Source organism: Panthera pardus, unplaced genomic scaffold, assembly GCF_024362965.1.
Source record: "Panthera pardus isolate Hobbes unplaced genomic scaffold, ASM2436296v1 HiC_scaffold_7, whole genome shotgun sequence".
In the NCBI taxonomy this organism is placed as follows: Eukaryota; Metazoa; Chordata; class Mammalia; order Carnivora; family Felidae; genus Panthera; species Panthera pardus.
This window is the reverse complement of record NW_026527002.1, coordinates 48,324,202-48,456,514: the sequence shown is the minus strand read 5'-3', so window position 1 is coordinate 48,456,514 and position 132,313 is coordinate 48,324,202. Positions and strand designations below refer to the sequence as shown.

At 45.5% G+C, this 132,313-nt stretch overlaps 1 protein-coding gene and 2 long non-coding RNA genes across 4 annotated transcripts; all 3 read right to left on the bottom strand.

Annotated features, from left to right (window-relative positions):
• Nucleotides 1-24,354: 24,354 nt before the first annotated feature.
• Nucleotides 24,355-25,818, bottom strand: LOC109277968 (uncharacterized). The gene is made up of 3 exons (XR_002085419.2): nt 25,633-25,818; nt 24,748-24,964; nt 24,355-24,487 (listed from the first exon to the last, which is right to left on the bottom strand). It is a non-coding gene; the product is annotated as an uncharacterized LOC109277968 (long non-coding RNA).
• A 12,248-nt stretch (nt 25,819-38,066) lies between these two features.
• LOC109277967 (uncharacterized) lies at nt 38,067-38,978 on the bottom strand. Its single transcript, XR_002085418.2, has 2 exons — nt 38,576-38,978; nt 38,067-38,507 (listed from the first exon to the last, which is right to left on the bottom strand). It is a non-coding gene; the product is annotated as an uncharacterized LOC109277967 (long non-coding RNA).
• Nucleotides 38,979-39,956: 978 nt separating this feature from the next.
• BAALC (BAALC binder of MAP3K1 and KLF4) lies at nt 39,957-124,361 on the bottom strand. 2 transcript variants are annotated; one of them, XM_053896200.1, is made up of 3 exons: nt 124,019-124,347; nt 54,032-54,198; nt 39,957-41,009 (listed from the first exon to the last, which is right to left on the bottom strand). In XM_053896200.1, the coding sequence occupies exons 1-3, from the start codon at nt 124,176-124,178 to the stop codon at nt 40,899-40,901; spliced, it is 438 nt and encodes a 145-aa protein (XP_053752175.1). In that variant the 5' UTR covers nt 124,179-124,347; the 3' UTR covers nt 39,957-40,898. The 2 variants fall into 2 exon arrangements, with proteins under 2 accessions (XP_053752175.1, XP_053752176.1); XM_053896201.1 differs by lacking the exon at nt 39,957-41,009 and adding an exon at nt 44,150-45,448 and having other exon boundaries at nt 124,019-124,361.
• Between the last annotated feature and the right edge of the window lie 7,952 nt (nt 124,362-132,313).

Below are 132,313 nucleotides of genomic sequence, written 5' to 3'. Positions count from 1 at the left end.
TGGGCTTATTATAGTTATAAGACAAATATGAAAGGTATAGAATGTTTTCCTAAATAAATTTCAATTAGCTAAAAACAAAGACCCAATTGGCAGGTCTACACTTGAGTTGGGTGAAACCAACATATGGGGTAGAGGTGGGGCGTCAAGGATGGAGAGGAGAGATATAAGAGATAGATTTCCAAGGAGGTATCAGAAATTATTAGCATCAGGTCCATGTGACTGGTTGGGATAAGTAGTCTAAGGCAGAGACTGATGCACAAAGGGCGCTCTTATTGAGTATATAGTACTCTTACAAAAACATATTAAAAGGAAAATTCACAAAAATACGTACAACAGCAAAAGACAAAAATTAAATAAAAACACAATGGTAAAAACCACGATTTACCACCAGACACCTATTAGAAAGGCCAAAATCCACAATACTTGCTACCAAAGTTGGGTTCATAGCCTGGACAAGGATAGAGATGACGCTGGACCCAAAAATCAAAGGCACAGGCAAGGCTTTATCAGGGCTACAGTTTAAGATGAAGGGAGACACAGCATTAACAAAGACTAGTTAGGCTGGCTTCCACCAACACTGGGGAGCCCCGCCTATATAGCGAAAGTTGCCTCTCCGGCTCTTACTGAGGTCCAATAGGCTAATAAGAGGAAGGGAAAAAAATGCCTCATTCTGATTGGCTGGAAGGGCCTTGTCCTGATTGGCCAGCGTTGGCAGGCAATTCAGGCAGCTCATTGGTAGTTTTTGGGTCCTGGGTCCTCTGTTTTGGGCCACATCCTGGATCTGCTCTGTAAGAGAAGGGGCTTAAAAATAACAGCCAACAGAAAGTGCCCAGGTACATCATGTTTTTCACTTGGTGCTCGTTCCCATGGTCCCTGTCTCACACTGGCAACACCGAATTCTAGCAAGGACATGGAATAATGGGGACATTCATTCATTGCTGGTGGGAATGCAAAATGGTACAATGACTGTGGAAGGCAATGTGACAATTTCTTACAGTAGGTGAATGGATAAATAAACTATGGTACATCTAGACAATGGAATATTTATTATTCAGCACTAAAAAGAAATGAGCTATCAAGCCATGAAAAGACATGAAGAAACCCGAAAAGCATTTTACTAACTAAAGAAGCCAGTGGGAAAAGATCAGTGGTTTCCAGGGATTGAGGGGAGAGGGGGATGAATAGGCAGAGCATAGAGGATGTTTAGAACAGTGAAACTGTTCTATAATTGTGGACACATGCCATTTTACATCAGTCAAAACGCATAGTATATACAACTCCAAGAGTGAACCCTAACAACAAGTATGGACTCTGGGTGAAAATGATGTGTCAATGTAGATTCATCAGTTGTAACAAATGCACCACTCTGATGTGGGATGCTGATAATGAGGGAGGCTGTGTGCTTATGAGGAACCTGGGGTATATGGGAGCTCTCTGTACCTCCCACTCAATTTTGCTGTGAACCTAAAACTGTTCTGAAATACAAAGTTCATTAAAAAAAGAAAAAGAAAGGAGTCCGTGAAAACTTCCCAGAACAAGACTGGCATCTTGGGTTTGAGAGCCTGGTGGTTAATTTCAAGAGATGGGAGAAGTTAGGGGACCCTTTAAGGGCCTTAAAAAGCTACAGGCAAGAGGCACCTGGGTGGCTCAGTCAGTGAAGAGTCTGACTTTTGATTTTGGCTCTGGTCATGATCTCATGGTTCGTGGAATTGAACCGCGTGTCAGCACAGAGTCTCTTGGAATTCTCTCTTTCTCTCTCTCTGTCTCTCTCTCTCTCTCTGGCCCTCCCCCTCCCTCAAAATATATAAATAAATATTTTTTGAAAAGCTCCAAGCAAGAAGGAGATGAGATGACAGGAATGCTTTAAAATAATTAGACAAGTGGGGGCGCCTGGGTAGCTCAGTTGGTTAAGCGTCCGACTTCAGCTCAGGTCATGATCTCACGGTCTGTGAGTTCGAGCCCCGCATCGGGCTCTGTGCTGACTGCTCAGAGCCTGGAGCCTGTTTCAGATTCTGTGTCTCCCTCTCTCTCTGACCCTCCCCCGTTCATGTTCTGTCTCTCTCTCTCTCAAAAATAAATAAACATTAAAAAAAATTTAAAAAAATAATTAGACAAGCGGGTGAATTAAAAAGAAGGTCTATAAGTAGATAGACAGGCATTTATACTACCCTGCTAGAGGCAGCAGTCAAATCCCTAGCAGTGGGATGGGGGGAGTGATAGGGGGTTCCCACTGTCTCACATCAAGTCAAGAATTACCTGTGTGTATCTGTGGAATAGGGGTGGGGAGAGTGTTGCACCAAGGCCCTAAAAGGTGTCAGAAAAAGAAAAAAAAAATACTGGTAGGGAAAGGCGTGATACTGCCTGCTCTAAGGGAGAAATTAGATACGGTAAAGGAAATTTCTAGAAAAGTATATAGGTCTTGGTCCTGTTTCATCCAGTTTGGCACCTGGAATTCTCATTTAAGAGACCTTACAGCAGAGAGCTATACACTACCAAACTGCAGAAAATGTTGGAATGGATACATTCCTTGGCTTTTTTCCTGCTGAACTAGTTTAACTATGGTTGAAGTGTTGGCAGTTGGTTGCAGTCAACAAGAAAAAGAGTGAGTTGAGACATTTTGTAACTGACATGAGCTGCAGGGCAACTATATCAGAGCGAAAAAAAACTGGACACATCTTGGACATCAGGCATGATTATTAGATCTGCTTTTACCATTTTATTTAGCATTTGATTCCCTGCTGAAGCCTTTTGCATAAGCCCATCTTATATACTCTTCTAAACCGAATTTATGCACATTTCCATTTCTGGGCAGGATGGAAAGTCTCCTACTGGAAAACTGATTCTGTTTGGGGAAAGGAGTGTTTTTTCTAATTGCTCCCATACTTTTGGTAATGAGCCCTTTTAACCGTTTCTCCTGATCACAGTTCTAAGCTTCAAGTGTAACAGTGAAATTCCTTAGGAACAGGAAGTAAGAAAAAAAAGACTTTGAGGTGGGAGAAGCCTGGGAAAGGAATGAGGTATTAAGTGACGCCCAGTGCTTTGTAAAGAGAGCCTGGTGAAAGGCCTTGGGGGAAAGCTTATAACCACCAGGTTTCTTGAAGGTAAGTATAGTCCCCGCTCTACATTGGATAGCAAGAGGCTAATAGTGCAAGGGCTTTAGCTTTAGACTTCCTGGGTTGGAAACTTACTAACTCTGTATCCTGGATTCACTTACTAACTCTGTATCCTGGATAAGTTTCTTCAGTTCTCTGTCATGGCTTCTATATCTGTCAAATCAGTTCAACAATAATAATATATTTCTCGTTGGTGGTTGTGAGACTTAACAATTAATTTACGTAAGTCATTAAAACTATTTCCTGGCCAATAGTAAGATATCCAATTAACATTGGCTACTAAATCTATCGGCAAGAGTACCTGCAGGCCTCTGGAATACAGGCAGGTGATGGTGGCATGACCTATTCTGATCAGGACATCAGGCATCCCCTATCTCTTCCCATCTCAGGAGCTGCTTTCGAGAACCACACAGCAGCCATTTACTACCGCCCGTGAATTTACAGGTTAGCTAGATGGGCCTTCTGTCTGGCCTCCACTAAGCTTCTTCATGCATCTGCGGTCAGCAAGGTGGCTATGCTTCCAGAGGTTGGCTGGCTATTGGCTGTACCACCTCCCTTTGGCACATCGCCCTGAGTTCTCCAGGAGGCTTGCCTAGCTAGGGTTTGCTCGTAGGGTTCTCAGATTTCTAGGAGAGTGAAATTATGCAAGGCCTTTTGAGACCTAGACTCAGAACTGGCAGAATATTGCTTCTGTTGCATTCCCTATGGTAAAGCGAGTCGCAAGGCGAGCCCAGATTCAAGGGGTCAGGAGGAATGCTATCTCTCTGTGGGAGGAGCTGCAACATCATCTTGCAACGGGGGAATGGGTAAGGGGAAGGGAGTAAGTGTAGCTACCTTTGCAAACTATCTTCTACCTCACCCAATTTAATAATTTCCTCTACAGCTTTTCCAGCAGGTAGTCCTATAGATGGAACACCATGAAAGATGGGCAGATCACTGTTTTACAACGCAGCTCTGTGTTGGAAAGTTCATTATCATGCCTCTATAAAGACACTGACTCTCACAGAATCTGTGAGTCATAGAATTGAAGATCATCCAGGCAATGAACATGTTGAAGCCAGATTCCTGTATGGGAAGCCACAGGAAGTCTGCAATTTCTACTGATCTGTCCCAATTCTACCTTTTGGAGCAAAACAAAGCATTATGTGTTTGTTACTAATTTGTTTTTAAGAGATTCTTACCAAGGCCTACTTGGGCATTACATAATAGGTTCATATTCCATTCCAGTCCCCATTCATTCATTTTTTCTTTTCATTCATTTACTCATGCCGTGCATTCGATATCTATTAAACAGATTCCATGGCCAGGCACTCATTTTAAAATAAGTAGGAGAATGACGTTTCAAATCACTGAGATTCACCTAGAAGGCTCATCTTACCACTTGCCAACAGTGTGACTTGGGAAAGCTATTTAATGTCTCTAATTCTCAGTTTTCTCATCTGAAAAATGGGTATATAATTATCCCTGCCTCACAGGATGGTTGTGGTAATTAAATTAAATAACAAATACAAAGTGCCTGGCCTTTAGTAGGCACTCAGTTAAAGGTAGCTCTCACTATTAATATTATTATTATTATTATTGTTATTATTATTATTATTAATAAGGGATGATCCCTACCCTGGATGTTTCCTGGGATCTCACTGTCTCCTGGGGTCTCCAATTACTCTCCATGTGTTGGCAAGTCTTCCTTCTTTAGAATAAGTTGCATTTTATATAGACAACATAGTTGTAGCATAGCAGTTTGAATAAATGGCCTTTGCAGTCAGACACATCTGGGTTTGAATCCTGGCTCAGCCATTTATGAGTCTGCGACTTAGACTCTCAAAGCTTTAGTTTATGAATCTGAAAAATAAGAATAATAATTCATAGATTTGGTCTGAGGATTATGTGAGAGAATGTACATAAAACCCTCAGCACGACGCCTGACAGGAAGTCCCTCCACTGCCCACTCTCCACTAATGGAAGCTGTGAATTTTATTTGATGTATTTTCATGATGTGAACATGGTGTTATGGAAAGAATCAGACGAAAACTGGAGTTAAGGGGATGGATTCTGCATTCCCCAGGACAGCTGACAGCTCCGATAGCCCTTGATTCACTTCTTCCAGGTTCTTTTATTCCTTTTATCAGAAGCAGAATTATGGAGGAGTGTTAGGGTGACTGTAGAGAGCACAAGAAAGTGGAAATTCAAAGCCCTTCCAAGATTAAGTAATCCCATACGGTGAAAGGCTCTGCTTCCCGAGAATATGACAGGCCACCCGATTGTTGATAATCAAGTATCATAGTCTGGAATGCCAAAGTTAGGGAGAAATTGCCCTCTTTTGTCCAGGCATTATGCCAGGAGTTTAATAAGGTGCTAAATCAAATACAGGGTGTCATAGCAGCTGAAACTGAGGGGACAGCAACTACATAGAGGCTATTCTGGAAAGCAGAAATAGCACTGTCAAATGCTACAGGTAAATGCTTAATAAGCTTTAGTGTTTTTCTTACATTTCCCTTTCTGTGTCCTCTAAAGTATAGGAAAACAACTGTTTGCCTTTTCTTCTGCATCTTCTCATGTGCTTTTTAGTGATTTTCTTTGAGTGACAGTCTCATATACATATCAAGTGTGGAAGTAACTTGAAATTGAAAGACAGCACTAACTGATGACCAGGGACTAGTTTCCTGTCATTGGCTTAACTGTTTGTTCAGAGTGAGAAAGGAAGATTGTAGCGAATTATTTACTTCCATGTTCTAGTGCCTTAGAATTCTTTTTTTTTTTAATATTTATTTTTGAGAGAGAGAGAGCATGACCATGGGGAAGAGGAAAAGAGAGGGGACAGAAGATCCGAAGCAGGCTCCACGCGGATAGCAGAGAGCCTGATGCACAGAGCCTGATGTGGGGCTCAAACTCATGAACCGTGAGATCACGACCTGAGCCGAAGTCGGATACTTAACCAACTGAGCCATCCAAGTGCCCCCTGGTGCCTTAGAATTCTTGGAAAAAAAAATTTGATCCAAGTCTTCACAAATGATGCCCTTAAGGATAAGTCTCCCAGGCATGAGGACTGGATGTAATAGGAGAGAGAGAAATTTGCAGAACAACTGTGGGTCGTGTGATTTTTTTTCTTAATGTAAAGAGCTCCCACTAGTGTTAAAAGCATATCCTCAGGAAATGTTTAGAGCAATCCACGACTTTGGCTGGCTTACGGGAAAGGTCTGATGTGCCTGTGCTCAAGTCATCATGTGGCACCAATAGCAACTTCTGCAGGCTAATAGCTGCGTGTAGGCTAATCTTGTTATTATTGGCTTAGGTTCCATTTAGGGCTCAACGTTTCCTTTCGTGTTTACCCTTTCCTCAGAAGGCTGCCTTGTAAGTTATCTAGGAAATGTACCATAATTAACAATGCAGTTGAGCAGCGAAAAGAAATATATTTTTTACCATCATGATAGAATGTTCCACTCCCAGGTGTGCCTGTTGCTGACTTGAACCGAGATGCTCCTTCAACAGCGCTGCGAGGACAGTCAGGTCTTGTGAAATTTCTGTCAATTTCAACGGGAATACGGTTCTCTAAGCAGCCAACAAATATATAGGTATATCTATGTAATTTGTATTAAAAAATAAGTATCCAGATGCTAGTCTGCTCTCTTAAACCATCAAAAGAGACGAGATTGTGGCAGACAGTGCCAGTTTGGGCACAAAATCATAGATTTTGTAATAAATCAAGCCCCGCAATGTATCAGAGTTCCTATATAACATTTACAAACACAAATCTTTCTTGTCATTAAGAATATAATAAGGGAGGGGCACCTGGGTGGTTCACTTGGTTAATGACTCTTGATTTCGGCTCAGGCTATGATCTCACAGTTCATGAATTCAAGCTCCGTATCGGGCTTCACATTGTCATTGTGGAGCCTGCTTGGGATTCTCTCTCTGCCCCTCCCCTGCTAGGGCTCTCTCTTTCAAAATAAATAAATAAACTTAAAAAAAGAAGGTCTTTTTTTTTTTTTTTTTACACAAAGAATATAATAAGGAAAAGTCAGTCAGACATAAGCTTACCATGCACTGTGTTATGGATAAAGCCTCACAGTATGTCATAGCAGTGTCAGAAAAATCGCCCCTGGGAACAAAACTGTAATTAGCAAGAAAACTCATATCACTGTGGCAGTGGTTATTCTGGCATAATTGCACACTTCTATAGCATATGATAATTAAGTCAGTTATCCGTTACAGAATGGCTTTAATACCATGATCATTAAGTCAGTCAAGTAAGAAACAAAACAAACCAGTCCATACTATAAGAAGAACGGAAGGACTGAAATCACTAGACAAAGAGACAAAGAATAACACGGAAGGGAAAGAAACTGTTCCGCAAACACATCCGTGGAATTACAGCCATAAGAAGTGTTGGGAGACAATTGGGACTGCCGTGGCTCCATAGTCATCCTGCATCTTGCCCCGCCCCCTCATGATAAAGTTTTGGAACTATTTTAGAGGATAATTATAATGAAAATGTATTGGGTACTTACCATGAGTCAGACATTGTGCCGAATGGTTGCCTCACCTTGTTTGGTTCTTTGCCCGTTGCTCTGAGCTCCAATCCAGCCCTTTCCATGACCCACTGTGCATCATCCACCGTCAGTATTGCTCTATTCAATACAGGAACCACTAGCTATACATGGCACCTCAAATTAAGCCAATATTAAATAAAATTTAAATTTCAGCAGCCACGTTTCAAGCATTCAATAGTCCCCATGTGGCTGGTGGCTATCGTACTGGACAGCACAGATTAGAGGACATTTTCATCCCTGCAGGAAGTTCTGCTGGATGGCCCTGAATTCTAGGTCCAGAAAACTACATTTCTTTTCAGTGGATTCCCAGGGCCAACGGGAGGCTCTGAAGGGAGGTGGGAGAAGGGGAGACCCGTGCTGTGGGCCACAGAAGCTGCTGGATAGGGGACAGCAGCTGTGGAGCCCCGTGGTGTGTCAGTGCTTCTGGTGACAGTAAGCCTCGGCAGTGACAGTGATGAATGCCTGATGGGCCTGGCAATAGCATTTTTTTCTTTTCTATTCCTCCTTCCCCTCCCCCCACCTCCAGCCTTGGGGTGGGAGCAGGTGCCTGCCATTACCAATCTCTCAGTTATCTCACTGTCCTCTTTGGCTCCTTCACCCTTCCCGTCATTTTTCAACGATTCCTCCTATTAAATCCCCTATTTGAAATACCTAGAGTGTTTCTGAGTGGCCTCCGACTCTGAATCTAAGTTCTTAACCATTATGCTATGGTGGAAAGGAAACGAAAAGCATTGGGATTTAACCAAAAGTAGAGTGATAATTGTCTACAGCCAAACCAGAGCGATTATTAACTAGAGTGAGAGCCTAAACAAAATAATTTGGGGGGAAAAGAAAGATACAGCTCTTTTTTCTATGATAAGCATCATTACTTATATAACTCAAAAAACTTCAAAAAACATTTTCTGAAGCTATACATCTGCCCTTGAACTTCATTCCCATCCTAAATTTTTACCTACCAACCTGAAACCAGTTTTCTTGGAAATGTTAAAACAATTAACTAGGCTAATTTCTAATTGAGAAGTTATTAAGAGAGACGCCTGGGTGGCTCAGTCAGTTGAGCGTCCAACTTTGGCTCTGGTCACCATCTCGCAGTCTGTGAGTTCCAGCCCCACATCGGGCTCTGTGCTGACAGCTCAGAGCCTGGAGCCTGCTTCCGATTCGGTGTCTCCCCCTCTCTCTCTGCCCCTCCTCCGCTCATGCTCTGTCTCTGTCAAAAATAAATACACATTAAAAAAAAAAGAAGTTATTAAGAAGGTGAGCCACTCCACAACAATGACTTACACCTGCCATACTTGATGTATTCAAAGTTAGTGCTATTCACTGATGGTTACAGATGTTGGGGATACAGATGGGAAGATCCTAGAATGTGAACTCTCCTATTATTTGTTCAAGAGAATCTTTCCACAAAAGGAAGACAATTGATCATTGGCTGCCTACTGACCCACGCTCCTCCCATGGACTATTGATCAGGGACAAAACAAGTAAAGAAGGATGAGATATGACCTTCAAAATGAAGGGATAAAGAGGTCAGGGGACACTTTGCTCAGCAAAACAGTAATAGGATTCGTGGTTTCAATCTCTATTGCTCACAGAAATAACCTGATTAGTAATGTACCCTGATTAGCTAAACTTTCAAAACATGTTTATTTATTTAAGAGAAAGGGGGGTGGGAGGGGAGGGACAGAGAAGGAGACAGAGAAGCCCAAGTAGGTTCTGCATTGTCAGCACAGAGCCCAATATGGAGCTTGAGCTCATGAACCGTAAGATCATGACCTGAGCTGAAATCAAGAGTCAGATGTTTAACCAAAGAAGCCACCCAGGCACCCTGCTAATTTTGAAATAATATGGAAAATGGTCAAAATAGAATACCAAAAGAAAAAAAAAATCAGAAACAAAATTGTATATCTCAAATTATTTCAATTACATGTACATATGTGCACATACATATGGAAAGAGATGTGGAGGAAAGATATCAAATATTTATGATGTTTATTTCTGGGTTTGAGATTTTAAGTGATGTAGACTTCTTCTAGTAATATTAATTCTATTTTTCAACGTGCCCTGCATTACTTTTCAAATAAATCATAAGTGATTTTTAAATGCTTATAAAACTGATGAATACTTTGCCTTTTTTTTTTGCATTCCACTTTTACAGAATTTCTTTTACACCTATTATATCAAACAGCATTTTTTAAAGTTCATTCATTTAATTACCTATTATTGAGAGGGAGAGAGTGCACATGCAGTGGGGAGGGGCAGAGCGAGAGGAGAGGAATCCTAAACAGGCTCCACACTGTTAGCACAGAACCCGACACGGGGCTCGAGCTCACAAACCATGAGATCATGACCTAAACCAAAATCAAGAGTCAGTCCCTCAACCAAACGAGATACCCAGAAGCCCCTAAATCAAACAGCATTTTAAACATTGAGCACATAAACTCCCTAATATGAAAGACAAAAGTGTTTATCTTATTAGAAATAAGAAACACCATCACTTATAGTCTTCAAACATCACTGCACTCTTAACTTTCATAATTTGATAGGGCGTTCATGGGACAATCTGCAGATAACTAGTTTAACAGACAAATTAAAGAACTCCTGGAAGCAGACATGACCTAAATTGTTTATTACCTAAGACTTTTACAAACATTACTCACCCTAGCAGTAACGGGGAGCTGGGGAGTATTGCCTCTTCTCCAAGCTGCACAGGAGGACCAATAATGTGGTGGAACTTGGGGCCCCGTCCAAGGCCCATGGAAGGCTTTTGCATGGCTCTTGCAGCCTGCACATGTCAGCCCTGGCATCCCCCTGTGCTCGTGGACTAGTTTGGTGATCCTCTGGGTGTCAGGATTTCTTCTGATGGTTTATGGAATGGATCAAAGAAGATAACCTCAAAGAGTTTGTATGTAGAAACTTCACCCACCCAGCAAGAAGATTCCAGGGTTCTCAGCGCCCCACACGGGCATCCAACTCACTCCTCAGCAGCAGACTGAAGGCTTCCGGCAAACTTCAGCTGGTGGACACCGTGATGGGCAGGCTTGCCATCGGTTGCACCCTTAGGAATGGGGAGTTTGCAGCCACCACCATGCACACAAATCAGATAGGTGACATAACCTTGCTCTATCCTGGTTTGTGCTCTTTATCAGCCGGCCTAGGGGGGAAGGGGCTATGGAGTGCAGAGGGCTGGGGGAGGGCGCCCTGAGAAGAAGACACCCACGGACTGCTTCTTCCACCACAGCTCCTGGACGTACTTGTAAGCACCCATCTTGGCTGCCCTTTGAGCTGATGGCTGCCCTGGGACAGAAAGGCTGCCTTTATTTCTTTTAAATTTATGCTATTAAAGTCTACAGCAGCGGTTCCCAAAGAGCTGTCCCTGCCGCAGCAGCAGCAGCATCACCTGGCAACTTGTCAGAAATGCAAATCATCAGGCCTTGCCCAGGACCTCCTGAAGGAGAAACTCTGTAGTTTAAGAAGCCCTCCCTCCAGGTGATTGCGATGCACCCTGAAGTTTGAGGACCACTGGTGGAAAGCCGGCGTTCATTACTCAAGCATGTAAATTCTCCTAAGGTTCTGCAAGTGGGGGCCAAAACTTTCAGCTGTGTAAAATGTGGGGTTGTGTTATTGCGGGATTAATGAATGGATTGAGGTGAGCCTGCTGGAGAGCAGGAAGGTTCATGCTGTGTCTGAATTCACTGTAGGGCGAGTTACGCTGGGGTTTTCTGATAAATATATTAGTCTGGAGAATGCAGACTGTCTATATTGAAATCCACGGTGCATTTCATTGACGAAAGGCTACATTAATTTAAATTGAGCTCATTGTTCACGGAGACCACGTGACCTGTTTCACGGGGTTGGAGGAAGATTTTTTTTTTTTTAATTCCTACCTCTACTTGCCTGATAGCTTCGCTTTCTCAAGTCTGATTTTTCTTCTGTAATTCTTCCTTCTCTCCTCCATCCCTGCAAAGATGGTCGATTTCAAAATTTTTTGGAAAAGACTGACACTTCCTGGATTGGGAAGGTCCCCTTCTCAATTTCCCCCGTGGGGTCGTTGCTTACCCCATTGTGTCACACTTGGTTGTTCACGGATCAGGCATCTCCCCCCTAAATGGACGACCCTGACCGCTTGCAAGCAGGCACAGCTCCTTACACCTCCTTGCATCCCTAATTCTTCCTACGGGGCCTGGCAGACCCCAAGAGCTCAAAATCTAGTGGTGGAATGAATGAAAATTACAATTTCTGAAACATATTCCTTTATTCAGCATCAACATGTTCTACATAGATGATTTTAATACACGAAATGCATGCCAGAAACTGTACCTATATTAGTTTTAATACGTGAGGGATACAGGTACTTAAAATACCATGTCCTGTGCTGTTTACGGTTCGCTTCACCTTAACCTCATCAAGTTTTCAGGAACTTCCAGCAGATGGCACCAATAAATATTGTCATAGGAGCCAATTGGAAATTGGTTGATATTTTTCGACGTGGACTTAAAAAAAAAAAAAAAGCAAGATGAATGAAACTTACTTAGCTCAGATGATAAAAATACCTGGCATTTGTTTAGCATTTTTTCAGGTAACAAAATACTTTTATATCCCTGTCTCAGTTCTGTCTCAGATTCTGTCAATGGACTGAGAAAATTCTATTATGCATTTTAGAATTTTGTTGGCATGTCCTTTAGTCACAGGTAGCAGGACAATGTATGACTCTTAGTGACCGTGTCATTAGTTTGTGTTTGTGACGCATCATTCTTTCAAAGACCAAAACTTTCTGTAGAAAATTTTGGCACGACCCTACGCATAAGAACTGAACAATAGTAACTCAGACACTAATAATTTAGCGAGCTACTCTTCTGGTTCATTGAACAGTAATGATTCCTTTCATTTAGAGGGTGTACTATGCATGCAAAGCACTTGCATAGACACAGCATTCTTTGATGCTTGCAGGAGCCCTATAACGTGGGTGAAGACACTGGCTCTCCTCCTGTCCGTTCCCATTCCCCATGCCTCCTCTTGGGCCCCATGAGGAGCCCTTCCCAGCTTGACCAGCTCAGGCTTAATATGTCACAAATCTTAGCAAAATTCCAGTGACGCATGAATGGTGATTAATATTGGTTTCACTTAGAAAATTACAAGGAAGTACTTAGGTTAAAAGTCATTTCTAAGCGCACAGAATTATCTGAGACTAGGGTCCCAGACAGGAATATCTACCTTTCCTCTCCCCTCCCAGCTAGACACAGTCAAGTTTCCTCCTGACATCTTCTAGAAAGCACTAATACACTTTAAACAGTACAACGTGCTGTACTGTTCTATCTCTATGAACATGCCCATTCTGAACAGTTTCTATAAATGGGATCATTCAGTGTGTGTATTTTGGGGCTAATATTGTCTTAGCACAGTATTTTTAAGATTCATTCATGTCTGGCAGGTCCGGTTGGTTTATTGTGTTGTTCAATTCTATTTCCTTATTGTTTTTCTGCCTGATTGTTCATTTTTTTTTTTTTTAACGTTTATTCACTTTGGAGAGACAGAGAGAGACAGAGTGTGAGATGGGGAGGGGCAGAAAGAGAGGGAGACACAGAATCCGAGGCAGGCTCCAGCTCTGAGCTGTCAGCACAGAGCCTGGCACGGGGCTCGAACTCATGAACCGTGAGATCATAATCTGAACCGAAGTCAGACGCTTAACCAACTGAGCCACCCAGGTGCCCCTATTTATTTCTTTTAAATATTTATTTTTGAGAGAGAAAGACTGCATGGGGGAGGGGCAGAGAGAGAGAGAGAGAGAGAGAGGGACAGAGGATCCGAAGCAGGCTTGGATAACACAGAGCCTGATGTGGGAGCTCACGACCATGAGATCATGACCTCAGCTGACGTCGGACCCTTAACCAACTGAGCCACCCAGGGGCCCTATTTTATACCGTTTAAAAAGCCCAATGGTTAAAAAGCTTCTATTGACATAAGAAGTCAAATTTTGAGAGGGTAAAAAAGAGGACTATATCGATTCTTTTGCCTTGTAAGAATGGGACCTCACTGAATAGTAATCAAGTTTACACAGAAGTGTCTGTTGCAAAATGTCTTTTGCAAGTCAGAAAAGGAGTTTTACAATGAGTCAAAGATGGCAGCGTAAGGTGCCTGCAAAGGCATCGGAGAATCAGGCTGATGCAACGTGCTGTACTTCCAGGCTCTCACACACAGCATGGTGACCATAGTGGCCGGTACTGTACTATATGCTTGAAATTTGCTCAAAGAGTAGATCTTAAGTTCTTAAATGTTCTCATCACACACACACACACACACACACACACACACACGGTAATTATGTGAGGTGATGGAGGTGTTAACTAACCTTATTGAGGTAATCACTTTGCAATATACACGTGTATCAAATCACCAGGTTGCACGCCTTAAATTTACACAACATTAGGTACTGACTGTATCTCAAGAAGGCTGGAAAATAAAGCAGAAAAAAAATGTACAGTACTTCCCTACATTTGTCAATGTCGCTGCTGCTGGACAGGCTACCAATGCACGTAGACCAACTCGCCGAGGCTTGGCAGCGTGCTGCTTCATCAGGGGAAATATTAATCTTTTTGTTTTAAGAGAGAGTGAGTGAGTGGGAGAGGGAGAATCTTAAGCAGGCTCCACACTCAGCGTGGAGCCTGACGTAGGGCTTGATCTCGTGACCTTGGGATCATGACCTGAGCCGAAATCAAGAGTGGGATGCTCAATTGACTGAGCGACCCAGGCACCCCGAAATATTAATGTTAATATCTAATGCTGAGTCCTTACACATACATAACCCAATTTCAAGAATTTAATGGCATGTTTGAGTTCACATTAAGGACCGTCTACATTGAGATTTCATAATTTACTTTATCCCCCACCATGCTTGATTCAACAGATTAGTGACCTTGTAGTTGAGAGTATGTCTGTCATTTCTTTTTTCCTTTCTACCTTACATGATGAGTGAAGTTCTAAGGCTTAAATAAAAAATCAAAAGGAATGGCTATGTGGTTGACTTCCTGGGAGAGGTTTGAGGTTTTGGGGACCCCTTTCTTCTAGATTGTGCTTACCCCTCTTAGCAAGGCAGGACCTGGGTTCAGGCGATTTTACTGTGCCCAGTTGTGTTCAGATTTGTAATCTTCTAGGGTAAGATTCTGTACTGGGAGAGGCTGGTTAGACAACAGAAGGATCACCATGACCTTCAAGCCTGTTCACTGCCATCTGTTAGACAAACAGATTTTTGCTTTTGTTGTCTATGGGGTTAGAGTAGGCTTATTGTTCTGACTGAGAGGAGGGATGATGTCACTTCTTTGCTGACTGCAGTCATTGTTTGGGAATGTATTGATATGGTTTTCTGTAGCTGGCTTTGTAAGTGTTTTGCTTGTAAATGGCCGAGGTGTGCAGACGCAGCTTTGTCTGGACAAGCTTTGGCACTCACAGGAAATCTCTGCGTTTCCTTCTTCCCGCGTCCCTGAAATGGACACCGATTCCTTTCCCCTTTCCTTTACCACTTCTCAAACTGTGTTCCATGATTTTTCAGTCAGGAGTCAGTTATAGATAACAGAACACTCTTCTGCTGGTTTTAGGAGAAAATGATTTAAAATAAAAACAATTATGGAGGGGGTGTGGGAGGCGGGATGGGCTAAATGGGTAAGGGGGCACTAAGGAATCCACTCCTGAAATCATTGTTGCGCTATATGCTAACTAATTTGGATGTAAATTTAAAAAATAATAATAAAAAAATAAAAAATTAAATTAAATTTAAAAATTAGGTGCTTATAGGACTTCTAGAGGGGCTGGAGGGAGAGACAGGTTCTAGGCTAAGCCCCCAGCAATGAGCTCTAACGCTGCCCCAAGGAGCAGGCCTGGCGAGGGAATTGCTATAAAAGAAGAGAAGAGAAACTGAAAGATCTTGGTCAAAGTTTTTGCCACAAGTGTGTCATTCATTAAATATTTGGATCCACATCACTGCTTTATTATGGGAAAAACTGACCTGTCTCTTAGGCCCGTACAACATGGTCCACAGACCTGCAGGATCAAATCCCCCCGGAGCTTGTGAGCAAATGCACAATCTTGGGCTTCCACCCCCCCACCCCTGCTGAATTAGAAGCTCTGAGGGTAGGGCTTCGGGATCTGTGCAGAAGCCCCAAGCAAGGGTGACTGAACGTCCTGGTTTGCCAGTACCGTTGAAGAGATTCCTGGGGCACAGCACTTCCGTTGCTAAAACCTGAAAAGCCCTGACGAGGATGGGCCCAGGTGGTCACTTCAGATGCGGCAAAAGTCTGGGAAATACATCTTGGGCCGTCTGTGTACGTGCTTGTTTTTGTTTTTAAGTTTATTTATTTATTTTGAGAGAGAGAGGAAGAGCAAGCAGGGGAGGGGCAGAGAGAGAGAGAGAGAGAGAGAGGGAAAGAGAGAATCCCAAGCAGGCTCTACCTTGTCAGCCCAGAGCCCAATGCGGGGCTTGAACTCAGGAACCGTGAGATCATGACCTGAGCCGAAACCAAGAGTTGGACACTCCACCCACTGAGCCGCCCAGGTGACCCTGTGTAGGCGCTTGTCGGCGGGGAGCGGGGAGTGTGTGAGTCACAGATATGAGCTACAATGTTACTGAAGCAACGTGACAGTGAAATTCTGCTCACTCAAAATAACTTCAGTCGAAGTAGCAAAATGCTCATGTGTCACTACTTTTCATTTACCGCTGAAGAAGGAAGGTGGCAACGTTCTGAGCTGAATGACTTTTGAGAGCGAGAGATGACAGACTGAGGAAGCCTGTGCCACAGAGGCATTTTCACATGCCATACACTCAGTTGTACAAAAAAAATTTTTTTTTCCAAGAGCTGAACTTAATTTGAATCTCAAGCCCCCACTCTGTCTGGTAGCATAACTTAATCGCAGCCATTTTAGAGAAAATCCAGTCAAATCAGAGTTTTTTCCATTCAGATCCAGAATATTCTCAGTTCAGGATTTTCACCACCCTCTCCACCCCATTCTGTGGGTTATGGCTAAATTTGGGGAGGTTTCACAGAGCCTCAGTGTTGGAGGATGGGGAGGCGTGTGTCCCAGCCGGCATCTCTGGAGATGTGCATCACCCCCGCTGGAAATTTCTAGGACATCTGGGTTCTCCATCTGGTCTCTGGTAGTAGTTCCAGGAAGGTCACCCTGCCTCCCTCTTATCTCAATCTCAAAGTATCTTCACGCCTGCTGGCCTCTCCCAGCTACTTTTGAGCCCCTCATAATGGAGCCAAAGGGCTTGAGGGCAAACATTTAGATGTTCTCCCACGCTATCCGAGGGTCATAGGCGATCTAGAATAGTCCTCTCCGGCTCTACCTGCTTAGATGTGTCAGGCTGCCATTTCTATTATGGATAACTCAACACATAGGTCTGGGCAATTCCATGAGGCTTGTCACCTCCTGGGCTTTCACCTGGGAGCAAGGCACAGAACCTCTGCTTTTGTGTCCTCCAATCTGAGTTTTCTTTGGAAGGTTCAGTCATGAATCTCTGGGCATAGGACCCTGCTCAGGGTCCTTCATTTTCTTCTCACCTCCTTTCTGTTCCTCCCCTCATCGCCCAGTCCAAAGGATGGCTATGTCATCCCAAGTGAGCAGACATACTCTTGCATAATCAAGGACTACGCTCAATTTGTATTCATGATATCAACTTTACAACTCAAGTTCTTCAGGGTTGAGGCAGAAACTGCCATTTGTGACCCTATCTCCACTTCTCTTTCTACTTCAGTCACTTCAGAAACTTCAGTAACAGAGCGCTGATTTTCTTTGTAGTGCGTATGCCCTGCAAAAGATTACGTTTTCTGGGCTCCCTTGTCGCTAAGAATAGCCAGGTGACTAAATTCTGGTGAATGAAATACAAGCATGAGTGTTGTGTGGGATCTCTTAAGTGATCTGACTCAGCAGGAAGGAACACCCTTTGCCTTTCCCTAGTTCCTGTTGTCTCAGATGGGATACAATGGCTGGAGCTCTGGCAACCAGATTGTACCAGGAAGTAATTTTAGGGCTGCAAACCAGTATTAGGAGGAAACTGAAATACAGATGGAATCTGAGTATCTGATGACAGTGTCAGCTCTACACTACCAGACTTCTTTTACAAGAAAGAGAAATGAACTTCTATATTTAAGCCTGTGCATTTTCTGTCTCACATAGTCTAACTTTAACAAAGTCGACAAAGGTGTTCCTGAAAACCCTTTTTTCTCAAGCCATTTTCTCTGTCATGTGTTTATAAGATCTATTGAAACCCAAAGGCTAAAGCCGAACTCTTTTTTGTTTCTTTGAGCTTATGTTGTAACAATCCTTTTCTGAAAACCATAAGAAGGGCCTATCTTCTTGCCGTCTGAAAGAACAGGAAGAAGCAAATATTAATATTTAAAAATATTATATCTTCACACATGAAATTTATCCAACCAGCCACCATGCCACAGATTAAAGCCTGGAGTTTAGAGCTTTAAAAAAATCCAAGAGAAGCGGGCACCTGAGTGGCTCAGTCGGTTAAGCGTCTGACTTCGGCTCAGATCATGATCTCACGGTTCATGAGTTCGAGCCCCACGTCGGGCTCTGTGCCCACAGCTCGGAGCCTGGAGCCTACTTTGGATTCTGTGTCTCCCTCTCTCCCTGCCCCTCCCCCACTCACATTCTGTCTGTCTCTCTCTGTCTCAAGAATAAATAAACATTAAAAAAAAAAAGTTGTTTTTAAAAATCCGAGAGAAGCTATGAGGAGAAATGAAAAGTTGTCCATAAATTTAATGATGTCTGAAAGCAGCTCCACAGGAGCTTGAAAATAGCGGCTGCATATAACATACTCTGAACTCGCTCTCCCAGCTGCTACTCGACACCTGAGCAGTCTACCCTCAACAGTTGAGCCAACATTTGTATCATATTTTTTAAAAATTTTTTTTAATTAACGTTTTTTATTTATTTTTGAGACAGAGAGAGACAGAGTGTGAGGGGGGGAAAGGCAGAGAGAGAGGGAGACACAGAATACAAAGCAGGCTCCAGGCTCCGAGCTGACAGCACAGAGCCCGATGCGGGGCTCGAACCCATGAACCATGAGATCATGACCTGAGCCGAAGTCAATGCTTAACCGACTGAGCCACCCAGGCGCCCCTGTATCGTATTTCTTTGTATCGCCTACTGAATTTCACAGTATGCCCTTAATCAACATTTGCTTATTGATCTGGGGCTTGTCAGAAGGTCCCTTTAATGAATGGTACAAGCAATCAGCCTCATGAATAACTTACCGTTCCTCTGGGTTGAGAGTTATAGCAAATTCTATTCCTTCTCAAGGAAGTAATGGTCCGTCCACCACGGTTGGCTAAATTAAGTTTCCTCAGCTATATATCACAGGGCATGTCTGCCTTCTTGATCTTCTTTTTATGCGAGGTTGTGAAGGGAAGGTCAGCATGCTGCCCTAAAATGTATCGCTTTGGTACACTGACGATTTTATTTTATTTTTTTAATTTTTTTTAACGTTTATTTTTGAGACAGAGAGAGACAGAGCATGAGTGGGGGAGGGGCAGAGAGAGAGAGGGAGACACAGAATCAGAAGCAGGCTCCAGGCTCTGAGCCATCGGCCCAGAGCCCGACGCGGGGCTCGAACTCACAGACCGCGAGATCGTGACCTGAGTTGAAGTCAGACGCCTAACCGACTGAGCCACCCAGGCACCCCGGTACACTGACGATTTTAAACTAAAGTTCCTTGAGGAATGGCTGGTGCAAGGACACTGACCCTCCTTTGACCCCTGACAACAGGAAATAAATGTCCCACGTGAAGCTATCCTCCCTATACCAGGAGGGTAGAGGCATCCTTATGGCCAGAGACAGGGAATTCAAGGCCAAGAGGGTTGTACGAACAAACCTTGTTACTTCTTCACTAATTTGCTACCCAAGCCCAAACCCCATTGGTTTGTCAATTCTGCACAAGTGTGTCGTTCCTTTGTCTAAAAGGTATAAAAGCTGCCTGCTTTGGTTACTTTTTTAAGCCTCATATCTTTGAGGCTCCCCAATGTACAGAATTTAATGTGCTTTTCTCTCATGAATCTCTCTTATGTCAACTTAATTATTAGGCCCTAGAAGGGAAGAAGGGAAAAGTTTTCCTCCCCTACAGTTGAGATTAATTCGGTTACCTACTTTGGTGGTATGGATGTCGAGTTAGCTTAGCAATCTAGAGAAGTAGAATTAGTTCCAAGAAAAGTTCAATTTATAGCAGAATATAGTCGAACAAAAGAAAAGGTATTTACGTTTCATTTCTAAGAATATATGTCCCCTTTGAAGATTTACCTCCCTCCTTTTATTAGCTACTCATAAGACATAATTTCAAGTTTTATAGTAGCCAATTAAATGACTTCACTTGCTTCTTTGATCAGGCGTCACAGGCATGACCACATTGACAAGGAGGCCATGGGACTTATGTTTTTTCAAGACAGTCTTGATTTTTGCTTACTTTGTTTATACTCCACCCCATTCCACGAAGAATGTAATGTCACTCACAAGAACATACGCAGTCATACCAATAAAACTCAAGCACAGAATCAGGACCAAGGAAAATCAAGAGCAGAGCAAAGAAAACATAAGTACGTAAAACCCAGGAATCCGAGCCGGCAATTGTTTCCCGTTTGTCTCTGAACCACCGGAAAGCAAAGCAAAAGAGAAGACGCACTTAGTCACAGAATTCTCATTATTAGAAAAAAGGAAGCAGACAATTTCCTCAGGAGGGGCTTATATTGTCCTGGCACCAAATTCTCCAAAGAAATTTATTGTTTGGGTCTTTACAGGGAGCCCTGGGTTATACAGTGGACAAAATCCTCGAGGATATTCACAAAGTACCAAGCCATTTGTGACTCATTTCTTTCACTTTAAACCAAAGCTAAGGAAATAACTCTTAACTGAAATTCAGTGAATGACCTCCCAAACTGGTGTGCCAGGCAACAATGTTTTGAAGGAAGTTCATAGGATTGTCGCTTTAAAAAAAAAGAAATGTGTTCCATACTCAAGTAAGTTTGGGAACCTCTGAGTTAACCGGTCAGTCAGGGTTCTTTGTGGCAGAGTTTTTCAGAAGCGGATGTGCATTGTAGTTTAAACCAATCAACCGATCCATGTGGCGGTTTGTTATTTTACCACAGAAGTCTTCTTCTGAGGTTCACCTACGAATAGTCTCTGAATTCTGTGACACACAGTTTGGAAACAATGAGCCACGATCAACTGATGGAAATACAATAATGAGAGGACAGTGCAGCTGTTTTTGTGGTTAATAGCATGTGTGTGTTACTGGGCAGATTTGGGTACAAATCCTGTCTCTAACACCTACCAGCTGCATGACTTGGAAAAAGGTACCCAAACTCGCTGGGCTTTAGTTTCCTCATTCATAAAATGAAGTGCGTTAATTAGGAAGGCACTGGCCCCAAGGAACAAAAAAATCTGTCCGAGTTACTTAAGGGTTTATTTTTCTGATCTAATACATCCACAGATGCGCCATTCAGGGCCTGTGAAACTGTTCGTGAATGTCTTCTGGTCCAGAGCCCTTCTGCTTTGCCATCCATAGCATGGAGGCATCTGTCTTCGTGCTTGCTGTCCCATGGTTGCAAAATGGCTGCTGGAGCCTCATTCCTCACATCAAGTGTTAGTCATGAAAAAGTGGGATGTAAACTACTTCTGAGCAGCCAATCCAGTGTCAGCCATAGGGGTTAGTAAGAGAAACTTCCTCAAAGAAGTATTTTGAGAATTAAGTGAGATACTGAATGAGATAATGAACGTGCTTACGCAGTGCCTAGTATTGGTTAGCGGTCAAAAAACATCAATTATTTTAATATATTGTTATACTATATAAATATTAACATATATATACTATATGCATATGCCATATAACATATATATAACATGTAATAATATAAATATTATTTTAATGTAATTTTAGTGGATAGCCTTCGGTTCAGCATGATACTAGTATTTAGAGTACCTCCAGGAGAATTGTGTGTTCTTCAATGACCGGTAAACGTCCCTTTGCTCAGTGGGGCTTCGTAGAAGCAAAAGGTGAGACGTAACGCAATCCACTCCTATAAGGCTCTGGAGTACAGGCAGAGAGGAGATGCTCTAGGAAGCGGATGAGCAGGAGGAAAGCTGGCGTCCTAGCAGGAACCTAGCAGGATTCGCTCCGAGGTCAGACCCGTTCCATCTCTAAGTGGAGACCTGCAGGGGGTTCCCAGGCCAGACCCTGACTGGGAAGCAATTTCAGTAACAGAGCTTAGTCGAGTACAATGAATTTCTGTATCGCAGAATGTAGACAGGGTGATTGGGAGAAGTCTCAATTCTGTAAATATTCTGTGCCGCTGTCAGACCATGGATAGAATGGCTAATTATAGATAGAAATAACATTTTGAAAGACTAATAGATACGTACGGTGAATATTTACCATGAGTCCAATATTGTCTCATGGTCGTGGAGAGCTGAGTAACACTTTTATGAGTCACTTTGGGAAATACTGGGATAAATGTCAGACATATTAGCAGAAATTCATTGCCAGTTAGAAGGAACAGAAGAAACGCATCACCAAAAAAAACCCAACCTTGGAACTAAGTATCAACTCAGGTAACGAAATCCTGGTGATAAGGAGGGCGAGGACACGGATGATAATGGTTGAGGCTTCATCAGCACCACACCAGGCACTGTTTTATGTGCTTTGCAGACCATAAATCCCAAATACGTAATTTTCCCCATATTTTTAGTATCGATAGCTCACTTGGAGTGACTGCTTTGTGTCCAGCACCAGCACTGGTGAGATCCTCACAGATCTCTTATATAGATGTGCCCTACTATGATTCTAATTCCATAGATGAGACCCCTGAGGCTTAGCATGAAAGCTACGTGGCTAGTAACCGGGGAGCTGGGATTTGATAGACATCCCTCCTGCTGAGCTCAAGCGCTTAGACTGCGCTCTATGACATAAAACATATACTTGTATGTACATAGCTTTTATAAGAACACTTCACCTCTTTTCTCTTAAGAAAAAATATGAATTGGGGACTTCTTTGTTAGGAGTTGAGCATTGCTCTGCTGAGAGACAAAGTCTGGACTGAATGACCCAGATTCTCTCGTGGCCACGTGATTTTTTTTTGTTTTCATCGCAGTACCGGACACCCATATCCTCTCACAAGGAGAAGGGAGAGCAATGAACTGAGAGACTGAGTCATTCCCTGGGCCAGGTGACTCCCCGCTCTTTGGCGTTGAGAGGAAAAAGATCTGAGCCAGAATCACCAAATCGTTTGACCCTCTGCTCAGTCGACTTCCAACAGTTCCTACAAGGTTATTCAAAACCAGCTGGCCGGGCTGTGTTCCACATCACCCGATTTATAACTGAATAAAGTTATCTTGTTCTACTGGGTGTTTTCAAGTTTAATGTTGGGGACTCCCCACCGATAGCCGCCACTGGAGAACAAGCAAATAGAGTTAAGTGGGGCAGAAAATCCAAGTAATTCTTGATATCTAAAAATACCTCAGGGGCACCTGGGTGGCTCAGTTGGTTGGGCGGCCGACTTCGGCTCAGGTCATGATCTCACGGTCCGTGAGTTCGAGCCCCGAGTCAGGCTCTGTGCTGACAGTTCAGAACCTGGAGCCTGTTTCAGATTCTGTGTCTCCCTCTCTCTGACCCTCCCCTGTTCATGCTCTGTCTCTCCCTGTCTTAAAAATAAAATGTTAAATAAATAAATAAATAAATAAAAGAAAAATACCTCAGAAAAAGTTTGTCAGGTGTTTAATTTAAAAAGATAAATTCCATCGTACGGTGCTGCAAGATTTAGTTGAAAAACAACAACAACAGAATATTCTGAGAGCTGTGATTGGTAACCCTTGTGTGATTATCCATCGAAGAGTGAAATCGGGTTGGACTCAGCCTCCCTTTATCTACCTGGATCCTTACCAGTGTGCCCTCTGCCATTCTCGACAGAAGGTCAGTGGGATATGCCCCCTTTTCTGTAAAGTATTATCACTTGAATCGGTTACAGATGATTACATATGAAAGGGAAGAAGGGCATACATATTTATAACATATTCCTTCGCGCGCCAGGTAACTTCATATATTATGCATGCTAGATCTCATTTAATCTTTAATGCGAGCCCATTAAGCTCTACTTCATCTTCCTTGAGAAAGGAGAAAATTGAGGCTTAAAATCACCAACTGATCCACATTAAGTCACACAACCAGTAAATGCAGACCCAGGGTTTGAGCCAAAGTCTGTCCAGCTCCACAGCCTGTGTCCTTTCCCCTTCAAGAACAGTTCCCAACCCTGGCTACAGACCAGCGTCACCTGGGGAGCTTTTTCAGATAGACCGACGCACTGGAGCACCTGGGTGGCTCAGTCGGTTAAGCATCCTTGATTTCAGCTCAGATCATGATCTCTCGGGTTCTTGAGTTGGAGCCCCACGTTGGGCTCCGCACTGATGGTGCGGAGCCTGCTTGGGATGCTGTCTCTCTCTCTCTCCGTTTCTCTCAAAATGAATAAATAAATAAAATACATATCTATCTATCTATCTATCTATCTATATATCTATCGATCTATCTATCTATCTCAACACCTCGGTCCCACTCCCACTCGAATTATTACAGATCCAGATCTTATGTATGACTAGTGTGTGACACGCTCCTTAAGTATGACAAAAACTTACTTTGACATACCAGAAGAGCATTACTTTCAAATTTATTTGCTGCTGTTAGAAATGTAATTAGCGTTGTTTTCTCCAACTTGAACCCAGGGGAGGAAAATGAGCCCAGAGTCTCAGGCTACTTCCTCCAGTTTGCCTCCGTGGTAAAAGGAGAACCTGGCAGGAGAAAAAGAAAATTGTAGGCGTTTTGCGCAATCCCTGGAGCCCTATTGCTTCTGCTGACCGCTGCCCAGTGTGGTCCAGCGAATCGATTCTGAAGCACGAGGGGCAAACACATCCCGAAACTGCCGCCAGCCAGACGTTGCTTCCCAGTGAAAAGTAGAAAGTGTCTTCAGCCCTGCGTTTCAACACCCATATTTCTGAAAGACTTCATAAAAGCTATGGAAATGATGTCCCGGCTCGTAACTAGAACTTACCAAGACGGAAGCAAGAGCTAACAAGTTCTACCAACTTTCCATTCATAGGGTTGAAGGCTGGTTGCAAAAAATCCATCATGCCCCTCATGAGTCCTCGGTGGTAGGAAGACCTGACGTTTCTCATCTGTCATCTTTCTCTTTCAGGATCTTGAAAAGGTGTCAGAGCTCTGTCCGTAGCACGGAGACACCAGGCAATGAGCACTTAGAAGAGGAATTACTAGGCGGAAGAGGGAAGAGAAAAGACCGTCTGAAAGAATAGAGAACAGTCTGGAAGCATCCTGGTTCCCTTGTCTGCAGGGCTTCCAACTTAGGCCTTCTAAACCAAAGGAGTAATTCCACATGAACTCAGACGAGCCCGTCCTGCCTCAATTTTGCCCTCCTCGCAATGGCAGGCATACCTTTAATGGAATTTGAAGGCCTTTTCCGTAAAGACAGAAAAATATAAAGTCTGCTCTTTACCTCCTCGCTTTTTGGACACAAATGTGAAAACATTTTCACATCGTATCATTTATTTCTATCTTATGGTAAAAACATCTGTTTTAGGGGGTTATTACGTTATATTTCCAGAAAGGTAACTTCATAATCTGTCCACTAAATCTCAAGAATGTTTAGCCTCTCTTTCTCTTCCTAAATTCTGTACAATCACAGCATGGTGCTCCTCTCAAGGGGACTCCATACAGCCTCATCCTGTGCTTTGAGTTTCCCTGCATTATCTTGTTCAAATAGTCCGGTGCAAGCTGAGGTTAGTGGATAAAAAAGTAGACCAGGAACAGGCCTTGGCTTCTTTCTGAGGCCCCTTTTCAAAGGCAGGACTTCAGAGAGGCACTTTGTGTTCAGACCTCAAAAGGACCATTCTTTCTTGAGTTGTCACCTGAAATAGCTTACCTTTCTTGGTACAATAATTCCTCTAGGTCTAATTGTCTCCGGGCCAAATAACCCTCGTTCCTCTGACTTCTAGGTCTTCCGGCCAAGGGGCAAATTCCCACAGCTCCGTGTCACTAGTTCCAGTACCTAGGACAGACACCTGCACCACGGTTGGCCATTTGCAGGCCTTCGGGCAGCTGTCTGATCTTTGCCTAGAAAGTAATAGCACAGGCCAGCTGATATCAGAGAGTCCTGGGTTTAAAAACTGGCTTAAGAGCTTCTAATTGTACAACCTTCCCCAAGTTGCACAACAAATCTTAAAATAAGTTTCCTCATCTATAAAACGGAGATGCTAATAATATCCCGCAATATCTCTGACAATGAAAGAATGTCTATATAGTGCATAGCACTTAGTAGGCATTTGGAAGTACTGATTCTTTGCTCCTTTTTCTAAGCCACTATGGCTGGGTTTATATATCTAAATGTTAGGATTTTACAAAGACTAAAACAGAATCTTTTAAGGAGTTTCATTATAGTCAGCAATAACATTATAGTCAGCAATAACAAAGTCTTTATACTTGTGTTTATTTATCATCTGATTTCTTATTATGTGTCTATCATATTATATTTTAGCTGTCTGATTAGACTATGAGATCATGCAGAGTTGGATCTCTGTTTAAAATTCTCTCTATACCCACAGGACTTAAACGCATTCAGTAAATGCTTGATAGATGACAAATGAATTCATGAGTTCCTCAGTAAGCATTTAGGCCATGGACTTTGCTAATGCCTACGTCCCATGAGTGCTTTCAAGCGAATAAACATTTGCTGAGCATATGGAATGCTCAACATAGTATCTCCTAAGGAGCCGAGGCCCTTACAAGAAAGTGAAGTCCTAATCACTTTATAGTCAAGCATAAGAACATCTATAACAAGGATAAAGCTGTGCCAGAAGCTAGAGAGAGCATGCTGGGGCATTCAGGGGAAAGAGTGATTACCTTTGGTTAAGAGGATTAAGAAATCTTCATTGAAGAATGAGTTATCACTGGAAGTGAACCTTGGAAGATGAGTAAGATTCCAACAGCAGTGGAGAGAAGATGCTCCAGGGGAAGTTTGAGCCAAAGGCAGAATGTGAGATGGGCGTTCAGAGGGCTGCAAGTTTGAAGCACAAAATATGTGCAAGTCGGTTAGAGCTGCAAAGACAAGGAAGGCTTTGAAAGCTAGCCAGACTGAAAAATTGTTTCCTTTTTTTTTTTTTTAATGTTTATCTATTTTTGAGAGAGAGAGAGAGAGAGGGCAGGGGAAGGGCAGAGAGGGAGGGAGACACAGAACCTAAAGCAGGCTCCAGGCTCTGAGCTGTCAGCACAGAGCCCAACGCGGGCCCAAACTCACAAACTGTCAGATCGTGACCTGAGCCGAAGTCGGACCCCCAACCGACTGAGCCACCCAGGCGCCTCTGAAAATTGGTTCTTGAGTCAGGCAATGAGAGGTCCTGAAAATTTAGAGCAGAGAAGTTTTAGATTTATAGTAGTTTCCCCTTATCCCTGGGAGATATGTTCCCAAACCCCCAGTGGATGCCTGACACCGTGGAAAGTACGAACCCTATATATACTAGGGTTTTTCCTATACATATGTACCTATGAGATGTTTAATTTATAAATTAGGTACAGTAAGAAATTAACAATAAGGAGAAAATAGAATAACTATAATAATATACTGTAATAAAAGTTATATGAACGTGGTCTCCCTCTCAGAATATCTTACTGTACACTCACCGTCCTCCTTGTGATGATGTGAGATGGTAAAATGCCCCCATGATGAGATGAATTCATGTGAATGACAAATGGCTCAGGCACTGTGACTTAGCGTTAGGCTCCTACTAACGTTCTGAGGGTTTGTCAAAAGGATTATCTGCTTCCAGACTGCAGCTGACTGTGGATAACTGAACTGGTGGAAAGTGAAACCACAGATAAGGGAAGACTACTGTAATTAAGGTTGATTGAGTGTCTTCATTTTACAGATTAGGCAGGTGAGTTTCAGACAGATTAAATGACTTGCCCAGAACGCCGAGTGGCAGGGAAGGAAATCTACAGAGGTCCCTTGACATTCCCACCACACCGGAGCCATTGCTTCGGAAGATCTGCTGTGCAGCAGGGTAGGCTGGGCTGGAGGGAGGGGGACCGAAGCCAGGGAAGCCAGCCGAGAGGAAATGACTGCCGTTTCCTTTACATTCCTGCAGTGAAACCCTGCCCCACACAGTGTGACCTCAAACATAAGATGGTCTCCTATTTTCCCAGAGAAGATGCAAAAAGGTTTTGCGAATCTGAACGTAGAAACTGACTAAAGATGGTGGACGGAGCCAGATTTTGAAGCAAATATTCAGTAAGCCAGTCTTACTGAGTCTGGACCTTGAGGGGAGTGAGTGCTATGATCAGATTTGCATTTTAGAAAGGGAATTTTGTCAGCAGTTGTGGAGTCTGGATTCAAGGGGTAAACTGGGAGGCAGAGAGGTAAGAAGAGGTCTGCAGAAATCCAAGAGGCGTGGTGGCTCGGGCGAGGTTGGTGGCTGGCAGGAACGGGTGGAAAAGACAGGCGGGAGAGACAGTTGCCAAGTGTTTGAGACATGGTTCCTTTACAGAGGGGGAGGGGAGAGTCAAAGGTGACTCCAGAGTTTCTGTTTTGAGCAGTTTGGTGGATAGGAGGGCCACTGACTGTGAGCTGCAAGGCACATTGATGACACATTTACAAAGCTCGGGGGCGCCTGGGTGGCGCAGTCGGTTAAGTGTCCGACTTCAGCCAGGTCACGATCTCGCGGTCCGTGAGTTCGAGCCCCGCGTCAGGCTCTGGGCTGATGGCTCGGAGCCTGGAGCCTGTTTCCGATTCTGTGTCTCTCTCTCTGCCCCTCCCCCGTTCATGCTCTGTCTCTCTCTGTCCCAAAAATAAATAAAAAACGTTGAAAAAAATTTAAAAAAAAAACAAAAAAAAAACAAAGCTCGGAAGTGGCATTAGGAAGGGAAAGATAAAGGCAAAGGATAGGAGAGAAAGGATGTGACCAAAACATAAGCAGAAGAGTCAGGAGTGGCTGAGATGGGGAAGAGGCTGAGCTCTGGGAAACTTTATTCGTCCCATGCCTTTCCCACCAGCTTACATTTCCAAATTGTCCAGAGGCTTAATCACGCGGTACCATTCAGAAAGATTCTCTTTCCTGCTCTGATTATTCCAGAAGGAACAGGAAAACATGGTAATTACCACTCGTAATTTCCTCTCAGGAAAAGCTAAAACTCCTGCAAAATGAGCGTAGTATTTCGTTGACATAGAACAAAAATGGAACAGACTGGAAACAATCTTCCTTCGAAGACAAGCATAAACAAAGTCACTGACCATAACCACTTCTGTCTCAACTGCTGTTGCCAAAGGAGAAAATGGCTAGAAGATCATTGGTCTAGGAATAGGGTGATCAAGCTGTCCTGGGTTGCCTGGGACTTCCATGGTTTTATCAGGGAGAGTCTCACATCCCAGAATCCTTCAGTATCACCCTATCCGGAAATCAGACTTAGATCCTCAACCCGATTCTATTACTGATTGGTTGTGAAAACCTGGAACACAGCTTTTCTGAGCAGAGTTTTCTCATCCGTAAAACGAGAGGAAGGGCTTCCCTTTTTACATTTTCCCTGAGGGGAGTTCATTCAGTCCCATGAATTTAAATATCAGGTGATATTGTGATTTATAATATGAACTACACATTTGGTTTCTGTATAAAGCTCCTAAAACCCTTGGAATTTAAGTGCTGCAAGCCCTAAAGGTGTCTTCTGTTATGTTCATGAGGTGACTTTTGGCAAGTCCTTAGGTAGCTTAAAAATGGGGGCTGGTTGCCAGAGAAACCAACCACGTGATCAGAGGGTTGGAGTCTCACCTCCACACCCCTCACCCCTACCTCTGGGAAGGGTGAGGAAGCTGGAGATTGAGTTCAATCACCAATGGCCAATAATTTAACCGATCATGCCTATGTAATGAACCCTCCATAAGAACCCAAAGGACAGGTTTAGGGAGCTTCCAGGTTGGTAAAAATGTGGAGGTTTGGGAAGAGTGGCACACTTGAAGAGGCATGGGGGCTCTCTGCCCTTTCCCCATACCTTGACCTATGTATTTCTTCCACCTGGATCTTCCTGGTTGCTGTTCTTTTGTAATAAGCCAGTAATATAGTAAGATGTTTCCCTGAGTTCTGTGAGCTGTTCTAGCAAGTGAATGGAACCCAAGGACTGGGTCACGGGAACCTCTATAGCACAGGTGACAACCTGGACTCTTGATTAGCATCTGAAGTGGGGGGGGGGGGCAGTCTTGTGGGACTGAATTTACCTGAATTCTTCAGGTGGATAGCATCAGAATTGGTTTGTGGGATGCCCAACTGGTGTCGAAGACTTGCTTGGTGGTATGAAAAAACCCCCCACATATTGGATCCAATGACTCCAAATTTTGTATCTCCAGGTCTGACCATCCCCTCTCACCCTCAAGCTACACACTTGAATTTCCAACCTCCTACTCAGCACCTTCACCGTCCAGTAGCCCGCAAGCACCTCGAGGCTCAAACAGAACTCTTGAGTTTCTCCCCAAACCTGTTCTCCCCAGGTTTCTTCCGTAGCTTCTCTTAGTAAATGACACCACCAGCCAGCCAATTGCTTGAACCAAAAACCTAGGAATCATCTTTGATTTCCTTACTTGTCCTCTGTCTCGATTCTAGGCCAAAAAGCAAGTTCTGTGAGCTCAACCTCTAAAATGTATCCCCAATACATCTACTTCTCCAAACAGTAGCCAGAGGACCTTATAAGAATAAAACCCCAGCTCCTTGCTACGGCCCAGGAGGCCCTCTGGATCCAGCCTCTGCTTTGCTGTCCCATCTCACCCCGCCCCTCACCCCTCTCTCCCTCGGGTCCAGCCACACTGGCCTTTCCCGATCCCCAGCTGTAGAGACTTCGCACTCCTTTGTCACTAGGCCCGGACTCCTGTCTGCCCGGATGGCAGTTTTGTGCAGCTGGCTCCTTCTAGTCACTCCCGTCTTGGCTCAAATGTCCCCCCTACACAGGCCTGCTCTGACCACCCACCCTGTGCCCAGGCTGATGCTGCCCAGGAGAGCAAGAGCTGGGCCCGAGCCATGTGGACCCCTGCCCGGGAGGACAGCTTGGCGGGGAGAAGGGCTTCCATACCATGAGACTGTATGGAGTGGACCCCCCCCCCCCCCCAATCAAGACAGGGCGGGAACGATAGCATGACCCCCAAGCCCAGGAGGTACAGCTGGAGAGACCCAGCAAGGGAGTCTATGAGAACACAGAAAATCCCCAGAAAAAGTAAAACAAAACAAAAACACCAAGGAAGCAAATAATAAGAGCTTTAAGTATTAGAAGAACTTGAGGGCCGGAAGCAAGCTTCTAACCGGGAAATAAGAACTCTCGATTCCCTTCCCCTCATCCTTTGGCAAACTCCGGAATGGAGGGGAGAGGAGATGAGCAAATAAGGGACAGGAGCTAACCTGGACTTCTGCCCTGAGGCAGGTCTGCCGCTCCTCTCTGCAGGCACGAGGGAGGGATGATCTTTCCTGGGACTTGCCACTCTGATTTCTGAATTGAGACCATGTTTGGACTTTCTGCAACTGTAGGGCTTTCTGTTACCTAAGAATGCCCAGATAAACCTCAGGGCTGCTGTAGGCGGCAGGGGAAAACCTTCCCTTTTAGGATACATGTTTAAGAGACAGGCAAAAATAAAGCCATAGTGTGATCACATCCCGCGAACTGTCCTACCTTCCAGTGACAAGCAGCCCAGCTTGGAGCTAAGCCAGGGTCTGTCTGAATTCCAGGCCTTTGGAGTCTGTAAAATGTGATCAAGGCTACAGCAGCGAGTGAAGGGTTACCCGAATCTCCTCCACTCTGTCTTCTTTGTCCAGAGGCTTTTCTGTGTCTCAAAAATTAGCCTCAAAGTGGGTGATGGGCAGAGAGGAGGGCACTTATTGGGATGAGCACTGGGTGTTGTATGGAAACCAATTTGACAATAAATTATATTTTAAAAAATAAAGTTAAAAAAATTAGCCTCGATTTTACTCAAGAATTAGTAGGTGAATTGTCACTATTCTTTGTGTTTCAGGGATTTCAAATAAAGCTGTTTTAGAAGGATCTTTAAAAAAATTTATTTTCCTGTGTCCACATAGGTGATATTTTGGAATATACGTACTTACTTGGTTTTTCCCTGGTTTTGACAGCCAGCAAGAAACAGACGAGGAGAACCAAATGAGCCTACTCTCAGTCACTTGGTCACACACGTTGGAGCTGAGTGTTCTCCCTTCCCAGAGAAGGGCATTGCACGTTTGGCTCCTGGTTCCAGACAATCCATCGGTGCAGAAGAAATCTGTGAAAATCCCAGCCCGCTGCCAGACAGCTCCTCACGAGGGACTCCTTTACGCCTAAAATCATGTCTCCCTTGCTAGTTACCAATTTAACTAGAACTTGCCAATTTAACCATGCAAATGGAGCTTTAAAGAGAAACACCAAGGCTCCATAGCCTAAAAACCAAGGAAGCAAGTTTTCTTCTGCATTATTGTGAGTCAGTGCTTCTGCCCAGAACGGAGCATGTGTTCCCTTGAAGATTTCCTGAGGGTGGCGGCTCTCGTCTTCCCAGTATGCCCAAGGCATATTTTTGTATTGAATAACGTCAACCAACAAGGAATTCCCTGAAAATTTAAGTAAACGGGCATTTATCTGGGTAGTTAGAATTGCAATTCAGGAGACCCAGCTTCGGGGAGAAACAGGACTCCTGTTCTGAGGAAGACAAAGAGGGGGCAGAGTTAGAAAGACAGAGGTCATGAGTGCAGATCTCTTTTTGGTCCCCTATGGAAACCAGGATTGAAACAAAGGAAAGTGGGATCTGTTGGGCTAATACGCAAATGAGGAAATGAAACTTGTCAGAGCACGTTGGTTCTTTTCAGAGCGAGGAATGTGAATGACTCAGGTGTCATGGTGAGGAGGGCTTGCAGCTGGCAAAAAGTTCACAGTTTCTCTGCTGAGGAGGTCCATACATTCCTCCTGCCCCTTGTGGCCTTGTGGCCCTACTTGAAAGGGACTCTCGCAGCTAGGCTCCATTTTGAAATCTCCTTTACAGTAAGAAGTGCTTATCTTGAAAGAAGGTGCTTTTGTGGTGAATTAGAAGATACAACCTCCCTAAAAAATAAGGACCCGGCTCTCTAGCATATTTACCCTTGATCTGAGTTTTATTTTTAATTTTTTGTTATTAAAAACATTTTTTTAGTGTTTATTTTTTAAAGGGAGAGAGAGTGTGTGAGCAGGGGAGGGTCGGGGAGAGAGAGAGAGAGAGAGAGAGAGAGAGAGAGAGAGAGAGAATCCGAAGCAGGCTCCAGGCTCCAAGCTGTCAGCAGAAAGCCCCATGTGGGGCTCCAATTCATGAGCTGTGAGATCATGGCCTGGGCCTAGGTCAGAAGCTGCCCAGGTGCCCCCTTGAGCGGAGTGTTATATGCCAGACCTTGCCCATGTCCTGGGAATTTCAAAGTTGTATCACAGTGCAACAGTAATTAACAACCTTGTGTTTATCCTCATATGCTGGACACCAGTGCTAAGTGCTTTACAGATACATTCTTACTAAAAAAAAAAAAATCCCCCTGCTCCCTTGGGATACTATTAGCGCCATGTTTTTTAAGTTTACTTATTTATTTTGAGAGAGAGAGAGCGTGCCCACACAAGCAGGGGAGGGACAGAGAGAAAGGGAGACAGAGAATCCCAAGCAAGCTCCACACCATCAGTGCAGAGCCTGATACGGGACCTGAACTCACAAACTATGAGATCACGACCTGAGCTGAGATCACGAGTCAGACACTTAATCGACCGAGCCATCCAGGCACCCCTGGAAACTCTTCCCATCCAGGTTGCACCCTAGACCAATTAAACCAGAATCTCCAGGGCTGGGACCTGGGCATAAATAGTTTTTAAAGCTCTCCAGGTGACTCCAATGTGCAGCCTTACTGCAAGCCATCCGTGCTAAGCAACCCTAATAATTCGTTCCACCTGCTAATTTTTTTTTAACTAGAAAAAAATTCTATTCCATTTCATTGCTTTCCATAAGCAGCCACTGTGGCCCCGTGCTACTGTCTGCATAGCATGTCCTTTCTCCTGGAGGACCCCGCTATCTGAGGCCATAATTTTCCTGTTCTGGAACAAAGCAGGAGTGCTTACTATGGTAGATCTATAATACTTAGGTTTGCAATACATTTTAGAAAGATCCCCCAAATGTATTAATATTACCTTGAAAGGAATTTTAACATTATAGCAGAATTCAGAAGATGGCCATTGCCTTTGTTGCTGTTGAAAAAAAAAGGGAGAGAAAGCTAAAAGAAACAAAGGTGAAATTTCACAGATTTGCAGCTAGGGTGCGCTATCATCGATCCTGGCGTTAGCGCCAACAGCTTGGAAGCGCTGAGACACTGATGCTCTGAAAAGGGCTGTGAAGTCACTTGCCATGCATTGTGACGGGGAGGAAATTCACACTCACGTTCATGGTGCGGTGGACGGGGCGCGGTTTCCACAGACAGGCAGACATGGGTTCACGTCCCAGCTCCGCTGTCCACTAGCTGTGACAACCCGCCTTCACGTCTCTGCCCTTCACGGGGCTGCAAGGCTCACTGGCAGGATTGCTTCACTGATCAGAGAGTGTGCGAGGCACCCAGCGCCGTACCTGGCCCAGGGCTGTAATTATCATTATGTGACAGACGCCACGTTATCTACAATTGTGGTCTCACTTAATCCTCACAACGGACCCTCCCAAAGATGCTGTTATTCCCACTGAAGGGAAGTGAGCCCCTCACAGGCTCCACCGTGTGCTCCTGGGTACGCAGTTGTAAAATGCCAGGGTAAGGGCTGTCTCCTGCACCGGAGGCCCGGGCTCTCTGTTTTTCCTGGCTGTCTGGCTGCCACCCCTTGATTCAGAGGCCATCCCATGGCTGGTTTATCTATTAGAACAGAAGGACATCGTCTGTGGATAATGGAGTAAAATAAAAAGGCAAACAAAAATTTGGGGCTATCTCCCCGGCACATGGCAAAGTGACGAAAAAGGTTATTCGGAGCAGAAGGCGCAATGTTATGCATCTATTTTTTTTTTTTTTTCTTTTAAAGTGGAGTTCTTGGGGCACCTCCGTGGCTCAGTCGGTCAAGCCTCTGACTTTGGCCCAGGTCACGATCTCACAGTCTGTGAGTTCCAGCCCTGCGTTGGGATCTGTGCTGACAGCTCACAGAGCCTGGAGCCTGCTTTGGATTCTGTGTCTCCCTCTCTCTCTGCCCCACCCCTGCTTGTGCTCTGCCTCTCAAAAATTAATAAACGTTACCAAAAAAAATTTTTTTTTAAAATAAAATGGAGTTCTACCTGGAAAAGTCCTGGCTAAGAAACTGAAACTGCCAAGCTCAGCCTGGCAGGAAGTGCCCAGACTTGGCTCTCTGCTGGGTTAAAAAATCTGGGTGATGGGGCGCCTGGGTGGCTCTGTCGGTTGAGCAACTGACTTCAGCTCAGGTCATGATCTCGCGGTTCATGGGTTCGAGCCCCATGTCGGGCTCTGTGCTGACAGCTCAGAGCCTGGAGCCTGTTTCAGATTTTGTGTCTCCCTCTCTCTCTGCCCCTTCCCTGCTTGTGCTTGCTTTCTCTCATCTCTCAAAAATCAATAAACGTTAAAAAAAAAAAAAATCTGGGTGATCCATTGCCTGATCATGTCTGGGTCTTCTGATAGTTCCCCTATTCCTAGAGAATTAAGGATACATTCCTTCTGACATTGGTTTTTACGGTCTTCCATGGGGGATGGTTTGGGAGAACAATCTAAAGAAAATTTTTTTTAAGTTTATTTGCTTATTTATTTTGAGAGAGACAGAGACAGTGTGAGTAGAGGAGGGGCAGAGAGAGAGAGAGACACAGAGAGAGAGAGACAGAGAATCCCAAGCAGGCTCTGCCCTGTCAGCATGGAGCCCGATGTGGGGCTCAAACTCACAAAAGTATGAGATCATGACCTGAGCCAAAACCAAGAGTTGGACGCTTAACTGACTGAGCCACTCAGGAGCCTCACAATCTGAAGTGATTTAAGGAGACATAAATACTGCTGAATAGTTTAGGAGTTCACTGCATGAGAAACTGGGAAAGAGAGCCCGGGTGGGGCAAACAGTAACGTTTCTCTCACCCTGTCGTACCCTGTCTTACCCAAGAACCATGTTGAACAAACCAGAAACTTAAGAATCATCCTGATTTCTCTCTTCTCTTCATTTCCTGCACCCATTCCATCAGTAAATCTTTATGTTTCCATTTCCAAAATAGAAACTTCTGTCCATCTTCACAATCACTCCCCTATTCCTTGCCACTAACGTCTCCCCACCAGGGCCACTGCAGGGATCTCTTAAGTAGTCTCCTGCTTGCATTCTGGCCTCCTTCCAGTCCATTCTCCTGTTAATGTTCTCATAGCAGTCATCACCATCTTCAATTATTGCGATAATTTATTTCTCTTAGTTTGTTTTTGCTGTCTGCTTCCTTTACTAGAATGTCAGCTCCATCGGGCAGGGGCCAGGTCTGTCTTATTCCTCACTGTACCACAACTTCTGACATCTCGAAGCTTCTTGATAAACACATAGGGAGGAAACGAAAGGGTGAGTGAATACACAACTTTAAATATGAAGTCACATTTGTAACTTGTCTCCTCAGAAAGTTCTCATGAGACTGGCTTCCCAGACTGGTGGGATGGGGAAAAGGACCTTCTGTATTTTGACGACTCCTGAAAAGAACATGAGAACACAGTCTGGCGCAGGGGTTGCAAATGCCAAAGGGCTCAAGCAGGTACCACCAATCTGGAGGCTGTAAGCTGTGTGTAAGCCACAATGAGGGCGGGGGCCATGACCATCTAGAGACCCCCATAACTTCGACTAATGCGGCCTTATCAGCTCCAGCCAACTGTGTCTGAGTGGCAACAAGAGCCCAGGGGTGTCACATCTCCCGAGCTTTCAAAAGAAGATGGAAAGTTTCTGCATCAGCTAGAATTGGGTTCGGCTGGGAGTACTGACCTGAAAGAGTAGCTTAAGTGAGGTAGACGTGTATTTCTCTCTCACAAAAAAGAGGTCTGGGATGTGTAGTCCTGGACTCACGGAGGCTCAGTGGAATGAGGGACCTAAACTTCTAATTTACTGCCCCGCTCAGCATGGTTTCCATTTCCAAGGTTTCCTCATGACCCAGTGGACTGCTGTGGCTCCAGCCATTACTCCTCATTCCAGGGAGCAGGAAGGAAAAGGAGAAAAGAAAGAACCTGACCATTCTTTTATAAGATTCCCCGGAAGCTTCGTGGCCTATTATTTCATTTCATTGGCCAGAACTAAATCATACAGCTACTCCTCGCTGCAAAGGAGGCTGGAAAGTATAATCTTTCTTCTGAGTGGACGTGTGGCCAGCTAAGAAAGAAGGGGAGAATGGATATTGGAGTTCTCAACGACAAGTCTCCGCCAGAGCTGGCCTTTTCTGTGAAATCCTCGGGTTTTAACACCATGACAGACAAATGAAGCATGTCTGCCAATTGGTTCAGCGGAGAGGTTTTGTGAACCCTGCTTAGGGGAGCAAATACGGATGCCATACATTTCTGTGGCAGGTTGGGCTAGTCGGTGAGTGGGGGTGGTGAGGGTCATAAACAGGGCTTGGACCGGGAATCCAGACAGGAGTGTGTTCAGGTGGCCTGGGGGGAGGGGGGGGGCACTGTGGAGGTGGCAGCGGGAAAGGGTGAGGAGATACGGTCCTTGGCCTGTGCTCCCAAGGAGTGCGTGGGGCCTGGGCAGATCAGGGAGGTCCTTGGCTGCCGTGGCTTCTCTCACCTTGAGGTCTTAGCTCTTCTGATGGCTGCAATTCCAGTCTCCTCTCTATCGTGAGGTCTCTCTTCTTTCTGACCTTCACTGAAAGTGCTCTCTCACACTAGGTCAGGGTCACTCTTTCTGGAGGGATAAGGAAGCCCGAGTTAGATCCGAATTCCCCAAGCCCTCTCCAGCCCTCTTCGGTCACTGCTGCTACCCTCTCAGACTGGGGCTTCACTTCCTCTCAGGCTCAGTGATGATTCCCCTCAGAATAGCTCGGTCTCCCAGGCACGTCAGACCTTGTTGGCAGGAAGGACACCACCCCACGTGTTGGAAAAACCACTGGGTTTGCAGGCAGACTTCCCTCCCTTGAATCTTTTCTGCATGGCTTACTAGTTAAGTGACTATAAATACTTTAAGAACTGTAAACTGGAGAATAGAGTTCTCCTTACCTACTTCATTAAGCGTTATGAAGGGTTCACAGAGATCATATATATATATATATATATATATATATATATGGCCTTTGTATCAAAGAAGAAAAAATCTAAATAGCTCTAAATATAAATTGAAGGTTCCAGTAAAGACTCTCTGTATCGTCTATATGTTTGAAATTGATGACTTTATTGACACAAACTTTGCAATAGAAAGTGTTATGTTAAGAGAATAGTGAGAATCAGTTCTTGTATCATACACACAGGAAAAAACTGCAGGTGAATTTCCAGTAACACGGTTTAACTTCTGATCACTACCTTTTTGTGAAATCCAGATTGTGCCAGGGAGGCGCAGATCATGTATGCCCCTCATTCCTTTCTCCCCCAGAAGTGAGACATTGTTTCTATATAAAACAGAGATACCCTCTCCAGTTAATGCATTCCACGCAAGGTGCAACAGTTACATGAAGCACAAACAAGGCTGTAGAGAGAAACTGGTGTAGTCCACGACCCACGGACAGGGGCATGCTGGGGAAGGAACACCCCACACAGAGACACGACACATGTGCCTAGGAGAATGAGCCCTTGAGCTTGCAGGATTGTTGCCAACCTTTGGCAGTTGGGGGCTCCTGCTGAGTAACGCCAATGAGCCCTTGAACTTGCAGGATTGTTGCCAACCTTTGGCAGTTGGGGGCTCCCGCTGAGTAACGCCAGTGGGGACATCAGAGCCACAGATGTTGCTTGTATTGTATTATTATTATTTAATTTTCAGAACATGAAGTTCTTTAAAAGCCCTTTCTCAAAGAATCAAAATGATAGAGGTTTGGGAAAACTGTAGCTTTGTGTATGGTAAAGAGGCTTGTGCAGTGATTAGGAGAACACCCAGATCCGGTCTAGGAGAGAAAGCTACCCTGAATGTAAAAGTGAGAATTCACAACATACCCTACATTTTAGGGTCTAAGTTAGTCCCCTAGTTATAAAGTCCACTGTCAGGTTCAGAATATACAAGGGTGACTGGCCAGACTCAAAATCTCTTAGCATCTGCAAGGTGCCTGGTGTAGGGCTGGTATTCAATGTTTAATGAATACAGTCTACAAAAGGAGGAAGGAAGGAAGGAAGGAAGGAAGGGAAGGAGGGAGGAAAGGAGGGAGGGAGGGAGGAAGGGAGGAAGGAGAGAAGGAGAAAAGGAAGGAAGGAAGGGAGGGAGGGAGGGAGAAGGGAGGAAGGGAGGGAGGGAGGGAGGAACGAGAGAAGGAGAAAAGGAAGGAAGGAAGGAAGGGAGGGAGAGAGGGAGGGAGGGAGGAAGGGAGGAAGGAGAGAAGGAGAAAAGGAAGGAAGGGAGGGAGGAAGGAAGGGAGGGAGGGAGGGAGGGAGGGAGGAAGGGAGGAAGGGAAGAAGGGAAGAAGGGAGGGAGGCTGTGCTTGTGTTTGAGGAATAACAAAATTGACAAGTAATGAGGCCAAGTTTCTAAATGTTAACCTACATGTCACTTCTCTGGACCGTATTACATAAACAGACACCATCAGGCTGCCCATTTCTGCTAAACATGGAGTTTATTGGTATCATTTGGTACAACTTTAGTCCTACCTTTCCCAGTCCAGGCATGTTAACAATCCTTTAAAATTATGCTACATTACTTTGGAGGAAGATGCTTCCACCTTAACACGTGTAAAGAAAGGTTAGATAATTTTAACCTATCAAAATATTTTTTTTACTGCCTCTGATTTCTAACACAGTGCACGTCGGTCAATGTGATGGCACATCAACTCGGCACTGCCTTTCTAAAGCGATTCCTTCGGGCGCCTGGGTGGCTCAGTCGGTTAAGTGTCCGACTTCAGCTCAGGTCACGATCTCGCGGTCCGTGGGTTCGAGCCCCGCGAAGCGCTCTGGGCTGACAGCTGGGAGCCTGCAGCCTGCTTCCGGTTCTGCATCTCCCTCATTCATGCTCTGTCTCTCTCTGTCTCAAAAATAAATAAACGTTAAAAAAAAAATAAAAAAAAATAAAGCGATTCCTTCACAGAAAGCACATGACGTAGCCTTAGGCCTGGTGCTGTGTACGAGAGGCCGGAGGGAGGCCGTATGTGCTGCCAGTATGTTCTGGATTATCTGCCTCTTGCGAGCAGTGTCTACGCTTTGATTAACAATTGCAAATGACCCAACTGGAGAGAACAGACACTCAAGAGCACAAGCGAAGAGAACTGGGACGCTCTGAAATGCAATGTCTGGCTGAGCCCTGAGGGCCATCCCGGTCGGATGTGTTGACCACGGTGACCACGATATTGCGGTACGTGGGCAAACACGGACACCTGTATGGGGTGGGGGGGACACTGAAGGCAGATGAGAGACAGGTGTGACTGCATCACAGAGACCTCCCAAAACATGCTGTGAGCGTGGGCGGGGTTAGTTTGTGTGACACTGGATCTCTGAATCTGTCTCGTACTGAGCTAAAGAGACGGGTGTCACGGGTTTTCCCTGTTTCTCGGTCTCTCCTACATCTGGGTTTACAGGTGGGCGGAAGACGACTGTTAAGTGAACACGGTAAGCTTTCCGATGGTGGGCTTCCTTCCGAAAGACAGAACGAAGGAACAGGCCGACCCGCAAGAGTGCACACCGCCACGGCCAGCGGGGCTTAGAGCCCACGTGCGCGTCGTTCTCCCAGGAAACGCACTCCGTCCACTTTTCTCCGTGTCACAAACCCGCCCGTGGCTCTCGCTCACCACGGCCACGTCAGACCGCATCGCACGGGTTGCAGAGAGGCACGGTCACTGCAGCGTATCACCATGTGCAAGCACTGTGCCAGTACAGCTCTGTGGTGAGGAGGGCGCCGAGAAAGTCCCTGCAGCCCAGGCAGCCGCTCGCTGCCTGGCAAGACGGTCCCTCAGGGCACTCAGCAGCGCTCACGTTCAGCAGGGGCCACCCGCTTCTTCAAGGCTCCTTGATGGGCTCCAGTAGGGGGAGGGCACCAGAGTTGTCCATCTGCGCTGCTAGCCGAACGCTCCTGCTAGTTAACACAGTTCTTCGTGATTCTTCGACTTCTGTCCGCCTGTCGGATACTGTCTGTAACATTAATGGTGACTTCTTTTGCAGACATTCGCTTAGCGTCTCTTTTAGCCTGTTAGAAAGGTTAACATCATGAACTGAGTTAGCAGAACACATCCCGGTTTGCATTAATCTCCTGAGATTGCTACACACACGTGCGCACACACAGGCAAGAAGAACGACCCACAGGAACACATGCACATGTCCTCCTTTTCAAAGCTTTCTCTGTCGAAACTCTCATGTTGACCTAGCACAGAGCCTGGCATCAGGCATGCTCAGTAAAACACTGTTGAATGAATGCATTAATTAGCGAGGGTCCATCAAGGGGTAGTGTGAAAGGTTTCACAGCCGGCTTTAGTAAAGCAGTTAAGGAATTGAGCTTTGGAGCCAGACAGGCTTGTGGTTAAAGACCGACTAGATAATTTCACTATGCGCGAGTTTTTTCTTTTTTAAATATTTCCTTTTCATCATAGAATCTTTCTTTTCTCTCTCTCTCTCTTTTTTAAGTTTATTTATTTACTTTTGAGAGAGATAGCACAAGTGGGGAAGGGGCAGAGAGAGAGGGAGGGAGAGAGAATCCCAAGCAGGTTCCGCACTGTCAGCGTAGAGCCTGATGTGGGGCTCAAACCCACAGAGCCGTGAGATCATGACCTGAGCCGAAACCAAGAGTCAGATGCTTAACCAACTGAGCCACCCAGGCACCCCTGAGCAAGTTTTTTCTAACCTAACCCTCAGTTTTCTCACCTGTAAAATGGGGGATAACAACAGGACCTACCTCACAAGATTATTGTAAGGATTAAATAAGGTCATGAATTAAGGTTCTCAAATAATGCCTGTTGCTAAATAAAACTGACACACACACACAAAAAAGATTCAGTAAGTATAAGTAAAAAGGAAGATAAATTATTTGCTTCTAAGTGAAGATAAAATGATCAAAGTCCAGAATTCATACTAAATACTAAAACATTGACTAAACTGTAGGTTCTTGTACCCTATGTGCTCCACCTCACGAGTAAACTTTAACCTAGTGGGGAGTGATTTTGTGTCCATTCCGCTCAACTGTATGCTTGCAGCAAGCGCGAGAGGGGTCCTGTTGAGTCATCTCCGTGGTAGACAGAGATATGTGCTGCCCAATCCCAGTCCAGGGAGCCCTGCTGCCTAGCTGCTGGGAGTGCAGTCAGTGAATCACTCGAGCTGTCCCCTTGGGGTGTCTCAGCTGCAGAAAGCCCCCTCACCCCAGGTCATGCCTTTGCCAGGGTGGCCCAATGCGGGGTATAAAGGCCTGGCCATTTTGGTACAAAGCAGGCCGGCTCTGAGCAGCCACTTAGCTCCAGAGCTCCCTGTGGGGCGGGCTCAGCTGCAGCTACTCTGCTAGGCCTGCCTCTGGCTCACCTTCTCCTCTGCCCACTCCTGCTTCCGGCCCTCCCCTCCGCAGGGGTTGACAGGGCACTTCCCAATGAGCATCCTGTATAATGACATCGCAGCATCTGCTTCCTGGAAAACACAGTCAGCCTCAGATCTGAGGAAGCATCTCCCAGGGCGTGAGAGTCTCCCCGCCGGGCGTGGATGCCGACGGATGCGTGTTTTTAATACAATATGGCCCCCGAATACAAGCCAACTACTTCAGCTGTAGGGCGTCCAAAGAAATGGTGGACTAGTGCACCACTGGAGAAAAATAAATCGGCCTGGTTAATTTACTAACAAATGATAGATAGTTTGTATCATGTCACATACATCCTGTGCGGTAGCTGCTGGAGACGCCCCCTCCAGATTCTCTTTACGTGCCTGGTGCATCCATACCCCCAGATGCTGTGAGTTTTGTCTGCTAACTGCCCACAGCAGCACCCAGTTTTTAAGAATTGTCTGATCAGATGACATCTCATCTGATCAGAGCCACCTTGCTCAGAAATGCCACAGAGGTCACACACTAATTCCTGGAGACAGCCCAAAGCCCATGTCTGATGGTTGGGGATATAAAAGGCTGGCCATGTTGCCTCAAGGGGATATAAATCTATGATGTCTTCATGCTCCAGAGTCCCCTGTGGGACCAGGCTCCCTGAGGGATTCAGCAGAGCTCACATATTTGCTGAACTGGGTCCTCTGCCCCATCCTGCTTCCCTTATTACCATATGGGCTTCACCTGACAGTACTCTTTTTTTTTTTCTTGATGTTTATTTATTTTGGGGGGGGGGGTAGACAGAGAGGGAGAGAGAATCCCAAGTAGGCTCTGTGCTGTCAGTGCAGAGCCTGACATGGGCTCAATCTCGTGAAACGTGAGATCATGACCTGAGCTGAAATCAAGAATTGGGACGCTTAACCGACTGAGCCACTCAGGCACCCTGAGAGTACTCTTTCAATCAATTGCTTGCACAAGAATCCTCATCGTAGGTTCTGCTTCTAGGGAACTTGACCTAAGTCACTTTATGGGTGATTTGAGAGGTATTTAAGGGATAATATTGACCATATGCAATTTGAGTCTTACCCATTGATTTCACGAGCTAGGATTTTACTGTTTTCCTCTTCATGTTCCCAGTGCCTATTACCATCTGAGACGGAACAGGTTCTCAATTTAGGTTTGGCTGAATTAGTGGGTGAATGAATGAATGAACACACTGCATTTGTCAATGTCCCCTTGCTTTAACGACCCGAAGTCAATGCTGTTTAAGGATTCAGTCTTACAACTCAGCTCTTCCAAAGCCTGAACTGGCACCAGGGCTAGCACTGACTTTGATGGGTTTATTTCTCGCTAAAAGCAGAGAACCCATATAGTCCCACCCCCAATTTGGTTTCTCCTAAAGAAAAGTGTGGCAATCCTGAAGCTGATTCCATCTGATTTCCATTTGGGGTGCAATTGCACACAAGCTTTGAGGACTGGGGCATGGAATAGAGACACAGAGGCTGTATTTGAAAGGAGCCAAGGTGACGGCAGCATTCCTCTCAAACTGGTGGGCAGTCAGACAGCTTTCCAGAACGGAAATGTAAACTTTCCAAACGGTACAACTACTTTCCTCTAGATTTACTGGCAAGATTTCACAAAAGGTTATTAAAGATTATACCTAGAAAATGCTCTGCTCTGTATTTCAGTCTGCTTCTCTAAGCTTAAAAATATAAGCAAAAATTTAATAGTTGGATGATTCTTAATTTCCTAGCCTGGTTAAGTAGGGAGTCCAAGGCTACAAAATAGTCATTCCCAGAACAGCCACAGACTATGTATGACTTTATAAATTTTTTAAATGTTTATTTATTATTGAGAAACAGAGACAGAGCACAAGCAGGGGAGGGGCAGTGAGAAGGGGAGACACAGAATCTGAAGCAGTCTCCAGCCTCTGAACTGTCAGCACAGAGCCCAATGCAGGGCTCGAACCCACAAACCACGAGATCATGACCTAAGCCAAAGTCAGACGCTTAACGGACTGAGCCACCCAGGTGCCCCTGTATGATTTTAATCTCAAGCACAGTGGGGCAATTTCTTTTTTTTCTTTTTGCAATTTCTTCTTCTTCATATTCTTCTTCTTCTTCTTCTTCTTCTTCTTCTTCTTCTTCTTCTTCTTCTTCTTCTTCTTTAAATGTTTATTTATTTTTGAGAGAGAGCAGAGGAGGGGCAGAGAGAGAGAAAGGGACAGAGGATCCAAAGTGGGATCTGCGATAACGGGCTCTGTGCTGATAGCAGCAAGCCCCGACACAGGGCTCAAACCCACAAACTGTGAGATCATGTCCCGAGCCCAAGTTGGCTGCTCAACCGACTGAGCCATCCAGGCGCCCCTTCTTTTTGCAACTTCTTAAATCTATATCCAGAGAAGCCTGCCCTAGCGGTGGTGTTCAGAGCACAAGCTTTGGGGTCAGACAGACCTGGACTTAGGGCAAGGCTTTGTCACCAGTTAGTTGTCACAAGACATGTTGCTTTCACCTCTGAGTCTCAGTTCCCTTACCTGAAAAATGGGGAGATAATGCCTGATTCTCTGTGAGGCTTTTTGAGAGAATTAAGCATATCACTTAGCATTAATAGGGTGACCAGCTTCCCCTGGTTTGCCCCAAATTGACTGAAAGTCCTACATTCTGGGAGCCTGCTCAGGCCGCTGCAAACCAGAACAGTCACCCCAGTTATAGCTAACATTAATTCTATTTGCAAAACGGTGATGTCGAACATACTAAATTTAAATGGAAAGCCTTCTTATTCTACCTAAACTATGGCTCTTGCTACTCCTGTGTCCAAACAACAAGGACAACACCTCTGCAAGGTTATACATTTGGATAAAAGGCACTGGAGTTCTTTACTCCAATGACGGATACAGGTTCGAAGCCACAAACAAGTCCCTTTCAAACAATTATGCTGTATTGGTAATTAAACATTAGAACAACAGTGCATTCTCTTGGAAGCGTTTTATAAAAGAGAAGCTTTCAAGTCTGAGGCATCAGCAGAAAGGCGTCCACCCCTTTTACAGCAGCACAGACATTCAGGAGGTCGGTCGTTGCTGTAATCTAGTTACAAGTTGGAAATATCAGATTTCAAGCCTGAAGGAGAGGGAGAAAAAAGATGAGAAAGAGGGCTACAATGCCAGATTATTTTCTCTAGAAGCCCTGAGAAGTTACTTTGCCCTTCTACAAGAGAAGAGCTATGTGGGTATGTGGGACAATTGTCCCATTTTGGTCCTCAGAACCTCTTGACATTTTAGGGGCGCTGGGTGGCTCAGTCGGTTAAGCATCAGACTTCGGCTCAGGTCATGACCTCCTGGTTCGTGGGTTCGAGCCCTGTGTCAGCCTGTGTGCTGACAGCTCGGAGCCTGGAGCCTGCTCCGGATTCTGTGTCTCCCTTTCTCTCTGTCCCTACCTACTCACACTCTGCCTCTGTCTCTCTCAAAAATAAACATTTAAAAAAGAACCTCTGACATTTTGTATTACAGATATTTTTCTCTCTGATGTGGTTCTCAGCCAGCCAAACCTTTTTATTTAACATCCCACTCCCTTTATTTAACTAAAGGAAAAGAAAACATGTCCCAATTGCAATTACTGACTTAAAAAAAAAAATCTTCTGGTTCTCAACTCAGTGATGAGAGAAATCTATTTGGCACCTTTTTCTTTTGTGGCTGTCTGCTAATGCAATCCTTCCTCCACTTCTAAAATTCTTGTTTTGTGAGTTTTATCACCACTGACTCTTGTTAATGGGCCACCTCTTGATTCTCACTCAGTTTTACAGCTTTTCTGTTCTTCCCTCTGCCTCATTTTAATTTCTGCAGGTGTAGAATTCTGTGAATCATGGATTTTAGTCCTCTTGGTACTGCCTCTTTAATTAAAAGTAATTTATTGGCTGCCATTTCTCAAGGGTAACCAGATTGACTGTGATAACTTCCTGGCAGCCTCAAACCCAGATGGACTGTTTCTCTAGGGGTTTAGAAGACAACGACATTCCCTGTGAAAGCGGGGGCTGCGTGGTTGTTCCGGGAGGCCTGGACTCAGGGGTGCGGCTGAGTCTGCTCAGCCCTTTCTTCTCACTTTCCCCCCAAATGGGAATACAGGTGTTCTCAACTTTCCTTTGACTCCACAAATATATCTATACCCCACAGGATACTGCACAAACCTTTCCGCATTTCCTCACACACAATGAAGAAAAGCAAGGCTTACCAAGATTATGATTTTTCAGATACCAATTTTTCAGTATAACTGTATTTTTTATTTATAAAAGCCATCCATAATTATGGTAAAAGAAATTCAAAGAGTAGAGAAGGGTACAATGAAAAGTAACATCGCTCCCACACTCCGGCCATGTTTGTGCTTTCACCAGGGGTAACCACAGCTAAGGATTTCTTGTGGAAACTTTCAGGGCTTTTCGGAGCATATACGAGCTGAGGGCCTTCCTAGTCTCTCTCCCAGGGTTCTTTACTTCCCTCCTGGCCTTTACCCACGGCTTGGATTACATATTTGCTTGTTTACTTATGTGTTTTCTATATCTTCATCAGATTATAAACTTCAAGAAGGTAGGGACCCAATCTGTTGTGTTCACCGTGGTATCCCCAGAATATAATTCAGTGCCTGTCACATAATAGACACCCAACAAATAACTTGATGAACACACGTATGAAAAGAAATCTTCCGAAAGAAAGAGAAAAAAATGTCCTGGGAACAGCACTTGTTTGTACTGCCCTGCCCTAGAACTTTCCTACAGTGTTTGCATTATGCTTACAACTGATTACTTCTTGCACCATCCCTGAGAGACGGCCAGAAATGGTACTGTGCTTCCTTTCCTGATGAGGCAGCAGAAGTCACTTAAGCCAACGTGATCTGCCCAAGGCCAATGTCAATATAGGGGGTGGGCTGAATTAAAGATGGTAGTCCTGGGTCCCGCATCCAGCCTCCTACAACTCGGCTAAAATTTACTCTGGATTCTCCACCATTTTGTTTTTGGTAATGGGAATGAAGAACATGGGATTTGGAGGCAGACAGACCTGGGTTTGAAGTCCAACACAGACAAATCACTCTTCCCCGTGCCATGCTGGCCAAGTACCTAACCTTTCTGAGCCTGTTTTGCCTAGAGGGAAATGCTGCCGCTTCCCCCTGGGTGAGGGGTAAGATGATCCCATATGCGGTGTGTGTGGACCATTGCAGACACTCTGAAAATATCAGCTCCCTCTTCTCCTTCCCAAAAGATACAAGACCAAGGCTTGTCAGCTACAACTCAAGACATTTTTCTTCTTTTCAGTGAAGCTCCATTAAAGGGAGACAGACAATAACATCTAGCTGTTCCCAAATTCTGGGATTTTATTTGCTGCTTCATGGCATTAATTTGAGGTCATCAGTGAACTTTTTTTTTAACAGTTTATTTATTTATTTTTTGAGAGAGAGAGCATGCATGCAAGCAGGGGAGGGGCAGAGAGAGAGTGAGAGAGAGGATCCCAAGCAGGCTCCACACTGTCAGCACAGAGCCCAACGTGGGGCTCAAACTCACAAACTGTGAGATCATGACCTGAGCTGAAATCGAAAGTCACACACTTAACCAACTGAGCCACCCAGGCGCCCCCATCAGGAAACATTTGATCTCAGCAACTCCACTGAGGGCCAGGACGATAGCCTCCAAAGGCAGGGGTCAGATCACCCCTCAGGCAAAACTCTTCAGAACCCTCCAGACCTGCAGCAAATCCCGTGCAGACCACAGCCCCACACAAGGTACTCACTTAGGCTACTCATCGTAGGGGATTATATCTAACAGGTAGCGAGTGCCAAAAGGGGTGTTGCTCTTCAACTTGATCCTCAGGTAGATCAAACACTAGGAAAGCAGCAGAACCTGCTTGAGAAAAAGCACAGGATCCCACAGAACAGCCATCAATCACAGGAAGGTGGCGCCGGAGGGCGGCTGGGTGGGAGTGGGGCTGTGGGAAACCTTTCTGATTCTCGTGAAGTACTAGGCCAGTCTCATTCCATCAACAGGTACTTAGGAAGCACATACTAGGTGCGTAACCCTGAAGTAGGCTCAGGGGGGCAAAGAATCAGGCGGTCTCTGCCTTGAGAGTCTTCTAATCGAATTGGTTCTTCTGCAGACCCTTAGGTGAACAGTTAGTCTTGTAATTCTTCATCTATGTAAGGTAGTAGCCAGTATATGGATGCATATATAGAGGTAGTGGAAGTCACTGCGCACACACACACACACACACGGACACAGACACACACAGCAGGGGCATGCACACCTACACATACACACACACACACCCTCAATATCCCTGTACTGCTAAATTATCTCCTTTACCCAGGCTTCAACTAGAATGTGCATCCAAGTACCCCTCTCACAGCTCTCCCTCCCTGGTTTCCCTCAATGTTTCTCTTGTCCCCTCCTTCCTCTTGATGACACGTTTTTGTTTTCCAAGAGAAACTCCTGTTTGCTTTCCAAACTCTTCTCCTGTATCTCATATTACCGCCATGCAGGAGGAATTCTGGGCTTGTCCCACCCTCCTTTCTGGGTCAGGCTTCCCTCTCTGGCCACAGCCATTTCTGTGAGGCTTCACCCATCGTCTCTGGACTGGACCGAGCCTTGCCAACAGTCAGTCACTGGGTGTAGGGGCGGGGGGAGCAGAAGGAGAGGGCTCGAGGAGGGAGCTCCTCAGCTGAGAATCAGTCCAGACGCCGGCGAAGTTCTTCAGCACAGTCTGGCCACTTTGCCAAGAACAATAAAGCAACTCAAAACGACGCAGCTTCTGAAGACTCGAAGGCTCATTGGGAGGCCAGCCACACACCCAAGCTTCATCTGCTCAGAGCTGTATCCACATACACATTTCTACCTTAGCTAAATATCTTGAGGAGATAGTTCTGGAGGAGCAAAAGAAAAATCCTAAGCCTGAGGAAATGGCACATTCGAGAGCAAAGGTTTGGAGGCAGCCCAGAGTTCCCGAACAATTAATTAGCAGGACAGAACAGCAGCTAAGAACTTCCTCTGATGTTCTTATTGAGCTCAGGGAAGGAGCTGGGGGAAGGAGACCCAGGCGATGATTACTAAGATGCTGAGATGTCACAAAGGTCCCAAGGGACTGGAGGAAGTCAAGGTGCAATAGAGAAAGAGAAAGAGCTCTCTATGGAGACTGTTCTCATTTGCAAAAGACCGTTTTTGTCACATTCTTTTTGCAAGTTAGCACCTGTTAACACCAGGCACAAGGCAGGGACCGGAAGGAATGCAAATATGAAAGCTATGGCTTTGTTGATGGGCCAGAAGTGGAGAGCGGCCCGGAACATGAGATGCCGTTGCTCGCAGCGATTGGCACCACTAGCTGTCCCCATCACCCTTCGGAAAGCAATCTGAACCGTGGGGTGGCATCTGTGTTAAACAGAGGGGTTGCTATCCCCTCCTAGTGGCCTTCTATTTGCTTGAAATAAACAGCACTATTTCAAATCGATAAAGCCTTTGTTCGTTTATTCTGTATCGTCTGACTCCCCAGCCTCAGCCCATTAGAACTGGCAACTGCTTCAGAGCAAAGGGCACGTGTGCCCTTTCCACTCCCGGACCCTTGGCATCAGAACACCACCTGGCACACAGATGGCACTCAGTGGAAGAACACTACATGAATGAACCGAAAGAATGCTTTTAGGAACTGAGGAGGACATTTTCCAGGCCTAGCAAGGATTGCTTTTAACACTCAAACTTGTTTTGTAAATCTGAATGGGGATACTGCGGTAAGCAGGTGCATAAAGATGCACGCTTCGTGAACAGGTTTTTCTGGAGAAAGAAAGCTTTTAAAAAGCGCCAAAAAACCATTAGCCAGGTGGCCTGATGATATACAGGGGAATGCTGTGAAATGATAATAGGTCATCCCTGTGGCAGCCGGGAGCGTAGAGGAAGAGGGAAGAGGCGAGTGGATACTGCCTGAGCAAGATACTGAAAATGCAGGAAGTTCAGCCCGGAGTAAGACCAGCTAGAAGAGGTAGTATGTCGAAGGCCATGGAGAGTTTAGGAAGAAACGATGATCATTGAGCAGATTCACAGCTGAGAGCTGTGTTGGTATGAGATAGCTCTGCGGACAGAAACTTCAATCAGAGGTAAACTTGTAAACTCACATTGCAGATAGAAAACCTTTGCCCCGGCTTTTGAGGAACTCAAGATGTCCGGTGGCTGGTGAGGCCTCGGGACACAGAGACCACTGATGCACTTCAGCAACTGTCCGAACACTCAGAACTGAAGCTGTCTGCTCCCTGATCTCCCTTGGGAAGTAGTTACAACATAGCCATTGCTCATTGAATTGTGACAACAATCCCCCGCGGATGGCTTAGCCATGGGTGCCACCTGTCCCCGGAGCTGTGCTGGTCAGGTGTGTGTATAGGTCCTCACTCCCTCCACACCCAGGGTGGGCTCCACGGTGTGTGTGTGTGTGTGTGTGTGTGTGTGTGTGTGTGTGTGGTGTGGGAACTGTTTCCCTTGGCTATCTCAGAGTCTCCGTTCTCATCTGTAAACTGGAGACAGTGTCAAGATTTTAGAGTCATTGTGAGGATTAAGTGAAATAGTATAACAAAGTGCTTAGTATCCTGCAAGGTTGCTATCACAGGCCTAAGGAAGACTAAGCACAACGTAACGGCTTTAAATTCTTATGTTCCGTAACCGGAATTCACCGCTGCTGGTTAGCATGCAAAATGGTATGACCACTTTGGAAAACTATTTGTCAGTATCGATAAAAGTCGAATATATCCCCATCCTATGAGCCAGCAATTCTACCCCTAGGTATATACTGAAAAGAAAGGAATGTCCACCCAAAGGCATGCACGAGAATGTTAGTAGCTGCATTGTTCACAATAGGGCCAAACCGGAAACAACTCTGATGTCCTTCAAGCACAGTGGTTACATTCATAGAATGGAATAGACATAACAATGAAAATGAGGAAATCTTTGCAACTCACAATACCATAGATGACACTCACTAGCATAGTGTTGAACAAAAGAAGCCAGACCCAAGGTCCCAAGAAGGGACCGTATGATTCCATTTATAAAAGTCTAAAACATAAACAAAACTGGTCTATAATGCTAGATGTCAGAAGAGTGGTTAGGTTGCAGGGGTGAACAGTGATTGGCACATCCCAGTCACCATGGTGAGGAGTGCAAGGGAGATTTCTGGGGTAGCGATAATGTTCTATGTTTTCATATGGATGATGGTACACGGGTGTGGCATCTTATAAAAGTTCATTGCACTTATGACTGACTTGGGCGTTTTTCTGATGTATGTTACACGTGGTAGATAGCATTATTTTCCTTAATCCTTTGCTGTCTCTCCCCTAGGGACAGTGTATACTTCCTCGCCCTATTGATGTTGGGCTTGTCCATGTGACCTGTTTGGGCCAATAGGAGATTAGGTGGCATGATATGAGCAGAGACAGGAAAAGTGTTCCAGAAGTTTGGTTTGGCCCTCTCGGTTTCCTCCCATAGTCATGAGAAGATATAGCTCAGAGAGCTGCTGCATTTGTGGCCTGCTTCCCAAAATTATATATACATGGGACAGATTAAGCTACACCCGGAGCCTGGAGCCTGAAGTGAGGCCTAGCCGTTCAAGTTGCATGCAAGAGGAAAAAAATTATCGTCTGAAGCTCCTGGACACTGATATGCTGTGGTGTGCAGCATTACTGTGGCAATAGCTGACTGACACCTTATTCTTCAATAAAAAAGTCCTCTGCCATCTCTATGCTCCATCTTTATAATAGTCACCTGTTTTAATTTAAAGTCCCTGGCACCCACCTCCAGCACGTATATGAACTATTTATGTCCTGAGTCAAATGAGCTGTTTCCTTTTCTGTAAACTGGGGATGATGCTTACTTTACGGTGCTCTTGGGAGGATTTAATGCACCAGCAGACCTAAAAGCACTTTGCAAACTGCACAGCACAATTTTAAAGTGACGAATTCTGGGGCCAGGAACCAAGCGTGTGGATCATGCCACACACCAGGCAAAGCTGCTTCCCGCCTGCCGCGACCGTCTGGACTCAAAGGGCGAGGGCACATGCGTTGGGAGGAAGCTAGGGAACCAAAGTCAGGGCCAGCACCAGAGCAGTCACCGAGCTTCTGTGGGGCCTCCCCTTGGGGGAGGCACTGGTTAGTAGGTCTCTGGCAGACCAGCTCACAGGGCGCCTGGGTTGCTCAGTTGGTTAAGCATCTGACTCTTGATTTCAGCTCAGGTCATGATCTCACTGTTCGTGAGATCCAAGCCCCACATGGGACTCTGTGCTGACAGTGTGGAGCCTGCTTGGGATCCTGTCTCTCTCTCTCTCTCTCTCTCTGCCCCTCCCACACTTGAGTGCACTCTCTTGCTCTCTCTCAAAATAAATAAACTTAAAAAAAATTGCTATTAGAAGGCCAGCTCATGCACAGGCCAAGTAGGCAAAACAGGAACACAGGAAGGCCAACCTCAAGTCTAGCTCCCCCACCCGTGTCTTTCTACAGTGTCTGAAGAGCCACCATTGGTGTTCCATTCCACCAGGTTGCAGTGCTGTGTGCCTAGCCATCCCCTGCTAAGCCTTGCTGCCTTCCTTATGGCACTTCTCAGTTGACAAAGAGCAGGCCCCGCTGTTCTCTCGTTTTGGAATTATTTCTGTTGTGTGGATAAGGAACCCGAGACTCTGAGAGATTAAGTGGTTCCTGCCAGGCCACTTAGTTAATGAGCATCAGAGCTGAATTTGCAACACGTTTTCTAACGAAGGGTTAAAGAGGTAACTCACTCGTGTGAGCGAGAATTCTATCATCAGAGGACCGGCTGCAGCCTCAGAAAACAGGTGGCACCAGTCTGAGGGCTAGGACCAGTACGTTTTGACAGGGGAGGTGGGATTGGGTTTGGAAAATCAGCATCCAGTGAGCAGTGGACTCTGAGGAGGGTGGGGCATGGGGAAGAGGAGGGGGTGAGGGAGGAAGGGAGTAAGAGGAGAAGGCCCCCCCCCCCACTCCCTCCACCCTGCTCCCCCACCCCGGAGGCTGCCGTGGGCCTTTTAAGGGCATTCTTTCCCCTGGGAGGAGCTAGTGCCAGCAGGGGGAGCACGTCCCAACAAGAGCTCTGGGAGCAAGGGAAGAATCCAAAGGATGGCAGCTGGCTCAGGGATGCCATAGTCAGACACTAATAGTCTGCGGGTAATGCCGCCACCACATTCTGCAGTGACAGACCCCCTTGGGGACGCTCCCACTGCCTGCCTGGTGAAAGGGTGTGCGGTAAAATGTCTGGCTCGCCTCCTACCACACCGGTTTTCTCTCTCCTTCCCTGTCTACCCTGAGCCCTGCCAACTGCCTGGCCTAAGACTGGTTACAGGAACCAGTACAGCCCCCAGTGTCAACACGGTGAGAGCTGTGGTGAAGAGGAGATCCCGAGCAAAGCTGTATTTAAACACACGTTTTTTTTCTTGAGAGTGCAGCTAGCGAGGGCCCGTTTCCCCTGATTCAAAAAAAAACACAGCAACCCTCAAGGCAGGGAGTAGGGTGGAGTGGGGTCCTGCTATTTTCTTTGCAACAATATTCACACGGGGGGCATGGAGAATTTCCACTAGCAAGGGGAGCCATCACTGCTCCTTCCCTGGGTACCATCTCAGTGTGGCCCAGGCCTGAAGCAAGCTTCTCCCCTTTCTCCGGTCCCAAGTGGGTTCTGTGGCTGTCACCTACCTCCGTGGTCCGCAGGCCATTCTGTTTCTGGGTCAGAGGGCCTGAGGTGAGGCTCTGGGGATTCGGGCACTGGGTCCCACAGCTCATCCTCTTCTCTGGGTTGGATATTCCACCTGGGGCTGTCGATCGGGGCACGCCGTTGGAGGACAGTCCATCTTCCAGCACACCTTGGGGAGAGAAGCAGAGGATGACCCGTGACAGCTGCTGTAAACAGGCCCCAAGAGTGTTGGGGGGGGGGGGGGGGAAAGCCGCAAAGAAGAAAATAAGTCCTCAGAATCCCACCATGCAGAGCTACCCTTTTCTGAAAGAATATGTGTGTGTGTGTTAGCAAAAACGAGACTTTAAAATAATTTTGTAACCTGAAACGTTTACTTAACAATCCATCAATCGCATTCTTCCATGCAATTAAGTGTTCCGCCATAGTAGTTTTCACACACTGAGTCTGCCATCGTGTGGATGTGTTTTCACGTATGTATGTATGTATGCACTTATTTATTTATTTTAAGGAAGCTCTATGCCCAACATGGGGCTTGAACTCATGACCCCAAGATCAAGAGTCCAGACGATCAACCAACTGAGTCAGCCAGGTGCCCCTGTATCACCATTTATTCAATCCCCTCTAGTTTGGTTATTTGTTTTCACAATAAATGTTACTGTGGTTGAAATTCCTTGGGGTTAAAGCTTTATTCTTAATTATTTCCTTAGTATAAATCCTACAAGTGGCATTACTGGTTATACAGAGTTGTTTTTATTTTTTAACTTAATTCCATCTCAAGACGTTGGACTGAGCATGTGTTCCTTCCGTGACAAATGCCAAGAAATGATAGAGTGAGGTTTAAATAAATAGCCTCACTGAGAAGCAAGAGGGCTACATCGAGGAATTCATGGATGGAGAGTATCTGATTGAAAAGAGAAAAGGTGGTCCGGGAAGCACGAGGGAGAGATACCAGGTGGGAGACAAGAGGCCAGGAGAGGCTCTGTAACAGCCACAGAAAGGCCAGCGGCAACCAGCCGAGGCCAGTCAGCGATGACAGAGCAGGCTGTGAGGTGGGATATTGGGATATAATAAGAAATACATATGTGGTGTTTTTCCCCAGTTCCTGGCATCGAGCTCCTAAAACCCTGGTAATCTCCTATGTGCCAGGGGTGATAGGAGGATCTTTTGTCACAACATTGGGTCTTTGCCCCAGTTCATGACACAGAGCTCCTAGATCCCTTGGAATTCTGTGAGTGACAGGAGATAGGAGCACCATCTGTTCTAATGAAGCAACTCTTGGAGGTCCCCTTGACAGCTTCAGGATAGGGGCTGCTTGCCAGAAAGATCTAATCTTGACTAGGCGCTCGGAACTCCAAATTGAAACAGCCTACCAAACATTTGGCAAGACAAATACAAAGAAAAACCCAACCCAGACAGAGCTGAGTGAAACTTCAAACACCATTATTTAACGAGAAAAGCTTCAGAAGAGGGGGAAAAAAATGAAAAAAAACGAAACAAGAATGAGATTAACATTACACTTTTTTTTTTGGAAGTTTATTTATTTATTTTGGGAGGGGAGGGGCAGAGAAAGAGGGAGAGAAAGCCTGTTAGTGTGGGGCCTGAACCCACAAACCGCGAGATTACGACCCAAGTAGAAATCAAAAGTTGGATGCTTAACCAACTGAGCCACCCAGGCACCCCAACATTAGACTTACTATCAACTACCAGTGGATGTAAGAAAATATGAAACGGTGTCTTCAAGATTTCAAAGGATTTGCACATTTTAAAGTCTTTTGTGATGCATTGCCAGATTTACCTCTATGAATTTTTCTCTAATTACCCTACTGCCCTCTGCCAACAGTATATGAAATGGCAATATTACTCAAACCCTCACAAAACAGGGGCGCCTGGGTGGCTCAGTCGGTTAAACGGCCGACTCCGGCTCAGGTCACGATCTCGCGGTCCGTGAGTTTGAGCCCCACGTTGGGCTCTGTGCTGACAGCTCAGAGACTGGAGCCTGTTTCAGATTCTGTGTCTCCGTCTCGCTGACCCTCCCCTGTTCATGCTCTGTCTCTCTCTGTCTGAAAAATAAATAAAACGTTAAAAAATAAAAATTAAAAAAAAAAAACCCTCACAAAACACTGAATATTTTCATTCTTTTTTTTTTTTTTTCTCATCTTTGCCAACTTAAGAGGCAAAATAAAGTATCTCATTGCTTGGATTCACACTTCTTGATTTAGTAGAGATACCATATTTATTTGTGTGCCTATTGGCTAATTGTGTGTGTGTGTGTGTGTGTGTGTGTTTTAATTGTCAAGTCATTTGCCTATCTTTCTTTTGGGGTGTTAGCCTGGGTTCGCTTTTAATCACACTTAAGAAAAACCAAAAAATCCTTTCCTAGATTGTTGAGAAATTATTTGCCAAGAAGCACACATCAGAAGCACAGTTTATTTGGTACACAATGAGAGGGAGGGCTGGTTGACTAGGCAGACCTGATGAGGCCACAGTCCCATCAAACCTGAGGAAGCAGGGATCCAAAGAACACATACGTACATCCACATGTCACCCACTTGCTCTACAAAAACCCAAGAGGCCCTCAGCTGTGGCCATGGGATAGAAATCAGAATTTGAAACATTGAAAGTCACAATAGAAAATGGTTGCTAGAGTTTCCTGACTGGCAGGCTGTAGGACGAGGGGGCCCTGTGGATGTGTTCCAGATGTGCAGAGAAATGGATTCTTGCCCCAAATCCTTGTGGCCCCTTCCTCCATCAGCTGGCAGCCTACTCCCCTTCTCTTTCCATACCCCCTTCCATCCTATACCAAAAGGGCCTCAGACGCATGCGTATGGACACCCCAAGCACACGTATTCAATCTCCATCTCTACTGCTGTCTGTGAGCAGCTGCCCCTTGGCCCAGGGGAGTGAATGAATCAGGAGAAGAGGCCCATGAAAACCTGGAAGCAGGCTCGGTGTGATTTGGGCTGGTAATCCCAGAGTCTCAGCACCCATAGAATAATCTAGAGCAGAGCTTCTCCGTGTGATCCAGGGACCAAACTGTTGTTACTGGTCTGCTGTGCCTTAAGTATATAAACTGAATGCAAGCATTTAGAAATTTGTTGCTGGGAACATCTGACGGTGACTGAACTTCTCTGACTTAATGGCGGATGGACCAGTTCTAGGGCTGTCGGATTCACACGGTGAGTCCCAAGTGGTGTGAGCTATGTATTAGTCATGCACAGTGAGACCACACATTTGTTTGTATTGGACTGGGGGAGGGAAAGCAACTGATGCTGAAGAAGGGCTGCGGGCTTTGGCAGGTATGTCCCCTTGGCCCCTGGATAACTTACCCTGTTATCTAGGAAAGAGTGGGGCCAAGTGGGGTGGGGCAGAAAAGGGAACACAAGACCAAGGCAGAGACCCCATCTACCTAAGTCTAGGGTGGAACTGCCTTCAGCTCTTGAGGCTCCTGAGTGGGACTCAAGGCTAGCCAGTACTACCTTGACTGTTTACGACAGTGGGATATACAAATGTTACCATTTTCAGGGGGCGTGGGTGGCTCAGTCAAGCATCCGACTTCGACTCAGGTCATGATCTCATGGTCTGTGGGCTCGAGCCCAGCATCGGGCTCTGTGCTGATAGCTCAGAGCCTGAAGCCTTCTTCGGATTCTGTGTCTCCCTCTTTCTGCCATACCCCTGCTCATGTTCTGTCTCTGTCTCTCTCTCTCTCAAAAATAAGTAAACTTAAAAAAATTTTTAAAAATGTTACCATTTTCTATGTTGTTCATGACCTGGTATCTGGGTTGAGGGTACATAAGAGCATCCATTGAATGCAGTATGGTGCTTCCAGCCTGCGTGGGGATGGCCACCCTCTTATCTAACACCTTCAGGACATGTTTCTGACCCCATACTCCTGGTCAGGCCCCTGTGGGACTTAGAGGCCCTGGAACATGGCTCCCTTCCTTCTCCCCCCGACAATGCAACCCAGTTGCTAACCCAGGAGGAGGAAGTTAAGGCAGAAAAAGGAGGCTGAGGGCACCAGGGGCCAAGAGCAGGTGGTGGAGAACACATCCCAGGGAGGCAGATAGGCAACAGGAAGTGGACCCAAGCATGAGTCAGAGCTCCAAGCCCCTGGCACGAGCTCCACTGTTCTATAGGATTTCACTTACAAACCACAGAATAAAAGATAAAATTATTACAAATATCCAGAACGCTGAAGAGCATTAAATCCTAAGCACAGAATCCCTTCTGAGCTCGGTAGACCCTGAAGCCGGTCCTGCCAATACTTAAAGATCACGGCAGAGCTGCTGTGGCCGAGATACAAACGGCCACTCCTTCCGTCTCAGCAGCTCCCCCACTCCCCGGGCATCTCAGCAGAGGCTCGAAAACCATTCATTTGGTCCAGTGTTTGCAGTTTTTATTGATGGCTGATAAAAAATTAGAACTCCGGTTTCTTAATCCCCAATCCAAGGACTTCCTCATTGATTAAATAGGAATAACAATTCCTACTTCATAGGCTGTTGTAAGGATGAAATAAGATAACATATACAAAGGTTCCCACATGTTTGGCACATACATTGTACTTATTATTATTCATGGTCCAACCCCAGCTGTCTTGTCTCCTCCCGGTGCCCCTCTCCATTAGCCACATTAATTACATACTTGATTATGAGCCATACAATTGGCACCTGTTAAGTGCTAAAGGACTGGCCCACTGAGCCTGGTAACTAAGCAGAGAAGCTCTGATGACAAGTAGAAAAACAGGGCGAGGCTTTAGGACTGCATTGCTAATAGTGAGCGGGGATCATCTGCCTGGTGCGGTCAAGATGTCACCGCAGGAATATGGGGCCATTTACTGTTACTTTTGCCTGCAATAAACCAGGTGATTTTGCTGCATGAATTTAATTTAACATGCATTTTCTAGTTCCAAAAATAACAGAATCAATGTTGGAAAATTTGTAAACTACAGAAAAGCACAAAGGAAGAATGATTTCCATCCCATCACCCAGAGCTATCCCCTGTTAACAAGGTGATACATATCCTTCTGGCAGATGCTATCGGTGCCCACCCAGGTCCACCCACCCCGGTCCCTGCATCCATCCCCTAGCTGTGGTGGATGTTGGTGGCTAACGGCTCATGGCTGCCCTCTTCTCCTAAGGCTTGTCCTTGACCGAAGGACCAAGCCCCCTTGACCAAGCCCCCTTACCAGGAGAGGCCTGGCCAGTTATATCAGGTAAATTCCACGGCCAATAATCAACTAAAAGTGTTCGTCAGTGTGTATGTGGGTACAACAGTCCAGCCCCCTTGCCTCTGAGCTGGACAATTTCTGTCCCTTTGCTCCAAAGCAACCCATTGGATCAGGTTGAGACTAGACTAATCCTGAAACCACATCTCTGCCCAGCTCCTTCCCCTGGCCCATCCTTCTTCTCTTGTTCTCTCCCTCACACGGTTCTCCTTGGAGCAGTGTCTCCAGCAGTCACTTGCATAAAATTCCCATCTCAGGCTCTGCTTCTAGAGAACCTAGGACAGTGGACATGCCCTGCATGCTGGATACATTCCTTCTGCCCTTCCACCCTCACTCTCCCCTCCTCCCCTCCCTGTTCCATGTCCCAGGACACTGTCCTGAATGAACCACATCAACAGGCTCCCTTGTCCACTGGCTTCTAGTGGGGTTTGCCAATGGGCACCGCTAGCTACTGAGTGGAGGGGGTCTGCAGCAACACACTGAGGTCGGGTGTTTGTTCCCCTAGATCCCCTACGTAGGGTAGCCATGGGTGCACTGTGTCCTTTATTACACTCCTCCACCAGGAAAAGGTACAGAACCAAAAAAAGCCAGAGAGACTGTGCCAGCAGGAGGTTCTTGATGACTTCAGGGAAGGCTAAGAGTGGTGGGAACAGAGGACAGATGGCAAGTTGTTGAGTAGGAAGTTACAGATGCTGCCTCAGTCGGGGTTCTCAGCTACAAGCAACAGAAATGGACTCCAGTGAATTAAAGTAGGAAAGTGATTCATGTAAATGATCTGAGAGGCTCTCAGACTTTCCGGGAGGGTTGGAGGTTGAGGCCCAGAGGCTATCTATCCAGGCACAGTGTCCCACATCTCTCCATGGAGCTTGTCCTACCAAGCCCTATACCCTGGAAACTGGCCTCAGCATTGCTGCCGCACTTATACTAAAAAAAAAAAATTACTGTTGTTTTTCTGAAATTCAAATTTAATTGGGTGTCCTGAATTTTATCTGGCAACCCTACTGGGTGCCAAGTGTCCCAAGCAGGGGGACATTGTTGTGAAAGCTGCTACTGTCGTAGACCCTGAGCTGCCCTACTCCATGCCAGCCCTCTCAAGCCTGAAAGATGGGAGAGTGACTCTTATTTTACGGCAAAGGAAACTGAAGCTTAACACAGGTTCTGTATATTTCCAAAGCTTGTGATCTGAACAAGTATTCACATATCCTTCAAAGAAAACCCCCCAAGTAAGCAGTTCTCAAATTTTAGTGGGCATGAGACCCACCCGAGGCGTCTGTTAAAATGAAGATCCCTACGTCTAACCTCCAGAAGTTCTGATTCAGTAGGGACCCAGGCATATGCATTTTAACAAGTTCCCTCCACTCTGCCCATTGCCAGTGATGCTGAGACCTGGAGTTCTAAGACTGCACTTTTAGCCTCCTGACATGGAGATTGATGCTCATGCCAGTCTTGAGGGTTACAAGCAAAATGCCCATCTATATTTCCCCTGTGAGCTCTACAATAGTAAATTGAGGGACATCTGTGTGCCCCTAGGGTATGTCTTTTTTTTCACATCCTTCACAAAATTTTCATTCCATCCAGAAGACAAGCCAAATCACCAATTTTGCCAAAAGATGGGAAACAGCTGTGTCCAAAGCTTGCTGACAAATTCCAACCAATGACTTCCTGCCAGTTTCATGCTATTTGAGAAGTGAATCTGGGAGGGAGGTGGCACATAGAAATTAAAATGATAGCTGGAAGCCATGCGGAGAACAGGACAAGGGGCAACTCCTCTTTAACCCAAGCACCTGGCTTTCTTTGGTGAAGGTGATCACAGGGTCCAAAGTCATTGGAATCACCTGTGAGTCATCTCCTCGATGACTAAAAACCAAAGCAAGACACTCCTAGTCTATTTGGGAAGAATCTCCTAAAGTCACATCAGATGAAATTCTGGCTCATCAAACACTGCCTGGGCTCAGGCCGTGAACGCATGGCTGATGATAATTTTGTCTGAACTGAGGTATGTATTAAATAAACCGCAACTATCCAGCCACTCAGAATTTGTCTCCTTATTCTTCGAAATGAACCAAAATGGAGAGGTGTTTGTCATTTCTTCAATCTGATGAGTAATTTTTGGGTACACGCTGCGTGTAAGACATTGACATGTGGCTTTTTGTAAGGCTAATATAAGGAAAACCTTTAAAATGATGAGCGACTGTTACGTTTATTGTCAACTGATTTTGAACAAGGCTGTCAAGACTATTTAATGGGGAAACAGTTTTATCAACCAGTGTGTGGTGACATCTGGATATCTACACTTGAAAGAATGAAATTGGACACCTACCTCACACCATGTACTAAAGTTATCCCAAAATGAATAAAAAATCTAAATGTAATTGCTAAAACTATAAAACTCTTAAAAGAAAACATAGGCATAAATCTTCATGACTTTGGATTAAGCAACGGTCTCTTAAAAATGATCCCAGAAGCACAAGCAACAATAACAAAAAAAAAAAAAAATAGATAAATTGGACGTCATAAAATTTAAAACATCTGTGCTTCAAAGGGCATCATAAAGAAAGCGAAAGACAGTTCACAAAACCGGAGGAAAGTTTTGCGAATTTATATCTGATAAGGGACAAATAACCAAATAAAAATACATGTAAAGGATGTGAATAGATAATTCTCCAAAAAAGATATGCAAATGGCCAATAAGCACGTGAAAAGATGTTCAACATCGCCAGCTATCAGGGAAATACAAATCAAAACCATGAGCTACCCCCTCATACCCACTGGAATGGCTATCACAGAAAAAGACAGATAAAAAGAAGAAAAGAAAAAGAAAAAGGCAGATAATAACAAGTGTCGGCGAAGATGTGGAGAATTTGGAACCTTTAAACACTGCTGGTAAAAGAGTGCAGCCACTTTAGAAGTCAGTCTGGTAGCTCCTCCGAAGGCCAGACATATGATCCAGAAATTCCACTCCTAGGTATATACCCAAGAGAAATGAGAACCCACATTTACACAAAGACTTGTAGAAGAGTATTCAAAGCAGCATTATTCATAGTAGCCCCAAGGTAGAAACACCCCGAATATCCAACAACGACAGATGGAAGAATAAAATATGGTATAGACACACAATGGAATATTATTTGGCAATAAACAAGAGGAAATACTAGTAAATGCTACAACACTGATAAACCTTGAAAACATTACGCTAAGTGAAAGAAGTCAGTCATAGGTCACACAGTGTCCTACTCCGTTTATATGAATGTCCACAAATAGGTAAATCTCTAGGGAAAAATAGATGAGTGCTTGCCTGGGGCTGGGGTTGCTGGGGGGAAATGAGGAGTGACTATTAACAGACAAAGGATTTCTTTTTCAGGTGATGAAAATGTTCTAAAATTGTGCACAACTCTAAGAATAGACTCAAAACCATTTAACTGTACGTTTTAAATAGGTCAGTTGTATAATATGTGCATTTTAGCTCGATAAAGCTGTAACTTGAGAAACTGTGAGCAGCACATTTGGGGACGGTATATTGACTAAAGAAAATAAAGAAGCACATTTGGATATGAGCAGCAATGGCCAGGGAGAGCCTGACGGTAAACTTGCAGTCTACAGGGATAACGGCAGTACTAGCCTGACAGTTGCCAAAGGCCACGGGTCCTGACTAGGAGGGTGTCGGACGGCTCCTGTTCCCTGAGATGGGCTGCCAGCCTGTCACATCTGCCCTTGGCCATGGAGATTGATGGTGGAAACGGCTTTCCCCAGTCCCAGCAGCATGCAAGAAGGACGCCTGCTGAGAGCATCAGCTGGAACTGAGAGGATCCTGTGAAGAAGCAAGGGGAGCCCGTGTGTCCTTGGTGAATTCAGGCCTGAATTCTCTCCCCAAAGAGACGCCCAAGGACAACAAACAAGCTAATGCACTAGGAGGCAGCCAAAAGGAAAGCTCAAAATCTCACTTTCCTTCTCTGCTGGTACTGTCAGAATCTGTCAGTCTAACCTTCCCTTCTCTCCCTTTGATCCCCTCCTCCATCCGCTTCTTCCTCGTCATAGATCACTTGTTTGTTCCTTTATCCTGTGACTTTGAATAAGCCAGTCGTTTGAAAAACATTTGTTCCGTGCCTACTAAGTGCCAGGCACTCTGCCGGAGGCCGGGTTACACCAGAGGTTCACAGCGTAGTAGGACTGCCATCTCAGCTCCATCTTCCCTCCACCCACCTTCCCTCTCTTCCTGCCTCTGTCAGTCTGTACCAAGTCCTCCAGTTCCTCGCCAGAGAGGATAACGGGAGATGGATGGTAAAGGCTGAATTTCCGCTGGAAGGCGGAGAAGGGAAGACGAGAATCTGAACTGGTGTTGACAAAATTATCCGTGGCAGATGGAGGGCAAGACAAGCAAACATTTAGAAGACGATGCATCATATCCATCCACGTGTCTAACTTCCTCTTCCTCTCCCATGCGGCCCAGTCCGGATCCCACCTTCTTACTCAGGCTGAAACTGCCTGTCCAGGGAACTGTTTACCTGAGCAACCCCAGCCAACCTGAAAAGTGGTGCCCTTGCCATGGAACACTCTCCTAGGGTGACCAACTGATGGCGGGAAAGAAAGTCCTAGGAGTAGGGTGGAGTCCCAGGAGGCCCCTCCGGTGTCTGGCGCAATCCTTGGCCAAGGCCCTGCCCATCATGGCCCCGTTTCTGTTTGAATGGGGAGGCTTACTTTGATCTTTTATTTCTACCCGGCTTCCTTATGTGTGCAGGCAAGGCACCTTGCTTGGGGCCTGGCTGCTTTCCACAGTCAGCAGATCTAATCAGTCGGGGACTTGAAAACACCCCAGGGTTGCACCCTCACATCGCTCCCAAGGTGCCTGGCCCCACGCTAGAATTCATGGCCTGCCCTTTAGACCCTTTTACGTAGTGAAATGTTTCATTAGAGAAACAGTCTTCCAGTGAAATTTTCCTCCCTGTTTTCTTTTATTCCTTGGTTCATTCACCTTTGGGATGGTTAGCCCTTTAAGGAAGTGTCAGCTTACTTCCTGGTTGTTGTTGTTGTTTTAACTCCTTAACACTTTCTGGTTTAGTACAACCAACTTCTTTAGCAGGCTCTCTTCCAGGCTGGCGGTAGCTGGCACTAAACTGTCCCGTTAGGTAGACATTAGAAATGAGGTGATATATCCTTAACAGATATAAGAAGTATATCTGGGTCAATCAGACTTAGGGGATTTAAGTCAGTTGCATTATTTTAATTCTTGAAATTTTAAAGTCTTCCAAAGCAATCAATCAGTCCTCTAGCATCTATGAGTGCCTACACTGTGTAGTACAGGGATGTTATTAGCGGATATAAAACACTTGCCCTATCTGAATTCTTTATGCTTCTATAATTTAATTGGAAACTTCGCAGTTTATTTAAAAATTACTGAGAGGGGCGCCTGGGGGTTAAGCATCCAACTTCACCCAAGGCCATGATCTCACAGTCTGTGAGTTCGAGCCCTGCGTCGGCCTCTGTGCTGACAGCTCAGAGCCTGGAGCCTGCTTCAGAGTCTGTGTCTCCCTCTCTCGCTGCCCCTTCCCCCCTCACGCTCTGTCTCTCTCTGTCTCTGAAAAATGAATAAACCTTTAAAAAATTGTTTTTTTTAATTACTGAGAAGTAGAGCCATGCAAAACTTAAAAAACAAAATATCGTTGCTTACCTATCGGAATGTCAAAAGTCTGATAATATTCGATGTTTAACGGGTGTGGTTTAATGGGTTCTCTCATATGTTGCTGGCAGGAGTGCAAATAAAGCTATTTTGGAGGACAATGAGCAGAGTCTATTCAAGTCTAAAATGTGCACACCATTATGACTCCACAATTTTACTCCTCAGTGTCTACTGTAGGAAACCTCTTACCACTGCATGAAGAGGCCTGTTGAAGACATTCTTCATACCACTGGAACAGTGAAAACTGTAACCGACGTAGCCATTCATCAGATGGGTAATTACTGAATAAACTGTGTTTTACCTATACGACACAATTCCATACAGTTTAAAAGTATGAAGACTTACACAGATAAAAATCCAATATATAACAAGTGGAATAAAGCAAACAGAGGGTAAATATGTAAAAATGACAGCTTTTATATAGGGAAAAACTATGTTATATAAGTTATATTTTTTGCACAGGAATGAGCACGGGCTGGTGCTCAACGGGAGCCTAGAAATGTGAGTCTCATTTCATTTCTTCTATTATCTTCGTGTCAACGACACCCAGTCTTTCCTTTTAAACACTGCCCAAGAATCCTCTCCTCCGTGAGGACTAACCGTGCCTGATTTCAGTCATGTGAGTAATTCCCAAATGATATTTCAGTATCATCTCTGAAATAAGTGATATATTTATTCAAATACAGAGCCACGTCATATTCTGCCTTTTCTCATTCATAATGGCATTGGACCCACCTAGAATATTTATTTAGCTATTTATTTCTTAGTTGTTAGATTACATTTAATCATCAAATATGCTATCAAAAATAGTCATCAAATACATCGGCACTCAAGAACAAGAATGGCACACAAGCATGAACCCATCGCTATGGGCCCATTCTACAAAGAAAGCTCAGCCATTTTGAAATCAAAGTATGAGATGTCTGACTCTCTGTAGGGCAGTCCGACAACTCACTGGGGCATCCTAACAGTGAGTGTGGATGGAACTAATTATACTGGTTGGCTAGAACCTGGGGATTACTCACATGACTGAAATCAGGCACGGTTAGTCCTCACGGAGAAGAGGATTCTTGGGCAGTGTTTAAAAGGAAAGACAGGGGGGCGCCTGGGTGGCGCAGCCGGTTAAGCGACCGACTTCAGCTCAAGTCACGATCTCGCGGTCCGTGAGTTCGAGCCCCGCGTCGGGCTCTGGGCTGATGGCTCAGAGCCTGGAGCCTGCTTCCGATTCTGTGTCTCCCTCTCTCTCTGCCCCTCCCCCGTTCATGCTCTGTCTCTCTCTGTCTCAAAAATAAATAAACATTAAAAAAAAAAAATTAAAAAAAAAATAAATAAAAGGAAAGACAGGGTGTTGTTGACACGAAGATAATAGAAGAAATGAAATGAGACTCACAATTCTAGGCTCCCGTTGAGCACCAGCCCGTGCTCAGAGCTGAGGAAATAAAGACAGGAAGACTCCTGAAATGACTGGTTGCTAAGAGCGTGGCACTGGAATTTGGCTCCCAACTCTACTTCATTGTCACGCCAACTGTGTAAGTCAGGGTCATGATCCTTTATTTTTTCAGAAGAGGGCACTGAGGCTCATTGAGGTGAAGTAATCTGCCTGAGGTCCTGCAGCGGGGGTCTGAGCCAGGCTGTCACCCCAGGTCTGTCAGACTCTAAAACCTTTACTTTCAATGCATCTGGGTTTACTCACATAATTAAAAAAAAAAAGAAAACTACAATGAATCATGTTCTCCCTCTTCAGGGCTGGGCATTAAGGAGGTTAAGGAGGAGAAGTATGATATCATCAAAACAAATGAAAGACTTTCTGTTTGTTGTTTTAAAGATAATCCACAGCTCAGAGGTCTTACTCCTCAGGGAGGAGCCAGGCTTGAGAATACTTAGAATCCAACGAGCTTGCTGGCAGAATCGAGTGGGTCCCACGGAAGTACAAATAGTGGGAAGGTGAGCGTATTTCATGAAACTACCTGGGTGCATTTTCTACTCCTCAGAACCCTGAAATTGTTGTTCTGCCAGGTGCTCAGCCCTCTGGGTCACCCACTGAAGATTCGTCACCTCCTCCTCCAATACTCAGAAGCCACTGCCCGGCTCATTCTCTGCATTCAACACCTCCCATTTCAAGGGCGCCGCCTGTTCGCCTTGGGCAACCTCTACTCCAGGCAGGGTCACGACTACCTGCCCAAAAAACCAGAGCGCTGCAGACATTCAATGATCCAATTAAGGGGATGAGAGAGGCTGTGAAACAGAGATGGGATAGTGGCCTGTGGATTCCACAGGGTTTAGATGGAGAAGGAACAGGAAGCAGAAGAGTGGTATCAGGAACAGAAGGGGAAAGGAGAGAGATTTGGAGTGAGAGGAGCCGGTGCCTGGTTTGTAAAAAACAAAAATGTCTAAGAGTTAGAAGATTTCAAAGAGGTTTTGCTGTGCATCAAAAGTAAACTCTTCTCTGGGCGCCTGGGTGTCTCAGTGGGTGAAGCATCTGACATCGGCTCAGGTCATGGTCTCACGGTCTGTGAGGTCAAGCCCCGCATCGGGCTCTCTGCTGTCAGCACAGAGCCCCCTTCAGATCCTCTGCCCCCCTCTCCTTCTGCCCCTCTCCTGTGTGTGCTCTCTCTCTCTCTCTCAAAAATAAATAAACATTAAAAAATAAATAAACCCTTTCCAAAATCGTGCCATTTGTGACAACATGGATGAAATTGGAGGGCATATGCTAAATGAAATACACCAGACAGAGAAAGAAAAGGAAAGAAAAGAAAAGAAAAAGTTGGATCCATACAGACTAGAAAAGTGGCTGCCAAAAGAAAGGAAGAAAGAAAGAAAGAAAGAAAAGAAGGAGAGAAAAGAGGTTGCCAGGGTCTATGGAGTGGGAGAAATAGGATGAGGTCGGTAAAGGACACAGACTTTCAGCTGTAAGGTAAAGTCTGAGGATCTAATGTATAATGTGGTGACTGTAGTTAATAACACTGTGTTGTATAATTAATTGCAATCAGCTAAGACGGCAGAATCTAAGAGTCCTGTCTCTCGCACACAGACAAAAGGTAAATCTTTGAGCTCATGGATGTTCATTAATTCAACAGCAGGAATCCTTTCACAGGATATGTCAGATCACATTGAACAGTTTAAATATCCTACAATTCTGTCAACCGAATATCTTAACAATTCAATAAAGCTGAAAAAATAAACCCTTTCCCTTGTGATACTTTTTTTGTGAGACACAAGATTTGAACTTTTTTTCTTCATCTACATCTCTACATCTCTGAACCTGACTCCCTTTTGACACTGAACCTCTTGGGGCCCTGAGAATCTGTGAGTTGAATGACTTATTGGTGTTCATTTAACACGTATCCCTGGTGGCTGCTGGCTGGATGTCCAGGAGTGTGCTGCAGTGAGGGCAGGCACTGCCTTTGGAGCCAGGCGGGCCTGGGTTCAAACCTCAGCTGTGCCCCTTGCAAGACGTGGGACCTTGGTTGAAGTGACAAAATCATAACATTTACCATTTGTTTGTGGCTACCAGGCAGCAAACTCTCTACTCTGGTCACTCCCATTTCGCAGACTGGGATATTGCCTCAGAGAGAGGCCAACTAACTTGCTCAAAGAGGAACGAACAGCCATTGGTGGATCCAGGACTCAAATACTCAGATCTACAGGACTCTAAAGACACCATGTTCCCATCTGCTGCCTCTGTCATTGCCCCCACTACTTAGCATCACTAAGCCTCACTTTCCTTGGGTATAGAATGAGAATTCTGATACCTGCATCAAAGAGCGGTGAGCAAAGAACGGAGTAGGTGAGCCTGGCATACGGTCAGGTTGATTTTACAACTCACCACCCCCAGGCACAGTGAAGTGCAGAGGCTGATTTCAGATCCTTTCTGGAGGGTGAGGCCGGGCACGGGGTGGGTGAAAGAAAATGGAGAAAAGCCATAGGGACAAGAGAGCATCATCAAAGATCAACTTGTCACATTAACAATATTGTCCCAGATCTCGTCGAAGCGTAGCAACCCCTAATGGGTCCAAGACCCGGAGTTCAGGGGTCTCCCTCCAAAGCCAGTCAAGAGGACAGAGGTGGGACTAAAGTGGAAGTCTTGTGTTGCAGAGCAGACTGCTGTCACCTCGGGCTCTGTTCACTGCATACTGTCAGAGGGCTCCTATGTGACACGTGTGACAGAGATAAAAGATAAAGCATACGATTCGCAAGCCCTCACTGTGCCTCACCTTCGCAGAAGGATAGATCTTTTGGGCTGAACAGAAATGGACAGAGCCAGGTGGAAAACAGACCATAGGGGAGCGGTCTGGGCAGCCATACATATTTCCTGTACCTTTTCCACGTGCCAGGCCCTGTTCTAGGGCTGGGAATGCAGCAGTGAAGGAGAGAGACTTTTGTCTTTGTCCTTCGAGTGATATTTGGGATGTGGGGAAGAGAGTTGTCCAAGGGGTACTGCTAGTGGCAAAGTATAAAACAGGCCAAAGAGAGGCAGAGGCCAAATCACGAGTGGCTCTGTGCACCTCGTTAAGGAGTTCGGATGGTGTCCAATGGCAATGGCTTTGAACAATGTGTGGGCAATGGCAACCTAGGAACAGTGTGGGTGGTCTGTGTGAAGGGCTCAAGCCTAGAGGCAGGGAGTACGGTGAGAAGAGCCTTGCCTTTGGGGGCCTGCCTCTTTCTAGAGCTTCCCTTGGCCATCTGAATGCATTTTGGGGGGATGATTATCTTCCCAGCTGGACTCAGCAAACTGGAAACCACTCTCAGAAGGCTGTGACTGGTAATAATGCCAGTTTGGAAAGATGGCTTTTGCCAAAATACACATCTGAGAAGTGCAATGGAGTATTTGGAAAGAAAGAGAGAAAAAAGAGAAAAACAATAGTAAATTAATTAGGATAATCATCTGTAACCACAATCTTGATAAAAAGGTTTTCTGTAACAATTTCTAAAGGACACAGCCAGAAGGAACAGGATTAAGTGCAACAACTATGTAGCTCACTGTATTAATGTTTAAGATGTCAGTAATATCCAAAATCTCTTCTGTAGCAGCCACATAAGACAGAGATGTTGCGGGTTTTCTACAGGAAGCATACATTTAAAAACCCCAAATGGGGGGGTGGGGGGGGGGGGCGCCTGGGTGGTTCAGTCGGTTGAGCGTCCGGCCTCGGCTCAGGTCATGATCTCACAGTCTGTGAGTTTGAGCCCCGCGTCGGGCTCTGTGCTGACAGCTCAGAGCCTGGAGCCCGCTTCGGATTCTGTGTCTCCCTCTCTCTCTGCCCCTCCCCTGCTCATGCTCTGTCTCTCTCTGTCTCAAAAATAAAGAAAAAAATTAAAAAAAATTTTTTTTTAAAATAAAAACCCCAAATGGAACAATCTGATCTTGTATTTCTGAAATGCAATTACTGGCTCTTAAATCCCTGGTTCCTGTCTCTGCAATTCTCCCTGGATAAAAGCAGGTTTGAGGTTACTTTTTTCTCCTAAGAAGTCAAGTTCAAGCTCCCCACCTTTGACAAGTTCCTGCAAGGTTCTAGGAGTAGGTGCAGTTGGCTTTGCTTTAAATCCTATTACCATTCTTGGTATTTACAGAAGGAGGCGGTTTTTCCAACGAAAATGTTTGGACCACATCATGTACAGAGTCAGTAACCTGTTTGTGTGAGCTGATGCCACCCTAAATGCACAGATTCTATTCTGAAACAGTTTTGCTTAGTTTAGCATCCTAGAGCCAGGGGATGTGAAGCCTGAGAAAAATCAAAATGCCTTCCAGGATTTTCTTCTAAGGCAGTTTTCTTTCAGTGTAAAACAATAGCAAAACTGATTTTTCTTCAGCTTTCCCAGTCAAAACATCTGAATCAGACTTCAGGGGTGTACAAGAAGGTAGTTGGCCCTGTGGCAAAGTTCATGACTCCAGGGCGCCCGGGTGGCTCAGTCGGTTAAGTGTCCACTCTTGGTTTCAGCTCAGGTCATGATCTCACAGTCTGTGAGTTCGAGCCCGGCACTGGGCTCCACGCTGTCAGTACGGAGCCTGCTTGGGATTCTCTCTCTCTCTCTCTGACCCTCCCCGGCTTGTGCTCTCACTTCCTCTCCCTCTCTCAAAATAAATTAATTAAAAAAAAAAGTTCATGAATCCAAGGTTCACATAGGGACACCACGGATGCAGTACTGGGACTGGCTTACTCAGGCTCCAGACCACTGGCTCATGGCCTTGTAGCTTCTGCTCAGAGAAGCCAGTACATGGTGGTTCATGCATCACTGAGAAGATGGCCACTTACCCACGAATCCTGTTCCCCACTCTCTGTTCTAATGCATTCGTCTCTCAGAGACCAGATCCATCTTCACTAGTGTGGCCCACATTGGATACCCAGCTCTGTGCTCCCTTCAGTTCATCTCAACCAGTATTTGCTGAACCCCGACACACGCCAGACATTTCACCAGGCTCTGGTGACAGGCCTAAGTTACGGTCTTCACCCTGCAGGCACTCACATCTGGTAAGAGTCAGAAACAGAGATCAACGCAGTCCTTACAAACCGATTTATCCTTGTGGTCCAGTCTCAGAATGGCATTATACTGAAGAAAACAATGTTCAACACCGATAAGTTATTGGAAAGTAATCTAACTGTTTTATTTACCCCTTGCTCTTCTTAGAGATGAGCTAAGGGAGTTCCACTCACAATTCTCTACAACAATTTCTAATATCCCTAGATAAATACCAAATGCGCAATCTGGAAAACGAAATTATGGGCATAATGGAAATAAGATAAAAACTTAAAAGATGTGGAAGATGATGGATTAAAGAGGACGAGACTGGAAGAAGAAAATTGGTGAGGACTACCACACTCTCTGGAGGCAAGAGGTGATGAGGGCCTCAACTTGAACGATGGGGTGGGGGTAGGGAGAACAGGGTGTGTTCAGGAGACAGGGAGAAGAGAGGAATCGATTCAGGCAGAGATGCGGACAGTCCTGCAGACCCAGCTGTGGTCTCATTTTTCCACTTGGAAGTCCCTCCAGTCACTTTAGACTCAAACTGAACGTATCACCTTCGATCTCGCGCCCCTTCGTGACTCTCTCATCTAGGTCGGTCATGCCACCAATTTTCTAGCCTCTGGCTTTAAAAACATGTAAGTTATTTCCTTTCTCTTCTCCATCCCTCCAGTCAAGTCTAGCACTAAGCCCTGTCGTCTCTTCCTTTGACACACCTTCCCATAGCTCCTTGCTCTCCACTTACGTTCCCACTGGAGAGGTCCAGCGCACCGCTAGCTTATTACAGTAACGTATGGATGGCCTCCTTGATCCCAGTGTCTCTCCACTGTCTGGCACATCCATGTCACGGCAGGAAGATGAATCTTCCCAAAGCATGGCCTTCTTCCTCACTGCATCAGATGCAGACAACCTCTGCCCAGCGCTCCAGAGATTCACCGAACGGGCTCACTGTAATGATCTGGGCTTCGTTCTAATCACATACCTTATCCTCGAGGCAGATGGTGTCCTTTGTGCCCCATAAGTGCCAGGCTCAAACCCACCTTGTGTTACTGCTCAGGATGACCTCCTACCCACAGTGTTCTTCCTCCTTCCTTTACCTTTCCAACCTGGTGAGGGGCAACACTGATCAGTGTTGGCTCTACGACCTAGTCACCTGCAGTCAACATCACACAATGTAGCGCTAAATGATTCCTTGCTTGTTCCAAGTGCCCCGGTTTTCTCTCCCCAGCAAGGCTATTCATTTATTCAGAAACAAAATCTATTACTCTGCCTAGCTAGTTCTACTAACCTGGGAAGGATAAAGATCTCCAGGGAGTTTGGCATTTTGGTTTCTGCTCTCATTTACATTATATTATTCTCAAATGGAGTGTGAGAAATATAAGTAATTTTTGATCAATTCTTATAATTTGCTCTCTAATTCATTTTTAATTATTACATGATATACTTACTTTTAAACATTTATTCATTTTTGAGAGAGAGAGAAAGAGAGAGAGAGAGACAGCGTGTGGGGGGGAGGGGCAGAGAGAAAGAGGGAGACACAGAATCTGAAGCAGGCTCCAGGCTCTGAGCTGTCAGCACAGAGCCTGACGCAGGGCTCCAACCCACCAACCGTGAGATCCTGACCTGAGTTGAAGTCAAACGCTTATTAACCGACTGAGCCATCCAGGTGCCCCGATTAAATGGTATATTTAAAGTGAAACTATAATGCACGTTCAAGTCTTACAACCTCTTGGTAAACATGAACATCACCATCTCTACAAACTGTAGTGAATATATTCCTCTTCTCTTTCATCAGAGATTTTAATGTTACGAAAAACGGACAAAAGGCAGTTTCTATTTATGGAGACCCCACCATATGTCAGGCACTGAATTAGGTGCCTCACTCTACTCTCCTGAGTTGGGTACAAAGACTTTTTTTTTCTTAAAAGTTGGTTTTTATTTAAAAATTATGCTTAAAAATAGTACTTGGATTTGAAGTTGAAGAAATGCACTTTGAAGTCTAATGGAAATTAAAAGTACTTAATTGCCACATTTTTGACTTTACAAAGAAAATAATGAAACATTGTTTTAGAAAGTTGCCTATTGAAATAAAGCTGTGAGACTTCACAGTTTTAAGAAAAATCTAAAACATGAATAAATCAAGAAATAGAGAAATATAAATACTCATCACAGTTGAATATATCTTGGCATAGTATCAAGAAAAAATCAAAGTGTTTATAAATTTCATGTACTGAAGGTTGAAGAAGGGAAAAATACACCAAATTATGGGGCTTTAAAAACCATAACTGGAGGAACATAGGAACCATAACTGGAGAACATGTTCTAAAGGAACGTAAGGTTCCTTTAGAGCTCCCTACACCTTGCTAGCCCCAGCTCCCTCTGCTGCGCATTCCAATTTGCTGAAACATAACATTATCAATCCTTTCTCATTTTAAGAGGCTCTGTTCTTTCTTAAAGAGTCTTTTCCTGGGGCACCTGGGTGGCTTAGTCAGTGAAGCGGTTAAGCGTTAAACTTCGGCTCAGGTCGTGATCTCGCAGTTTGTGAGTTCAAGCCCCGAGTCAGGCTCTGTGCCTGGACAGCTCTGAGCCTGGAGCCTCCCTTGGATTCTATGTCTCCCTCTCTCTCTGCCCCTCCCTTGCTCGTGCTCTCTCTTTCTGTCTCAAAAATAAATAAAATATTAAAAAGAGAGAGAGAGAGAGAGAGAGTCTTTTCCTGATCCTCTAATAATCAATCCCGCAGCTCGTTTGATGGACCCTAAGATGCTAAACCCCATGTAGTGGGCTTGCTCCACACCACTGGGTATCTTTTTTTCAGTAACTCCATCTTCCCACTTTCAGACCTGGTGGTCTGGGTTGAAGCATGTGACCAACAGCAAAACCAATCACCACACTGTATTCTCAGGGGCCTTGTGATTGTTCGGGGACATCGCATGACCCCAGTCACTAACTCTCAAGACCTTTGCAGGCGTTCTTGTAGAGAGTCTGTCTCTTTCCCAGTGGACTTGGGTCTAGACGCTGTGTGGTGGGTCTGTGGCAGTGGTCTGACCGCTGCAAGGAGAGGCCCTTTCCAAGAATGGAGCCCACACAGAAGAAGGGGTTTGAGAGAAGGAGAGGAAGACATGGGGTTCCAGGCACCAGGTGAGCCTTGAACCCAGCCTCACCCCAAACCAATACGGTCCCTTGTTTTTGTGTAGGGTTTTGTTTTGGTGGATGTTGATTTATTACTTGCCAGCAAGAGTTCTAACTGACACAGAGAGTAAACCACAAGCTATCCCTCAGCCATGCTCATGCAAGTTCTGCAGCACCTGGGCATCAACCTGCAAAAAATCCTCTCCTTTGAGCTTAAGCTGGAATCCGCACTGGAGTTCTGTCACAGCAGGACCAACTGGTGGGAACTTGCAGCATATTTGCATTAGGGCCCAAGGAGCCTCCGGAAAATAACTTGCCCTAAGGCAAGAGGAGCCAGGCCCAGCAGGCCTTCCCCTGTAAAAAGGGCCAAGCTTCAAGGTTGGAAGGGAGGAACAATATTAAAGAGAATCAGTGCTGTCTCTGGGACTGTCTGCTGGCCACAACCCGGCCCCTGGGAGAGAATGTGGGCCATGAGCAAAAATTCAGAAAGCTGCTTTTCAAAAAAATTATCTAAGACACAGGGTACAAACAACGCTACTTGGGGCACCTTCTGGAATTACAGCATAACACAAAATGGGAAGCAAAGTTTTCTTTTCTTCTTTATAACTACTTATTCTGAATATCCTGACCCTAGAACAGGGTTTCTCAACTCAGCACTACGGATTTGGGAGGGACGGATCATTCTTTGCCATAGGGGACTGTCCTGAGCATTGGGGGGTGTTTGGCAGAGCCCGTGATCTCGACCCACTAGATGCCAATAGCACCTGCCCCCCAGTTGTGATAACCCAAAATGTCTCCCCACCTTGCCAAATGTCTCGTAGGGAGCAAAGTTGCCCCGTTGAGAGGGACTGCTTTAGAATATTAGTGCTTGTGGCACTAAGAGGGGACTTCAGTACCCACTGGAAGTGGCAGTGATGTCCAGCCACAAAGATAAATGTGCCTCAAAGATATGCCAGTGCCCTGGGTGTGGGGCAGGGGAGGGAGGAGGGACAGTGAGGAAGGAGGCAGTCTCTAAAGCAGAAAGTCAAAAAACAAAAAGCAAAGAGAGAACCCCCTGGTAGCAGAACAGCAGCTGGCTGGTCTTATTTGTGACATCTAGTAGGTGCCCTTCCATAAAGAGAAGCAGGAAGTGACTCTGGGACATTCGCTCAGTGGACAGAGATCATGGGTGCTGTTATTTGGTGGGCCCTGGGGTGGGGGTGGGGAATCACAGATGAATGAGTCTCGGCCCCTGGGCTGAGGGAGCTTGACTTCTCCTTCTCCAATCTCATTTAACAAACATTTAAATTGTGTGCAAATATAGAACTGGGCGTGTGGGCTACAGTGAAGACAAATGCAGTAAAGAAAAGAGGTCTCATACAAAAAAAAAGAAAAAAAAAAGGCAGAAAAAAAAAAAAAAAGAAATGGAAAATGGGCCCCATTCTGCAGGCATGTACTAAATGGGTAAGGAGGTGAATTAGTGAATCCAAGGTTCCCATGGCGTCCACTGCCCCAGTGCTTTGTATTCCAAGTTCAAAGCCCTTAGCACATTTGTGACTATTTTATTAATGACTTTGGTTAATGTTTGTCTCCAGTGTAACAGGATAAGCCCTGTGACGGTAAGGACTGTGTCTGACTTTCTTCTCCATTGCATTGCTCTTAGCACTAGCACTTAGAAGATGCCCTGAAATAGCGTGTATCTTAAATTCCAAATAACACATTTTTGTTTCTGAAATTACGGTATATTTTAAAATTGATGTGCATATTTAGTCTTAGTGTTTTTCCCCCTTTAAAAGCCGTTATTGAAATGATCTCACAACCGACAGAGTTCTTAGAATTGCGGAAGGGTGTTTTCCAGCTAACTAAACAATGCAGGCATGGAGTGATGTTTAAACTGCCCCTGTCTCCTCTCCTCCCCTTAGAGGTGAGGGATGGGTTTCCATTCTAGTTGTAGTGAACAAGAAAACTCATGGATTGAAATGCCCCATCATTCAGCCATTTCTAAGAAAGATACTGCCATAGATGTATTTGGGAAGGCAAAAGAAACAAACACAAATTCAAGGCAGGTGCACCTAAAAGAGACCTCTCAGTGAGCACATATGAAACCTATGGAATTGCAGCACCTAAGCACTCCCTGGAGGTAAGACATCTTCCATATAAATGCAGCTGACCCTTCCAGAACAGAACCCCAGAGGGGGTAGGGTGTACACCTGGCCCTTGATGGAGGCTGTGCAGGTCTCTCCTCCCAAGCCACCTAGGAGACCACAATGCAGGCCAGCTGGGTGGGAAGAGGTTGGCATAAAGTATAATGCTTTAGGGGAAAAGACAGTCTTCGGTAAATGGTTTTGGTAAAGCTGGAAATTCACATGCTAAAGAATGACACTGGACCCCTGTCTCCCACCACTCACACACATTAACTTGAAATGGATCGAGGACTTCAGTGTAAGACCTGAAACCATGAACTCCTGTGAGAAAACATAAGGGAGAAGCTCCTTGCCGTGAATCTTGGCAATGGATTTTTAGACTTGTCACCCAAGGCACAAGCAATAAAAGCAAAAACAAGTAACTGAGACTACATCATGCTAAAAGGCTTCTGCACAGCAAAGGAAGACATCAACACAATGCAAAGGCATACTATGGAAAGTGAGAAAAAATACTTGCTAATCATGTATCTCATAAGGGGCTAATATCCGAAGTATAGAAGGAACTCCTACAATTCAATAGCAGTAAAAAAAATTTTTTAAATAGGCAAAGGACCCAAATAGACATTTTCCCAAAGAAGCCATACAGATGGCCGACAGGTACGGGAAAGGATGTTCAACATCACTCATTATCAGGGAAATGCAAATCAAAACCACAAAGAGATATCACTTCACACCTTTTGGAATGGCTATCATCAGAAAGGCAAGAGATAACAAGTATTGGCAATGATGTGGAAACAAGGGAACCCTGGGGCCCTCTCAGTGGGAATGTAAATTGGTGCAGCCACTATGGAGAATGGTATGGAGGTTCCTCAAACAATCAGGGGCGCCTGGGTGGCTCAGTCGATTTTGGCTCAGTCGATTTTGGCTCAGGTCATGATCTCAGGGCTCTTGAGTTTGAGCCAGAGTCGGGCTCTGTGTTGATAGCATGGAGCCTGGGGCCTGCTTCAAATTCCGGGTCTCTGTCTCTCTCTGCCTCTCCCCTGCTCACTTGCTCTCTCTCCCAAAGATACACATTAAAAAAAAATTTTTTTTTAATTAAAACCAGAGCTGCCATATGATCCAGCAATTCCACTTCTGGGTAGGTATTTGAAGGAAAGGAAATCACGATCTTGAAGAGTTATCTGCACCCCTTGTTCATTATAGCATTATTTACAATAGCCAGACACAGAAACAACCTAAGTGTCCATCGATGGATGAATGGATCAAGAAGATATGGTACATATACACACAATGGAACAGTAGCCACGAAAAGAAAGAAATCTTACCATTTTCAATAACATGGATGAATCCTGAGAGCATTATGTTAAATAAGTTACACAAAGACAAATACTGTATGATCTCACCTATATGTGGAATCTAAAAAAAAAAAAAAAAAAAGGAACTCACAGAACCAGGGGGGTGGGGGTGAATGTGGTCAAACTTCCAGTATAAGATGAGTAAGTTCTGAGGACCTAATGTACAGCTTGGTGACTACACATCACAATAGATACTATCTTGCATACTTGAAATTTACTAAAAGAGTAGATCATAAAAGTTCTCAACACAAAGAGGATAACTATATGAGGTGCTGGAGGTGTTGACTAATCTTACTGTGGTAATCATTCTGCAATAGATATGTATGTTAAACATGATGTTTTACACCTTAAACTTACACAGTGGTGTATGTCGATTCTATCTCAATAAAGCTGGGGAAAAAATAAATTATAATGTTTTATTAGTAACACTGAGGTCAAACCCTTAGGTTCAAAAGTGTCTTTCAGACACAGTGTTAATCTTTTTCATAAATGCATTAGAACGTATCAATATACTTATTGTGCTTAATATACTAGTATAATGGATTATGTCTCCTCAAAATCCGAACGTTTTAGTACTAATCCCCAGGATCTCAGAATGTGACCTGATGTGGAGACCGTTGCAGACGAAAGCAGTTAACTCGGTTAAGACGAGATCATTAGGGTGAGCCCTATTTCAGGACAACTGGTGTCCTTTATTAAAAAAGGGTCTGGACCCAGACGCGCGCACAGAGGGAGAAACGATATGAAGGCAGAGATTGGGGTGATGCCGCTACCAACTAAAAAACCCTAAAGATTGTCAGCAAAGCACCAGAGCTAGGAGAGAGGCACGGAACAGCCTCTCCCTCACAGCCCACGGAAGGAATCAACCCTGTCGATACCATGATCTCGACATCCAGCCTCCAGAACTGGGAGGGAACAAATTCCTGTTGCTTTAAGCTCCCCACTCTGTGGCACTTCGTTAGAGCAGCCCCAGAAACTAATGCACTTAGTAGCCAAAGGCAACAGACTAGCAGGAATCAGCAGTGGTGGCGGTGACTGAATCCTTTCTTGGTCCATCCCTCCGATCCCCCCAGATCACACACTGAGGCGTCTCTGGCCACGGTCTATTGGCGTCATAGCCCTCTGAGGCCTGGAGCACAGCCCCATGTGTTGCTCTCCAACACCAGTGTCTTTTTATTACTTTTTTAAATGTTTATTTTTAAGAGAGACAGACAGAGCATGAGAGGGGGAGGGGCAGAGAGAGCGAGACCCAGAATCGGAAGCAGGCTCCAGGCTCTGAGCTGTCAGCACAGAGCCTGATGCGGGGCTCGAACTCACAAAGTGTGAGATCACGACCTGAGCCGAAGTCAGAAGCTTAATGGACTGAGCCACCCAGGCCCCCCAAGCATCAGTGTCTTTTATTCTAGGGAGGGAGGAAGCCAACATCAGAGTAGGAAAGCATGGATAAGCGTTAGATTGTGATAAATGAAGTACGTGTGTGAAAACTTTAGGGTAACCACAAGAAGAGAAAGAGAATGTGAAAATTCCAAACTAGATCTGGGAGAAAACATCAGAAATGAGGAAAAAAACAGAAAACAGGGAAAGCAATAGAAAAGCTGGAGGAGAAAGCTAGGAGAATTCCATCCTTGCATCTCTCAGCAGAAGCACGGTGATGCAGGGCCCCCTGAGTGCCGGGAGCAGAGGCCCGCAGGCACAGGCACTGAGGCCTCACAGTGGTTAAGGGGAAGGAACGAGAGAAGAGGCCAGCAGAGACAGAGTTACATGATTGACTTGCAGTCACCAGGGCCGGCGAGGTTTAGAATCCTGGTTTTGTGGGAGAGCTGATCAGCTAGAACAGTAAATCAGGCCCACGGCTGGGCGGTGAGTACAGAATCCGAGAACAGACACAGAGGTTTTGAGACTGTTCCACCCGGGCTTGGGCAAGGTGAAGCCAAGGACAGAAAAACAGTTCTACTCCCTGACACCTGTGACCTGCCTTTACAGAGGACTGGATGAGACTCGGAGACATTCTTGTAACTCAGATCTTGCCCTGATCGTACTCCACAGGTACCCCTGCATCAGGCAAGTTATAAACTCGCTGAGTAAACGACCGCTCTCTGGGCTTTAGTCCAGATGGGTCTCCTGAGCCTGCACCCTGATGGCCCTCTGTTGTCGGCAGCTGAAGAGCCAACAGTTTCTGTCGGATGAGTCACTGCATCTGGTTGCTGTCCTCACCTATTTTAAGTTGATTCTCCTTGGCTCCAAGTGCAGAAGGTGACTTCTTACTGTTTTTGTCCATCTGCCTCACACACACACACACACACACACACACACACACACACGCGCATGTGTTCACATACGTTTGGAAGCCTCTGGGCCTATTGGGGCGGTGGGGGGCGGGGAGCCGAGGGTAACAGAAGGCAGCATGGACTGGAGTACATACAGACAGAATTCCACAGTAGCCAGCCATGGACTTTGGATAAGTCACTAAACCTCTCTGAGCCAGCATTTTCTTACTTGTAAATGAGGGACTGAATGTTGGGAGATTAAATGAGAATCTATAAAGCACCCAGGTTATTGTCTGACACGTAGTAGGCACTTGATAAATGGTGACCTCTTCCTCCACAGGTCTGTGTGACCACAGCTCTGACTAGGGACATGGCGTGATATGCAGAATAATGCCCCTACTGCTGCAATCCCCTCTTCCCACCCTGCACCAAAGTCTACTCTTAATCCCCAGAACGTGTGAATATATATATTAGGTTACTTGGCAAAGGGGAATTAAGATTGCATGAGGAATTAAGGTTGGTAATCCAATTAAGGGAGTTATTTTAAACTGACCCCTGGGTGGCTCAGTCAGTTAAGCGTCTGCCTTCAGCTCAGGTCATGATCTCATAGCTCATGAGTTTGAGCCCTGCATCGGGTCTGCGCTGACAGCTCAGATCCTGGAGCCTGCTTCGGATTCTGTGTCTCCCTCTCTCTCTCTCTGCCCCTCCCCTACTCGTTCTCTGTCTCTCTCTCAAAAAAAATAAATAAATAAATAAACGTTAAAAAAAATTTTAGTAAATAAAATTTAAAAAATTAAATTAAATAGACTATCCTCAATTATCCAGGTGGGTCCAGGGTAATCCCAAGAGTCCCTAAGAGTGGAAGAGGAAGGCACAAGAGTGAGAAGTAAAGGGCAATGTGGCTATGAAAGAGAGACATAGAGAGGTGCAATGTCACAGGCTTTGAGGATGGAGGAAAAGGCCATAAACCAAGAAATGTGGGCAACCTCTGGAAGTTGGGCAGGACAAGGAATTAATTCTCCCCACAGCATCCAGGGAGGAGCACAGCCCTGCCCACACCTTAGCCCAGGGAGGAGTCAGGCTTCTCAACTATGCAACTGGAAGAGAATAAAGGGTGTTGTCTAGTCCGCTACATTTGTGGTGAGTTGTTACAACAGTAACAGGAAACTAATACACCCGGCCTCGTGGGAGTTTTCCCAACCTGCTTTGCAAACCTAGGTATTCCAATGACAACCATGACTTCTGTGCCTGGGACCATTCTGGGTGATTAGATGCCTCCATAGTAGGGCAATATGGAGTCGGGGTAGTGAGGCTGTATGGTTGCTCATCCCAACCTCTGTGTTGGAAAAGAACAGCTAGCAATTCTGTGGCAGCCATACTGAAGCCTACATGTCCACCACATGCCTGGTGACCCGTGGGCCAGGGCGGCTCTCCCAAGGTACGGATCACCTGGTCCTTGTATCACTGTCCAGTGCCTCCTCCCCAGATTCACATTTCAGTCCAACTAGAGAACACTGATTTTCTGATGGCAAGTGTGTGCTCTTAGAAGCCCAGGAGGCCCATATCATGATCACCAGCTGAGCCTCTGTATTCCTCTTCACAGCACAGAATGAGGTAGAGGACAAGAAAAGCCACACGGGCAAAACAGTGGCTGAAGCAGGCACAGGCACTTTGCCTAGTTCGCCTCAAAGGGGAGTATAAACCATCAGACGTTCTAGCATTTCTTGGATCTAAACAATAGCATATCGGGGAGGGAGCCGACTGGAGCCTCACAAGATACCCTCGGAAAATGTGCTTGGAGTGTGGATGTTGCACGATTGCAGATGAAGGAACGGGGAGTTTGAATTCTGTGGCAAGCCAGGGATAGGATATGAGATCGCAAAGGATGCAGAAGAGGATGAAGGGACAAAAGGCTCTGGGCAAAGCAAAAAGAAAACTTCATGTTTCACTTCCAGCTAAGTGCTTCACCCCAAATCTTTGTGCGGGGGGGATCAGGAGTCGGCCCCAGAATGACACTGCAAAATCCGGCCAGTGTATAAAGTACGGTTACATGTATTCACATCTAGCAAACAATGTTTATTTTACAAGCAGGTTTGGAGGTTCTCAGCTTCCTTGGCTGAGAGGAATGTCTGTGTCTTCCTTGGCACAGAGCCATATCTGAACAGGTTCCTCCTGGCCTGGCGGGCCAAGCCACACGGCAGTGGGACAAAGCAAGAGATAAACGTGACCTCTCCCATTCCTAAAAGCACCATTCCTAAAGGGTCTGAATTTGGGCTCCTTCAGCTACTCTGTGGGACCATTTGGCAACTTGCTTATTCTTGCTAACCCTTAGTTTTCTCATCTATAAATATGAGCACCTCCCTCATCGTATGGCTGTGAGAATCCAATGAAGTAATGCATGCAGCATGCCTGGCCCACAGAAAGTGCCAGAAATGTTAGTATTTGTACCAGCAACCAGCAACCAAATCCTCATGTACTCTGTTAAGGCTATGAGGTCCAAGTCCACTGTAACTGTGACTCCTAGGTCCTGGGAAATCGATACACACGAAGACAGATACCATTTAGCTAAGGCATATGGGGAATTTTATTAGTTAGCAGCACAGAGGTATCACAAACCACTCACACGACTCCCCAGTCACGGCCTGACCTGCCCAGGGAAGTTTTGCAAGGATTAATGCTCTAAAATTACAACCTCCCCCCAGCCATTTCCTGCCTCTTCCACCCCCACAGCATCACCATCCCACCTCCGTAAGACAAGGGGAGTGGCAGGGAGGGACCCTGACAGGAGAGCCTAAACTCCACGCCTTCCGGCCCAAGGAGAGGAAAATCAACCCTTTTCTTCCCTTTTCCCCTATCATGCTTTGTTTGGGGGGTTTGCTGTGACTGACATTTAGCAGGGTTTTCTAATCTAATTATCCAGAAAGGAAAAGAAAGTAGAAAGGTCATCACATAGATGTTTGGTCAGCCAGAGCCTTAAAGAAGTTGGATTGATAAAATCTGGGGACCGGAAGAATCTCGGTCTCAGTTGGTTTTCAGGGCTACCTTTATCTTTCTATAATCACTGCAGTTACCGGCAGCATATTTGCCTCCTTTCCGGAAAGGGTTTTCCCCCAGGAAGGCTCGCTGCACTCCAGAGAACTCCCGGGCAGCACCCCACCCGGCGCCTCTCCCACCTCCTGATTTTGTCTGGCCCCCCTCCCGAAATCCCCCAGGTACCTATTTTCCAGTTCACCTCTCCCTGACCCTGCAGCGAATCACGAGGAAGGAGGCAAAGGTTCGAAGGTGGTAGCCTCCTTCCTTCAACCGCTACAGTGTGAGAGCTTGAGGCCTGGACTCCCGCTTCGCCAGGTCTTTGTTCCGAGGTTAGCGCCCGAGTCCCAGTTCCAGAGGCTGCTTCCACCTGTGGTCACCGCGTGAGCCCCGCCGGGTGCAGCCGGCATGGAAGCCCCAGACGCAGGGTGGGCAGAGGCGAATCCATCATGGCCAGTAACTGCCCGCCACGGGCACCACCATACTCTAAACGCCGCGTGGTTTGACGCCGTTTTCCTTCTTCCTTGACTCCATCTGCCTTCCGTCTCCGTCTGGAGATTGCGCCCCTCCCACCAGCCCGCCCCATCCCATCTTTGACCTTATGTCCTGGCTGTAAATCTGCTCCTTTCGCCCCCTTGTTCTTCACAGCTCCTACTTCTGCACCCCCTCTCTTAGCATTCTTCCCCAGGCTCCCAGTCACCCCAGAACCCAGCTCAGGACTGCCCTGTGGGCAGGACACTCTCAGGCCTCACATTCCCCCCGGGGCTGGGAGTGACAGCTTTGGGCTCCTGCCGTGGATACAACCATCCCTCCTTGATCAGGATCTGGGAATTCAGATCCTAGGCCTCATTAGACTTCCCTAAGCCCTGACGCCCTAAGACCATCATGACGCTCTACCAGTCCCCGTTGGGACTCTCAATACCATTTCCAACTCTCACAGCAATGATTTGCCCACAGCCCCCCATACCCAGTAAGACCACCAGCACCTTGCGCCCAAGACCCAGTGTTAGTCATCCTCCAAGCACCGAGCCTAGTACAGCAGCTGGCACATAACCGCTCACAAAGCTTTAGTGACTCTGTAACTGCCTCAAATCCATTTTGGAACAAGAGAGGGTTTAACTGAACATGCTCTGCCACGAGGGAAGAGTTATTTGCCTTTCGGGAAGCCATCTCCACTCACATCCCTTAGCTGTAAAATGAGGAGGTTGGACCAAGCCTAGGGAATCTCTAAGGCTCCTGTTGTGCTAAATGTCTGTGACTCCCGACAGCGTGTTGTGTTTCTGTCCAGCACAGCGACCCCGTAACTGGTGGTTTTATTTGCGAACATTTATCCAAAACTTGGGAATGATGCCAAAAGATGACTCATGGCATGCCAGGAGCACTTCCTAATGAGCTCACCCAAGGTCTTCTGGCTCTGTGGGCCCTAAGAGCCTGGCATAGTGGTTCACAACCAGGATGACATCACCCCCAGGAGACATCTGGACACATTTTGGTCACTGACTGGGAAGCAGCTACTGGCATCTAGTGGATGCCACTAAACATCCTACAATGCGTGGGACAGCCTCCCACAACACAGAATTTTCCAGCCCCAAAATATAACAGTGCTGAGGTGGACAAACCCTGCTCTAGAGTGTGCAACTTTGCACATTTGATCGTGACCCAGGTGTGCTACAATTCCATGAACTGATAGTGTGTGATGAGTTTCTTTTCCACCCGCTAGAGATGATAAACCCAAAGACCATGGCCTGTCTTTTTTGCCCCATAAAATATTACAAGTTTTGCCTTTAATTCAGCCATCTTATCTCAGCTTTCCTTCTTTCCGTAGTCTATTTAAAAAACAAACCAAAACACAGTTTCTCATATTCTCTTTTTTCTGAGCTATTCATTTTGTTTTGTTTCTAAATTAACCTTTTGTTTGAGATTAGTTGTAAGAAATAACTCACAGAGATCTGTATGCCCTCTACCAGTTTCCCCCAGAACTACTGTATAAGACGACATCCAGGACGTTGACATTATACAATCCACCCATCTTCTCAGATTTCCCAAACTTTACTTGGACTCCTTTGTGTATTTGTATTTAGTCCTATACTATTTCATCACTTCAAGATACAGAACAGTTCCATCAGGGTGCCCGGGTGACTCTGTCGGTTAAGCAATCGACTGTCGATTTTGTCTCAGGTCTTGATCACACGGTTCGTGAGTTCGAGCCCCGTGTCTGGCTCAGCGCTGACAGCATGGAGCTCGCTTGGGATTCTACCTCTCTCTCTGCCCCTCCCTTGTTTGCTCGTGCTCTCTCTCTCCCTCTCAAAATAAATAAATAAACTTAAAAAAATAATAAAATAAATTTAAAAAGAACAGTTCCATCGCTATAAGCACTACAAGAAGCTCCCATCTTGCCTTTTTAATAACCACACCTTCACCCTCCCTTTGGACCTGGCTTTATCATCCTGCTGTGACCCTCATTAATGAGTTAAATAGATAGTGATACCTGCTCACTAGCTATATCAGAATTAAGTTTTTAACATTTTGAGAAACATGCCTTGATATATTTCTTCACCATTAATGAAATTACCCTATTAAGTAGCAGCTCCAGGCTGAGCTCCGAAGACAAGCATAGACCAGATGGTTCCTAATTTCTTCACCAGAGACGATATTAATGAAAACCATCACTCTTTGTGTGAGGAACACAGAGTGACTTTGAGAGAGCTACTTAACTTCTCTGTGATTCAGCTCCATCTTCGGTAAAATGGGGACACTAATGGCTCCTATTTGAAGGAGTTCATGGAGAATTCAACTAGTTAACACATACAAAGCGCTTAGAACAGTGTGCGGCACATAGCATATTCTCGATAAACTTTAGTTATGTATGTGCTCTCACCGAATGCCCACAACAACCCTATGAGGTAGATACTCTTATATCTCAGTACAACAGATAAAAAAAACCAGGGTTCAGAAAGTTCAAGTCACTTCCCCAAGGTCTCAACCTAGTCAGAGGCAGAGCTAGGATTAGAACACTGGGCTCTAGGATTTTAAATGCCATGTTGCCCTATGCACTTCATGAGAATCTGGTGCCACTCTACTCAGAGCAAAAAAATAGAAACCCATGTTCTAGAGGAACACAGGCCACTGAGAAGGTGGGAAACATTGCATCATTGCATAGGATGGGTGGCTACAAAGAGAAACTGAACTTCTCAGATCCAAATGCCTCTACCATTTCATTTCTAGAGTTTGGGAAATATCCCTTTGAACAAAAACTCCAACGGCAAAACCCAAAGGAAGCCTTCCTAACATGAGTGAAAGGATGTCTTCCTAAACTTTCTTCCCACAGGAAGCTGGAAACACATGGGGAGAAAACACCAGCACTCGACAGCTCAAACTCACTTAGCAAGTCCAGCAAAGGGAAGGTAGCACAGTGGAAGGGCAGGAGGGGGCCCCAGAATCTCTGTCCTCCAGAAGCAAAAGTCTTTGACTCATAGTTCTTTCTTGGTAATATTGATTTGCTCTGAGGCATAATGAAAAACTTCCTGGATCGTGTCTGAGGCAAGACAAAACCCCAGGCAATCAACAGCCTAGGAGTCGAAAGCCCACAGTCAGAGAAGTCTGGGGACACATGAACCAGAAGCCGAGCCTGAACCACCCTCAGCAGTGCCTCCCATCTCCCTCCAGTTCTGCGGAGCTAGGACGGGACAGGGTAGGGGGTTGCAAATATCAGGTACCGGAGGGACGTTCTCCAGCGTGTGGTAGTGAGATGACATAACGTAGTGGGTATGTGTGTGTGCCAGGACTGTGCACGTCCTCTCTCAGCAAGAGTGGGACGCTCCCTCACCTTCAGCAAGCAAGGCCTTCCTCCCCGACACACTCATATCCTGCTTCTCTGTCTTATTTTTCCCCTATGGCACTCATTTCTGACTGACCATGTGCTTTCTGCCTTTTTTAAAACTTGCATCATGCCTTACTTAGAACTTAAGTACGAGGGAGAAATGTTTATTTTTGTCACCACCATATTCTTCAGTGCCTAGAACAGTGCCTGGCATATAACGGATGCCCAATAAGTACTCGTTGAATTAATTTAGTAATGTTTTCTCGTGTGTGTGTGTGTGTGAGAGAGAGAGAGAGAGAGAGAGAGACAGAGACAGAGAGGGAGATTCTTTCCAATAAAATGGTAATAATAATAAATGACAGGCACTTTCCATGCCCTGATGGCAAAATAAAAAATTAGCTACTCTATCTTAGCATGTATACGCGCACATCTTTTTTTAAAGTTAATTTTTTTTTTTTTTTTTACTTTAGTGGCCCATGAATTCTAAAAGCCTGAGACTCTTTATTTTTTTGTTTTTACTTATTTTGAGAGAGAGAGTGTGTGAGCCGGGGAGGGGCAGAGAGGGAGGGAGAGAGAGAATCCCAAGCAGGCTCCATGCTGCCAGGGTAGAGCCCAACATGGGGCTCGATCTCAAGAACCGTGAGATCATGACGTGAGCAGAAATCAAGAGTTGGATGCTTAACCGACTGAGCCACTCAGGTGCCCCTAAAAGTCTGAGACTCGTATGGCCTCAGGGCAGGGTTCTGGAGGAAGGCAGGCTTGGTTTGAATTGGCTCCACCAGCTGCGTGATCTTGGGCAAATTCCTTTCTATCTTTAAGCCTCCGTTTCATCGCCTACAAAACGGGACTAGTAGCGGAGAGGATGATATACATAAAGCAGAGACTAGTAAGAGTAAGTTTGGTTCAATGAATAAATGACGTGCAGCACTGTGGTCAGCTGAAGCAGGCCTTCTCGGAAGCCCTCCGGGGGTTTGCACCCTGTGCTCCAGGTACGCAGACTGGCCCCTGGGATGACGCCAGACAAAGGCCACCCAAAGGCAGTTTCTTGGCATTTAAAGGAGCTAATCTTAACTTAGTATTCAGTCCCTTTGCTATAAATATGAATGAAAAAAATCAAAAGGCTTTAAGGTACCATTTCCAAATTGCTGGAATCTGTGTGCATGGGGTGGGGACTTCTGCGACCTTTATAAATTAATAGATTAATACATGAATTCCTTTCTTCAGTATCACAAGGAAACAGAGGAATCGGGCCAGGAACCACTGCCACAAGGATATTTTTCAGAAACGATGACAAAACAATCCTGAAATTAGACCAGAAGCAAGCAAGAAAACAGGAATTATTTCACAGCAATTTGATTTGCACACATTTTTCATTTTTTATGTTTTGCTTCCATTCAAGCATAACCTTGCCTTTTGTTGGAGTTCATGTTATTGGAGAATTAGGTTAATAAAAGAAAATGAGTAAACCATGGGTTGTGGGAACAGAGGGAAGGTGGAGGCAAAGGTGAGAAAGAACCACTTAGGCTTGAAAAAGAACTGAGTCAAAGGAGAGAGAGAGAGAGAGAGAGAGAAGTCTCTGGGTTTTCCAGTGTTCAGGGGAGGGAGGGCACGGTGAATGACTGAAGGGGGTGAAGCAGTTCTGCCACACTGATGGCCTCTGTCCTGGCGTTATGCTGAGTAGGTATCAACCAGCAGAATTCCAGGCAATAGGGATGGGGGGAAAGCCTTCAGCTGTGGTTCCCATATTTTCTAAATGATTCAAAAAAGTGTGGGGGACTGTGTTCACACTGCTAGCGGCCATCTGATGTTAAGCCTTTGCCTTAGCCGTAGAATCTTGGTTTTAGCTTACGTGTTGTCCATTAGCTAAAAGTCATCTCCCATCTTCCCTTGCAGCTAGGGGTGGTCTAAATTCTGGCCAGTGAGATGCAAGTGATATTGGATGCTACCAGAAAGTTTGGTGGTTTTTTGTAAGTGTTTAATTCCAGTGAGTTGGGATACGGTGTTATATTCATTTCAGGAATACAATATAGTGATTCAACACCAGGAAGTTTCCTTAAAGGCAGGAGGCAGGTCGTTCTCCCTGCTTCTCTTCCTCTATCCTGGAATGTAATCTCACACCTGACCGTAAGTTCAAAGCCCCACCCCCCCACCCCCACCCCGGAGCAGAGGAGACCAGTAAGCTCACGGGGGCAGAGCAGCGGGGGTAGAAGGCTGAGTCCCTGACAACTTTTGGAGCCACCTCCCATCTCTGGAGGGAAAATGACATCTATCTTATTTTAAACCACAGCTTTTGAGGTTTCTTCTTCACAGCTAAACCCCCTCCTAACGGACACAGAAAACAACACAGGGTTGTGGACTTTTTATTTTGTCACATAAAGCTTCACGAAAAATCAAACTACTATACACTATCACACTAAGAAAGCAATATCAAAAGAAAGAATTGCCTTTTAAGTTGAACCAGGTTTTTTTCATCTACTCAGGAGCCATTGAGCACTTCCAACGTGGCAGGCACTGTACCAGGGCCGAGGAGATAGCAGTAAACACATACAGAAGCCATGGGCCCTGCCCTTGTGGGACTAACACGGCAGTGACTCTGTGAAGATGTCCATACCTTGGCTCTGTTTCTCATTTTATGGCAAGCCAGTGATCATTTGGTTGGAGTGCTGGCCCGCATGCCATGTTTGGGGACCAATGCTTAGGTAGAGTTAGGGACACGGTCTGCAAACTCAAATACATTAAGCATTGTCTCCAGGTTGAATAATTGCTACGTCTCACATGTTAACTGCTACTTTCCAAACACATACAGACTCAAAGAAGAAAATTTGCTTAAAAACACTACTGAACCCAGAACAGCTTTTTGCCACATTTTTGGGTCCGTTTTCCTCAAACGTCAGATACTGAAAGTTTGGGACATTACACTGAATACTGACATTTTTGAGATTACAGAATGATCCTCGTACTCCAAATGGTGAAAAGTGTGCTGGGACGAACACAGTTCATGATAAAAGTGACCTAATATTTTTCGGATTAGAAGCGTCTCAGTCTCTCTCAACCAGTTGGCCATGATTTCATGGAGGTGGGATGCCAGGAACCTAATCCAACAATGTTCTTTTCCTGGGCGGGGCTTTTCTGAAGCCTCAAGGGGTCTAGCCATGGTAGAAAGACCAAGCCACCAAGAATGGGCCGTCTTTCCTCAAGAACCTAAAAATAGAACTACCCTATGACCCAGCAATTGCACTATTAGGTATTTACCCAAAGGATACAAAAATACAGATTTGAAGGGGTACGTGTACCCCAATGTTTAGAGCAGCACTATCAACAATAGCCAAACTATGGAAGGAGCCCAAATGTCCATCGACTGATAAATGGATAAAAGAGCTGTGGTGTATATATGCAATGGAATATTACTCAGCCATCAAAAAAAATGAAGTCTTGCCATTTGCAATGACATAGATGGAGCTAGAATGTACTGTGCTAAGCAAAATAAGTCAATCACAGAAAGACAAATACCATATGATTTCACTCATATGTGGAATCTACAAAACAAAACAGATGAACATATGGGAAGGGTGGGTAGAGCAGAGAGGGAAACAAACCACAAGGGACTTTAAAAAGAATTTTTAAATTTAAGAAATGAAATTTATTTATTTTAGAGAGAGACAGAGCACCAGTGGGGGAGGGGCAGAGAAAGAGGGAGACACAGAATCTGAAACAGGCTCCAGGCTCTGAGCTGTCAGCACAGAGCCCAACACGGGGCTGGAACTCATGAAGTGCAAGATCATGACCTGAGCTGAAGTCGGACACTTAATCCACTGAGCCACCCAGGCGCCCCTACAAGAGATTCTTAATGATAGAGAACAAACTATGGGTTGACAGAGGGAGGTGGGGGGGGGATGGGCTAGGTGGGTGATGGGCATTAAGGAGGGCACTTGTGATGAGCACTGGGTGTTGTACGTAAGGGATGAATCACTGATTCTGCCCCTGAAACCAATATTGCACTGTATGTCAACTAGCTAAGATTTAAATTAAAAAGAGAGAGAGAGAGAGAAATAAAAAGAGTGAGCTGTCTTTTTAACTCACAGAAGAGCTAGGCCTTCATCTCCAACACTTGTTATCAATGCCCATACATTTGGTAACCAGAAGTGTCAGGATTGAAGTGTTCCGTGTGAGTAGTAAAGGAGACACAAAAGGTAGACTGAACCGAGTCTTTCTAACAGAAAAGTCCAGCCAGGGGATAAGGCTGGAGGACTAGATTAGGATCCAGCCCCCTTTTCAGAGTCTAATTAGCCAGCAGCTTCTGGACTTTCAATCCTGTGAAAGCCGTGCTGTGTCCTCACAGAGTATTTTTCATTCTCTGGATTGCTTGTGGATCAAGCGTTCTCTACAAGGACAGTCCATGCTCCTCTTCACAGCCTGTTCCTTCTTTCTGTGTTAGGTTTTTAAAAGAAATTTCTCAAGGGTCTCCTGGTTCCTTTGAGAACTGCAGGACCGCGGGGGCAAGGGCCATAAGTTTGCGTTCCTCAGGTCACTTTACTCACTTCTGGCACAACTATTACCCGTTACTTTGGATTCAAATTCAAACCTTTGTCAAGGTTTAAGTTGAATAATATTCTTCCTGATATCTTATTAATGTTTGGGGACATGGAATCGTTGAAATCCCACTTGATTTATGCTGGTTGGAAATATACAGGTCGGAAATCTCTGGTAGGTGGTTCTGATGTAAATTGCATAAAAATTTTCCTTTACCAAGTGCCTTCTACACGCCGGATGCTTTCCTACATTTTGGCCAGTGTGCCTAAAAATGTGGGGATCAGCAAACTTCTGAGAGGAGCTGAGGATATATTCTTGTGCTTCCATTTGAGTGCTAATTGTGGAAAAAATTAGAATACCGATATTTAACATCATCCAGATGGATGTGGTAGAATTCCATGATTCTGGTGCGCCCATTGGTATTGTTTTTAAGGCTGTCTTGGCACCCACTCCTATAACAGTCTTGAGGTGTGAAGAAAATATATAAATGAGACCTCTGTACTACATACGTAAAAGGGAAATGACATCATAGGTGAAGACTTCTGAGTCATTTAAATAGAGAAGAGAGTGGGAGAGTTGAATAATCATGCAGCAGGAGGAAACACAGGGTGCTGGGCTGGACATGATGGCATCCATTGTAAGCAGATGTGGGCCACAGTTCCCCTCCCTAGAGGTGCCAACTTGCAGTGAGGGTAGCAGCTGATGGAAACTGGCATCACTTTTAAAAAGGAAAATAATTGCAATAATGATAATGACTCAACTGATGGTCTGCTGTGCTCCCAAATGAAAAGCATCACATGGACAGAAGTGAAATAGAAAATAAGCAAACATATCTTTCTACCACTACAATCAACAGCATAATTCATTTTCTACAAAAATATATGCTAAATTAATGCTGTTATTTGGAATGTTACTGTAGGAGTGCCTGGGTGGCTCAGTCAGTTGACCATCCGACTTCAGCTCAGGTCATGATCTCACTGTTCGTGAGTTCGAGCCCCACATCGGGCTCTGTGCTGACAGCTCAGAGCCTGGAGCCTGCTTCCGATTCTGGGTCTCGCTCTCTCTCTGTGCCACCTCTGCTTGTGCTGTCTCTCTCTTTCAAAAATGAATAAACATAAAAAAAAAAAATTAGAATGTTACTGTCTTCCTAGTTTGTAGGTCTTGCTTTTGCAAATTGTTTTTTGTTTTACCACTGTGAGTGGTAAGGAGTAGCTTTACCTAATTCAATATGTACATTTTTAAGTAGATTATAATTTTTAAAAATCTGTTTAGATTATCTCTGGGGTCAATTAATCTTTACACCTGGGAAGTTGGCATTATTATCCCCATTTTATAGGGAAACTGGAGCTTAGGTGATGTAGAAATTTGCCTCAGGAACAAGAAGGAAGCCGGGGGGTGGGGGGCACCTGGATGGTGCAGTCAGTTGAGCGTCCTACTCCTGATTTCAGCTCAGGTCATGATCCCAGGGTCGTGAGACAGAGCCCCGAGTTGGGCTCCACACGAAGCGTGGAGCCTGCCTAAGATTCTCTCTCTCCCTCTGCCCCTCTCCCCAGCTCACACACATGCTCTCTCTGAAATTAATTAACTAATTTAAAATTTAAAATTCATTATTTTCAAAGTATTAAAGAAGAAGAACAAGCAGCAGCAGCAAGCCAGAAGAGAATCCGGATTCCTCGTCTTCAACGCCTTCTACTGACTTCCTAAAGCAAAAGACAGACTCTGGGTCATTTTGTCAAAAAATAATTCACCCAAAGCCAATTCACTGAAAGACCAATTTGCCAAAAGCTAACTCATCAGATATTCTTTTCACTGGGAAAAAGAAAAGCCAAATGATCAATACCCCAAGCACCATCAGACAACAATTTTATAATGTTAAGTTTATTTATTTATTTTGAGAGAGAGAGAGAGAGAGAGAGAGAGAGAGAGCTGAGGAGAGAGGCAGAGAGAGACAAGGAGAGAGAGAATCCCAAGTAGGCTCCATGCTTAGTGTGGAGCTCAACATGGGGCTCAAAGCCATGAACTCCTGTGAGATCATGACCTGAGCCGAAACCAAGAGTCGGATGCTGGCGCGTCTGGGTGGCTCAGTCGGTTGGGCATCTGACTTCGGCTCAGGTCATGATCTCACAGTCTGTGAGTTCAAGCCCCGCATCAGGCTCTGGGCTGACGGCTCAGAGCCTCGAGCCTGTTTTGGATTCTGTGTCTCCCTCTCTCTCTGACCCTCCCCTGCTCATGCTCTGTCTCTCTCTGTCTCAAAAATAAATAAATGTTAAAAAAAAAAATTAAAAAAAAAAAAAAAAAAGAGATGCTTAACAATTGAGCCACCCAGATGCCCCTATCGGGCAACAATTTCAAATGCAGTCTAGTAAAGTTTTCTGGAACTATATATGCTCCTACACAGAAGGAGAACAGACTAGGGAAAGGGCAGGAGTTGGACTGGATACAGGATCAGAGCAGAAATTCAAAGAGGGAGTGCAGACAGCAAAAATGATTTAAGGAAAAGCCTAGTTATTGGTACTTAAAATAATCCTGCACTAACCAGTCCAAGACAAAGCAGCTGCAGCAAAGTTGAGGTGGGACCACAATGGGGTGAAAGCCCTCAGGTATTCAGTGGATTTCCTAACTGGCAAATTGATTTGTGGAGAATTGGCCTTTGGACTGGTAGTCAATTCCTCTCTCGTGTGAACTCTCGATTTGGGATGGGAAGCCTCTCTTGCCCGGATCTCCTGAGTTCAGCCAGATCCTCACTTGGACCTGGGAGGTAAACAGAGGTGGGGGACACTCAAAATTTCTGGTGAGATCTTTCCTCCTCTCTCCTTGGTGCTGCTCTCTGCTCTCCACGGGTCCCTGTGGTTGCCCAGCATTCACTAAGGCGTCCTTCAAAATGAGAGCTCCCACTGTTGGTGGGAATGAGAGCTGTACGAGCACTGTGGAAAACAGTGTGGAAGTTCCTGAAAAATTGAACTCCCCTGTGATCCACTTGGCACACTACTGGGTATCTACCCACAAAATACAAAAACACTAGTTCAAAGGAATACATGCACCCCTATTATTTGCAACAGCCAAACCATGGAAGCAGCCCAAGTGTCCATCTATTGATGAATAGATAAAGAAGATATGGCATACATATACATTAGAATATAATTCAGCCATAAAAAAAAAAAATGAAACGTTGCCATTTGTAATGAATATGTGGATGGACCTAGAGAGTATGATGCTTAAGTGAGTAGGTCCATAAGAGAAAGGCAAATACCATATGATTTCACTCATATGTGGAATTCAAGAAACAAAACAGACAGACAAAGAAAAAAAGAGACAACCCAAAAACCAGACTCTCAACTGGAGAGAACAAACTGATGGTTACTGGGGGGGGGGGGGGGGGGGGGGGGGGGGCGGAGATGGGTTAAACAGTGGTGGAGATTAAGGAATGCACTTCTGAGGAGCACCCTCAGTGCTGTCTGGAAGTGCTGAACCACCATATTGTACCCCTGAAACTAACGTAATACTATACGTTAACTGTATTGGAATTAAAATGTACAAAAATAAAATGAGTGCTCCCAATACAACTGAAAAATCCCGGTCGGTGATGGCCCCCAGCCCATGTAAAGGACTTCGTCATGGCGGCATTGTTAGCTGATGTCAGTAATAGCAGGTCCTTAAAAAAAATCCATGTGGGGGGATCTAGAATCTAGATTACATGAAAGAGTTGGGGTCCTAACTTAGATTCTGGGGTCCCCAGTAACCTCAGGGGGGAAGAGGCAGCAGGAGGTAAAGGAGAAAGTTCTACTGGGTTCCTTGTTGCAGGAAGATCCAGTGCTTGGATCAAGATGAATGGAGATATAGTCGGACTCTTTTTCTTTTTTCTGATTGGCTTTCCTAAACTTTAGCTGGCTCTGTTTGGCTTGGTGGTTTTCCAAAGAAATCGGGTAGGCATTTATAAAGCTAGCCAGAAAAATAACATACATACAGATATGTGCTACACTGTGACAATTTTTATAGTGTTCAAGAAAAGGTAAGACATATACTTGTAAAAACTGTTTACGTATTTTTGAGAGACAGAGCACGAGCAGGGAAAGGGCAGAGAAAGAGGGGGACAGAGGATCCGAAGTGGGCTCTGTGCAGACAGCAGCACGCAGCAACAAGCCCAACGTGGGGCTCGAAGTCATGAACCTTGAGATCATGACCTGACCCAAAGTCGGATGGATGTTCGACCAACTGAGCCACTCGGGAGCCCTGAGACATCTACTTAATGAAACTACCAGATAAATGATACAGAGAACAAATTCCTATTTCAGGGAAAATCACCTTCCATTTCCAAAGGCACATTCAATTTCTAGGAAAACGGAACGTTTCTCCAAGCACCTTCCATTTCTAACACAAAATTGCATGATTTAATACCCAACCGTATTAGTTTCATAGGGCTGCCATAACAAAATACCACAAACTGGGTGGCTTAACACAACAGGAATTTATTCCCTCACAGTTCTGGGGGCTGGAAGTCTGAAATCAAAATGCTGGCAGCATTGCTTCCTTCTGGGGACCCTGAGAGAAAATCTGTTCCATGCCTCTCTCCTAGCTTGGGTGGCTGGCAGTCCTTGGTGTTTCTTGGCTCACAGATGCATCACTCCATTCTCTGCCTCTGTCTTCACATAATGTTCTCTTCTCTGTGTCTGTGTCCAAAGCTCCTTCTCTTATAAGGACATCAGTCACTGGATTAATCCAGTATAACCTTATCTTAACTTGATAACACTTGCGAAGAACCTATATCCAAATAAGGCGGCATTCACAGGCACTGGAAATTAGAACTTGAACGTATCTTTCTGGGGGACAAATTCTCCCCAGTACTACATGTGATACAAAACCACAAGGAACCACCACATCCATTTTCTGTACTATTACTGAGGTGTTTTTTTTTTTTTTTAAACAAAATGCCACCAAAACAGGTTCATTGAATTCCAATTTTTAAATGAAGAATTATATCATTGCAACTGCATTTAACGCTGTCCCACTCCCAAATCCCAAGAAAACAAATGTAAGGTAAAAACCCACAAGGACAAAGAGAAGGGGAAGAAAATATACTACAACATTTTCTCAACAGCAACACTGGAACTTAGAAGACACGGATGGAGTAATGCCTTCAGACCTCTAAGGAATGTGATTTTCCACACTAGACTTTTACATCTAGCCAAGTTGTCAATTAAGGAGAGAAAGCAGGGGCGCCTGGGTGGCTCAATAGGTTAAGCGTCCAACTTCGGCTCAGGTCATGATCTTGTGGTTCCCAAGTTTGAGCCCCATGTCAGGCTCTGTGCTAACAGCTCAGAGCCTGGAGCCTGCTTCAGATTTTGGGTCTCCTCTCTCTGCCCTCCCCCCCCCTCAAAAATAAACATAAATTTTTTTTTTTAATGTTAAAGAAAAGAAAGAAAGCATAAAGAAATTTTTTAAATGCACGGTCTCAAAAATGTTACCTCCTACACAGAAAGCTACTTGAGCGTGTTCTTGGCCAAGTAAAAGAACCAACCAAGAAAGAGGAAGACACAGGATCCAGGAAATACAGTATCAACCCAACATAAGAGAGAGGTCAAGAGGATCCTCAGGTTAATGGTGAAGACAGATTCCCAGCCAAGGGCTGTGCAGCGAGCCTGGAAAGCAAGCAGCCCAACCTAAAGCAGGTCAGAAAGTTAGTTCCAAGGGCAATTTCTTCAAAAACAAAAAAATTTGATAGAATTCCTAATGTGCTTAACATGTTGAAAGTAAATTAGCACAACCAGAGGATAGTTTAATGTGAATTAGTGATGAGTTCAAATTAAAAAAAAATTTTCAGTGCAAAAAAAAGTATTGTGTGAAAGGAGGAGTAATCACAGTATATCATATGGGTCAGCTGTGAACAGTGTTTACAAAGTCATAATAATACGAACATTGGCCATCCATCTAACCAAACGATGTTATAACTCTATTGGGAGTGGTGGGGGGATGGGGGTGAAAGAGTGACATCTTCACCTTCCCTTGTGGGTAATCAGTAGACCAGGTCTTAAACTGAAACATCAACAAAGAAAAACACTTGCATATTATTTAGAGACATAGAAGTAAAAACCAAGAGAATTGGCCCAAAAAACTGGGAGTAGTTACCTTGAGGGAACTGAAAACTGGGAAGCATAGCAGGGGACTTGTTGATTTTCGTAGCAAGCCTTGTAGAAACTATTTGACTCTAAAGTCTGTGCGTGTACAACTGGAAAATATTTAACATTAAAAAATATATGATTGGATCAAGTTACTTTCCTGCTCAAAACCCTTCCAAGGTTTCTCGCTGCTATCGTTAGGATAACGTCCAAGATCCTTCCTAGGACCTATGGGGTCCTAATGTGATCCAGCCCCACCTGTTCTCCACTCCCCAGCCCTCTTCCTGCCTCCTCTCGTGTACCAGTGGCTCAATCACACTGGCTGCAGAGTGCCAAGCTTTTCCAGCCCCAAGGTTTTATACATACTCTTCCTTTTGCTAAAAATGTCGCCCACACCAACTCCAACCTTCAGTGTTTAACGCAAACATCAATACCTCAGAGCAGTCTCGGGTGATCCTTAGATTAGGTTACATTTCCCAGTTTCATCTTGTCATAATACCTGTCTTCTCTTCGGTAGTGCTTACAACAGTTGTAATTAATTGTGTGAATCGGGTCGTCTATCTCTTCTACCTGCCTTGTCCAATATGGTAGCCACTAGCTACATTTGAGCTATGTACATTTATTTATTTTTTTTAAGGGAAGAGCATTTTCTTTACCTTTTTAAAAATTTATTTATTTATTTTTGAGAGAAAGAAAGCACAAGTGGAGGAGGGAGAATGAGAAGGGAGGGAGAGAGTGAGAGAGAGGGAGAAAGGAGAATGAGGAGGAGGGAGAATGAGAGAGGAGAGAGCGAGACTCTCAAGTAGGCTCCGCACTGGCAGTGTGGATCCTGATGCAGGGCTCGAACTCGCAAACCGTGAGATTATCACCTGAGCTGAAGTCAGACACTTAACCAACTGAGCCACTCAGGCACCCCTGAGCTATGCAGATTTAAATTAGCACGAAAAGCACTCTCAACAATAGCCAAATTATGGAAAGAGCCTAAATGTCCATCAACTGATGAATGGATAAAGAAATTGTGGTTTATATACACAATGGAGTACTACGTGGCAATGAGAAAGAACGAAATATGGCCTTTTGTAGCAACGTGGATGGAACTGGAGAGTGTGATGCTAAGTGAAATAAGCCATACAGAGAAAGACAGATACTATATGTTTTCACTCTTATGTGGATCCTGAGAAACTTAACAGAAACCCATAGAGGAGGGGAAGGGAAAAAAAAAAAAAAAAGAGGTTAGAGTGGGAGAGAGCCAAAGCATAAGAGACTCTTAAAAACTGAGAACAAACTGAGGATTGATGGGGGGTCGGAGGGGGGGAGGGTAGGTGATGGGCATTGAAGAGGGCATCTTTTGGGATGAGCACTGGGTGTTGTATGGAAACCAATTTGACAATAAATTTCATATATTTAAAAAAAATAATAAATTAGCATGAAAAATAAATAAATAAATAAATAAATAAATAAATAAATAAATAAATAAATTGGCATGAAAGACTATGAGAAATTCAGCTGCACTAGCCTCATTTCAAGCGATCCGTAGCTGCAGCTAGGGTATTGGATAGTGCAGATACAGAACATTCCATTATCACAGAAAGTTCTATTGGACAGTACTGCTCTAGACTGTAAACGCCACCCAGGGCTCTTCATGGATCTATCCTGAGTGCCTAGGACTTTGAAAGTGCTCCCTAAGTAACTGTCGAATAAATAAAGTCATTCATTAATACAGAATAAAAAGTAAAGTCATTTCTCTAACTGGAAAGATATAGATATTTGATCTATCTTAGTCTCCCACTCTTCAATAACATCTATTTCTGTACCATCCCAACAGCAAAACCTGTACCAAAGAAAATTAAAACCTAGGTAACTAAATAAGTACTCTGGGCACCATTTGAGGCAGAATAGTGGAGGTAAGTGACTCATGAAGGCAAAAAGATTACACTTCAAAAGGATTACCACTCCTAGAATTATGTTCTCGGTGAGTTTTATGAACTCATCATTAGAATTAACTGTTAAGACATGTATTTTCAGAGTTCATTTAGATTTAAAGCATCCTAATGTGCCTTGTGACTGTGGCAAGCTAAGTCACTTGGGGCATCATGGAGTATAAATCCAGTTTAGATGCTGTATTTAGCATTACACACAAAGAGAGAGATTAAGTGGGTATGATTTCCCTTTAAGAGGATTATTACCAGGCTTTCAAAAAGGCACAAGCATCTCATTAATGGTTAATGTGTTCATTGGTTCGAACAAATTCAACAGCTCAGGGATATTCAAATATATTTATTTAAGCACTCTGGAGATTTTTTTTTTTTTTTTAAATAAAACCAGGTATTTCTAGATAACAGTAAATCACTCTCTGCTTCTCCCCAACATGCCGGCTGTAGGAGAGTCTCCTTACCAGCATTCCTGCCCATTCCAAAAAATGTACCCACCCCTTCCCATGCACACATCTCCATTTCAAGCCCTGATCCAAGAAGGTCCCCGGCAACATAGAAAGTATTCCTGAGGCCTGCAAAAAGAAGTCTGGGAAAGCAGGGCTCTCTCCTGCTCGCTTTTCAATGATGAATATTCTGCTTCTGCAACTCCTTTTTTATGTGCCTCCCTTCCCTCTTGTTCTCACACTCTCTGGAACAAAAACAACCAAAGGGTAGCCCTGCAGCATTTCAGGAGCAGAGAGTGGCAGGAACAAGTGCTTCTGTGCTTACAGAAGCAAGTGGATTCTAAGAATCAAGCATGACACAAAGGCAGAAGTTTAAATTCAGGGTCCCTAAAAAACCTTGCGTGCAGATGACCTTTCCCCAAGACAGATCTGTGTCCTGTACCCATAATGTGTGGTCGTTTCAGGGAAATCAAACAACAGAGGCCCTACTTGGACGACAGCTGGGCCTAAAACATCTAGAAGGAGCTGAACTTGTATAGCCTAGAGGGGGGAAGTACACTGGAAAGAGCACAGGGAGACAGAGTCACAGCCATAACAAATGATGGCAAGCATGCATGGAGCACTTACTGGGAGCTGAGTCCTCGATGTACATTACACCATTCAATCTGCCCACAACACTCTAGGGGTGTGTTCTATTGTGAGACAACCACGTCATAAAGAAAGTGCTGTGTGGGGGCGCCTGGGTGGCCCAGTCAGTTAAGCATTCGACTTCAGCTCAGGTCACGATCTCTGCGGTTCGTGGGTTCGAGCCCCACTCTGGGCTCTGTGCTGACAGCTTGGAGCCTGGAGCCTCTTTCGGATTCGGTGTCTGCCTCTCTCTCTTTGCTCCTTCCCTCTCCTGCTCTGTCTCTGTCTCTCAAAAATAAATAAGCGTTAAAAAATTTATTAAAAAAATAAATAAAGTGCTGTGTGGCCTCATCTGCAAGGGGTGGGTGGTACGACCTCACAGGGTTGCTGTAAGTATTCAATGAGTTTTGTTATGTGTTATAACAGTGTCTGGCCGAAAGTAAGTAAAATATAACTACTTATTATATAAAAACAAGTAGATCCCCAATTTGCAGATCACAGGCAAGAAAATACATTCTAGTCCACATCCCGCTGACAAGCTGGGGTTGTCAGGAAGGCCCTAGGCTCCCAGGTCTTGACTCTCTCATAAAAATTTCAGCATTTGTTTGGACCCATTTCAGCTATAAACTTTTGCTGCTAAACACAATTTCTTTGTAACTTTTCCTTCACTTTATTCCCCTCGTGCTCATGATTTCGGGTCTTAGGTGGAGAGAGTGTAGTTTAGAAAGGTCCAAGGAGGGGCGCCTGGGTGGCTCAGTCAGTTGAGCGTCCGACTTCGGCTCAGGTCATGATCTCACCAGTGTGGGTTCGAACCCTGCGTCTGGCTCTGTGCTGACAACTCAGAGCCTGGAGCCTGCTTCGGGTTCTGTGTCTCCCTCTCTCTCTGCTCCTCCCCTGCTTGTACTCTGTCTGTCTGTCTGTCTCTCTCTCTCTCTCAAAAATAAATAAACATTACTAAATTTATTTTAAAAAAGTACAAGGGCATTTTGGTTGTCCTGGTGACAAGGGAGCCATGCTGCCATTTGGTGGCAGGGTCAAGGGATCCTAAATGTCCAGCAAGGCATGCAGCAGTCCCACCCCAAATGCCAACGGGAAAAACACAACCAGCCACAGAATGTTGGTGGAAATCATGACATAACTCACAGAAAAGCAAAAGGAAGGTTTTCTGTCAAAGCAACGGAGCCACATGGCTACGCAGCCACACGGCCACACGATAACGTGGCTGCCCCGCCACGCGGCCACATGAACTATGGCCAGACAGCTGTGTTTCTATCCATTCGTGCGGCTGAACAGCCACACAACTATGCAGCCGTGCAGCAAAGCAACGATGTGGCCATCGGAGCATGTAGCTGCGTAGCTGTGCAACCACCCGGCTTTACGTCCACGGAGCCAGGCCTGAGATCTCACGGTTTTACAGCCAAGCAACAGCCCATCATCATCTTCAAATGCAAGACAGAAGAACAAAGTAGGTGTGTGCCTATCTTGTCAATCTCAGAAAACATTAATGGAGCTTTTATTTCATGCAAGGCTTCATAGGGGACAGATGATATTTTGCTCCCAGGAAGCCCTCATTCCTATGGCAGGGTGGGCCTGTGCACATGCACACAAGGCAGTGGAAATAACGATAAAAAGGACAAAAAAGATAGAATGGGGACATGGGGAAACAGAGTAATTCTACCTGGGGAGAACCTATGGAGGTTTTACAGAAGGGGTGGTCTTTGGGTTGGACTTGTACAATGAGCAAGTGTGAGGCAAAATGTTCCCTCTGGAGAAACTCTAAGACTAACAACAGAACAGAAAGGAAAGGGCAGGCCTAGGAAACGTTAAGGACTCAAGAGCATGGAACTGGTAGGGACAGAAGGCTCAGGCCAGATGGCCAAGGGCCTAGAATGCCATGCTGAAAATTTCATCACGTGTTCAGGAAGAAACAGGGGTCATAAAACATTTTTGGGCAGGACAGTGGCAGGATCACGTCTGTGGTCAGGCAGGAGTGTGAGGAATAACCAGGGAGAGGAAAGGTCAGAACTAAATAAGAGGTTTCGAGTTCCAGCAAGGGCACCTAATCCTAGCTCTGCTTTCCACCACCACTGGAACGAAACCCAAACTCCTGCCCATCATCCACGGGCCCCACATATTCCATCCCTTACATAGATCCTCTCCTACCACACACTCCCTCTCAGTTCCCTCCAATCACTTTGGCTTCATTCTGTGCCTCAATCACATCAAACTCATTGCAGCCTCAGGGCCTTTGCACTGTTGGTGGCTCTTCCTGAAGCACTGTGGCTCCTAATGGTCACAAGGCCACCCCTGCTTTTCACTCACAGTTTAGCCCAAATACCACTTCTCATAGAGGCCTTCCTTAACCACGCAATCTGTTAATTCCTCCACCCTTTTTATTCTCTATTTAATTATCTTGGTTTGTGTCCATAGGACCAAAATCTAAAATTACCTAGCTTATTTACTTCTCTGCCCATCACCATGACCCCCAACCTGAACGTAAGCTCCAAGAGCAGAGTCTTGGCTGTCTTCTTTACTGCTACAGTATTTAATTTGTTTGTTTGTTTGTTTGTTTATTTTTGAGAGACAGGGTAAGAGAAGCAGAGAGGCAGAGAGAGGGAGACACAGAATCTGAAGCAGGCTCCAGGCGCTGAGCTGTCAGCATGGAGCCTGACGTGGGGTTCAAACTCATGAACCATGAGATCGTGACCCGAACCGAAGTCAGATGCTTAACCAACTGAGCCACCCAGGCACCCCGTACTGCGACAATATTTAAAACACTGTCCACCCTACACTGCAATGCTGAAGAATATTTGAAGAAAGAAAGGAAGGGAAGGAGATTCTCTATCTGAGGAATGCATAAAATTAAACTGAGCTTAGGGTTTGGGGAGAGAAAGCCGGAGTGATGAGAGAGGAGGGGATGCCTGCCTAGCCATCAAGATGTTCCACACCCAGACATGTCAACAGGAGACAACAGAAGGTGAGTATTACTGGGGGCTTGAACTAGGGTAGTATTCCTGGGGCCAGAAAGATGGAAATGACTCACCACAAGAAGACACATTTCAGAGACAGTCTATGGGATTTGATGCCACGTCAGATGTGAGAGAAAGAGAGAGAGGGAGAGAGAGTTGGGGGTGAACGTGAAATAACTCTGAAGTCTTGCGCCTGGCCAGGTGGAGGAGGCCCATGGTGAACTGAGAAGAGAATACACAGTAGCAGGGGCAGATGTGTGGCAGAAGAGGTCAATCAGGCCTGGGGCAAGTTGAAGTTGATGTCCCTGGCTGACTGTAGTCAGATGTCTTATGAGCAGCTGGAAATGAGGATCTGAAGTCAGGAGAGAGAATCATGGAGCCACCACCAGGGGAAAACTGAAGTCAGAGGAGTGGATGAGACCATGCTGACTGAAGGTGTGAAGAGTCATGACCCCATGTGAGGTGAGGGGGAACCAGAAAGGAGGGGGCCAAGAAAGGAGGAGGGGGCAGAGAAGACATAATCAGAGGCAGAAGAGAAAGTCACCAGTGGTGGCGGGTGGTAAAACCGAGGGGAAAAGCCAATTTCCAAACTGAGGGGGAGGGTGTGGGCAGAGGAGATGAGCCAGATCAACGGTGCTGAAAGCTGCCGAGAGCTCGCAGGGAGAACCGACTGCATTTGTAAGACAGTTCCTTGCAGTAAGAGCTTCAGCAGATTTGCAGGCACAGAAATCTGTAATGCAGTCTCCTGCATGTGCAGGCATCCACCTGGACCCATCTGCATGGCCCCTGGGAGACTTGGGGAAAGGGGATCTGATGCAAACATGCTGACACTTGTGAGCCGTGCTGTGCCTTTGTTTCTGACCCAGGAATCTCGTGTCTCACTTGCTTCCAAGAAACTGTCACAGGCTAACCGGTCATGTAAAATCTCAGACCCTTTACAGTTCTTAAAACTGCCATGCTTTTTCGAGAACGTTGCCATCCTTTCATCTACTTCCCTCCTTTTTAATCTAGGCAGGCTTGTGAATCACTCATAATCAAAAGAATGAAGAAGTGATACTGTGCAATTCCAAGGCTAGGTCATAAGAGGCAATGCAGCTTCTGCTGTTTAGATGGGACTGTGCTGGAGCTCAGAGCAGTTATGTAAACAGTCCAGCTGCCCTGAGGCCACCATGCTGTGAGGAAGCCCAAACTAGCCCATGCAGAAAGACCATATGGAGAAGCTCTGGGACTGTACTAGGAGAGAGAGATGCCCAGTCAGTCCCCAGCTGCTCCATCTGATGGCAAAAACCCAACAGTTTTATTTACCAAATAATGTTAGGGACTTTTTTGCTTTTCAAAATATCTCGGTCATCTTCATTTAAACTTTTTTTAAGTTTATTTATTTTTGAGAGAGGGAGAGAGTGAGCAGGGAGGGGCAGAGAGAGAGGGAGACACAATCTGAAGCAGGCTCCAGGCGCTGTGCTGTCAGCAAAGAGCCCGACGTGGGGCTTGAACTCACGAACTGTGAAATCATGACCTGAACCGAAGTTGGATGCTCAACTGACTGAGCCACCAGGCACCCCTCAGTCAACTTCAAAGAACGAAGATTTGCAACTACTAAATATGATCAAAAGAACAGGCCTAGAGATACGAACAGATTGTATACAGGAGGAAAAAGGCAACATGGCCATAATCAGGTAAAAAGCAACCTCATTCATACAGATACACAGCAAAACTGAGCTACAATATCTTACCTGTTAAAGCGACAGAGCCCCCTAAGCTTGACAATATACTGTGTTGGCAAGGGTGTGGAAAAGCTGGGACTCTCATACATTGATGGTGAAAATGCAAAATGTACAAGGCCTGAGGAGGGAAATTTGGCAATATCGAGCAAAATTCCACTTGCATTCAGTCTTTGCCCTAGCCATCCCACTTTTAAGAATCCATCCAAAGAGGACACTGGCAAAAATGAAAACACACGTGGATAGGACTATTTGTATAGCAAAAGCCTAGAAACAATCCCAATGGCCATCAATAGGAGACTGGTTTAATAAACTGTGGCATGTCCACACAATTGAATACCACCCAATTGTAGTTATAAAAAGAATGAGGAATTTATCTATATACTGCTTTGACGTGATCTCTGGAATATGTTAAAAGGCCAAGGTACAGAACAAAGGGTACCATATGCTACCCCCCACCCTTAAAAGGGAGAGTATGTGAATATATGTGTGTATATCCTTTTTTTTTTTTAATGAGAAGATAAACCAAAAAACTAATAAAATGAGTATCTACAAGAAGACAAAGGGAACAGAGTAAAGGGGGCAGAGATGAAAGTTAGCTTAGGCTTCTTAATTGTAACTTGTTTTGTAGATTTGTTATTGGAACCATGTAAATTCTCTACCTAAATATAACATAAAATTTAACTGAAATGAAAAAAAGCAACTCTACTGCAAAAGCAAAATAAAACAAACATACATACCCTATACAGAGAGGTAATGGCTTAACCACACAGAAGAAATTATTTCAAGTGACTTTAAAATATAGCAATCTAACTGTACATCCCGTTGGGATATATTTTAAGGACAAAAAAACTCCCACAAAAATATTACAATATTTTCAGTAACCACATTGTTAGATGCATTATAAGACAAAGTAAATAAGGACTTATAATGTTGTTAGAAACCAAAAATTTCAGCATCTAAATAAAAATTAAGGGACAATACTACAATTAAAAATTTTGAATTAATAATATAAATATAAATATACTGTCTGTCTCTCTCTCTCTTTTTTTTTTTTTTTTTTTTTTTTTTAGAGAGAGAGAGAGAGAGCATGTGGGCACAGAGGTGGGTGGCTGAGGGGCAGAGGGAGAGGGAGAGAATCCCAAGCAGGCTCCACACCCAGCACAGTCAGTGCCCAGCATGGGGCTTAATCTCATGACCCTGAGATGAAGACCTGAGCCTAAATCAACAATTGTACACCTAGCCAACTGAGCTACCCACGTGACTCTGTACTGTCTCTTTAAAAAAGAAAGCAACTCCTAGCTCCGGGGTGCCTGGGTGGCTCAGGTTAAGCATCTAACTCCTTGATCTCAAGGTCATGAGTTCAAGACCCACACTGGGCTCTGTGCTGGGCGTGAAACTATTAAAACAAACAAACAAACAAACAAACAAACAAACAAAAACCACCTCCTAATTATGGCTACAAAAAAAGTTTATAAACAACCAACCTGGTAGCAATGAGCATCCCAGGTACCCAGGCTGGAGTCTCTAAATATCCTATTTTAATGAAAGAAACCAGGGCTTCAGAAAAATGGCTAATCGTAAGGCTAGCATAGGCAAACTACAAGCTAAGCCTAGGAAAAGGAGTCATGCTACAGAGCAAGGACCATTAAAGACTAGTGCAGAAGTCAGGAACCAAACTGAGGGGCTCCCACTAGTCAAAGATAGGACAATTTGAGCACACACACAAAATAATAACAAATATTATGAAGTAAAACTCATCACGTATGCTAAAACCCATAAATCCATAATGATATTTTTTAAAATACTCGTTGATTACCTTTGAAGAAACTAGGGAACACCCTGAAAACCAATCATTGAAGGGAAAGAAACAGCCACTTAAGCCACCTTTTCAGGGAAACCGAATGGGCAATAAGGAAAAGTTCTCCTTTATTACAAGGATTCCAGCTAATAAATGTTGAAGAAATGTTCGAATATTACCGTTTTTGTGATTCCTAGTAAAATAACAGATGTAGGGAATGATTATCAGCAACAGGAAGCTGATGAGATACTTTATAATAGATGGATCAGGTTGGCACAGCTAGTCTTGACTTCACAGCAATGAGAGCTTACCAGATGCTGTGCCGTTCCTGATGTGTTATAGCGGGAAGAGTACACCATCACTTAGGAGGCATTCTTGTCCCCCCAAAACTGGCCCTGAACCCCATCAAGCCTGCAGTTCTTTTTTTTTTTTTTTTTTTTTAATGTTTATTCATTTTTTTGATAGAGACAGAGCATGAGCAGAGGAGGGGCAGAGAGAGAACGAGACACAATCTGAAGCAGGCTCCTGGCTCTGAACTGACAGCACAGAGCCCGACGCGGGGCTCGAACTCACGGACCATGAGATCATGACCTGAGCCGAAGTCAGACGCCCAATCAACTGAGCCACCCAGGTGCCCCAAGCCTGCAGTTCTAATTACTAGTTTACAGGGAATATGGAGATACATGTTAACACCATAGGCGTGCAATCAGCAAAATCCAAAAAAAAAGGGGGGGGGGACAGAACAAAAAAATAGGTTTCCTCAACAAATAAAAACTGAAAGGGGGAAGGAGGAAATGGGAAACCTATAAATTGATGGAAATTTAAGAAAAAGATGAGTGAAATACAAAGGGTGGGCATTTTTTGTACCCTGATTCAAACAAACCAGTTGTAGACAAAAAAACATTTACGAGACCATTGGCAAAATTTAAATATGAATGAGTTTTGGTTAAATTAGAGAATTAAGGAATTTTCATTAATTGTTAGGTGTAATAATGGTATTGTGGTTATAAGGTCGAAGCCTATAAAATTGCCGATATTCCACCATTTCGACTTAAAGAAATGACCATTTCCTATGGCCCAAACATACATATCATTTTTAAAAGAGTCCTTATATTTTGGAGATCCATATGAAAGTATTTATGAATGAAGTGACATGACTTCTGGAATCTGCTTCACACTAATCCAGCTGGTGAATGGGCATGGAAGTACAGAGGAAACAAGATCTGCCATGCACCAAGAATTGTTGAAGCTGGGTAATGGGTACGTGGGAGCTCGTTATACCATTCTCTCAAGTATATATATGTTTGAAATATGTGTGTGCCATGTTAAGGTCTTAAACTTTTGTATATGTTTGAATATTGTGTTTAAAAAATGCCTGAGGCTACAACGAAGGGATTCCAGAATTGTTCTGAGCAATTGCAAGCCTCTGGTGTCACTGGGGACACCAATGACTGGGGAGAACAATGCTCAGTTGAAGATATAATTGCAGGCGTGTGTGTGTCTGTGTGTGTCTGTGTGTTATGTATGTATGTGTGTGTGTGCACGCGAGACGGCACGTATCTTTAAATCACCTTCTTATTTAAGTTTTTATTACATTTCCCACTGATTTTTTGCTTGTGGCTGTGGGATTCGGGGGTTCCAACAATAGTCGGTGTTTGAATTTTGAATTCCTGTGCAAAAGAAAAAAATAAAACTAACTGGGTTGGACACACTCTCCCTGGGTCTCTTTGTTAACATTTTTGGCAGCTTCTATTTAAATGATCCTTTTTCTCTAAGTTCACTGGATGTTTTCTGCAGCCTTATGTAATGTCTAGAAGCCCGTGTCTCTACAAGGGAGCACCTGATTCAGAAAAACAACCCATTCATCAGCTGCCCAGACTCACAACCAACCAGACGTGTGGCGACTTTTTAAACACTCCCAGCTCCTGTGTCACAGCCTGTGAGGGAAAAGGAGAGCTACAGGAAGGTAAAGCTCAGAGAGACCCCAGGGAGATGATTATTCCTCACACCTCCTGGAAGCAGCACTACTCTCTTAGAAGAATTGCCAGCTGGGAAAGGCATCCCTGGAGGTGGCATCTCACGACACTGAACCAACAGTGACCTGTGCTGAAGGGATGGAAGAGTCCCAGTTCCTGGAAGCCCAAGGCAGGGGCAACTCCCCAGAGAACGGGCACCTTACTCCCCCAGGATACGGTCTGCTTCCCAGACCCCACTCGACTCAAGAGCATGATTTGCATAATAAAATATCTAGTATCTTAATGATCTAATGTTATCAGAGATAATTTAACAACCTTCAAAAACTGCCTTCAAGGTAAGAGGAGCCTGCGTGGCTCAGTGAGGTAAGTGTCCGACTCTTGGTTTCGGCTCAGGTCATGATCTCACGATTTGTGAGTGCGAGCCCCGCTTCGGGCTCTGTGCGGGCAGACAGCACAGAGCCTGCTTGGGATTCTCTCTCTCCTCTCTCTCTCTGCCCCTCCCCCCACTCACGCCCTTTCTCTCAAAAATAAAATACTTAAAACATTGCCTTCAAGGTAAGAAGTGCACTTAGTCCCATTTATCTGCTCATTCCACCGACACTGTTTAAGGGCTCAGTATGTGCTAAGCTAGTTAGAGGTGCATTTGAGGGCTGGAACTAGTTACTGCAAGCCCAGTCCTTTTCTCTCTTCCACACTGCCTTGAGGGTTAAAGACACTGGCTCTTGAAGCTGGCTGAGCCTCGGAATCACCTAGGACAGGAATGGGCATTGCCACAGAGCCACGGTCGTTCATTTATGTGTTGCCCGTGGCCGCTTTGGTGCTAAAACCAGCAAAGCCGAATAGCTGCAACAAAGATCACGTGGCCCACAAAGCCTAAAGTGTTTACCACTCGGCCCTTTACAGCTAAGGTTTGCCAACCTGTGATCTAGGACCTGCTTTTCTCTGAGAGGTCCATGGGCCAGCAGCATCAGCGTCACTTGGGCCCCTGTTAGAAATGCAGAGTCTTAGGCCCCACGTTGACCAAGGGAATTTCACTCTGCCCTGAGAACTTGTCAAACCGGCTGGCTTTCAGCAGAAGTCTCAGGGTGGGGCCTTTTGTTTATGTTCCCCAAGTAAATGTGATGTGTAGCCACCAGGGAAGCCAACTGAGAAATAAGGAGTGTGGTCTCTCCCAGGATCTCCCTGCAGGACTGACACCAGATCCTCAAGCGGCCGGGAGAGGCGACCACTGAAGGCTCACAGCTGAGCGCCTCTGGAGGAATTGCCCTCTGTGGAAGGAAGTGGCCCCACCCAAGGTCACTTCCCCTTGCTAGGGGCAGACTGCAGCTGATACTTGGCTGGTATAGGGTGACAGCGCCTCTCCTTACAATATCTCCAGAGCCCCCAGCAATTCAAGTTTGCCCTTAGCCCAGTCCCGCCTCCCTCACCCCTCACAGGTGTTCCTCCCTAAAGCTCTCCCCAGTAAAAGTCCATCTCAGTCTATTTCCCGACAGTCTGTAAGAGTACGCGGTATGACATCAGACAGGGGTCATAGCCATAAATAAGAAGATGCAAAACAGAGTAAGTGCACTGCGTGTGCACTAGAAGGGAACACACAACTGAGGCAGGCACACGGGGGCTGTTGGGCTTTCGGGGGGGGGGGGGGGCAACAGGATAAGGTGCTACAGGCAAAAGGCAGCCCTGAGTCGTGATAAGTGTAGAGGACCTGCAAACAGCTGGTGGAAGACCAGGCTGGAGAGAAAGCCTTAAATGCCAGGCTAAGACATTTGCAGTCTCATTTGGCAAAGAAAAATCATGAAAGGCTCTGAGCAGGAGAATAACCCCATAATGATCCCAGTTATGCTTCGGGAATATTCACCCGGCAATGATGTGAAAGATACTGGAGTGGCAGTGACTGGGGCTCAGGGGACAGGTCAGAAGGCTGTTGCAAATGTCCAGCTGAAAGTCAATGAGGACCAGAGCTAGTGATCAGTTAGGGGGTTGGCCCAGAGGAAGAGCGCGGGGCTCAGAATGAGACAGAGCTGGGTTCCAAACCTCACTCGGCCACTTACAGTCTTCAAGCCCTTGGGCAAGTCCCCTCGCCAATCTGACTTCTCCCATCTGTAAAATAGGGATAAGAGAATTGGGTAATAAATATGCAGTGCCTGGCACATGCTGGGCACGCACTTAATGGGAGTCATGCTCATGAGGCAGTGGCTGTGTTCATTTGTGTTTGCACACACATCACTTATCACCACAGCCAAGCAAATCTGAGCTTGGCTGCTCCGAAGACTGTCCCTGAAAAGCAATCCTTGCATGTAGTCATTTAATGAGGCGTTGGTTTCGTGCTTCAACTTGAATCGCCCCCCTTATGAAGGGCGTGCAGGCAATCGCCGCTTTCACTGTAGCCTGTGCCCTGTTGTTATGACGACCAATTTCCCAAACAGCCCTGCTGTTTTCTTCAAATCCTTTCAGTTTCCTCATGCCCTAAAGTCCACAAGCCCTGGAGACAATAGTGGGGTGGGTTTTCTAGATTTCTGCAGGATTTACCGTCAAGTCTTTGTATTAGCCAACCGGCCATCTGTTGCTTCTCTAACAGAAGCCCCCAGCCTGAGCATCAGTATGACCCTGCACAGCGAGCCTCCACAAATGTTCCCGCTGATTGGAAATTGGTGCCACAGAACATCAACTGGCACATCAGTTTCCGGCTGGCATTAACTTTGCTGGAAAATGAAGCAGAAAACAAAGGAAATCCCAATGCACATCTCAGGTACACCACACAGAGTTTGATGTTAAAAGACTATTCTGGAAGCTTTAAGTTTGAGTTCTTGTATTAGCTCTAGAATTAGTTCATTATTAGCACATGTGATTTTCTCAGCAAGTATCAACCTTTGTGAACTCATCTGGCACATGGTAAAACATGCTAAAAACACCAATTAGTTGTAGTAGCAGTATGGCAAAATCTTAATACCAGTATTATGCTCCTTTGGTTTCTAGCAGACCTCCCCCTCCTCACTTCCCTTTCCCCCTTTCCCCTTCCTTTCTTTCCTCCTCCCCTTTCTCCTTCTAATCTTCTCTCCTCTCTCACGTAGCCTTAGGATGAAAGGCATAGATGCCCTGCAGGCAGCCTACCCAACATCCATCCCCCCCCTTTTTTTCTTTGCCAAAAGGATCATGATATATCTTTAGGGTGTACATGCCCAACTGAAAGTCCGGATCTCCTAGACTGTCTTACAGCCAGGGACAGCCAGGTAATAACACAGTTCCGGCCAATGAGACTCAAGCAAAACTTACTGGGTTCTGGGAAAGCTGTCATTTTTCAGATAAAAAGAAGTAGACTCAGGTAGAGCATGCCTTTCTGCTTTTCCCCCTTCTTCCTATCTAAAGTAAGATGCTACAACCCCTGGCAACTATGAGAAAGAAATCCACACACACCACAGATGGCAAAGCAGTAAACTTATAGAGCCCAGGTCCTTGATGGCATTCCTGAGCAGTGCAGCTGCCCACGACTTCTGTGAAGGGCAAAAAATAAAGCCTCTCCTTGCTAAACTGGATTCTATTTGCGCCACCACATGCAATTCCCTACTGACACAAAAGATGAGGAGGGCTCCCTTCAACAAATATTCATTAAGTGCCCACTCTGTGCTGGGCAGGGTGCTAAGTACTTGGGCTACAGCAGTGAATGTGATCTGCAGTCCCTTTACCTCCTGGAGTGACGGAGTAAAGAAGAAACAGACAGTAAATGAACAAGACAATGGCAGGCTTGGGGATCAAAAGAAACAAATAATCAGATGTAACTGAGGAAGGCTGGTGTCTCTGAGGAGGTGACATCTGAACTGAGAGCTGAAGGGTGACGTGGAGTCAACCAGGGAAAGAGGGGGTGGGGGGGCACATTCCAGCAAGCGCCCCAGGAAAGTGGTGAGGGTGTTCAAAGAACAAAGAGGAAGCCAGCATGGCTGGAACTCGGTGAGACACACACACACACACACACACACACACACACACACACACACACACAGAGAGAGAGAGAGAGCAGGGTAGGCAAAGCTGGAGAAGCTGTTTGGGACGGGGGCATTGAAGCTGAGGAAAGGAGTGGGGTTTTATTCTACATATGACAGATTGGGAAGCTACCAGAGCGGTCACTCACAAGTGAGTGACAAGACCTGATACATGTTTTTGGAAGATTTTTCTCCCTCTAACATGAATAATGACTTGCCCAGGGCGAGAACAGAAGCAGGCTATTGCTGAGGTGCAAGTAAAACAGGATAGTGGCCTGGACTCAGGGACGGCCGATGGACCACACAGTAGACCTTCACCCTGCAGAACAGGATAGCCTGTGATGTCCTCACCTACAGTGACAAGGAACAACCTCGTCAGTGCACTTTAGAATCCAAACAGGCAGAGATGAGGGCAGGGGGCTAAAGATGGTTTTAAAATACTGAGGTGCCCGGAAGGACATACAGCAGGTGATTCGAGGGAAAGACGGGAGAATTCGCAGCGAGTCTTTGATTTTTTTTTTTTTTCTTTTACTGTTCAGAGGGAAAGAATAGGATTGTGTCAGGAGCTATCACACGGGGACTGTCACAGCATGTTAATAAGGAATTAACAGAATTGCCAAGAAGTGGTAAGAACACTGAGGCTCTAGAGAATGAATGGCCCTTGGGTGTGATCACCAGTACCTATGACTTGCTCCAGCAATGCCAGGCAGCTCAGAAACAGGCATGTAAGGAGCACAGGGGAAGAGCAAACCCCAGGTTTGAAACTGGCATGGCGAGCCCAGGGCAATACTGAAGAGGTGGGAGAACCTGGGTACGAGAATGGCAGCACTGAAAGACCTCACACTTCACGTTTGTGAACACATTCATTCAACAATGATTCCTACCCTAACGTGGAAACTGCAATCTGGACAAGCTAAGAAACTTGCTCAAGGTCACAAAGCTGGTAAATATCTGCTGTCAAAGTCGAGTTCCTTAACCAGTGAACTATAGCCTTCAAGCAAAATAAGAAGGAAGATGATGATAGAGAAGAGAGCCCAGAAAGGTCCAGGGACTGGAGGTCATGACGGGTGTCAGAAGTGGGCTCACTGAAGAGGAGGAAGCATGTGCAATGGTCAATGGACAGCAGATCAGGCTGGGTAGTCCCGTGGGTGAGAATGGATCACAGGCTGGAGCAGTGGCGTAGAGGAGAAGGCCAACAGGCTCTGGGTTGGACTTTGGGGCTGAAGGGCATCTGGCTACGAGCTACCCACTCCATCTTGCCCAACTGCCCACTGAAATGCCTATGAAGACAGAAAAAGACCAAGACTCACAATCACCCGAAATTAAGACTAACAGACAACCTAATCCCAGAATCTTGGAGAAATTGGTAGTATTTGTAAACAAGATGGAGCTAAATTAAAAAAAAAAAATCTAAGGGGGGCACATGGGTGGCTCAGTTGGTTAAGCATCTGACTCATGATCTCGCGGTTCATGAGTTCAAGCTCCACATCGAGCTCAGTGTTGAGAGCTCAGAGCCTGGAGCCTGCTTCCGATTCTGTGTCTCCCTCTCTCTCTGCTCCTCCCTCACGTGTGCTCTGTCTCTCTCACTCTCAAAAGCAAATCATAAAACATTAAAAAAAAATAAAACTCTGCCCGAGCCAATTGTGGGGATGGCAGAGGGATGTAGGAAAATGGCAAACAGTGGAGTCACAGTATGCATTTGCCTCGTATGTAATTTACCTGAATTCAACTGTATGTGTTTAGTATTAAAAGAAAAAAAGGGAGAAAAATCCCCTCACTTACCCATGGCCTTCCCCACCCTCACCTCTTCCTCCATTCAAACTAGACTTTGGCTGCCACTACCTCCAAATATTTTCCTGAACACAAAGAAAAACAAAACAACTTTTTTTTTCTTGGCCTCTGAGCTCTCAAGAAATTTGAGGAATTGTTCCTATACCCCCAAACTTTAAACATAGTCCGCACAGAAGATCAAAGATGCCCTGCATAACCCAGATACAGGACCTGAGGGTGAAACCCAGATGCTGACGGAGGCGCTATTCCCTTGTGTGCTTCTCTGTACTTCCTGAAGTTTCTTAAGGAATATCCATTGCATTTGAAAGCTGAAAACATGTATATTATTCTGCCCAAAGACCGTTCATCTTTAAGGAGCCCATCAGATGACTGATGCTTTTCCGAGCCCTCTCTGCAGCCCTGCTCAGGGAGCTCAGCCCAGGGAGGGGGCAATGGAGCCCTCCTCAAGGACTTGTGTCCTCAGCCTTGTAAATGCTGGCAGGAGGCTGGCACTCCAAGAAGTTTTTCAAAACAGCTCAAGGCAGAGGGGGTGGAGGAGGACACTCAATCCATGCTGAGCAGCTATGGCATAACAGACACGGCCCTGGATTTAAAAATAGGACCCCTGAATTCCGATGTGGGCTTTCCTACTTCCCGGTGGGTGACCTTGCTCAACCTCACTGAACCCCCAGGTTCCTCATCTGGTAAATGGGGATGACAATGGTTTAGGAGGTTATTTTAGAGAGTTATGTAAACTAACGTCCCAAAGAAAAATTCTCACGTGTGTTAGATGCTCAGGAATTATTTGAATTTAAATGACCAGGTAATTGACCCAATCGACCAATCGCGGAAGGGACAGTGAGGTAGTGACAACAGAAACCCTCTCTCTCCTTATTTCCAAGTGTTCACAATGGTAGAGCTCATCAATACACTTATGTTAGTTTTCTAGGGCGGCTGTAAGAAAGTACCACAAACTGGTGGCTTAAGCAGCAGGAATTTATTGTCTCACAAGTCTGAGACTAGAAATCTGAGATCAGGAAGCTTCCTTCTCCTTCTGGGAGGGAGAATCTGTTCCGCGCCTCTCTCCTAGCTCCTGGTGGCTTGCTGGCAATTTTGGGTGTTCCTTGGTTTATAGAAGCATCACCCTAACCTCTGCCTTTATCTTCACATGGTATTCTCCCTGTGTGTCAGTGTGTCCAAATTTCCCTTTGTATAAGGACATCAATCACATTGGATTAGGGCCCATATTAACGACCTCATTTTTAATTTTTTTTTAATGTTTATTTACTTTTGAAGGAGAGGGAGACAGAGCGTGAACAGGGGAGGAGCAGAAAGAAAGGGAGACACAGAATCCAAAGCGGGCTCCAGGCTCTGAGCTGCCAGCACAGAGCCCAACGTGAGGCTCGAACTCACAAACCGTGAGATCATGACCTGAGCCAAAGTTGGATGCTTAACCAACTGAGCCACCCAGGCTCCCCTAATGACCTCACTTTAACCTCTGTAAAGACCTTATCTCCATATAAGGTCACATTTGATATACCGGGGGTTCAGACTTCAGCATAGAAATTTGGGGGACAGATAGTTGAGCCCATAACAGAGAGATGGAGGTGGTTGGGGGGCAAAGAGGGAGGAGAGCATGTAAGGAGGTGAATGTTGGCGGCAGCTAAGCTGGAAGGGACTAGATCATAATGTAGGCTGGAGATACACCCATCTAGCCTCCTCTCCAGACAGAAGCCAAGGAGGTGTTCGGACTAGCCAGAGAATCTCGGTAGGAGTCCCTGCAGGGATAGGATTTTGCAGTAGAAGTCAGTGGTCTTCTGAGAGTGGTAGAAGCTGATATAGAAAGGCTCCTGGGATGCAAGTCCAGGTACCATCAGCCACGAACAGGCTCAGACATCCAATAGCACTAAAGGACAGAAAGGCCTTATCAGCAGGAAGGTGTGGCAGGTACATAGATCCCAAGGCAAAGGCAGGACCACTAGTGGTCTAAGCCTGAGGAGTCGACTGCTGAGTTACAGGATAAGCCAGGAAAAGACTCCTTGCCAGCTGAGAGGGGACTATCTTCCTCCAAGTGGGGCCCACGTCTGGAACCTTAAATTCATCTCGGGTTAGAGTCAGAATTGACTGTCTAGTATCTAACACAGACACAGTTCAGTAATTGACTTCTAAGACAAAATCATCTAAGATCAGACTCAGGAAAGAGGATGGAAGACAAAACTTCATTTGCTTAGCTGGATCATTCATCCAACTATTCATTTTATTCACTGTTAGAGCCAGGCATGCAACCACCAATCACGCAGTGCCCAACCTGGCAGAGCTCACAGGCTGACTGGAGCGACAGAGGCATGAGTAAGCTCCAGCAATGCAGTGTGGCTGGTGCCATCACGGGGCTGGACAAGGTCCCTGGAGAAACTGTGGCAGGATGTATATAACTCTGCCCAAGAGACAGGGCACGTGAGACTTCCTAAACTTTATGAACAGCCTGCGTTTGCTCCCACCTGTTTTTGTAGCAATTGTTGCAAAACAACCCTTGTAACAAAGAGGCTAGTGTTTGGCAAAGGGGGCAGAAAAGGGTGGGTGTGTTTTCCTACTATACAACTCATCAGGTAGATGAGAACCCAAGAAGGATGAGCGGATGGAACTTCTGAGGAATGAAAACATCATCTGTGGGTACTACCGGAAGAAAGAAATGAACACACAGTCATTTTAGGAGATTTAGTCATTAAAGAGAGATCACTTGAGGCCCTACTATAGCCAGGCACGGTGTTAGGCACAGGGATCCAGGGTCAGCAAAAAGACCCCTTACCTAACTAATAAAGCTCGTCATGCTTAAGGGGGCAGACATTTATCAATAAATTATTCAAAAATATAACCACAAGTGGGGCGTCTGGATGGCTCAGTCGATAAGCATCCGACTTCAGCTCAGGTCATGATCTCGTGGTTCCTGGGTTCGTGCCCCGCATTGGGACTCTGTGATGACAGCTCAGACCCTGGAACCTGCTTCGGATTCTGTGTCTCCCTCTCTCTCTCTGTTCCTCCCCTGCTTGCACTCTGTCTCTTTCTCTTAAAAATAAATGAACATTAAAAAAAATTTTTTTAATTAATAATATAACCACAGGTGCAACAGGTAGACAGAGGGAGCTGGGGGGCAAGGAGGAGCCGTAGCCATCAGAAAGCCCCAGATGGGCTCTCCACTGGTACTGCTCTGGACAGAGGAAGCAGTGTAAGCTCCCTTCACCTCCCTGGTGGTGAAGGCCTGCAGGGACAATCCTGCCTCGTCTGCCACGCACACTCCCTTAGGGCTCTGTCCACACACTGTATACCCCCCACCACACACCCAGATCGAACTACTCAGCCCCCTGTACTCCTCCAGCATCTTTCCCCCATGCTATTCCAGTATGGACCATGCTGCCCTGAAGTGTGTGACCTCTGTGTCTGTCTCCACTATATTATTTCTTATGGTTCAAGGAACAAATCTTAATCAACTTTGTGCCTAATGTATATTGAACGAATGAGAGAGCAAATAAATGTCTTTTATCTTTCATCTGTCAACACAGGGAAACAAAGACCTAAGATACTGTCTTCTTTTTAAAATTTATTTGAGAGAGGGGTGCCTGGGTGGCTCCGTCGGTTGGGAGTCTGACTTCGGCTCAGGTTATGATCTCACAGTTGGTGAGTTTGAGCCCCACGTCGGGCTTGTGCTGACAACTCAGAGCCTGGAGCCTGCTTTGGATTCTGTGTCTCCCTCTCTCTCTCTCTGTCCCTTTCCCACTTGTGTTCTGTCTCTCTCACTCTCAAAAATAAATAATAAAACATTAAAAAATTAAAAAAAATTTATTTGAGAGAGAGAGAGAAAAGCGGGCGGGGGGGAGGGGGAGCGTGCACAAGCGGGGGGGGGGGGTGGTGGGCAGAGGGAGAAAGAAACAGAATCTTAAGAAGACTCCACTGTCAGAACAGAGCCCCATGTGGGCCTCGATCCCCAACCCTAAGATCATGACCTAAGCTGAAATCAAGAGTCACTGAACTGATTGAGCCACCCCATGCCCCTAGAATACTGTCTTAATGGCACTATCAAGATGAATCAAGGTCACCACATTTAAGCATTAAACTGAAACTAACGAGATATACTTTAATAGGAATAAATTTAAAAATCCCAACTTTGGGTTCCTGAAATCAATAGTATGAATGCAGGATTTATGGGAGAAATAAACCATTCATTCAGCAAGCATTTACTGAGTGCCACCTATGTTCCAGTCTCTGTTCCAGCTGTTGGTGCTGGATATATAGCACAGGCATCTCTGATGCCACAGGACTTAAATTTAACTAGAAAGAAAGCCCTAAGGGTTTTAACTCATCACTCGTTTAATGTGAGTCATCAAGGTAATAGGCAACAACAGCCGCAGGAAAACAAATCCTAACCTGATTTTACCTGCATCAGGAGAGGTTCAGTGTCCACATGTTGCCCCACGCTGCTCAGCTAACACCACAAGCTTGGAGCTAACAACGGGTCTCTTATATCAGGAGGGACTTTGACAAGCCAGACAACGTCTTTGGAGGTATATGGTCAGGTCCCCACAAGTCTGAGAAATGACTGACGGATATGCATGTGTTTGGGGGCCGCAGAATCAGTGGCGACAGGAGATGCAACAGGTTTCTTCAAATATTGCGAGTTGCCTGTACAAGACTTGGTTACAAGGGCCTGGAGCTCACCCGGTAGAACTTACAAGGCAGCAGGAAGAGTTTCTTGCAAGGGGAACTGCTCCACAAAAGTATGGGGAGGCCTCCTTGCCCAGGGAAGACATACCCCATCCTCAAGGACGCTGCAGAAGAAAACTGTGCTGAGACCAGAGTATCCAGAGATCACACTAGACTTTGAGTCCCATCAACTGGAAAAGCAACGAGTCTGCAGTGAATCTCCCATTAATCAAGAAAGCGGTATTTAGGAGCACGGGCTGTGGATTCAGCAGAGCTGGATCCCAGTACTGGACCGGGAAAGGTCATTCACACACTCTATGCCACATGCCTTTGCTAGTAAAAGAAACAGGGTCACAGTTCCTACCTCTTCTTGGCCGTTAGGATTAAGTGAGATGATTTACATTAAGTGCTGCTGAGTACAGCACCTGGCCCTTGGTGAGTCATCAATATACATTAGCTGATGGTAGCATTAAGTGCTCTTCACTGTATTTTACGTATATCAATTTACTTAGGTAAACCGTTTTGCTGTGAGTCTCTAATTTTGTAATCCTCCATTACTTGCATTTACTAAAGTAATTATTATAGTAATTTAAATTATTATAGTATTATAGTAATTTAAAACTGGAAAGTAGAAGGGCTTTTGAGACATTTGAAATGTTTTACTCCCTAGAGAAACCAGGAAAATACCTAACAGTACAAAAAGGGGCAATTAAGGGACTTATGATCAGATGGAGGTAAATCTAGGACGTTACGTATGGAATGGCTGAGCAGGCTGGGGCAAGGCAACCTCAGAGACTCCCTTTCTGAGAGACCCTCTCAGACAACAGAAGTAAAAATCAATCCAGCAAACTGATTTTACAAAGACTAAATCATGTCAGATAAATTTAATTTCCTCCTGTGACAGACAGACAGGCTTCTGCGACACAGGGAAGCAATGGGTATCAGATACTGTGGTTTTGGCTAAGTCTTCGATTCCAGGCTACTTAATAGCAGAATCTAAAAACCTAATTGAATTTGCTGGCTTTTGGAGATGATCTCCAAAAATAGGAACCAGAGGCTCTGGATCCACTTTTTGAGTAATGAGGAGGCAAGAAACTTTCCTTCGTAGGACTGGCAGAACCCCCCCTCCCCCAACCTGCCGCTTCCTGCAGTAAAATGCAGAATCGATCCAACAAATATTTATTGAACACTATCATGTGATATGGCCTCAGTCTGGATTAGACTAAGAGAAACTGAAGTGAGATGTACAAGCAGACATGCTTAAATGGGACTTTTCAGTAGACGTGGGTGTAGAGTTGCGGGGGGAGGGGTGCTACGAAAGAAATGGAATCTTTGAACTGGGCTGGGCGTTTCCATGGAATAGGGTGCTGTTTTAAAGAGCAGCTGTGGGATGACAAAGACACTTTGAAGAATCTAGGTTAAATGGATCCAAGTGGGCAAACTTCAGTAGCAAGGGCCGAAAGAAGAGAGGAGGAGGAGGGAATCTAGAAAGAGCTGATAGGAATGCAGGGTACCTTTAGACAAAGTGCCTATTCATTCAGAAAACCTGCGTGATATCCCAACCTGAGGTCACACATGTGCTCCACAGTGTGCTAGCACGGAGGTATAAAGATGAATTAGTCCACTCCCCACCCGCATGGCTCCTGAGGTTGGGGTGGCCAGAAGAAAGGTGGCTTCAACTTGACGCTAAAGGAGAGTGACCAGGGGCACAGAAAGAAAAGACTCTTGAGGACTAAGGGATAAATAATTGCGGTGAAGTGGTTGAGAGAATGTCCAAACTGGGGCAATTTAATTGAATCCTACCATGAATAGGTAGCCAGCCTCCAGAGACCCTTTTCAGCTCCGGAATGCTAGTAATGAAGACATTTTTCTGATTTTACAATCTGGACTGTCTTAAATCCAGTCTTTCCTTTTGTCCCCCATCAGACAAAGATTGATGGAAACAGGAAATGGTACCCTCTGGCTTCCTATCACAATACAGTTGCCGTGGGACATTAAGGTGCCCTCCAGAAGCCTAGGACTGAATTCATGGGTGGAACACCGGCAGGGGGTGGGTGAGGCAGGGGGAGCAGGGAGGATGAAAAGAATAAAGGGTCCTGGCTAATCTCCCAGGGTGGCTGAAACTTAGGAGATTTGTAGCTTCCTTGGATGACCCACTCTGACTACAGATGCCCAGTTTCCAGTCTGAAAAATTCACAGGAAACAAGCCACTTTTCTAAAGGCCCTAGGGAATGCCAATGCACTGCAAAGGAAGCCTTGATTTCATCTTGATCTTCAGAAACGTCCCTTTCCCCTGAGGCTGATGGAAATTTCTAGTGAATCGAAGTGATCCTTCCCATTTAAGAGTCTTGCCAATTTTAGGGTCCTGTCCTGGAATGATGGAGGTCTTCAGGACCACCATCGGGCAAGGCTGTCCCACATTCGGCAAGGCACCATAAATAAACTTGCTTGTCCTAGGTCCCACCTGTTGCAGGGACCTGATCTCATGAGGCACAATGGGATATGAGTCAGGATGGCAGACTAATAAAGGAATAAGCACTGGAAATGAATATTTAGCCATCCCATAATAACCATCTCATACCCATATGCATGCACACACATGTACCACATACTCCCAGTCACCAAGGCAACCATTCCCTGAAACTGTACTTTGTTCTTTTTCACACTAGATCTTTGAAAACCATTCTTCCTTAGAGTGCAACTCTGGCCTTTGACTCTGCTGAGAAGTACCACTCCTCCTTGGGAAATGCTATTAAATCCAACATTTACCAGGTCCCTCTGAAAGTTTATGTCTTATCCTCATTCTGGCCCTGAATTTAGCCAACACATCATTTGGAAACTTGCTGAAAGCACCAGCAACACAAAGTAACCATTATGATTGCTAGAGTCAGAAACATTAGAGACAAATACTGCCCTTAAGTCTTGTACCCACAGTACTTACCTTTTAAAGAAGGGAATCCCTGGGGTGCCTGGGTGGCTCAGTTGGTTAAGTGTCTGACTTCAGCTCAGGTCATGATCTAATAGTTCATGAGTTCAAACCACCCCCCATCGGGCTCTCTGCTCTTGGATCCTGCTTCAGATCCTCTGTCCTCTCCCCTCTCTCTCTGCCCTTCCCCCCACCTCTCTCAAAAATAAATAAACATTAAAAAGTAAAATAAAAATAAAAAAGGGAATCACGAAGTTCATGTGAAAAAGGAGACAGTTCTGGTCCTAAAAGATGGAGAGACTGATTCTTAAGATTAAAGTGGCAGCTCTTATGTAGGAAGCAGGAGTTTAGTAGTATTGAATTTTTAAGAGCATTTCACATTTTTTCCTCCTTACAATAGATATTATGCTTCAAATTAACCTCATTTTCTATCTTAGAGTTCATTATTCAAAAATGCCAACAACCTAAAGGAGTCAGTAAATAGTCAAAACATTTTTATGCCACTAATGATCTGGCTTTTGACAACATTCATTTAATAAGTAGTGAGGTTTTCTTCCTTTTACAGCAACACATTGATGACTAAAGGTTCAGTCTCTGGCAAGAGTCAATGTTCATCTCTACTCTACAATTATTAGTGTCTGCTTTAAAAAAAAAAAATCTGATCTGCGACTGGACCAGAAACTTCTTTGCAGATCCTTCTATTAGATTTCTGCCGGAGGGGAAATGGTAAGCGTATTTAATTTATAGTTCTAATCCACATAAAGCACCGAGGCACCTGGGGGTAGGGAGGGAAGTCCTCGCTCTGGAACAGCTGCTTGAGAAGTCAGCTTAAGTGCATAACTAGTGATGGGGCGAGCGGGGGGGGGGGGGTTCTGGGATTCTGGTTTTCGAAGCCCTGCGGGAGCGAAGGGGAAGCGACGAGGAAGACTCCACCCAGGCAATCTGGGTCAGGCGCCTCGTCTATAAATTACGGCAGAGAGGGGCAGGCGGCCCGCGGTGGCAGACGCGGCCCGAGAGGGTCCACGGGGAGCGGGGCTGGGGGGCGCGCCGCGCGCGGGTGGGCTGACGCGCAGGTGTGCGTGCCGGGTGGGTGTCCTCCCAGCCCCACGCTTCGGTCCCCGCACTGAGTGTGCGCGGGCGGAGGCAGAGCGCGGGGTTCCCCGTGGCCCCGGGGACTGGGCTCAGCCTCTCCAAGGGGCTCGCGCTGCCCCCCTCCCCCCGCTCCCTGGGCCTGGGTCCGTGGGTCTGTCAGCACGCAGGTCCTGTCGGTCTGTCCTCACCACCACCTCCCAGCCCCCCACCTGCCGCACAGAAATCTCTGGCTGGCTGCCCGCCCGTCCCCCCCTCCCCCGGCGCCCCGCATCCCTCCCGCTTCCCTGTCGGCCCCGGCCTCCCGGCGCCTGGGGCCGGCGCGCTCCGGCTCGCTCACCCGCGTGCAGGCCGCCCGCCTCGGGGCCGCTGTCGGTGGCGGCGGCGCTGGGCGGCGCGTCCGAGTCGGTGTAGGTGAGCCAGGTGGACTCGGTCTCCCGGGTCCAGCTCTCGTAGTAGCGGGGCTCGATGGCATCGGCCCGGCTCCCGCCACAGCCCATCCTCCCGCGCTGCGGGCGCGCCCGGCGGCCGCTCGGCTCGCGGCTCCGGCGGTGGCTCAGCCCCGGCGGCGCAGCCCGGGCCGGCGAGGAGGCGGCGGCGGCGGCGGCGACATCGCGTCCCCGGGCTCGCCCGCGCCCGCCCGCGCCGCAGCCAGGCGCCCGGCCCCCGCGGCGCCCGTCGCCCCCCGCGCCGCGCCCTCTCCCCGTGCGCCCCTCCTCTCGGTCTCCAAGGCCCTCCCCTCCCCCGCTCCCCTCCCCTCGCCCTCGTCCTCCACTCCCTCCTTCGGAGGGCCGGGGCTGGCCGGGGTCTCAGGAGCCGCGGCCAGAGTAATGGAGGAGGGCGGGGGTCTCAGGAGGGCTTCGGCCCGGCCGGCTGGCGTTATATCAGGGTCCTGCGCATCCATCTATGCACACACTCCTCTGTTCATCCATTCATCTATTCATGCATTTATCCGTTCACCCTGCTTTCCCTCCCACCCTCCCTCCTTTCTTTCCCTCTTTTCCTCCCTCCCTTCCTTCCATCCATCCATCCATCCATCCATCCATCCATCCATCCTGGGGAGAACTGAAGCACTTGGAAGGGATCCCAAGCGGTCTGTCCGCTTGTTTCAAAAGCAGCAGAGCTGAGGACAACCCGCTCCCCCCACCCCCAAAATGGGGAGAAAGTACTGCAACTAAAAATTAGTGGCTAAGGAACAGTCAGAGGCCTTGCCTGGTTGTTACCTTGTTTGGGGAGTAGCGAGTGGGGCCTATGATTTCTGAGAGAGTTGGGCTAGGCTTATCACTAACACCTTCCCAGTTCTGCGACTTTGAACTTTGTTTTCAAGAAAGCAAAAGAGGGCCAGGAACCTCAGAGCATGAGGCAAACCCTCTCTGGATGGGGCTGGGAGGCATGCCTGGCTTCCCTCCAAGCCCACCTGCAGCCCTGCCATTCCTTTGTCCATCGCCCAGCTGTCAGCCCTTCCTTCATTTCCTACTGTACTCTCGACTCCTTGTTGCACACTAGAGCTCAGACTTGGGTGGGCCAATGAATTTACCTGTCCCCAAAAAGCCAGAACACCTGGTAAAAGACGGAAACTGCCCTTAAAGGAGAGGGCTAGGATAGGGGAAGAACTGGAAGAATAAACCCTCAGTGACCCAGCTCTGCCAGAATAGAACATGATGTTGAATGAGTATTGTATTTATTAATTCAACATATATTTATTAAATACCTATTATGGCAAAACACTGCTGGTACATATAATAAATCGTGTCTATTACCCATTGTATATAGACAGTAGTGTATATAGCTTAATGCATCTTATAAAGTATATAGAATATAGGCATGTTATTCATCATATCCTACATAACATATAGAATGTAGACTCCATTGTCTATAATATGTAGCATCCAGTAGATAAGACGAAGTCTAGGGCATTACCTTCCAATAGTCAGTGTTCATCAAATATTTCTTCAATGAATGAATGAAAAGAGACAATATGGGGATATGGTTACGAGCACAGATTTAGAGCCCAACTCTCTGACTTTGGAGCTTGGCTCTGCCATTTACCAACCATGACCTTGGGCAAGTTACCTAACCTCTCTGTGCCTCGATTTCCTCATCTGTGAATGGGGATAATAAATTGTGTAAGTATGCACGAAGTGCCTGGAAAAGTGCCTGGCACACGGAAAGCATTCACTCAGTGTTAGCTATCCTATCCTGCACATTTGGGGCCAGAAGCAGAAATGGCATCTCTGTCCCTTAAGGAGGAAATCTCTGAAATGATGTGTTTTCACATGAGATAATGTCTCTGAATTTCTTAGCACACAGCAGAAGTTTGGTAAGTGGTATTTTTTTCTTTTCCCTCCTTCCCTTTTCCTTCCTTTATGATGTTGGTAGCAACCTTCCTACAAAGTGCTTATTACTCTCTGACATAATTGTCGACAGAGCAACATTCTATTTTTTTCATGGAATCTCTTCTGCTACTATACAACACCACAAATTCAAAGAATTCTTGAACCTAGAAAAAGTTAGGGATCAGCTGATCCAGTCCTTTGCTTTTACCAACTGGAAATCGTGGCCAGAGAGGTTTGTGGTATCACCCAAAGTCACAAAGTAAAGTGTTATCTCTGAGAGAGCTAAAGTTTCCATCAGTGCTTGGGGTCTCTGACTGCTGTCTCTGTGCTCTTTTAACATAGGGCTTGAACTCACGACCCTGAGATCAAGGCCCTAAGATCAAGATCTGAACTGAGATCAAGAGTCGGATGCTTAACCAACCGAGCCACCCAGGCACCCTGTCTCTGTGCTCTTTTAATTATAACTCTTTAGTTGGTACTAAATTTTCTCCCCAAACTTTAGGAATAAATCTAATAAATTAAATGTAAATATGTAACATGTAATAAATTATCTTAAACCATCTGTTCAGGATCTATAACTCAACTGGCATGAATTGGTCATTTTTTTCCCATTAAGTTTAAAAGCAACAACAAAAAATAATTATTTTAAAGGAGGGAGGGTTGCAACAGGGAATTGAAAGCCTTAGTCAAAGCCATCCAGAGCAATGAAGTAGATCATGCCTTTAAAAACTATTGCTGAAAAAAAAAATAATAAAAAATAAAAACTATTGCTGAGTGGTATTTGTAATGCGATGGGATTCTCAGAATAAAGTATGTGTGGCTTTAAGAGCCCTTGTGGTGGGTATCACCCTTGGCTTGTTTCTATGGTAACTGGAGCAGAGGGCTTTAGGGACCAAAGCCCTTCTACCTACAGATCTTATTTATCTGGCCAAGCATCACAGGGCTCTGCCCAAGTGTAGTGAGCTGAAGAAAGGAGACCTTGAGTGAGACAGTCACAGTCTAGGATAGAACAGAAGCTGTGCAGGACCCTAAGCCTTCAGGATCAGTCATCTGAAAGAAGAATACAGACAGATTCACTGCTTTATACGTTTTCAATTTGCCAAGTGAAAAAGTCATACAAATGAGGAACGAAAGGAGCAATAATTCTGGCCAACAGGATGCAGATTCCAGGTAAATCTCTTTAGTCCTGAATGCCAAACTTCAGCAAGGATCCCCTGAGTCCAGATTCAGCGAGCAAACCAGAGCTATAGGCTCCCCCATGCCCTCCACCTGGAAGATTCTAAAGTTGTTTCCACTGAGCAACCCTCCGGTTCCCCAATCTTGACTAGCTGACACATCCTCATTGACCTACAAATTGTAATTTTGTTATAAAGGAAAAGAGCTCAAAGTTAGCACCCCAAAGCACAAAATCTAATTCCATTCTTCACAGATGGGGGGGGGGGGAAGTCAGCAGGTGTCATTGAACATGGGCCCATTCACTCACCTCTCACCTTTGAAGAATGCATCCCGGGGGAGATCTGTGGTCCTGGCGTTGAGGTGATACACAGACGCCAGGTAAACATGACAACCAGAGTGAAAACAAGAAAGAGAAACTGAAATATTAAAACAGCAAGAAGATAAATGAGTTTTTGACTTGGATTAAGAGGTTAGAGAGAGTGAAAGAGAAAATTTTGCGCATGTGGAAAAAAGAAAATAATTAATTGCATATGTTACCACAAAACATTTATATAGAAGTGTGAAACTAAACGTTGTAAATTCTCCCCCATTAATATTTAAACCAAATAATTCTCAGGAGAAGACAGGTCAGCTCCTCGGAGTTAATTCTAAAGAGATTCAGCAAATGCTTTCAATGCCTTCAGCATTCATCTCAGAGCCTGGAGGAATGTCCTGTGGGACTTTGTTACACCCCAGATGAAAACCCGGGACAAAGCAGATGCTGGTATTTCCAAGTTTCTGATTTCATTAGACTTCCTTTCTGTGTAGCCCTAGCTCATTGATAAGATGTAATGAATAACCGATTTGTTCTCTCACCAGGGAATATGAGCCACATTCTCCAGAAAATGGCCTGGAGAGGAAAGTCTGGTGATGATGAGGTGGCTGCTGTGTGATTTTTTAAAATGGCAGAACTTCAGACTGTAGACTGTAACAGCTTGAAGAAAAGGGGACTGAATTAGAGGTGAGAAGAGATCCACAGAGGCATATTCCCACAGGACTAATTCCAAAGAGAATTCCAAAAACCCAGAGAAGGTTTTGGTAAAACATCCACATAGCACTACATATTCTTTTCCTTTTTCCTTTGAGAGAGAGAGAGAGAGAGAGGCAGAGACAAAAACAGAAACAGCATGAGAGGGGGAGGGGCAGAGTGAGGGAGACACAGAATCCAAAGCAGGCTCCAGGCTCTGAGCTGTCAGCACAGAGCCTGATGCGGGGCTCAGACCCACCAACTGTAAGATCCTGACCTGAGCCGAAGTCAGACGCCTAATCTACTGAGCCACCCAGGCGCCCCAGCACTGCGTGTTCTTAAGGCCGTTTAGAGCCCTCCCTGTCCTTTAACGTCACACTGGATGAATTAATAATGTTTCTGTAATTCCTCTTCACCTGAAACAAAGAAAGGTTGAGAAATTTGCCAAAGGTTGGTCTAAATGTCAGGAAGAGGAAGATTGGAGCCTAGATCTTAGTCCCTACACACGGAGTCTTACTTCTCTCTACAGCAAAGGAAGGGCAGAGTTTGGAGAACGAGCATTTTCTATGGCTTTGCATGGTGCCATTTACAGTGTTTACTAAGACCAATGGTCCCAAATCCGAGCATCAGGTCTCCCTGATCGAAACTTCACCTTGAACCCAGGAAGATTTTGACAGCATGTGAATCTGAAAAGTAGTTTGAGAATCAGCAAGCACCTGTCAGAATATAATCGGACGAAAAGAGGACTCAACTAGATGGAAGAGATTCTGCCCGATGCTGCTGGCAGAGGATGGCTAGTTCACAAGGCCAGGAGTCCAGGAGTGCAGGGTTCGGGTTTTTAGGGCAAAGCTCACGGACAAGAACAGAATGTTCTCCTCACCCCTGACTGTGGGCTGGAGCAGGGGGGCAAACTGTTTCTTGGGGCTCTTGACTGTTCTCAGCAATGTTCACGTAGCTCAGAGTAGCCCAGATAATTGAGATTCTTTCTCTGAAAGAAAAGAAGGCACGTACAGACAATTTTTTGTTTGCTGTTTGCTTAACGGCAACAGTTAATCTGGACCTCCAATCATTAAAGAAACGTGGGGTATCTTACTCAATTCCCTTTACCAAAGGTGCATTGCCTACTTAGTCAGAGTCAATAAATTTTTTTTTAATATTTATTTATTTTTGAAGGAGAGAGAGACAGGGTGTGAGTGGAGGAGGGTCAGAGAGAGAGGGAGACACAGAATCCGAAGCAGGCTCCAGGCTCCGAGCTGTCAGCACAGAGCCCGACGCGGGGCTCAAACTCACAGACCGCGAGATCATGACCTGAGCCGAAGTCGGACGCTGAACCGACTGAGCCACCCAGGCGCCCCAGTCAGAGTCAATAAAAATGAGTCCCAGGCAAGTGAAAAAATACAAATTAATTTTCATGTTTATTCTATTGTTCCTTAGGGTGGGGCAGGCTGTTAACTGTACTTATGTATAAAGTTAGACCCCAGCACAGCAAAGCTCTGGGAAACAGATGGTGACTTTTATTCATCCTTTCCCAGAGGAGAGCAAAAAGGACCACAGTCAGTTACACTGTCGATGCCACTTTGGTTGTCGCTGTTGTTGACTGATGCCTTCATCAGATGAGGTGTAGATATAAGAGAGGGGTGAGACGCAGGGAAGTCAGGCCATCTCCCAATCCTGTCCCCGTAAAATTAACGTGAAAAGGAGGTTTGGTTTACCTTCTGCTTAGTCTTCAGTCAGCAGAAAAGTAATTGCCTTATCCTAACTGAAAAACGTGACTTCCTGATTATAGTAAAGAGAGGAAAGGGAAAAAAAGAGCAGGGCAGACACAGGCCTTTCATTTGTAAGAACCAGGCGAAAATGTTGCCTCCTGAGAGAGCCGGCAGCTCAGAAGCTGGTGGAAAAGGAGCTGAGTCCACCCGTGGGGCATTTTGAAGACAGAAGTCGTCCGTATGCATGAAGCTCCCAATACACCACCCATTCGAGGGGGGTGATCTGACTCTGCCTGAATTCAAGGGTCATGAAATCAAGGATTTAGAATGTTCGTCGCATTCCCCGCCCCCTCCAAAAAAACCTGTGTTCAAATTCAGACTCCAATGCTTACTCATTGTGAGGCCAGAGGCACTGTTGGAAGTAAACACAGTACCTGCTTCACAGGGTTGTCAAGAAGAGGGGACAGTGCATGGAAGGTTCTGAACACAAGTCTTAACAATAGAGGCTAGTGTTCAACAGAGGCTAGCTACTGTTTCAGGCTTTAAAAATGTTTATTCTTGGGGCACCTGGGTGGCTCAGTGGATTGAGCGTCCAACTGCGGCTCAGGTCATGATCTCAGGGTTCATGAGTTCGAGTCCCGGCCTCTGTCAACACAGAGCCCACTTCAGATCCTCTGTCCCCCACCACACCCCCCGAAACCGATCCTCTCCCACTCATGCTCTCTCAAAAATAAAAATAAACATTTACAAAATAAAAAAATAGAAATGATTTATTCTTGTTATTGTTATTCCTTGACTGACTGGGACAGCCCGGACTTCTTTCTATCCTGCTTTTTTTTTTTTTTTAATTTTTTTTTAACGTTTATTTATTTTTGAGAGACAGAGGGAGAGAGCACAAGCAAGGGAAAAGCAGAGAAAGAAAGAGACACAGAATCGGAAGCAGGCTCCAGGCTCCAAGCTGTCCGCACAGAGCCCAACACGGGGCTTGAACTCACAAACTGTGAGATCATGACCTGAGCCAAAGTTGGACACTCATCTGACTGAGCCACCTAGGCGCCCCATCTTTCTATCCTGCTTTTGACATTGCTGGGCTGACTTTACATGTTCTCCTACCATATCCTTAAAGCCCTGGAATCCTCAGAGCAAGGCAGAATGAGAACAAGCTATGTTAACCCTAATGGGGCTCCAAAAGTGTGGAGGCCCCTCTCCCTTTGGGTCTCCACCTCTGGCCAGAGAGACTGAGCTCACAGGCAGGACGAGCTTTCTGCAAAGATGCAGCTGAGTTTTGTACCCAGAGGCGACCATGGAAACCACTGGGGACTCTGGAGGGTGGCCATCCCTGCAAGACGCCCTTTCTGATAAACAGGGGATCAGATGGACCTTCGGTGCACACAGACAGGCCTCCCAGACTGGAACAGGTCCACTCGGGGGCGGGGAGCGGGGGGGGGGGGGGGGGGGGGGAGGGGGAGGGGGTGCGGGGGAGGCAGCGGTCCTCCACCCAGCTCCTATGACTAATTGTAGCTAACTTTATGGAGCTCTTTTATGCCCCAGCCTCTGCATAATAAGCACTTTGAATATGGATTAGCTCATTTAGTCCTCAGCAGCGTGAGGAGGTAGGTGCTATTAAAAGCCCCATTTTCATAATGAGACACTAAGACTTACAGAGGTTAAGCGACTCGTCCGACGTCGACTGTGACACCAAAGCCAAGATTTCAATGCAGGTTCACGTGACACCAAAGTGCACGCATTGGTCACGTTGCCCGTCTTCCATTTGAGAGCTGTTCACATGGGGCCGGGCAAGCATCTAGGGAGGGGTCTTCTCCGAGGGCAACCCCATTGTGGAAAAGCTACACTGTGTTCCTACTATTCACAAGGGGAAGAGGGAAGATTAAGGGCCTGGAGAAATGTTCCAGGTCCACGCCGTGTGTATGCTGTCAGTAATCCTATTCGGAATTGAGAAAAATAGAACAGTTACTGGAAATAGGGTGAAAAATTACTCCATCCACACTTTAGAACTCCCTCATTAACAGTCATGTGACCAAATCCAGGAACAAGCCATGAATATAAGAACAATGATTTGATTTTTATGTTTATTATCTACATTGCATAGGGTGTTACCCTGGCAGCGCTGGGAGGAAACGAGCTAGTAAAAATTATGTGTGGGCCGGTGGAATGTTTTGATTATCCGCATTGTTGATTTTACCTCCTGACAGATTCTTTCATTAGGTTGAATTAACTGATGCGCCTTTCAAGTTCTCAGCTAACAGCAAGCAACGCACTGAGGAATCTCAGGGAATTGCTGCCACCACAGGCCAGAGAGCAGGCAGTTTCATTCTTATCAAAGCATCTCAAATAAGAATAGCATTAGGACTGTGGGGGGAAGAAAAGAGGACAAACCCCACCTTACTGGA

Coding starts and splice junctions, on each gene's coding strand:
- BAALC (XM_053896200.1), bottom strand. CDS start 124,178: ATGGGCTGTGGCGGGAGCCGGGCCGATGCCATCGAGCCCCGCTACTAC. Junction 54,199..124,018: donor GGCGGGCGGCCTGCACGCGG/GTGAGCGAGCCG, acceptor TCTCTCCCCAAG/GTGTGCTGGAAGATGGACTG. Junction 41,010..54,031: donor ATGGCCTGCGGACCACGGAG/GTAGGTGACAGC, acceptor CCTTTCTAACAG/GCTAAAAGAGACGCTAAGCG.